General features: G+C 41.2%; 2 protein-coding genes and 3 long non-coding RNA genes across 5 annotated transcripts; 2 read left to right on the top strand and 3 right to left on the bottom strand.

Moving 5' to 3' along the window:
• Positions 1-74,397: 74,397 nt before the first annotated feature.
• Positions 74,398-75,536, bottom strand: LOC116067470. Its single transcript, XR_004109218.2, has 3 exons — positions 75,447-75,536; positions 74,801-75,280; positions 74,398-74,690 (listed from the first exon to the last, which is right to left on the bottom strand). It is a non-coding gene; the product is annotated as an uncharacterized LOC116067470 (long non-coding RNA).
• A 767-nt stretch (positions 75,537-76,303) lies between these two features.
• Positions 76,304-77,003, bottom strand: LOC116067447. Its single transcript, XR_004109212.2, has 3 exons — positions 76,675-77,003; positions 76,513-76,545; positions 76,304-76,371 (listed from the first exon to the last, which is right to left on the bottom strand). It is a non-coding gene; the product is annotated as an uncharacterized LOC116067447 (long non-coding RNA).
• A 4,181-nt stretch (positions 77,004-81,184) lies between these two features.
• Positions 81,185-117,331, top strand: hs3st3l (heparan sulfate (glucosamine) 3-O-sulfotransferase 3-like). The gene is made up of 3 exons (XM_031324030.2): positions 81,185-82,020; positions 115,332-115,561; positions 116,798-117,331. Exons 1-3 carry the CDS (start codon positions 81,527-81,529, stop codon positions 117,184-117,186), a joined length of 1,113 nt encoding a protein of 370 aa, XP_031179890.1. The 5' UTR covers positions 81,185-81,526; the 3' UTR covers positions 117,187-117,331.
• An 11,775-nt stretch (positions 117,332-129,106) lies between these two features.
• Positions 129,107-130,055, bottom strand: LOC116067454 (integrin beta-4-like). The gene is made up of 4 exons (XM_031323885.2): positions 130,044-130,055; positions 129,664-129,862; positions 129,481-129,577; positions 129,107-129,351 (listed from the first exon to the last, which is right to left on the bottom strand). The coding sequence occupies exons 1-4, from the start codon at positions 130,053-130,055 to the stop codon at positions 129,120-129,122; spliced, it is 540 nt and encodes a 179-aa protein (XP_031179745.1). The 3' UTR covers positions 129,107-129,119.
• A 4,199-nt stretch (positions 130,056-134,254) lies between these two features.
• LOC116067419 lies at positions 134,255-135,925 on the top strand. The gene is made up of 4 exons (XR_004109202.2): positions 134,255-134,639; positions 135,136-135,311; positions 135,404-135,465; positions 135,546-135,925. It is a non-coding gene; the product is annotated as an uncharacterized LOC116067419 (long non-coding RNA).
• Positions 135,926-142,500: the final 6,575 nt, after the last annotated feature.

Below are 142,500 nucleotides of genomic sequence, written 5' to 3'. Positions count from 1 at the left end.
AGGATTTTTCTGTGTTTCTAGTGAGTGTGTATTGCGTCTGGCAGAGTGGATGATGTCATCGTTAGAGTGTAGCAGCTTAGGAAAAAAATCTTTGTCCCCTCTCTATAAATTGCTCTCACGCCCACAATATCTACTTGTCATACACAATTTATACATCAAAACGTAGGTATTTTTGTCTAGTTTCAGCCAATGTGCTCAGTTTTGCAATATGCCTTATGCTGTTGGCTTGATGAGCTTCCAAATGACAAGAGTTCCACATCTCTGTCCATCCACTGCCCTGTTTATTCTTCACATTTCTGAGCGAAACGCAGAGCGAACCACTTTTTTAAATCGCTGATATGCCCACATTTTTAAGTTTATCAACATAAATTTTACATGAATACGTTCACAAAGGTCTTGTGGTGCTCACGATTACATCATTTCACCGATAGCCCTTATCGTTTTAGCAGTCTGAGGCTTTATTTGAGAGCTTGCTCTGTGTCTTTGAATAGCTCCAGTGGGGCACAGCTGACAGTTTCAGCAGGTGACACGGTCGTTAACCTGATTAAAGATCAAAGAGATCTCATCACAGACTTCAAAGGGTGTTTATCAACATGGTCACAGGTCATTAGTAGCCATGACAACCCTTTCACAGACAGTCAACTTGAATACTACAGGCAGTAATATGAACATTAGTCTATATCTTGTGCGTTCCACTTCTGTCTGACTGTCTCTGTCTCTCTGTCTCTCTTTTTTTTAATTTTATTCCCTCTTCCATACGTTTTTTTGGCTCTCTGTAACTTCTGCATACGTTGAGCTATTAAAACCATTCAACTTTTAAAATGTTCAGCTCTTTCAGCTAATGATGGGACTTCTTCAACTTTTTTTCTATTATTTATACTTTTTAAAATATTAAGCTTTTTAACACTTTTTTTAAACATTGAAGTCAATGAGATCATGCTTCAAATCCTTCAAATTTTCTTCCGCTCCCAACATTTTCAGCCCCTCCATACTTTCACCTACAGTTCTAAATAAAGAAACTACTGTTCTCTCACACTGTCTCTCACTCATTAGCATTAGCAGGTGTGGTGATCAATGATCAAAGACAGGCTTTATAAGTGCTAAAGGAACATTTTCAACTATACAGATGATAGTGTAGTGGATATTGTGTATGTCTTTGGTGTGGGAGATCAAGGTTTGAATCCAGCTGTGATACATCAGTCAATATGTCCCTGATTGAGATGTTATTTCAGTTTTTTTTCAATTATTCTCACTACTTCAACTTATTCTTACGGATTTAAGCTATTCAACCAGTTTAGCTTTAGCAATTCAGCTATTCATGTTTTATTTTGGCTCTCTCTTTTTCCTCTCTTTCTCTCCTCTCTTCTCTCCTTCTCTCTGTCCTCTCTTTCCTTTTGTTCAGCCCCATTCTTTTTACCTAATATATTTCACATCTCATATCAGCTAGATTGATGCTTTTTCGTTCTATGCAGTGTCTGATAATAATACAAAGTATTTCTTCTTTCAGCCGTTTTAGGTAATTCATTTCAACTTTCATCTTTGACAGTATTACAGTTCAGCTTCAAGCTTTTCTAACAATGTATTTTAGCTCTTCACTTGGGTAATGCAGTTTAGCTTCCAACTCTAACAATTTTCCTGATTTTTTAGCAGTGTAGTGCATTTGAGCTTTAAGATTTTTCGTACTATTGTTTCATATTTCTGCATTTGTGAGTGATTATCAGTTAGAAAATATACTCAGACCTCACAATGTTCTACGTCTTTTGTCATTATTCAACTTTTGAAGCCAACAGTTCAGTTTAGCATAAGCTTTTAACTTTTTAATGAAATTCATACGTATTAAAACGATTTCCACTTTTTCAACTATTCTCACTACTTCAACTTCTTCTTACTGATTTAAGCTATTCAACCAGTTTAGCTTTAGCAATTCAGCTATTCAGCATTCCCACGCATTTTCCGCAGGAAATGCATTTTCTAGTTAGTGGGAATGCTGTTCAGCAGCATTCCCACTATTGTTATTCTGTTCTTTCTTTATTCTTATTCCCTCTTCCGTACGTATTTTGGCTCTCTGTAACTTCTGCATACATTCAGCTATTAAAACCATTCAACTTTTAAAATGTTCAGCTCTTTCAGCTAATGATGGGACTTCTTCAACTTTTTTTCTACTATTTATACTTTTTAAAATATTCAGCTTTTTATGACTTTTTTTTAACATTGAAGTCAATGAGATCATGCTTCAAATCCTTAAAATCTTCTTCCGCTCCCAAAATTTTCAGCTCCTTCATACTTTCACCTACAGACGCCAAACAAACTTTAAAATGTTCACAAAATATTCAGTTATCCGGCTCTATCTTTTCAGTTTGATATCTTTTACAGTTTTTGTAAAAAAGCTGTTTAAGTTTAGTGATCATTTCAGGATTTTTCTGTGTTTCTAGTGAGTGTGTATTGCGTCTGGCAGAGTGGATGATGTCATCGTTAGAGTGTAGCAGCTTAGGAAAAAAATCTTTGTCCCCTCTCTATAAATTGCTCTCACGCCCACAATATCTACTTGTCATACACAATTTATACATCAAAACGTAGGTATTTTTGTCTAGTTTCAGCCAATGTGCTCAGTTTTGCAATATGCCTTATACTGTTGGCTCGATGAGCTTCCAAATGACAAGAGTTCCACATCTCTGTTCATCCACTGCCCTGTTTAACATACTTCACATTTCTGAGCGAAACGCAGAGCGAACCACTTTTTTAAATCGCTGATATGCCCACATTTTTAAGTTTACCAACATAAATTTTACATGAATACGTTCACAAAGGTCTTGTGTCTCTAACGGTGAAGTCGGTGTTTCGATAGCATGTACTGTTGTGGATTTATTAAGGCTTGTTTGAAGGCTTGTTTGAAGGGTTCTCTCACACTGTCTGTCACTCAGCATTAGCAGGTGCAGTTTATCAGCAGGTGACACGGTCGTTAACTGATCAAAGGATGTTTATAAACACTCGTCACCATGACAACACTTTCACAGACAGCAGCAGCAGTCTTTCAGCCTTTTCAGACATTTCTGCATGTCTTATGCCTTTGGTGTGGGAGGCATGGGTTCCAATCCCACTGTGGTACACCTGTCAATGTGTCCCTGACCAAGATGTTATTTCCCTTTTTCAGCTATTCTCACTACTTCAACTTATTCTTACGGATTTAAGCTACTCAACCAGTTTAGCTTTGGCAATTCAGCTATTGACGTTTTATTTTGGCTCTCCGTAACTTCTGCATACATTCAGCTATTAAAACCATTCACCTTTTAAAATGTTCAGCTCTTTCAGCTAATGATAGGACTTCTTCAACTTTTTTCTACTATTTATACTTTTTTAAATATTAAGACATTTTCAGGTAATTCATTTCAACTTTCATCTTTGACAGTATTACAGTTCATCTTCCAGCTTTTCTAAACAATGTATTTTAGCTCTTCACGTAGATAATGCAGTTTAGCTTCCAACTCTAACACTTTTCAATCATAGTGTAGTGGTTATGACACATACCTTTGACATGGAAGACCTGGGTTCAAATCTTATTCTGCTACATTAACTGATGTGTCCTTAAGCAGAACACTCAATCCCCATAGCAATTTGTTTTCTTTCCTGTTTTCTTTCCTTTTCTTTTTTCTTTTTTCTTTTATGACACATGCCCTTGGATTGGGAGACCCAGGTTCGAAGCCCACTTTGAGCCGTGTTACATCTGACATATATAGCAATTGGAAGTTGCTTTGGATAAAAGTGTAAGCTAAATGAGATGTAACGTAATGTTGTGATAATCTTTATAGCATGACACAGCACTTTTCACCAGACATAAAAAACATTATATTTTGTCTGTCTTTTCTCACACACAGAGGCACACACACACACACACGCAAACACACACACACACACACACACACACAGACACAAACAGACACACAAAAACAAAAACACACATGCAAACACACACACAGACACGCACACACAGACACACACATACACACACACACACACCAAAACACGCATGCATGCACACACGCACAAGCACATATATGCAGACACGCACACACACACACACACACACACACACACACACACAGCCACACACAGACACACACACACACACACACACACAGACACACACCAACACACATACGCACACATACACACACACACATACACACAAACACACACAAATGCAGACACACACACACACATACACCCAGCAACACACATATGCAGAAACACACACGCAAACACACACACACACACATGCACACACACATGCAAACACAGAAACACACACGCACACACACATATGCAGACACACACACACACACAAACACATACACACACACACACAGAAACATACGCACACATACTGGTCATATGTTACCATGACAACCCTTTCACAGACAGTCAACTTGAATACTACAGGCAGTAATATGAACATTAGTCTATATCTTTAGTGTTCCACTTCTGTCTGACTGTCTCTGTCTCTCTTTGTCTGTCTCTGTCTGTCTGTCTGTCTGTCTCTGTCTCTCTCTCTCTGTCTCTCTGTCTGTCTCTGTCTCTCTCTGTCTGTCGCTGTCTCTCTCTCTCTCTCTGTTTCTCCCTGCCTCTGTCTGTCTCTGTTTCTCCCTGTCTCTGTCTCTCTCTGTCTCTCTGTCAGTCTGTTTGTTTCTCTCTGTCTGTCTGTCTGTCTGTCTCTGTCTGTTTCTGTTTCTCCCTGTCTCTGTCTCTCTCTGTCTCTCTGTCTGTCTGTTTGTTTCTCTCTGTCTGTCTGTCTCTGTCTGTTTCTGTTTCTCCCTGTCTCTGTCTCTGTCTGTCTGTCCATGTCTCTCTGTTTGTTTCTCTCTGTCTCGGTCTGTCTGTCTCTGTCTGTCTGTTTCTGTTTCTTTTGTTCAGCCCCATTCTTTTTACCTAATATATTTCACATCTCATATCAGCTAGATTGATGCTTTTTAGTTCTATGCAGTGTCTAATAATAATACAAAGTATTTCTTCTTTCAGCCGTTTTAGGTAATTCATTTCAACTTTCATCTTTGACAGTATTACAGTTCAGCTTCAAGCTTTTCTAACAGTGTATTTTAGCTCTTCACTTGGGTAATGCAGTTTAGCTTCCAACTCTAACAATTTTCCTGATTTTTTAGCGTGTAGTGCATTTGAGCTTTAAGATTTTTCGTACTATTTGTTTCATATTTCTGCATTTGTGAGTGATTATCAGTTAGAAAATATAGTCAGACCTCACAATGTTCTACGTCTTTTGTCATTATTCAACTTTTGAAGCCAACAGTTCAGTTTAGCATAAGCTTTTAACTTTTTAATGAAATTCATACGTATTAAAACGATTTCCACTTTTTCAACTATTCTCACTACTTCAACTTCTTCTTAATGATTTAAGCTATTCAACCAGTTTAGCTTTAGCAATTCAGCTATTCAGCATTCCCACGCATTTTCCGCAGGAAATGCATTTTCTAGTTAGTGGGAATGCTGTTCAGCAGCATTCCAACTATTGTTATCCTGTTCTTTATTTATTATTCTGCTGCTTCTTATTCCGTACGTTTTTTGGCTCTCTGTAACTTCAGCATACATTCAGCTATTAAAACCATTCAACTTTTAAAATATTCAGCTCTTTCAGCTAATGATGGGACTTCTTCAACTTTTTTTCTACTATTTATACTTTTTAAAATATTCAGCTTTTTATGACTTATTTTTAACATTGAAGTCAATGAGAACATGCTTCAAATCCTTAAAATCTTCTTCCGCTCCCAAAATTTTCAGCTCCTTCATACTTTCACCTACAGACGCCAAACAAACTTTAAAATGTTCACAAAATATTCAGTTATCCGGCTCTATCTTTTCAGTTTGATATCTTTTACAGTTTTTGTAAAAAAGCTGTTTAAGTTTAGTGATCATTTCAGGATTTTTCTGTGTTTCTAGTGAGTGTGTATTGCGTCTGGCAGAGTGGATGATGTCATCGTTAGAGTGTAGCAGCTTAGGAAAAAAATCTTTGTCCCCTCTCTATAAATTGCTCTCACGCCCACAATATCTACTTGTCATACACAATTTATACATCAAAACGTAGGTATTTTTGTCTAGTTTCAGCCAATGTGCTCAGTTTTGCAATATGCCTTATACTGTTGGCTCGATGAGCTTCCAAATGACAAGAGTTCCACATCTCTGTTCATCCACTGCCCTGTTTAACATACTTCACATTTCTGAGCGAAACGCAGAGCGAACCACTTTTTTAAATCGCTGATATGCCCACATTTTTAAGTTTACCAACATAAATTTTACATGAATACGTTCACAAAGGTCTTGTGTCTCTAACGGTGAAGTCGGTGTTTCGATAGCATGTACTGTTGTGGATTTATTAAGGCTTGTTTGAAGGCTTGTTTGAAGGGTTCTCTCACACTGTCTGTCACTCAGCATTAGCAGGTGCAGTTTATCAGCAGGTGACACGGTCGTTAACTGATCAAAGGATGTTTATAAACACTCGTCACCATGACAACACTTTCACAGACAGCAGCAGCAGTCTTTCAGCCTTTTCAGACATTTCTGCATGTCTTATGCCTTTGGTGTGGGAGGCATGGGTTCCAATCCCACTGTGGTACACCTGTCAATGTGTCCCTGACCAAGATGTTATTTCCCTTTTTCAGCTATTCTCACTACTTCAACTTATTCTTACGGATTTAAGCTACTCAACCAGTTTAGCTTTGGCAATTCAGCTATTGACGTTTTATTTTGGCTCTCCGTAACTTCTGCATACATTCAGCTATTAAAACCATTCACCTTTTAAAATGTTCAGCTCTTTCAGCTAATGATAGGACTTCTTCAACTTTTTTCTACTATTTATACTTTTTTAAATATTAAGACATTTTCAGGTAATTCATTTCAACTTTCATCTTTGACAGTATTACAGTTCATCTTCCAGCTTTTCTAACAATGTATTTTAGCTCTTCACGTAGATAATGCAGTTTAGCTTCCAACTCTAACACTTTTCAATCATAGTGTAGTGGTTATGACACATACCTTTGACATGGAAGACCTGGGTTCAAATCTTATTCTGCTACATTAACTGATGTGTCCTTAAGCAGAACACTCAATCCCTATAGCAATTTGTTTTCTTTCCTGTTTTCTTTCCTTTTCTTTTTTCTTTTATGACACATGCCCTTGGATTGGGAGACCCAGGTTCGAAGCCCACTTTGAGCCGTGTTACATCTGACATATATAGCAATTGGAAGTTGCTTTGGATAAAAGTGTAAGCTAAATGAGATGTAACGTAATGTTGTGATAATCTTTATAGCATGACACAGCACTTTTCACCAGACATAAAAAACATTATATTTTGTCTGTCTTTTCTCACACACAGAGGCACACACACACACACACGCAAACACACACACACACACACACACAGACACAAACAGACACACAAAAACAAAAACACACATGCAAACACACACACAGACACGCACACACAGACACACACATACACACACACACACACACACCAAAACACGCATGCATGCACACACGCACAAGCACATATATGCAGACACGCACACACACACACACACACACACACACAGACACACACACACACACACACACACACACACCAACACACATACGCACACATACACACACACACACATACACACAAACACACACAAATGCAGACACACACACACACATACACCCAGCAACACACATATGCAGAAACACACACGCAAACACACACACACACACACATGCACACACACATGCAAACACAGAAACACACACGCACACACACATATGCAGACACACACACACACACACACACACACACACACACACAGAAACATACGCACACATACTGATCATACGTTACCATGACAACCCTTTCACAGACAGTCAACTTGAATACTACAGGCAGTAATATGAACATTAGTCTATATCTTTAGTGTTCCACTTCTGTCTGACTGTCTCTGTCTCTCTTTGTCTGTCTCTGTCTGTCTGTCTGTCTGTCTCTGTCTCTCTCTCTCTGTCTCTCTGTCTGTCTCTGTCTCTCTCTGTCTGTCGCTGTCTCTCTCTCTCTCTGTTTCTCCCTGCCTCTGTCTGTCTCTGTTTCTCCCTGTCTCTGTCTCTCTCTGTCTCTCTGTCAGTCTGTTTGTTTCTCTCTGTCTGTCTGTCTGTCTGTCTGTCTGTCTGTCTCTGTCTGTTTCTGTTTCTCCCTGTCTCTGTCTCTCTCTGTCTCTCTGTCTGTCTGTTTGTTTCTCTCTGTCTGTCTCTGTCTGTTTCTGTTTCTCCCTGTCTCTGTCTCTGTCTGTCTGTCCATGTCTCTCTGTTTGTTTCTCTCTGTCTCGGTCTGTCTGTCTCTGTCTGTCTGTTTCTGTTTCTTTTGTTCAGCCCCATTCTTTTTACCTAATATATTTCACATCTCATATCAGCTAGATTGATGCTTTTTCGTTCTATGCAGTGTCTAATAATAATACAAAGTATTTCTTCTTTCAGCCGTTTTAGGTAATTCATTTCAACTTTCATCTTTGACAGTATTACAGTTCAGCTTCAAGCTTTTCTAACAGTGTATTTTAGCTCTTCACTTGGGTAATGCAGTTTAGCTTCCAACTCTAACAATTTTCCTGATTTTTTAGCGTGTAGTGCATTTGAGCTTTAAGATTTTTCGTACTATTTGTTTCATATTTCTGCATTTGTGAGTGATTATCAGTTAGAAAATATACTCAGACCTCACAATGTTCTACGTCTTTTGTCATTATTCAACTTTTGAAGCCAACAGTTCAGTTTAGCATAAGCTTTTAACTTTTTAATGAAATTCATACGTATTAAAACGATTTCCACTTTTTCAACTATTCTCACTACTTCAACTTCTTCTTAATGATTTAAGCTATTCAACCAGTTTAGCTTTAGCAATTCAGCTATTCAGCATTCCCACGCATTTTCCGCAGGAAATGCATTTTCTAGTTTATTATTCTGCTGCTTCTTATTCCGTACATTTTTTGGCTCTCTGTAACTTCAGCATACATTCAGCTATTAAAACCATTCAACTTTTAAAATGTTCAGCTCTTTCAGCTAATGATGGGACTTCTTCAACTTTTTTTCTACTATTTATACTTTTTAAAATATTCAGCTTTTTATGATTTTTTTTTAACATTGAAGTCAATGAGAACATGCTTCAAATCCTTAAAATCTTCTTCCGCTCCCAAAATTTTCAGCTCCTTCATACTTTCACCTACAGACGCCAAACAAACTTTAAAATGTTCACAAAATATTCAGTTATCCGGCTCTATCTTTTCAGTTTGATATCTTTTACAGTTTTTGTAAAAAAGCTGTTTAAGTTTAGTGATCATTTCAGGATTTTTCTGTGTTTCTAGTGAGTGTGTATTGCGTCTGGCAGAGTGGATGATGTCATCGTTAGAGTGTAGCAGCTTAGGAAAAAAATCTTTGTCCCCTCTCTATAAATTGCTCTCACGCCCACAATATCTACTTGTCATACACAATTTATACATCAAAACGTAGGTATTTTTGTCTAGTTTCAGCCAATGTGCTCAGTTTTGCAATATGCCTTATACTGTTGGCTCGATGAGCTTCCAAATGACAAGAGTTCCACATCTCTGTTCATCCACTGCCCTGTTTAACATACTTCACATTTCTGAGCGAAACGCAGAGCGAACCACTTTTTTAAATCGCTGATATGCCCACATTTTTAAGTTTACCAACATAAATTTTACATGAATACGTTCACAAAGGTCTTGTGTCTCTAACGGTGAAGTCGGTGTTTCGATAGCATGTACTGTTGTGGATTTATTAAGGCTTGTTTGAAGGCTTGTTTGAAGGGTTCTCTCACACTGTCTGTCACTCAGCATTAGCAGGTGCAGTTTATCAGCAGGTGACACGGTCGTTAACTGATCAAAGGATGTTTATAAACACTCGTCACCATGACAACACTTTCACAGACAGCAGCAGCAGTCTTTCAGCCTTTTCAGACATTTCTGCATGTCTTATGCCTTTGGTGTGGGAGGCATGGGTTCCAATCCCACTGTGGTACACCTGTCAATGTGTCCCTGACCAAGATGTTATTTCCCTTTTTTAGCTATTCTCACTACTTCAACTTATTCTTACGGATTTAAGCTACTCAACCAGTTTAGCTTTGGCAATTCAGCTATTGACGTTTTATTTTGGCTCTCCGTAACTTCTGCATACATTCAGCTATTAAAACCATTCACCTTTTAAAATGTTCAGCTCTTTCAGCTAATGATAGGACTTCTTCAACTTTTTTCTACTATTTATACTTTTTTAAATATTAAGACATTTTCAGGTAATTCATTTCAACTTTCATCTTTGACAGTATTACAGTTCATCTTCCAGCTTTTCTAACAATGTATTTTAGCTCTTCACGTAGATAATGCAGTTTAGCTTCCAACTCTAACACTTTTCAATCATAGTGTAGTGGTTATGACACATACCTTTGACATGGAAGACCTGGGTTCAAATCTTATTCTGCTACATTAACTGATGTGTCCTTAAGCAGAACACTCAATCCCTATAGCAATTTGTTTTCTTTCCTGTTTTCTTTCCTTTTCTTTTTTCTTTTTTCTTTTATGACACATGCCCTTGGATTGGGAGACCCAGGTTCGAAGCCCACTTTGAGCCGTGTTACATCTGACATATATAGCAATTGGAAGTTGCTTTGGATAAAAGTGTAAGCTAAATGAGATGTAACGTAATGTTGTGATAATCTTTATAGCATGACACAGCACTTTTCACCAGACATAAAAAACATTATATTTTGTCTGTCTTTTCTCACACACAGAGGCACACACACACACACACGCAAACACACACACACACACACACAGACACAAACAGACACACAAAAACAAAAACACACATGCAAACACACACACAGACACGCACACACAGACACACACATACACACACACACACACACACACACAGACACACACCAACACACATACGCACACATACACACACACACATACACACAAACACACACAAATGCAGACACACACACACACATACACCCAGCAACACACATATGCAGAAACACACACGCAAACACACACACATGCAAACACAGAAACACACACGCACACACACATATGCAGACACACACACACACACACACACAAACACATACACACACACACACAGAAACATACGCACACATACTGGTCATATGTTACCATGACAACCCTTTCACAGACAGTCAACTTGAATACTACAGGCAGTAATATGAACATTAGTCTATATCTTTAGTGTTCCACTTCTGTCTGACTGTCTCTGTCTCTCTTTGTCTGTCTCTGTCTGTCTGTCTGTCTGTCTCTGTCTCTCTCTCTCTGTCTCTCTGTCTGTCTCTGTCTCTCTCTGTCTGTCGCTGTCTGTCTCTCTCTCTCTCTCTGTTTCTCCCTGCCTCTGTCTGTCTCTGTTTCTCCCTGTCTCTGTCTCTCTCTGTCTCTCTGTCAGTCTGTTTGTTTCTCTCTGTCTGTCTGTCTGTCTGTCTGTCTGTCTGTCTGTCTGTCTCTGTCTGTTTCTGTTTCTCCCTGTCTCTGTCTCTCTCTGTCTCTCTGTCTGTCTGTTTGTTTCTCTCTGTCTGTCTGTCTCTGTCTGTTTCTGTTTCTCCCTGTCTCTGTCTCTGTCTGTCTGTCCATGTCTCTCTGTTTGTTTCTCTCTGTCTCGGTCTGTCTGTCTCTGTCTGTCTGTTTCTGTTTCTTTTGTTCAGCCCCATTCTTTTTACCTAATATATTTCACATCTCATATCAGCTAGATTGATGCTTTTTAGTTCTATGCAGTGTCTAATAATAATACAAAGTATTTCTTCTTTCAGCCGTTTTAGGTAATTCATTTCAACTTTCATCTTTGACAGTATTACAGTTCAGCTTCAAGCTTTTCTAACAGTGTATTTTAGCTCTTCACTTGGGTAATGCAGTTTAGCTTCCAACTCTAACAATTTTCCTGATTTTTTAGCGTGTAGTGCATTTGAGCTTTAAGATTTTTCGTACTATTTGTTTCATATTTCTGCATTTGTGAGTGATTATCAGTTAGAAAATATAGTCAGACCTCACAATGTTCTACGTCTTTTGTCATTATTCAACTTTTGAAGCCAACAGTTCAGTTTAGCATAAGCTTTTAACTTTTTAATGAAATTCATACGTATTAAAACGATTTCCACTTTTTCAACTATTCTCACTACTTCAACTTCTTCTTAATGATTTAAGCTATTCAACCAGTTTAGCTTTAGCAATTCAGCTATTCAGCATTCCCACGCATTTTCCGCAGGAAATGCATTTTCTAGTATTATTATTATTCCGTACGTTTTTTGGCTCTCTGTATCTTCTGCATACGTTCAGCTATTAAAACCATTCAACTTTTAAAATGTTCAGCTCTTTCAGCTAATGATGGGACTTCTTCAACTTTTTTTCTACTATTTATACTTTTTAAAATATTAAGCTTTTTATGACTTTTTTTTAACATTGAAGTCAATGAGATCATGCTTCAAATCCTTCAAATCTTCTTCCGCTCCCAAAATTTTCAGCTCCTTCATACTTTCACCTACAGACGCCAACTTTTGCGATATGCCTTATACTGTTGGCTCGATGAGCTTCCAAATGACAACAATTCCACATTTTCCTCCATCCACTGCCATATTAAAAGTCTTCCACATTTCCCAGCGAAACGCAGAGCGAACCACTTTTTTAAATCGCTGATATGCCCACATTTTTAAGTTTATCAACATAAATTTTACATCAATACGTTCACAAAGGTCTTGTGGTGGTCACGATTACATCATTTCATCGATACCCCTTATCGTTTTAGCAGTCTGAGGCTTTATTTGAGAGCTTGCTCTGTGTCTTTGAATAGCTCCAGTGGGGCACAGCTGACAGTTTCAGCAGGTGACACGGTCGTTAACCTGATTAAAGATCAAAGAGATCTCATCACAGACTTCAAAGGGTGTTTATCAACATGGTCACAGGTCATTAGTAGCCATGACAACCCTCAGACACACGCACACAGACACACACACACACGCACACAGACACACACACACACACACACACACACCAACACACATACGCAGACACACACACACAGACACGCACACACAAACACACACACACAAAAACACAGACACACACACACACACACAGAGACAGACACACACACACACACACACACACACACACACAGAAACAGACACACACACAGAAACAGACACACACAGACACACACACACACACACACACACACACACACACACACACACACACAGCCCCTCCATACTTTCACTACAGTTCTAAATAAAGAACCTACGGCTCTCTCACACTGTCTCTCACTTATTAACATTAGCAGGTGTTGTGAGGCTTTATAAGTGCTACAGGAACATTAAGCATCTCTACATATGATAGTGTAGTGGATATGGTCCACACCTTTGGTGTGGGAGATCCAGGTTCAAATCCTGCTGTGATACTTCAGTCAATATGTCCCTGATTGAGATGTCATTTCACTCTTTGAATTATTCTCACTACTTCAACTTCTTCTTACTGATTTAAACTATTCAACCAGTTTAGCGTTAGCAATTCAGCTATTCAGCATTCCCACGCATTTTCCGCAGGAAATGCATTTTCTAGTTTTTCTTCTTATATCTTATTATTATTCCGTACGTTTTTTGGCTCTCCGTAACTTCTGCATACGTTCAGCTATTAAAACCATTCAACTTTTAAAATGTTCAGCTCTTTCAGCTAATGATGGGACTTCTTCTGCTTTTTTTCTACTATTTATACTTTTTAAAATATTCAGCTTTTTATGACTTTTTTTTAACATTGAAATCAATGAGAGCATGCTTCAAATCCTTCAAATCTTCTTCCGCTCCCAAAATTTTCAGCTCCTTCATACTTTCACCTACAGACGCCAAACAAACTTTAAAATGTTCACAAAATATTCAGGTATTAGACTATGGCTTTTCAGTTTGATATCTTTTACAGTTTTTGTGAAAGAGCTGTTTAAGTTTAGTGATCATTTCAGGATTTTTCTGCGTTTCTAGTGAGTGTGTATTGCGTCTGGCAGAGTGGATGATGTCATCGTTAGAGTGGAGCACCTTAAGAAAAATATCTTTGTCCCCTCTCTATAAATCGCTCTCACGCCCACAATATCTACTTGTCATACACAATTTATACATCAAAACGTAGGTATTTTTGTCTAGTTTCAGCCAATGTGCTCAGTTTTGCGATACGCCTTACACTTTTGGCTCTGTGAGCTTCCAAATGACAAGAGTTCCACATTTCCCTCCATTCACGGCCATTTTAAACGTCCTCCACATTTCCCAGTGAAACGCAGAGCGAACCACTTTTTTAAATCGCTGATATGCCCACATTTTTAAGTTTATCAACATAAATTTTACATCAATACGTTCACAAAGGCGTTGTTGTCGTCACAATTACATCATTTCACCGATAGCCCTTATCGTTTTAGCAGTCTGAGGCTTTATTTGAGAGCTTGCTCTGTGTCTTTGAATAGCTCCAGTGTGGCCAGCTGGCAGTTTCAGCAGGTGACACGGTCGTTAACCTGATTAAAGATCAAAGAGATCTCATCACAGACTTCAAAGGGTGTTTTCACTGGTCATACGTTACCATGACAACACTTTCACAGACAGTCAACTTGAATACTACAGGCAGTAATATGAACATTAGTCTACATCTTTAGTGTTCCACTTCTGTCTGACTGTCTCTGTCTCTCTTTGTCTGTCTCTGTCTCTCATTCTCTCTGTCTCTGTCTGTCTGTCTGTCTGTCTCATGTCTCTCTCTGTCTCTCTGTTTGTCTGTCTGTCTCTCTGTCTCTCTGTCTGTCTCGGTCTCTCTCTGTCTCTCTGTCTGTCTCTGTCTCTCTCTGTCTGTCTGTCTCTCTGTCTCTGTTTCTCCCTGTCTCTGTCCATCGGTCTTTTTCTGTTTCTCCCTGTCTCTCTCTGTCTCTTTGTCTGTCTGTCTGTTTGTTTCTCTCTGTCTGTCTGTCTATCTCTGTCTGTCTCTGTCTCTCTCTCTCTGTCGCTCTGTCTCTGTCTCCGTTTCTCCCTGTCTCTGTCTCTCTCTGTCTGTCTGTCTGTCTGTCTGTCTGTCTGTTTGTTTCTCTCTGTCTGTCTGTCTCTCTCTGTCTGTCTATGTCTCTCTGTCTCTCTGTCTGTCTCGGTCTCTCTCTGTCTCTCTGTCTGTCTCTGTCTCTCTCTGTCTGTCTGTCTCTCTGTCTCTGTTTCTCCCTGTCTCTGTCCATCGGTCTTTTTCTGTTTCTCCCTGTCTCTCTCTGTCTCTTTGTCTGTCTGTCTGTTTGTTTCTCTCTGTCTGTCTGTCTATCTCTGTCTGTCTCTGTCTCTCTCTCTCTGTCGCTCTGTCTCTGTCTCCGTTTCTCCCTGTCTCTGTCTCTCTCTGTCTGTCTGTCTCTCTCTCTCTCTCTCTCTCTCTGTGTCTGTATATTCCTCTCTCTCTCTGTCTGTCTATTCCTTTCTCTCTCTCTCTCTCTCTCTCTCTCTCTCTCTCTAGCTCTCTCTCTCTCTCTTTCTCTCTGTCTGTCTAATCCTTCCTCTCTCTCTCTCTCTCTCTCTCTCTCTGTCTGTCTGTCTGTCTATTCCTCTCTCTTTCTCTCTCTCTATCTCTCTCTCTCTCTCTCTCTCTGTCTATTCCTCTCTCTCTCTGTCTGTCTGTCTAGTTCTTGTATCTTATATCTCATTCGGTACATTTTTTGGCTCTCTGTAACTTCTGCATACGTTCAGCTATTAAAACCATTCAACTTTTAAAATGTTCAGCTCTTTCAGCTAATGATGGGACTTCTTCAACTTTTTTCTACTATTTATACTTTTGCATACGTTCAGCTATTAAAACCATTCAACTTTTAAAATGTTCAGCTCTTTCAGCTAATGATGGGACTTCTTCAACTTTTTTCTACTATTTATACTTTTGCATACGTTCAGCTATTAAAACCATTCAACTTTTAAAATGTTCAGCTCTTTCAGCTAATCATGGGACTTCTTCAGCTTTTTTTCTACTATTTATACTTTTTAAAATATTAAGCTTTTTAACACCTTTTATTAAAAACATTGAAGTCAATGAGAGCATGCTTCAAATCCTTCAAATCCGACTAAGGTACATCAATCAATGTGTCCCTGAGGTAAACACTTTACCCATACTCACCTCAAGATGTGTTACCACTGACATATATAGCAATTGAAAGTTACTTCTTTTTCTCTTTTTTCCTCTTCTTTTATCTTTCCTCTCTTTTTCCTCTCTCTCTCTCTTTCTGCTTGTTTGTTCTATGCAATGGATATGGCTGATAATAAGTCTTCTTAGTCAATTCATTGAAACATCCACTTTTGACAGTATTACGGTTTAGCTTCCAGCTTTTATAAAATGTATTTTAGCTCTTAACTTATGTGCAGATCAACTTCCAACTTACAAGTTTTTCAGCAGTTTAGAACAAACAATTTGTTCCATATTTCTGCATTTTCATCAATGTTTCTCACAGCATTTGTAAGTTTTCCATACCGATTCATAATTTCAGATAAAATATTATATAGCATGTAAATTACTTTATACATTAGTGGTGTTATTCAACTTTTTAATGAAATTCATACTCATTCTACCAATTTCCACTTTTTCAACTATTCTCACTACTTCACCTTCTTCTTACTGATTTAAGCTATTCAACTAGTTTAGCTTTAGCAATTCAGCTATTCAGCATTCCCACGCATTTTCCGCAGGAAATGCATTTTCTAGTTGCTACTATAATTGCCACTGTTCATCATACCCCCAATCGGCACCGCAGACGCCCACCCACCAAGAGCCTGGGTCTGTCGAAGGTTTCTGCCTAAAAGGAAGTTTTTCCTCACCTCTTGAGGTTTCTGCCTAAAAGGAAGTTTTTCCTCACAACTGTTGCACTAAAAATGCCTGCTCTTGGGGGAATTATTGGAATTGTTGTTATTGTCTTTGTAAATAATAGTGTGGTCAAGACCTACTCTAACTGTAAAGTGTCTTGAGATAACTCTTGTTATGATTTGATACTACAAATAGAATTTAATTGTCCTTAAAGAATGATTGTAAAGCATTTTAGGTTAGTTAGCAAGCCCACATTTCACACTATTACCATATAATCAGTAGTTGCATTTTGATTCATGTCCATATGCATACTTACTTCCATATGTGGCAAGGGTCACCACTAAGGGGGAAATTTGAATGAAAGAACCGACAAAGCCACCTAGGGAATTTTACCTGCATACTATGTGAATGTTGATTAATTGAAAAAAATGGAGAGAAAGGCACACAGATCCGTTACTTAGGAGGCCGAGGCATGTTTCAAAGTATACCAAATGTTTATGTCTAATAACAAAAAAATCAAAACTACAGTAAATAGTGTTTAGGGGCGCCATAGCTACTCACCTTAGGTGCAACACAGCAAATCACACAGCAATCCTCACAGCAAAATGGTGCAGTTTGGCAACTCCAGCTATTCAGGCCACCAGCTCAGCTTTCCCTTGTCACACTCGATCTGACCTATGTGTTTCATATAAAGTGGACCCTACTATCAAGGAGTTCCTGAGATTTTGGACCAGGAAGAAGGGCCCTGATGCAGCTCTCCAAGGACGTTCTGGTGCTGATCAGACAGTGGGACCGTATAGTGGAAAAAGATAGGGTGCTGTTTTGTCGAGTCTGCCATTTTGAGTAAGGATAGGTTCTACAGCTGGTGCTACCCACATTGCTGAAGAGTCAGGTCCTGCAGCAGCTGCATGACGAACATGGGCATCAGGGTGTGGAACGGACGACTGATTTGGTCTGTCAGCGGTGCTACTGGCCAGGAGTGTGAGCGCTGTCAGGTAGCTAAAGACAACCAACCAGCTACCCGAGCCTACATGGGCCATTTACTTGCTTCTCGCCTAAATCAAATACTTGCTGTTGACTTCACCATGCTGGAGCCATCCAAGAACGGAATAGAGAATGTCCTTGTTATGACAGATGTTTTTTCGAAGTACACTCAAGCATTCCCAACTCATGAATAATGGGTTTCTACAGTGGCCAAGATGTTGGTCAACAAGTGGTTTTGCAAGTTTGGAGTTCCTGGCCGTATTCACTCTGACCAAGGCAGGAATATTGAGAGCAATCTCATCCAGCAGCTTTGTAATACGTATGGCATTGAGAAGAGTCATACCACCCCCTACCATCCAGCAGGCAATAGCCAATGTGAACAGTTTAACCGCACCCTACACAAGCTCTTACGCACCCTGCCGGTCACCAAGAAGAGGGATGGTCATGTTACCTGCCACAAGTGGTCTTCTCCTACAACACACCAACACCACGTTGGAACGTCAAGACAGGAAAAAGACTGACTTAGACTGAGTTTTATGATCACCGTACACCAAACGACTGAGACGACGGGAGCGCGCCCCAACTCTAGCAAGACTCTTATGATTTCATTCCGATATTAAAAATGTGTCTGCGACAGTGGAATCTCTAGAAACGTCGTTTGGTGTAACTGGCCCTCGTGGAAACTGTTTTGGTGTCCTGTCTCTTTTGGACTCTTTTGCTTTGGTCCTAGTCGGAGCTGACAGTTAGTATAAACAGGCCTGAAGGAGGTTTAGTTCAGGGGGTGCAGAGGGGGACATGGGAGAAAAGGGAAGACATGCATGAATGCAGACAAGGACGAAGGGAGGAGTTATAATTGTCTGTTAAGAAGACTTTTGTTCTCTTGCACAGAGCTGACAGCATGTTTCTTTATGTACCCACTTAAAAGTCCTGTGTGTGTGTGTGTGTGTGTGTGTGTGTGTGTGTGTGTGTGTGTGTGTGTTTTGTTACATGGCCGCTAACAGGTCTCGGATCACTGGTTATGAAAAGAGCGACTGGTATCCGTTGTTTTTTCTGCTGGGGGAACTCTGCCCTTTGATTGGCTGCTGCAGGCAGGAAGGGCTATTTGGGATTTGTGAATGGAGTATGGCTGTTGGGTAATCTTTGTGACTAATTACTATATGGGACCCAACTGTAGGGAGCACAGAACGTGGCTTCGGTTGCGTACATGGGCCTCCATTCACCAAGCTGTTCAGCAGGTTTCTTTATGGCATGAGAAGATATATAAAGAAGTTTAAAGGGACATTTCAATGATTTGATAAGTTGGTAATATAATTACATAATGTATTTTTAATAAAACTTAATTTTATGCCTTCTTAGGCTGATTATATTACCAAAAAAACATCATGACCATTAGACCTACATAAATAGTACTCCACCAATTTAGTAATGTACCCCTATATTATCGGTGCACTGTTAAAAAAAAAGTTAAATTCAAAATCAATGCAGCAGAACCAGGGATATTGTCTTTTTTATCTCATTCCATTCATCCTCCTTCCTTGTCAAAACCAGGCCCAATTTGTATTTTATTACTAGCCTCAAGCAGAGATGAGGAGCAGGCTACAGAGGTCTGGTAAGCTCACTTCTTTCTAACTCCACACCTCCAGATTTTTTTTGGGTTTTCAAACTTTTCAGACCCAACCTTTCTGAGAAAGGAAATGCAGGGGGGAAAATTGTAGGTTGACAAAAAAAGGATGCACTTTGTGATCTCGCAATAGTTTTGCTAGATCACGCAATATTTTTTTAGGTCAAAAACAATCACACAATAATGTAATGTACTGGTCAGTTTGGCCCCATGGAAACAACCATGAAAAAGTAAAAAAAAAAAATTATAAAGACATTAATGCATCAGTGCTTGGCAGTTGGCACAGTTTCTACGGTTTTTACTTTGGCAGCTTGGGAGATTGACTTTACTTTCGGTTTGTAAGCTCCAGGTGAAGTCGGGAAAGCCGTTGCTGTAGATGTAATGTTACGGCAAAGCCAGAGGCTGATTGCGGTCAAGTGGCAGACTAGAACACCTTTAGGCATATATTGCTCCCGACAGGTCCGGAAGAATTGTATCCCCCAATACCTATGGTATTGTAGATAAACGAGTACAGTCACATTTTCAGAATTTTGGTACCGACTTCGTACCAAAGTACCGGGTCTCGTGACAGCCCTACTCTGCAGACACAAATGTTGTGTAGAATGTGGGCTTTGATTCCACTAACTCTTGCATGTGAAGGGTGTTGTCTATTGTCTACCATTTAAAGGTCCTATGACATGCTGCTTTTATATAGGCCTCAGTGGTCCCCTAATACTGTATCTGAAATCTCTTTCCCGAAATTCAGCCTTGGTGCAGAATTACAGCCACTAGAGCCAGTCCCACAATGAGCTTTCCTTAGGATGTGCCATTTCTGTGTCTGTAGCTTTAAATGCTATTGAGGAGGAGAGAGGGGGGGGGCAAGGTGGAGGGTGGGGGTCTGGCCTTGACCAACTGCCATGCTTCACTTGTTTGTAAGCCATGATGTCTCTCTCTTTCTCATGGGTGGGCCAAATTCTCTGGGCGTGCAAAGCAGAGAAAGGGGAGGTAACCTTTCCCCTTATGACATCATAAGGGGAAGATTCCAGACTGGCCCATCTGAGCTTTCATTTTCTCAAAGGCAGAGCAGGATACCCAGGGCTTGGTTTACACCTATCGCCATTTCTAGCCACTGGAGGACCATAGGCAGGCTAGGGGAACTCATGTTAATGTTAAAAAACCTCATAAAGTGAAGTTTTCATGCCATGGGACCTTTAAGCGAATGTCCTTTCACAGAAGCTGACTTGCCAGCGAAACATTGCCTTTTTGACAAAGGTTAGCTCTTTCCTACTTAGCAGCTAAACCATGGCCCTTCTGAATTGTAAAAAAAAGAGGTATTTTTACGACCACGTGGCCTAATGGACAAGGCGTCTGAGAATATTAGAATATTGAGGGTCCCTTCGTGGTTGAAACTCCACCCTTATCTGATTTAAAAAAAAAAAAAAAAAATTGTTAGTTCAATTCTATTTATAGTATCAAATCATAACAAGAGTAATCTCAAGACACTTTACAGATAGAGTAGGTCGAGACCACCCTCTATAATTCAAAAAGACCCAACTATTCCAATAATTCCCCCAAGAGCAAGCATTTAGAGCAACAGTGGCGAGGAAAAACTTCCTTTTAGGCAGAAACCTTGAGTGGTGAGGAAAACGTCTTTGTAGGGAGAAACCTCGGACAGACCCAGGCTCTTGGTGGGGGGTCTGTTGGAACAGTGGCAATTATAGTGACAGTAAAGATAATGGAACTATGCAGCTCCTGCTATGCCAAGAAGGCTGTAGATTTTGCACAAGGAGTGGGCAGCAAAAGCCTCTACATCCCACCTCTATGGGTTCGCAACAAGCTTTGCAGCCACTCCTCTGGCACTGTTCCACCAAATCTGCCTAGAAGAAACAGATATTAGCACGTCTGGCCTCAAGGAAGTAGGTGTCACGTAGTCTCTCAGAACTTGAGCTGCCTACCCAGGGGCAGAGTGGGACCAAAAAAAAAGTTTTGACCTGAAAGAAAAAACAAATGTGAAAGAAAAGGGTTAATGTGTATGGATTGATTATTCACTGAAAGTGTTGCTGGACCAAATCTATTTCTTACTTTATGGAAATGTCAATAAATCATAAATCTTTAGAGATCAATCTAAATCAGGGGTTACCAACCTTTTTGAAACTGAGAGCTACTTCATGGGTACTGAGTCATATGAAGGGCTACCAGTTTGATACGCTCTTCTGAAATAACAAATTTGCTCAGTTTGCTTTTAGTTATACATTATTAATAATGATTAATGATACTCATCTATGTGAAGACACTGATCACGTTAATGATTTCTAACAATAATTATCAACAATGACAAGAAGGTGGGAAACAGATATCAATATTAGGCACTTTAATCTCAGTAATTGTTAAATTTTCAGATGATCACTACATTTCATAGGTAAAATGTCCCATTTTCACTAGCCACTGACAAACCCTTTTAACAAATAATGAACTATGTTGCACTATGTTTCAAAAAGTTATAAATGATGTAATGTTAGAAAAATCAACTTACATATTTTTAAACTAAATCTGTGGCATTTTTAACAAAATTATAACTGTTACATGTCATGAACACACTTTTAAATTGAACACAATTCTTCAATATTTTAATTCAACTTCGCCATGGCACTGCCATGTTGCCACTAACAACATCTGGTATCTGTTTCTTTGTTAGTAGGAAGACATTGCATGCTGTTCACCAGTGTATTGTAATCTGGTGTGTAACTTGACACTGCAACTGTGAGTCTTTCAGATGTGCATCAGTGAGGCGTGTTCTGTGTTCTTGATGAAGTTCATGTCAGAAAACGCTGATTCACAGAGATAGGTTGAACCAAACAGGCTTGCAACCTTCATAGCTGCTGTGCATACTCCACTGACCTTCTCTGTGTCAACAAGGCACCAAAAGTTTGGTGCAGCCTGGTAGGCTTTGAGGTGGAGGTCATTTTGCAATGTTATGATTTCAATCTCCACCTGTCTAGCATCCAAGTTGAACGTTGCACTTAGTTGCTCAGCAAAGCATGTTGTGTCCACATTCATGAAAGGATTGGAAATGAACGACACATGGCTCAAGCTGATGAAGGTCACAAAACCTATTCTCAAACTCTTGCCCAAGTCTGTTTATGACTTCACAGTACTTTCCTGCAACTTTGTCAAATGTCTCAGATGCAGAAGCATTGTCTTTCAGCACTGACTGCACAGAGGGAAAGTGCAGCACCTTTTTTCTCTGTAAATCCACAGAGAAAATGTTCATCTTGGCTTTTAAAGCACTTATCATATCAACAACAGTCTTACCTTTGCCTTGCAGTTCAAGTGGTTTAGTTTCCCAGTAATGTCCGTCAAAAATGCAAGGTCAAGTGTCCACTCTGTGTCCTCTTAGCAGTGAGACGTCTTCGCCTTTGGACTGCTTGAACTCTTTGATTTCACCCAAAAGTGACAAAAAACGAAGTAAAACTCGTCCTCTGCTGAGCCATCGGATTTCTGTGTGTAGCAGCAGGTCACCATAGTCAGCTGACATCTCCTCCAATAGCACCTTGAAAATCCTGTGCTGTTTTGCTTTGGAGCGGATGTTGTTTAGATTTTTACGGGAGTCATCACGTGCCCAAAGCCGATCACTTTTGCACATAACGCCTGCTGATGAATGATGCAGTGGTAATGCAGAAATTTTGGGAAGTCTGGGTCACTTTTACAGTGAGCGATGAAACCTGTATGTCGGCCTATCATAGCAGGAACCCCGTCTGTAGTCACCGCTCCTGTTATGCCCCTGTAAAAGGGGAAAATAGAATGAGCTACACGGGCATGATGTTGCTTCGCTCACATCCAATGTTGTAATGCACTTTTTCAGTAACATCATAATAGCAGGTTTACAAGATATAACAAACCATGTATTTTCTCTATTCACAGCACAATAATGTCCCTTTCAGTATCTCAAACAGTTTTGTAAGTAACAGTGAAACAGCATTTTCAATAACAAACAACATAATAACGTCCCTTTAAGTATCTGAAACAGTTTTGGTAAGTAACAGTGAAACAGTATTTTCAATAAAATATATCTTAGCTGCACCTTGCAAAATACTTGTGCTATTCATTTATTATTAATCCAGAATCATTTACAATCTTACTCCAGTTGCACCAACACAAATTATTTGCATCTGCACAATTAGCACTGTAATAGTTAACACTATTATTCTTAAACTGCAGTAACAGCATTCTCATACAAACAATATAAAACGAGTGAACACAGGCAACGGCGATGTTACATTAACGTTAGTACCATGCTTCACCTAGCTTCGCGTGACGCAGTTAGCCTGCAAGCTACAGTAGAGCAACACGTTTACATTCAATCCTCTAAATTCACATACTCGAGCTATCACAGTAACTAATATTTTACTCCCTTACTTCCTTACAAAATTAAGACACATGTACATTTCATATCACCACCTTCGTTCTTACCTGTAAAAGGGGAAAATAGAATGAGCTACACGGACACGATGTTGCTTTGCTCACATCCAATGTTGTAATGAACGAGCGGAAGCCACACATTCCCCTACAGTCCAAACAAGGCATTAGTAATCAAACACAGATTAGCAACTCAACTAGTGCTTAAAACAGGAAACAAATAGAAACTTAAGGAAACAAAGAAATACTGCAAAATGTATTTTCAAGTGCATTTTTCCCAAAGTATAGGTATCTTAGACAGCATTTTAAACACAAATCGTCTTTATATCCTATTTATCTTTTAAACCTCTTTTATATGAAAAGGTCAGAGCAATGGATTACCGATCTAGAGATCATAGTGCATTTTAACTCCGTAAAGAAATAAATGACCATCTTTTTAACCAAGTAGTTTAACCAAGTAGTGCAATGACTTACAGCATTTTAACTTAGCAGTTTTTAACTTTAACTTAGCAGTTTTTAACTTACTACTTACTTAATACTTTTATGCGCATTTTTAAGTGTATTACAGAAGAATCTATGTATATATTCCCATTCAATGTATTCAAAATATCACCTTTACACTACCAGCTTTTCCAATGGTACCTTTTTCTGCCCGAAAAACTCCTTCACCGTGTTTCTTTCACAATCGTAAAAAAGAATTCCTCCTCCCATTCATTGTGAAAGTGATAAGTTTTCTTCCTTTTTTCTGCCATGTTTTTGGGGCAAGAAACTGCATTCAGCTACCATCTTCGCTGCGCCCGCTAGCTTACTCTCGATCCGTTCTGCCTGCACGATCCGTTCTGCACATGCGCAAAATGTTCGCACATGCGCGGTTGTACGAGGATTTACGACACTGCACGATCTGTTCCATGCTTCCGGTCGACAGCCAAGCTAACGTTAGTTTAGCTAACAGCTAATTCGGCTAACTGCTAGCTGAGACAGCATGTAATAACTTTAAAAGACCCTCAAAATAAAACTTGAAAATAAACGTTGACATATATAACAAACACCTAACATATATAACAGCTGTTATGTCAGTTCTACTTTACTTGTGCTCATTTAAAATACAATCACTCAATACTTGTCTTTATTGTTATTACTGTGAAGTCTTAATTTAGCTGTAGCCTGCTTTTCCCATTACGTTTGAGTTAACGTTATTTTAGACTGAATCTAGCTGTCAGCTAGCGGTTAGCCGAATTAGCTGTTAGCTAAACTAACGTTAGCTTCCCGGTGGAGGCTAGCCATAGGCTAGCGTGGAACAGATCGTGCAGGTCGTATGGATACGTAAAACAGTATTATCTTGCGCATGTGCAGAACGGATCGTGCAGGCAGAACGGATCGTGTACCGACACTCTCCACGAGCACTGGTTTTGTTACGCGCACAATACTGACCTTTGAACTAGAGTAGGTCAGAGTTCACCTAAACTTATCTAAACTCATGTATAATGAACATATTTTTAAGATATTGTCATTTTTAAATATATATAAATGCAAGTGTGATTAAATAAGAATAGCAACAGAATACAATTAAATTTCAGACGCAGCTCTAGTGAGTTGTGCTATTTTTAGAACAGGCCTGCAGGCGACTCATGTGGTCCTTGGGGGCGACCTGGTGCCCGCGGGCACCGTGTTGGTGACCCCTGATCTAAATCATCATAAATCTTTAGAGATCAAATCACACTGTCAGTAACCAGCAAAAATCTTGACAAAAGAAAACTGGCCTACCTCAAAACATGAGTTGCCGTCGCAGTAGGTCACTGGTCTCTGCAACCTTGTTTATCACCCCATCAGAGTCCAAGGACATCAGAATGTATTTCTCTGTTGACATAAGCATAAATGCTTCCTTGGGTTAGAGTACTCCTAAGTCTGTTTTTGTAACAAACTTAAGGGTGGAAAAGCTCCTTTCATAGGCCACTTGAGTGGTTGATAACGTCAACAGAAATTTGTAGGCCAGTCCAATGACATGGTATGCATCTGTCAACAGATTGTATTGTGCCAGGACAAAATACACACAAATGGCAAAAGACAGTCTTATTAATTGAATAAATTGAATCAAATGAGGTTTTGCATCGCTGATCGAATGAGACCCCTTTCCCTTATCTCAGGGAAGTTTTTTGGGTCAAGGCAGGCAAAATCAGTGCAGAGTTTTCCACTTGCAGCAAAGCACTGGTGAATACTCCATCACAGTGTCCATTATTACATTATAAACTCTGACCTCAAAGTCTCTCTCAGCTGCTGCAAGTGGTTCATCTTCTGCCAACTCTCCTGGCATGGTCTTCTTTCTCACCCGTTTTTCAGGTAGGGGTACCTGCACCTCCATGTCACAGTCCTTTTCCAGAAGCTCCAGAAAAGATTAAAAAGACTTGAGATGATGGTCATGAGGAAGCAAGTAATTGTCAACGTGGAAAGCAGAGAGGTTCAGAAAAAAAACTACTAATAGAGTTCCTCAGAGAACATCCAATAATAGCCAGAGAAGATTAATTCACACACTTCCTGCCACAGCCACTTCCTTCATCAAGATGATGTCTCCATTGTAATAAATGGGAAATCTGGGGAAATTCGGAAAAGGGGCCAGATATTCCGTAAGAGAGCCTTAACAGACACTATGGCAAATCTTCATAGACGATTTCTGTCTGAGAATCCCAGGCACAGCCTTTCCAAAGCTCAATTTTTTAAACTAAGGCCATTTTGCAGTCCCTCCAGGATTTCGCGGCCTTTTTTATAGATTGTTGCGGCCCAAAATGCCTGATTTTGTGGGAGCTTTTGTAAAAAATTGCAATGAAGTTGCGGGAGACAGTGAAAGTTGCCATTTTTTTTTGTATAGTTCTTTAAAAATAAAAAGGAAACTTGTTTCGGGGAGAATAAAACTACTCTGGGCAGAGTTTTCCTAGTAACCTTACCAAAAAGGCTCAGGATGCTGCAAATGTAGGTATAATATGAAAATGGCTGGTGGATTTAAGACAAAAAATAATAATTTATTGAATGAATCAAATATGAACAAATCTGTTGAGTGGCTTGTTGATCTTTACATTGTTAATTTAATGTTTTTTAGGGTGAAAAAACGTTACAGCGTACATTGATGTTAAAATCTATACAGTTTGGCAGGACGGTCTGAAATGTTTTGCACGGTCTTTCGCTATACGTTTTGTTGGTAAATGTGAGATGTTCGAGTCTTGTCTTCATATCGGAAACAAGCTCTCTCTCACTCCCGCTTGGTCAGTGGCACTCAGACGTAAAGTCTGGCACGTGGGACTGTTGGGATTGGTTGAAGTCACGGGAAACTCCGGTTATTGGTCAAATTTGCGGAAAAGTTGCAGTGATTGGTCAAAATTGTGAGTCGCACCAAAGTCATGGTAATTGGTTGAATTTGCGTGAATTAGCGTGATCGCGAAATCCTGGAGGGACTGATTTTGGATTGGCCAGCGGAGAGTTACAGTGAGAGAAACATGTGCTTGTAAAATACATGAAAACTTGGCTTAAAGATAAAGAAGCTGCACCAGCTTAGAGTCATAGAAACGTCATACCCAAGGGACACTGTACAGGCCAGTGTGTGCAGTGACAATGACCTGTCCTGCATGTAGAGGGCATGCCGCAATTACAAGCACACAACATTTCACACAACACTGGCTCCTTCAATGAAAGAAAACATCATTGTATGGGAGGAATGGGTCAGTAAATCTGTGCCATTAGCAAAGAAATGTAAAGATGGGTCCACTGAAGAAAAGTAAGTGAGGAATGTGTTTCTTGAGAAGAGGCAAACCTCCATTGAAAAGCTAGTGGACCTCACACGGGACACATTTATAACATCAAGCACCAGTTTGAAAGACTGAAGAGATTAAGAGAGACCCTGACCGAGAATGATGCAGTGGTTCACATGGACTACAGTGAGAACTACACTTGCAAATACACCAGGGAGATTAAGGAAACTCACTTTGGAGGTGGCAACCAGCAGGTAACCCTTCATACTGGAGTTATTTATCTTGGAAGGGGCAGGGTGGAGTCATTTGTATCATTGTCAGCCTGTCTTCAGCATAACGCCACAGCCATGTGGGCTCACCTTGACCCAGTACTGAGGAGCATAAGAGAAGAGCATCCAAATGCCAGGAACATCCACTTCTTCTCAGATGGGCCCACAAGCCAATTTCGCAATCGGACCAACTCCTACCTAGCCTCAACAGTGCCGTTCATAAGAGGATTTAAGCATATAACATGGAATTTCACGGAGGTATCCCTTGGAAAGGGTGCTCCTGATGGAGTGGGCGGTGCCCTGAAAAACCTGGCAGACAGAATTGTGTCCTATACCAGTCCAGTATACCCGATGACAACAGTCTCTTTGAGCAGCTGAAACTCAATTCATCTGTGAGGCTCTTCAAAATAACAGAGGAGGACATCAAAACAAGTAGCAAATTAGTACCGCCCTACCTGAAGGCTGTACCTGGGAAATGGGAATTCATCAGATGCGTCAGTTAAAAACAACATATTCAAACTAAATGTCAACAGGCTAAAGAAACTTTACCTAAAACAAGAGAAACATGCACCTTTATACTTACATGGGTTATATTCTGTAAACTGTAAAGAGATTCTTTTACTTTTTTTTTTAAAAATACACAAACAAGTGTGTGTAAACCTGCAATTAAAATGGGGATAAGTGTTTCCCCTAGATTGACTGCTTTAGCCTGGCAGATAGGATGGGGGAAGGGGACTGATACCACTGCACCATATGTTTTCAACTTAACACTTTAAAGTTTCCTTAAATATGAATCTGTATACTAATAATACTTTTCGTATTAAGTAACTTTACATTGCCGTGGTAAAATGGTTTGTGTCAAGCACGTGTTCTAATTTTGCCCTGTTTAGCCCTGTTCTAATGTTTTAGTATGTGTTGTTTGTTATGTGTTCTCTTTTTTTAGCCTATGTATGTTGTGCTTTTGAAACACTGCAAAAAAAAAGAAATTGATTGAGCTTGTATCCATGATTGTGCTTATGTTATTGCATGTATTGTGTATATTAAATGTTATGTTTTTAACCATACCTCAGTCTTAGTATATTTATTATCATTACCGCAACAGGTGTTCATTTAAAGTTTATTTAATTAAAACAATAATAGTAGTTTGCTCCTAAATGCATGTGCATAATCTATTATGTTATATTCTTTCAGTTTTGCTGGATCATTTTGAAAAAATGTCAGGTTTTAATGAAATATTAAAATAATTAGGTTGTAGATTGCGGAAGGTGTAATGAGAAAAATCTGTCAAAATCACATGAAAATGTTAAACTAAAAATCTATATTATTTCAGAGTTTCAGGTTACTGTGCATGACTGTTAATAATCAGTTTTTAAAAATGTGAAATTGTATTAGCTTTCCACATAGACTTGACATTTTCAGACAGTTGCGGAAATGAGATTTCTAAGGAATTGTTAAGGAGCATCTTGCTGCAGCCCGTGGGAAGCGCCCACATCCAAGTCAGCCATTTTTTTTTGTAACGTCACGCAGCTTTAAATCCCCAGGCACTTTGGCGAAGGAAAGTTTCTGGACTTCGCTAGGATTACGCCGCAGAAGAGAACGACAGAAAGACTAGAAGAGGCAGTTATGTCGGCAAGTAATAAACATGAAAGAATAAAAAAGCTTAATTTTAATTGCAAAAAAATGTGTGTTGTGTTTGTGATCTAACTACTTATACTGAGGCATGTGTTATACAAATAGCCTAGCACTACACTGTACACTTTCTTAAGCTTCCATAAGTTTATCATCGTTTTAAAGAAAGCGTTCCTCTGAAAGCCTTCGTGATTTAAGTTGTCAAGTAGTTAATGCACATCACATCTTTTGTGGCTCCAACTTCATAGCTAGGACATAGCTTAGCTTCAAGGACATCTTGGCTGTTAGCTAGGTACACAGCACATGACGTGATGAGGTGTATACAGCGTGAAAGGAACAGCAGGAGTAGACAGCAAAATAATTACATCATGAAATAGTCTGATGATAACAATCTTTCTGAGCTTACTAAAAGCAGGGAACTGTCCTTCCAGGACTGGTGTGAGAGCAATCATCTCACACTAATAAAACTAAGGAGATGATCTTTGATCAAAAAGAAGTGGGCTCTCATGACCCTATAGTTACAGGAGATAGTGCAATTGAACAGGTGTTCTCTTACAAGTACCTCGGCATCCACATAGACAGTCTACTAAAATGGAATGTGCATTGTCTCCGGACATTATCACATTTTGACATTGTGAAGTACTTTACATTTTTCACTCAACCAAAACAACTTGCAGTCAAGAGAGTTAGTAAGACTAATCACTCACTATTGATCACCAAAATGCAACAAACCGTAAACTCATCTTTATTTCCCCAGCACCCTGCGCATTTTGAGGGCCTCCCGGATCCAGGAAAATACCTCGAGGGTGGATCCTATAAATGTCCATGTTGTTATTACTCCACCAATATCTTGTACAAGATGAGACTTCACCTTGATAAACACATGCAGCTTGCAGCCCAACACAAAGGTAGGGTTTGTTGGGATGGAAAATATGTGTATGCTTGATGTTGAGCACCAGTGGATATGTAAAGGATAATGAACGACACAGCTTTGATTTATTTTGTTTAATTATGCACACTTTGGCGGCCGTTATCCCTTACATATAGGCCTAAGTGGTAAATCCATGACATTCTTCAATTATCAGATTTAGTAAAGATATTAATGTTTTACAGGGTTTTTCCATCGGTAAATGTAGCTGGGCTTGCAGGACGTCTGCACATTTTCACTGCATTCAGTGCAATGTTACCATCATACGAAGGGACCAGTTTCAACTACATATCAGCAGTCACCAATAACATACACACCGATAACATTCAACAAATGTTTCATGCTAGTTGTCCTACTTAATGTTGTGTTAAGATAGATGTTACATGATTGGATAATTAGTTTTGAGAGTCAGTATAGATAACATTTTTTTTTACAATTGTTGGCTGGCAGTCCACTTTACAAAAAATATATATTTCCCTCTTGTCTACAGAATAATTGATACTGTTGAGAGAGAAGGGATTTTATGTAAGTTTTCCCTCTGAGTTTTTCAGTGTACTTTTCCAGTCTCTGTACTGCCGTTTTTTGTTATTATTAAATCCTCAAGCTAAAACCATCTCCTGCCTGCCTGCCTCTCCCTGCATTTGGGTCCTCTATCTCCCGCTACCCATCACAGAACGATCCAACCATCATGGACCCAGCGGAGAAGCTTCTTTTCAAGGAGAAGGTGTTAGAGTTCGGCCAGACTGTGCAGAGCCTTTTTTTCTCTCCGCCAGACCAGTATTCTCCTCTCTTGGAGAGGCTCGCCATTCAGCGGCATTGGCTGTCGGAGAGGCCCTGGGTGAGTCACTTTGTTCCCCAGCTAGATATATTTAAGAAGTGGCTAGAACATTTCTTACAAACCACTTCCAGTGACTCACCCACCAGCCTGCTTGTTAACATCCATGCAACCGGCTCAGTATACGCGCCCAACCAGCAGTCCCTTGAGGATGTCCGCCTGGCCGAACCCACTGACGTGCAGCTCTCCTGACCCTGGGCTGACGTGCAGCTCTCCTGACCCTGGGCTGACGTGCAGCTCTCCTGACCCTGGGCTGACGTGCAGCTCTCCTGATCCTGGGCTGGCGTGCAGCTCTCCTGACCCAGGGCTAGCTAGCAACCTCCCTGAATCCAGGCTAGCTAGCAGCCTCCCTGATCCTCGGCTGGCTAGCAGCCTCTCAAATTCCCCGCTGGCTAGCAGCCTCCCAGATTCCCCGTTAGTTAGCAGCCCCCCTGAATCCAAAAAAAAACATCTCCTGCCTGCCTGCCTCTCCCTGCATTTGGGTCCACTATCCCCTGCTCCTCATTACAAGTGCAATGATAAGTTAAAGTCCAATAAGTACTTTATCAAACTGAATGTGTGTCCCAGGCCAAGTTAGGAAAGTAACAATGTATAGATCAACAAGCCACTGACAGATATGTTCATATTTGATTCATTCAATAAATTATTTTTTTTTGTCTTAAATCCACCAGCCATTTTCATATTATACCAACATTTGCAGCATCCTGAGCCTTTTTGGTAAGGTTACTAGGAAAATTCAGCCCAAAGTAGTTTTATTCTCCCCAAAACAAGTTTCCTTTTTATTTAGTAGGGCTGTCAAAATAATGCGTTAATTTCGATTAATTAATCTGAGAAAAAATAATGCAGATTAATCCATTCCACATTTAACTTTGACCCGGAGCCGTTGCAGCCACCATCGACTTTAAAATGAAGGAGGGAGACGAGAATGCGCTGCCTGGATCATTGATTGGAACATATACTTATAAAAATCTTCTTCCTGAATAGGATTGGGTAGCGAAATCCGGTGCTAATTCGGCACCAGTGCCTTAACGACCGGTATCTACCGGACCGAATAGCAACGCGAATTTCGGCGCCTCATTTCGGTGCCACTGATCAAGGGGGTAAGCCTCTCCTCGGACCGCGAACCTCCTATGGTGCCATTTTAATGCTACAAAGCCATCACCTCCCGTTAGCATTCCATTGACTGCCATTCATTTTGGCGCCACTTTGACGGCGAATAACTTTACATCTGAAGCGTTTAAAGACTCTATTTGTCCATTGTTTATTTCTAAAGAAACACGACAATGTATAAAAGGCTCCATTACCTCGTACCTCACGTTATGGCTCCGTAGCAGACGTTTTTGTAAAAATAGGCTAACGATTGTGTCATAACCACGCGACTTACTGTCGCATAGTAGAGGAATTACCGTATAGTACAGGAGAAGCGCGCAGGCAGTTTCGTCTCACATTAGCTGTTTAAGTGTAATTACTAATGTTAACTAGCATTTTAGTTAGCAATAATTAGCCTGTGCCTATGTTATCTCCTTACATATACCTACGCTCTCCGTCTCTGCAAGATTGGGAATGATTGAGATTTCTCTTGGTAGCTACCAGAAGACTTACAACTTTCAGACACGTTGCTCACGGCACATTTACGTCGTCTCTCTCAGTTGGAGGCTGCGCAGTAACCCTAGCCATCACCAGAAAAGTGCTTCTATTGGCCTTCACTGGTCTCCGCCCAGAGCAACGGGATCTGTTGGTCCATTCTTATATACAGGCACCGTTAAGGCACCGGGCAAAAATGATGTATGCGATTAATTTAGATTAATTAATCACAGTACGTAATTAATTCGATTACATTTTTTAATCGATTGACTACATCTGCTATTTGGGCAGAGTGATAGCACCTGAGAAGCCCCGAGCAGATCAGCAATGCTTTGCCTTTCTGAGAATATAGTTCCCAGTTTATATACGGTTAGGCTGTGTCTCATGTGACTTTGTTATTTGTACACGCTGTGACTATACAAATCACAACATGTAAATAGGAACATGTTGGCGTTATTTTGTCACTTATTCAGAGCAGTAGGCTAGTTGGAACCGATTACCTTCAGGATCCGTGCTAGGCTAAGCTACCGGTGGAACCGTCGGACAGAGTTACAACACGCACGGAGATGAGAAGGGTATGTATGGACTTATCTAAATCTGGGGGATACGGTGAATAAGCTAAAGTCCCAATAAGTCGGCATGTTCCTTTAAGTCAAGTTTTAGTGTTATTCACAAAACATTTTGGTCACTTTTTGACGTTTTTGGCACTTTTTCAATGTTGTGGGGGCTTTTCCCGACGTTTGTGACGCCTTTTTTTTCATCGTTTTTTTTTTTTGCTTTTTCCAACGTTTTGTCATGTTCATACCTGCAAACTCAGAAGGGCTGAAAAAGGTGACACATTTTCTACAATTGTCCTGGTAATGTAGCCTACTTCTGTGTAGCCTGACAATAGCCTACTGGTAAATGTCAAGTAACCTGTCAACAGTGAAATAGTAGTTATGATTTAGTGACACAGAAAACTACTGTGGTGCCTTAAATAGTAATGCTGTGATGCTGTATGAAGAGGAATCCGCAGACACTGTTCTTGATTATAAAAAGATTTATTACAAGCAAAGATTCAGCATCAATTTTACAAACTCCTGCAGAGAGCTTGGAGAACGACCAACCCAAACCTCAAAATTTGCCGCTCTGCCTTTTCTTTGTGTGAACAACGTATATATCCTATGCATTGTATCAACATAGGACGTGATATGTGTGAGTATATGATTGGAACAGAAGACTGACCAATCAATGCCTGTTATCTGGCACAACTCCAAAAAAGGTCTCTTCTGTCTTGGGGGGACCTCTACTCATGTTAACAATTTCCAGATGTTCTCAGTGAATGTAGAGTAAAGTTCATGCATCTCCTTATACCAACTTTTAAGTCAAAGTGTATAGAAAGTTATAGAATGTCAATATACCACACTACAAGCCTATTTAATCTATAATACACACCTCTGCATTAGCAACCCGCTGACATGTGGGTACAGGCACCCTAACTCGTGCTCTCTTGGCTTCAGGCCCCACCTTGGGAGCACTTTGACTTGGGACTGGAAGGACACTGCAGCAAAGGCTGCATTTTTAATATCCCGCTTTGTCAATTTTTTTTTAAATACTGTGACAGCGGGAAGCTGCGCTGAACTCCCTTCACCTCGGTCTTGACCTCAATCTTTAGCAAGGCCCAGCTCCATTTGCACCTCAGCCCTGAGTCAAGCTGTGCTATATAAATAGAATCCTCCTCTTTAAGCTTGCTCATTCTGGAAAACAATTGTCAATATATTATCTGCTAGGCCAGGGCTCCTTTTACATGATCATAAACGTTTGTTAAGACTAACTCCAACTGCATTAGTCAACGTTAAATGATCTGCCAGGAGGTGTTTCGATCACTCATTAACGTTAAAGCAGACACCAATGGGTCTTGTTTCATTACGTGTTTGTTTTCATTTCGCTCATATCTTACGACATTAAAAATCAGATAACAATACTAATGCAGTGGAGGAGATAGCCTTGCCAAAATCTTTCACATTGAACTAACATTGTAGGCTAACAACACAATTCGCTGATCTTTCGTTAGCTGACAAGCCGTCTAGGTGAAAAGCTTGCTTTCGATTATAACGTTAACGGTAAACATTTTAACAACAATGTTAGAGAAAACAATTATATTGTTGGCAGATAACAGCACTTACCTCAAAACTAATGTCAGCGTCCATTGAAGTAGCACCAGAGAATTTCTCCATAAATGGCCTCTGCCTGGTAGTGGTAGCGTGAAAAGTTGAATTCATCCGCAGGAAAGCTGCAGCCAAAGAAGACGCTGCCGTTATCTTGATTATGATTGGCCAAATGACTCGCGTGACGTATCACCAAAGATGTTTTATTGTGAAGAAGATCGCAGTAGGTTTTTGACCCCCCCCAAATAAAAACTCTTCGGATCTAAACGATTCACGTGGATGACATTTTCCCATTCAAAACGTTGATTTTCACTGAAAATAGACTAGTTTGCAGGTATGCCTGTTTTTTTTTCTCCACATTTTCAGCACTTATTTATAACGACCTTAGACACGACACTGGTGGACTCAAATGCGAGACTCATAGAACAGAAGAAAGTTTAACAAAAGTGTTTACTTGGCAAAAAGTACAATCAAAGAAAAGTGCTCACCTGGAGGATAAAACAATATCACAAAAAACAATAAACAAAACCTGGTTACTTGAAGATCTGGCTAGAACACTTGACGACACTATCACATGGGCAGAACAAGACGAACTGGCACAAGACAAAAAGAGACAATGACTATTTATACATGAGGTAGGGGAAAACAGGTGAAACCAATCAGGGGCGGGATAGACAATCACAATGGCGGGAAATTCACACAAAGGGAGGAAGTCAGGGTCTGAAATGAGAGGGAATTGAACAAACTTGACGAGACATAGGCTAACGTCCTTACGTTATGTCTACTTCCCATATTTTCTGATATAAAAAAACTTTGAAAACGGGTAAAATTTGACTCGAGGACAACATGAGGGTTAATCCCTAAAAAGGAAATAATCTGATGCGTCTTTTTTCTACATGTCATCTCTGAAATGTAACGCTAAGAGTCAATGACCAAGCGTCAGTATTTGACAAGTTGGGAGTGAGAATTAGACCTGTTCAAGTCGTGATTCACTCGGATCTTTAACCTGAGTCTTTAAATTGACTCACGAATCGTGAGTCTCTAGTAATAATTAACCCGGTTCAGTTGTCCTACTACAATTCAATCTAAAATGATAACAGCACCACACACAAACCTCTTGCAGCATTAGCTACTACTATGCCTAGCCATCTTAGCTGCAAAAAGCTTTATAACTTACAATTTCGTAGGCAACAGCAACTCCACAAGTCAACTCAAGCGACTGAGTGAGCAGAGAGACAGTCCCGACCCGCAGACTCAGAGCCAGAAGCTCGCAGACCATGGGATTCACTCGAGAACTCACAAGCCCTCGATGACTCGTGAGTTGTCGATGACTCGTGAGTTGTCAGTGATTCATAAGTTGTCGGGTGATTCATGAGTTCTCACGAGTCAGTCAATCGCGCGAATCAGCCAGCTACGTTGTCATGAGTGGATCTGATTCAGACGAGCGAGTGAAGTCTCTCCTTGAGCTCAGAGTAAAGCAAATCCACAACAAAAGCCATTCTTTCACTTTTGAAATAACATAAAATGTTATGCACGTAGCCTAGCTAGGCCTACTATAGGTTTGGTGTATAAATGTAGTATGTTAAATGCAATTAGGTCGAGCAGACAGTCCAAAACATTACAAGCTTGCCTTGGCTCGGCAGGCTTGGCTCGCTTGTTGTCAACTCACGAGTCCCCGATGACTCGTGAGTTGCCGATGACTCGTGAGTTCTCGCAGCCGGCTACGTTGTCATGAGTGGATCTGATTCAGACGAGCGAGTGAAGTCTCTGCTTGAGCTCAGGGTAAAGCAAATCAACAACAAAAGCCATTCTTTCACTTCTGAAATAACATACAATGTTCTGCACGCTAGGCCTACTGTAGGTTTGGTGTATAAATGTAGTATATTAAAATGCAATTAGACCGCGCAGACAGTCCGAAACATTGTAAGCTCGCCTCGCCGACAACTCATGTTTTTTTCAAAAAACTTTATTATTCAAGTACAGATACACATACACATTGAAAACATTAACTGCATACATACATACATGAAAAAGGGGCGCATGAAATTTACATTAGAGGTTGTAAGTCATTGTAAATGTTCAGAGTCCGGATGGCTTTCTTATTTGTCTGTTACGGTGGCCGACAGGGGCAGACGCCCTGCAATTTAAGAAAACACACGCAAATAGACAAAACACTAGCAAATTAAGAAAACAACTTCATTAATTTGACAACACATGCGCGGCATTCAGCAAACGCACTGCAAATACACACAACACAACCAAATACATAAACGCACAGCAAATACACACAACACAACCAAATAGATAAACGCACTGCAAATACACACAACACAACCAAATACATAAACGCACTGCAAATACACACAACACAACCAAATACATTAAACGCACTGCAAATACACACAACACAACCAAATACATAAACGCACTGCAAATACACACAACACAACCAAATACATAAACGCACTGCAAATACACACAACACAGCCAAATAGATAAACGCGCTGCAAATATGAAACGATGCAAAAAGAAAAGCACACAAACCCAGAAAACAAATGCAACAAAAAAACGCTGCATCCAGATTACACAACGGAAGTTCTCCAGGCCCCTAGAGGGAGCAGCTAGTGGAACAGCTTGATTTTCGACCATTATTAACCAATATTAAATTCATATTATTATTATTAATAACATAATATATTATTAATGTACAGTCTATGCTCCCGTCTCATGCCCTCCCGGCTGGTGCCGTCCCGAGCTTCGGCTTTTTAAAATAAAAGCTTGCGTCTGGTCCGCTATGTGTTTGTACTTTGGTGTGTTGGATGTTTGTGAACTAAACAGAACGGCAATCATGCTAATGGATACAATAACTTTTTCAGCAGATGTCTTACAACACGATGGAGTTAGCAAAGCAGTTTTGTGTTTATGTGCGAGCGGGATTTATTCAGTTTGACAAATCCCACGGTAAATTGGCTGGTTTACTAAACAGGGAGGGACTATAAATCCTGTCTGTTTTTTGTATTTCAAGAGCGAATTGCTCCACAATATGAATACAGATTGATCACTTATTTTGTTGGTAACCGCTGTTGTATAATCACAATATTACACTTGAGGAGGCCTACACTTCAGTAATTTTGGACCTCGAAATTAAACCCTCTCATGTGGCTTAAACAAACGTCAACGTTAAACGCTGATGTAGTTTTAAATGTTTTATCACCACGAGTTTACAGACGTCTCTGCTGATTGAGTATCACCTGTGACCTGAGCCGAGACACACCCACCAAACGAGAGAAAACATATCTCAAACATAGATTTAATATTTACAGTCTATGCAGTTTCTTTCTCTCTCTCTCTCTCTCTCTCTCTCTCTCTCTCTCTCTCTCTCAGTGCTCCCTCTAGAGGCCTGGAGAACTTCTGTTGTGTAATCTGGATGTAGCGTTTTTTTGTTGCATTTGTTTTCTGGGTTTGTGTGCTTTTCTTTTTGCATTGTTTCATATTTGCAGCGTGTTTATCTATTTGGTTGTGTTGTGTGTATTTGCAGTGCGTTTGCTGAATGCTGCGCATGTGTTGTCAAATTAATGAAGTTGTTTTTCTTTTTGCATCGCTTCTTTTTTCGGGGTTTGCGTGCTTTTCTTTGTTGTGTGTATTTGCAGTGCGTTTATGTATTTGGTTGTGTTGTGTGTATTTGCAGTGCGTTTGCTGAATGCTGCGCATGTGTTGTCAAATTAATGAAGTTGTTTTTCTTTTTGCATCGCTTCTTTTTTCGGGGTTTGCGTGCTTTTCTTTTTGCATCGTTTTTTATTTGCAGTGCGTTTATGTATTTGGTTGTGTTGTGGTATTTGCAGTGCGTTTGCTGAATGCTGCACATATGTTGTCAAATTAATGAAGTTGTTTTCTTAATTTGCTTGTGTTTTGTCTATTTGCGTGTGTTTTCTTAAGTTGCAGGGCGTTTGCCCCTGTCGGCCACCGTAGTCTGTCCTATTAAAGTTTCAAAATATAATTTCATGTCATTTTTAAATAAATATTCGGTTTTCTTTCAGACCATTTACGTTCATGGATATAAAATTTTCCAAATAAAATTAAAAGATTCTAAATGAAAACATGGCATTTTATCCAAATCAAAAGCTCGCCTCGGATGTAGCATACAATACTGACTCAAGTGACTCAAGTGACTCGCACAACCCGGATCAGTTTAGTGAGTGACTCAGAATAACCCGAATCCTTAAAAGGAATCGAGTTTGCCAGGCCTAGTGAGAAGGGGTTGGCAGGTGTGCTAGCTAGTACTTTGTATTAAGCTAAATTTTGTTTTAGTCTTTAAAGTTTTTCTTTTGTATTATAATCTCAATAACAGATAAATAATTATTTCAAGTTTTGATGTATAATTCTGTGTCAACTTACCTCAAGTAACAAGCTGGGACAACTGGGTACAGTACCAACCAGGAGCAAGTTGTTTGAAGGAGTGAGCAACAACACCACAGGGCTAGCAATGCAGAGTAGCATATATTCTAGCGTCTTCATTCAGCCCGCCTCAGCTCCACCACCCTCCAACTCCATGCCAATTTTTTAATTAGCTGACAGCACTGCTGCACACTGATACAATATATTATACAGTCCATACGTGAGTGTCCTTTTAGGAGCTAATGAGATGAAAGCCCCAGTAGGCCGGCTAAACAGACAAGGTCATCACAGTCTCATACTACTTGCTGCTGTCAGTTCTAGTGTAAGGTGATAAAGCAGTCCCTCCAGGATTTTGCGACCTTGTTTTGAGATTTTTGCGGCCCAAAGTGCCTGATTTTGCAGGAGCTTTTGTAAAACAATTGCGATAAAAGTTGCGATGTCTTTTGTATTTTTGTTGCAATGAAGTTGCGAGAGACAGTGAAAATAGCAAAAAGAAGTTGTGATTTTTTTTGGCATACTTCTTTGAAAATAAAAGGAAACTTGTTTCGGGGAGAATAAAACTACTCTGGGCTGAGTTTTCCTAGTAACCTTACCAAAAAGGCTCAGGATGCTGCAAATGTTGGTATAATATGAAAATGGCTGGTAATTATATAATTTTATTTGAACATATGTGTCGGTGGCTTGTTGACTTTACATTGTTAGTTAATTACCTATCCTGGCCTGGGCTGGGACAGACATTCATACGGTTTGATAAGGTACTTATTGGACTTTAACTTATCATTGCACTTACAATAACGAGCGTAGCTGTCCTTAATTTAGGTCATTGCGTACGTCTCATCTCAGCCCCGCCCGCTGCAGATAGCCGACAGGATTGAAACAGCAGCAGCTTTCAGCGACTTTAGAGTGAAAAATCGTTACAGCATACATTGATGTTAAAATGTACACAGGTTGGTGGCTGGGTTGGCTCAGTGGGTAGAACAGGCGCACATATATTTAGAGGTTTATGCCTCGACGCAGAGGTCCAGGATTCGACTCCGACCTGTGACGATTTCCTGCATCTCTTCCCCCTCTTTCTCCCCTTTCACCTGTCCTGTCCATTAAAAAAAAATGTATACAGGTTGGAAGGACGGTCTGAAATGATTTTCACGGTCTTTCGCTGTAGGTTTTGTTGGTGAATGTGAGATGTTCGAGTCACACACGTCTTGTCTTCATATTAGAAACAACGAAATGAATTTGGCGACGTACGTGTGTTACGTCAACCATTTCTCACTCCCGCTTGGTCAGTGGCTCTCTGAGTCTGGCACGTGGGACCTTGTGATTGGTTGAAGTCGTGGGAAACTCATTGGTCAAATTTGCGGAAAAGGTGCGGTGATTGGTCAAAATTGCGAGTTGCACCGAATTCACGGTGCTTGGTTGAATTTGCGTGAATTGTTGCGATTGCAACTTTGCGAAATCCTGGAGGGACTGATAAAGGGAGAGAGGAGGTGATGGAGCATATAGTGATTTTGGGGGATGTGGATAATATTTGGGTCGAAACATGGACATAGGGATGACATTAAATGGGCATTATTGAGTATTGAATAATGTCTATTAATAAGAGAGTGCCAGAACAAGTTGATTTAAGGATACTGATGAGAGGACTAGTAAATGTTGGGAACAATCAAAAAGTCCTGCTTTGCCCTGAAAAGAAATAATCAACCAATATGAGTGGATTTCAAATATTTCACTTATCAACACTTGTAGGAAGGCTCCAGGTGCCTAAATCGGATGAAAGGTAGGTAAATACATAAGGATTATGGGTCAAATGGGGCATTAATCTAGTGGTGCGAGATGATAGAGGGAAAACCTAATCCCTATTTCAGCCATGCATGATATATTTTGATTAAACTTACCTCTCTTCCATGATCTGACACATGCATGAGGACTAATATACAGCATGTTGTGTTTTAGGCCCTTGGCAAAAAAAACACTGTTAGATGGAAAGCTAATGGGTCACTTGAAGCAAAAAAATGAATAATGAGTGTAAACAAAACTCCTATTGTTTAAAGGAGCAATATGCAATACTGACAGTTAGCATCTAAAATGGTTACTGCAATACAAATTAAAAATACTGGAGAGAGTCATCTCCCCCGGCCCCTCCTCTTCAGACTCGAAGCTCACAGGGGTTGCCAGGTTGAGAACGCTGAACCTAACATCCCACTATGTCAATGTTAGCTAGATGCTAGTCTTGCATTGCCAGACATTACTCCGCAGCGCAGCGGAGTAGTTCAATGCTGCCTATGTTGGCGGTCGGTCCTGGAGCTGTGCACCCATATTATGCGGACATAATATGCTTTTCCGTGTTTTCTGTCATATCGACAATGTTATAATGTTGGATTTTCATGTTAAATGTGGCCAAAACTTCAAATAATGAGGAAATGTATGACAAATCCCTGTGAGCTAAAACGTTCAGATTTCCAATTATTCTGAATGCTCCGGTTTCAACAGTTTTTTCTACTCTCGGCTATGTCTTACACAACTCTAAGCCGGCCTCCTATGATTGGTCATCTGCTCCAAGTAGGCAGGACTGGAGTGTTGTTTTTTAAGCCACTGCGGTGTTAACATTGTGGCATAACTACAAGCTAACGACAGTAAAATACAGTATGTCATCTTGGCTGCCAGTGTTGTTAAATTCTTCCCAATTCCGGGTCACATTACTCCCTGAAACATTTTCTGTTTATGTAGTATTTGGTTTAAACGCCTTTATTTGCGTTTATATTTATTTGATGGTAGAAAGTTCTGCTTCATTCCACTACAATCTAACGTTAGCATACTGCTAACTAATAAGCAGCTACATGCTACATGCTTTTGACTGTAGAAATTGCTGCTATATTCTATTAATGTAGCTAGCTACTATAGTTAGCAGTGGACACCACTGCTAACTATAGTAGCTAGCTACATGGCTAACGGAAGTAAACAATGTCATCTGGGCTGCCAATGTTGTTAAATTCTCCACAATTCCGGGTAGCATTACTGCTGAAACATGTCTGATTGGGTAGTGTTTGGTTCAGAAGCCTTTATCTTTATCTGGATTTTTGACGGTAGAAGGTTCTGCTTCATTACACTACAATCTAACGTTAGCATACTGCTAACTATTAAGCAGCTACGTGCTAACGCAACATAGCTGTAATCTTGGCCAATGCTGGTCATTTCTCCCCAAATTGCGGTCACTTTACTGCTGGGACATGTCCAGTTGTGTAATATTTGATTTAGAAGCCTCTATTGGTGATTTTTCCCAGTACAAAGTCCTGCTATATACTCCGTTGCAGTAGCTCCAGCTTCAACTAGTGAAACACGGAGTGAAGGCTCTGGAGTTTCCAGGAAGCATTCTGGCCAAATAGGCTTTTTCGGGAGGACGGCTTAAAGAGACAGGCACTCCTACAGAGCATCTCATACACATGGGCCATGGGCAGTATGAGAAAAATGAAGTGTTTTTTTAACATTAAAGCATGTTAACATGTTCTAGTACAAACACAAAATGCAAGTACAATCCTGAAAATGCTATATAATAGTTGCCCTTTAACTACAACAACTGCTAAAAAGACTGTGACCTACTGCTACAGCTGCTGAACAGAAGGTAAGAATTTAGGCAGGGGGTAGATTTTTGGTTTCACTACTTTCCAGACCCTGTTAACAATGTATAAAAGACTGTGCAGCTTTCATATCAGAAGATGGCGTACGGCCAAAACTTGAAAAGTGCCTACGCACAGAAATATTCACATGTATAAAACCGGGCGTACGCCAGGTCCTGCGCAGCTTTCCTTTATACATGATCAACGAGAAATTGAGTGCATGTGAACGAGCCACCGACCGTTCCTTGCCTCCTCCCATAAATTAATATGGAAATGACTATAAATGTGCCCCCAACGTCATTCTTTGTCCAATCACAACAGGTAATACCTCTGCAGACGGAAAAAAATCTTCACCGACTGTGAGGTTGAGGTGCTGATCACGGTGGTGGAGGCGAGAAAAAAAAGTTCTGTTTGGAGTTTTGTCATCTTGGATAAGCAATAAAAGAAAATGCCCAGAGTGGCAAATGGTGACCGGGCGGTGAATGCACCGAACCATGGCAGAAATTAAAAAAATGTCGAACTGGAAATCAAGAGAATAGTGGCAGCGCTACACCAGTTACCAAACAACATGCATCTCAGTGTCAGTCCAAAGTATGCACAATAAGCAGTTTGAACTCACTGATGTAATTTTCTACGTGTTAGTAGGCTCAGTGAAACTGAGTCCAGCGTGAGGGAGACCCGACTCAGAGGAGGAGAGGTTAGTGAGGCCAGCGTCTCCATGGCAGGTGACAGTGCGCACGGATCTGCTGCGCCACGCATGGATGAAATAATGAAATAGTAAATAGGATTACAGTAAAAATCAGAATCAAGACAGTCAAGACGGCCCAGTGTTTGGTGGACCGGGTACACCTTGTTCACTTACATAGCCTACAAATCATCCACGGGATCAATTACGCATCACATGAGTTTGCCCACCCAACACAGCGTTTGTTCCTGGGGAGATGGATCCGTGCGTCCTGCCTCCTGTGCGCCATGGATGTCTGAGCCTCAGCAACTACAGAATCAAAGGCACTATTGCATTTTCCGTGTGGATCTTTTTGTTGCACAGTGAGTAGATATTTCATCTATGGGAAATACAGAGGATGACTGAAAATATTTTCTAAGTGGATTTTTCATTCATTTCCCATCCTCATGTTGTTGTTGTTGTTGTTTTTTTTGGGGGCATTTCTGCCTTTATTGGATAGGAAACCTGACACATGAAAGGGGAGAGAGAGGGGGGAAGACATGCAGGAAAACCGCCACAGGTTGGACTCGAACCCCAGACCTTCTGCGTCGAGGAATAAACCTCTGAATATGTACGCCCGCTCCACCAACTGAGCCAACCGGCCACCACGTCCTCATGTTTAACAGAGGTTAAGTAGCTTGCAAATTAAACAGTTCGTAGTGTGAAAGATGTGAAACATTATCCACATAAATGTGTCAGCGGATAAAATTATGTTTTTTTCTAGGGCTGTCAATCGATTAAAAAAATTTATCTAATTAATTACAGACTCTGTGATTAATTAATCGAAATTAATCGCATACATAATTAACGGTGCCTGAACCGATACTTTTTAAGAAAGTAAAAAAAGAAAAGAAAACAAAGGGTACTAAACAACAGTCGGTGACATTAAAGAACGGCTTGTTTATTGCTAAGGCCATATGGTCAAAATTAAATGATTTAATAATAATGTATAACAATAACAATAACTTATTTCACTAGTAAATTGCTGTTGAACGACAAAAACAACCACCAAGGACATTTACAATAACTTCAAATGCACCACGAAGCTGTTTGTACCAGTTTCATTGAACGCCCCGTCTGTGTTGTTTTTCCGACGGCAGCTGCAGATTGTTACATCCCGCTGTTGAGTCACAGTCCTCTACAGTAAAACACAGTCAAACTTTACACCGTTCAGCGTTAGCTGTCAGCATTTTAACCGTGTTTAATCCAGCTACTAGCTAGCGGTAGGCTAACGTTAGCTGCTGTCGAGTATAGTGTTAACTAGCTAGCGGTAGGCTAACGTTAGCTGCTGTGAGTATAGCGTTAACTAGCGTCACATGCAGCGGTGTTTGTGTTGCCTGTATCGTCTTCAGAGCATCAGAGAGAAGTGCAGACATATTCAGGGGCGGATTTAGTCATTTTGGGGCCCAAGGCAAACACAGACATGGGGCCCTCTACATCTCTTGTTTCCCCCCTTTTGTCAATCCTTATTTTTCTAAGAAAGTCCTACTTGTAACTTCTCTTCAGCAGTCTTCACACAGCAATGATGTCTAGACTTCGGGGGTCCGTTTCAGGTAGAAGGTTTAACAAACTCTGAGTCTAACCCTGATGTCTGAGTTGATTTACCCTGAGATGGGAAGAGTTTTCGGTTCCAGAACAGCTGATATGAGTTGGTTCAATCAACTCAGAGTAGGTTCACGCGCGTGCACCACCACAATAAAAAGGCAGCATGAATGGAGCCATGATTCTACGATTCACCATGGTAAGAACCACAAACAAACGGGTCGGCGGAAATACTCATGCGCACAAACAGCGAGTTTGAACATGTATTTCGTTAAAAAAGTAAGACGGCAGCTGCTGCTGCAAAAGAGAGAGAATTGGTGTGGGAGAAAATTGCTGCTCGAGTCAATGCGTAAGCATTAAAAGTGTATTAATTTCATATTTAATCACAGTTAACTTATAATTTTAGCCTACTAGTGAAAACTGGAATTGTATTACACCTATAATTTCATTTGGGTGCAATCCTACTGGCGAAAAAGTAAACTACTAGGCCTACTATATCCCATTCTGAGGCTGCAGCACCATGATCATTAACAGAACTATAATTTATAATCATTTATTTCTTTTTTATGTCTCTCACTGGTTTGTGTCCAGGAAACAATACAAAAAACTTTTAAAAAACGTTTCAGAGCGGGTCACACTCTTCTGACGAGTGGCTTTACTATTAGCCTACAGTATGATCTGCATCACCAATAAAGAAAACTGCCGTTTGCAAAAAACGTAATGCGACACAAAGAATCTGCTGGGATGTTAAAGCATGTCCACGATGGTGGATGTTAGTGATATGAGGACGGATAAGGTATCTACATATCTGATGGACTGTGAAAAAAAATACCTCTCAAATCGGTTATGTGGAAATGAAAATACATTTAGTCGGGACTCAATATCATCTCTCGACGTAAACTCTCTGTGAATTAATACAGCTTTTTCATCAACGGGATCGTCGACAAAAGGACATGACATGTTTGAGAAAAAAAACGTTTTATAATCTGCCTAACAATAAGTTTTATTTATTAAGTTTTTATTCATGCAGATAACAAACTGCATTAAAATGCACCTGATACAGACTGAATGAATGAATGAGGAAATGAGAGAGAAGAAACCTTGAGTTTCTCTCAGTCTCCTCAGAGGAGACTGTGTGTGTGTCTGTGTGTGAGTGAGTGAGTGAGTGAGTGAGTGAGTGTCTGTGTGTGAGTGAGTGTGTCTGTGAGTGAGTGTATCTGTGTGAGAGTGTGTGTGTGAGTGTGTGTGTCAGTGAGTGTGTCTGTGTGAGAGTGTCTGTGTGAGTGAGTGAGTGAGTGAGTGAGTGGGTGAGTGTTTATGTGTGAGTGAGTGTCTGTGTGTGAGTGAGTGAGTGTATCTGTGTGAGAGTGTCTGTGTGTGAGTGTGTGTGTGAGTGAGTGTGTCTGTGTGAGTGTGTCTGTGTGAGAGTGTCTGTGTGAGTGAGTGGGTGAGTGTTTATGTGTGAGTGAGTGTCTGTGTGTGTGTGAGTGAGTGAGTGAGTGTATCTGTGTGAGAGTGTCTGTGTGTGAGTGAGTGTGTGAGTGTCTGTGTTTGAGTGAGTGAGTGTGTCTGTGTGAGAGTGTCTGTGTGTGAGTGGGTGGGTGAGTGTCTGTGTGTGAGTGAGTGAGTGAGTGAGTGAGTGAGTGTATCTGTGTGAGAGTGTCTGTGTGTGTGTGAGTGAGTGTGTGAGTGTCTGTGTGTGTGTGAATGAGTGAGTGTCTGTATTGTCATGTCTAATCTGACCTTGCGAGCTTTGGCCTCAACAAATCTTGCTATCACTGATTCCATATCCATAACGTTAGCAGCAATATCACTTGAGCAGCCTGGGCTGGCACTGTCGGCAGCAACAGGTAGCTCCTCCTCGCTAGCAGCAGTGCTAACGGTCGTGATGGTGGTTGTAGCATGGGTTGTAGCGTTGTTGTCATTGTCAGCGGCGGGCATCACAAAAAACTTTGTTAACTTCGGCAATTTTTTTAAAAACGTTTTGCTTTCCTCCCGCTTCCTCCTTTTTTCAGCACCACTTGGGTAGTTTGGCTTCATTGTTACTCTACACACGCACCCTGTCTGTCTGTCACTTTTTTTCTCCGTATTTTGGCGCATTACAGCCTTGTCACTTTCGCAGATGCGCAGTAAATGAGATAATGGAATAGTCCAATCATGTAGTGAGGTGGGGGGGCCCCCTCCGGTCTGCAAAACTAATGATTTGATGCCATTTTTCGCAAATGGAGTTTTAGAAATATATAATTTGCGAAAAGTAAAAAAAAACAAAAAACCTTAAGCATAAGTTAATGGGGCCTCGGAGCTCGGGGCCCAAGGCAATTGCCGACCTTTGCCTAATGGTAAAGTCCGCCTCTGGACATATCAGTGGCACCAGATTTCGGTAGCCAGGGTTGGCAGGAAGAAGATTTTTACAAGTAAATGTTCCAGTTAATGATCCAGGCAGCACATTGTCGTCTCTCTCCTTCATTTTACAGTCGAATGGTGGCTAGAACGGCTCCGGGTCAAACGTCAATATGGAATAGATTAATCTGCGTTAATCTGCGTTATTTTTTTTAACAGGTTTAAGTTATTTTGACAGCCCTAGTTTTTTCATAGACAACGTCACAGACGTATGCCAGTAAGTGAAGTGGAAACTTTATTTTGTAATGTTGGGTGAGTTTTGGCACTTTTCACTTCGAATTTGCCACGTTACAAATAAATCACACCGTGTGTGGGAAAACCAGCATATGCAAGCTTTTTGTGCGTATGCAACGTTTATACCTGAGGCCCCTGGAAATTTGGAAATTGTAAAGGAGAAAATACTGGCTTTAGCATTTTTGTCAGACAAGGCAGTATTTCAATTTAGCATATTTCCTTAATAACTGATGACATATTATTAAGTAATTTAATTTTATACAGTCAATATATTTCATATTGGTCCTTTAACTTCGAGCAGTCCAAAATGTTAATCACTTTATATCCATAACATAAGTCCCTGGAGACAGAGTGCATAATTATTCCAACAAACGTTTTTTTAGGATTAATTTTTCTTTATTGTAAACCGTAGAATGAAAAAAAGAGGCCAGGAGTTGCAGCAATAATACATCCCTTAGGTGTTGACAATGTCTGAACCTTTAAAAGGAGCTTGTAAAATTCACAAACATGCTTGTAGACTTTTATGAGAAGTCCGTCTTTCCATGACAGCAGGTTTTATAACAGGTGAAACAGGAAACTAGATGGGATTACTCCCATATTACTATACTCTCTCTCTCTCTCTCTCTCTCTCTCTCTCTCTCTCTCTCTGTCTGTCTTTAATCCCCTTGCAGAGAGTACAAACCTCGGATAACAGATTTATCTGGGATAACGTCCATGTCGTTACATATTCTCCCTCCTCTCAAAGGCCAAATCCGTCTCTCTTTACAACAGGGATGTTAAACAATGCTAGCAGATGTGTCTGGAAGCCTGCGGAAATGAGGGCAGGCTTTCCAGCAGGTAGTCTTAATCTCTTTTTTCCTGATCTGCCTCGCTCTTAGTCCTACACACACACACACACACACACACACACACACACACACACACACACACACACACAGTCTTCTCTGCACTCTCTGCCTCTGAGTGCTAGAACATTTACCTGTTGTCTCTGGGACCCTGTTTACACTGAAAAATGCATTTTGGTGAGCACAAGTGGACAGCCGAGACACATCGGCATTCACACCTTTGTCTTTCATGCGTCTCCAGCTGACCACTTGTGTTCAAATTTCGTAACTGCCTACACCACTTCCGTTTGATGGTCAAGCAATTAAACTCTCGACAGTCATGTTAGCGGTTGTGTCAGTACAGCTGGAGATATAGCTGTCAGCAGAATACAACACATCTCCTTCCATAGGGTAACACAGAGTATCGTGGTCACGCAACACTTCACTCAAGTTGTCATAAAATGGGCAAGTTATAGAGCGTTTTGTGAGTCATCAAAACAACCACCACACCTTGCATCTATGACATATTTTCCTGTTACGTCCTGTTGGTGATGCATTAGGACGCATTAACGTTTGCACTACAAAAGATATGTGGTCAAATAGAGTTGGGCAACGAAACCCGGTTCCAAATTGGAAACGATTCCAAAAGGCAGAGAAGCGGGTAACTGTAAAATAAAATACATTTTGGTTCTGCTTATCGATTCCAATTACACAACAATTACACGTGGCACTCTTTCTGGACTGGAAAACGCTGCGCAAAGTGATAAACATTTTTTTTGGCAGTATGGTCACTTGCACACATCCCTAAACACACACTCGCACACATCATTCTCAACCAATCATTTCAAGAGACGCAATGATTGTTCTTTTACATTTTAACTCGTATGTTGTTTATGTTGACCGCAATTTCATGTGTGGAGCAAAGTCTCAAACGTATCTCATGAAGCAGCGCCTTGAAAATTATTTGAATGAAATGTTGTTTTCGATGCCACTGGCTGATTGTATATGACCCTGACGTATGTTAGACTCTGTGTGATTTCGGCCGGTTACAGGTCAGTAAATAAAAAAGAATCAACAGATTATTGAGTAATATTTAATAACAGCAACCAAATTAGACTGTATGAAATTAATTTACAGGTTCCATAAACATGAAGTCAATTGGGAATATGAATAGTGTAAAAGTTTTTAAAATATGGTTGTTGTTTTTTCTATTAAGCATGTGATCTGTTTTAATCATTATCACCTACTATCAGAGGGCACTCGGGAACTGGGGACAGAGGGCACTCGGGAACTGGGGAAAGGGGGACTGGAATGCTGCGGCCAGCAGTGAAGATGGAACCCCTCTGGCGGCCGAACGGGCGGCAAAGGCGAAACCCCTCTGAAGACCGGTGGCAGCGGTGAAACCCTTCTGGAGGGCGTCTGTGAAGGCAAAGCCCCTCTGGAAGCCAGGGGTGAAGGCGGAACCCCTGCGGAGGCCGAGCAGGTCGACTGAGCAGGTCGACGAAGGTAGAGCCCCTCAGGCGGCCGAGCAGAATGTCGAGGACTCAGAGGCGGCCGGCGGGTCAGCTGGGCTGGGGCAAGGTGACGGGTCAGCTGGGCTGAGGCCAGGAGACGGGTCAGCTGGGCTGGGGTCAGAAGCCGTCTGGGCCACCGACAGGACACGGGGAGCAGGAGTCGCTGGGAAGCCGGGCACCGACAAAGTCTCTGATACGCCGGAGAACGGCACAGTCTCAGAGGCGCCGGAGACCGGCAAAGTCACAGGGGCAGTCTTTGAGGCGCCTGAGATCGGCAAAACCTCTGGGGCAGTCTCTGGGACGCCGGAGACTGGCAAAGTCACTGGGGCGATCTGTGGGGCGCCGGAGACCGGCAAAGTCACAGGGGCAGTCTTTGAGGCGCCTGAGATCGGCAAAACCTCTGGGGCAGTCTCTGGGACGCCGGAGACTGGCAAAGTCACTGGGGCGATCTGTGGGGCGCCGGAGACCGGCAAAGTCACAGGGGCGGTCTCTGGGACGCCGGAGTCCGGTAAAGTCACAGGGGTGGTCTCTGGGGCGCCGGAGACTGACACAGTCACTGGGGCAGTCTCTGGGGCGCTGGGGAAAGGCAAAGTCTCTGGGGTGCCAAAGTCTCTGCAAAGTCTCTGGGAGAGTGGTCAAAGAAAGTTGAGGGCGGCTGCGCGACAGCTCGGACTCTGGAAAGCTGCACATCAGCTCGGACTCTGGAAAGCTGCACGTCAGCTCGGACTCTGGAAAGCTGCACGTCAGCTCGGACTCTGGGGGGCTGCACGCCAGCCGGGACTCTGGGGGGCTGCACGCAGCCGGGACCCTGGGAGGCTGCACGTCAGCTCTGGAACACTGGTCAGTATGGGAACACTGGTCAGCTCAGGAACACTGGTCAGCTCTGGAACACGGGTCAGCTCTGGAACACTAGTCAGCTCTGGAACACCGGTAACACTGGTCAGCTCAGGGACAGTGGATAGCTTGGGGACACTGGACAGCTCTGGGACACCGGTCAGCTCTGGAACACTGGTCAGCAGGAGTTCGGGGACACTGGACAGTTCGGGGACACTGGACAGTTCTGATCGGCTGAGACTCTGGGATACTGGTCAGCTCAGCTTCAGTGGTGAAGAGAGGTAGAAGCGGGGCATGGCGACAGGAGCCATGTCATCCTTTTCCCCGTCTACGGCCTCCACGGGTCCCAGAACTAACAGCCAGGCGGATACCCTCAAAGGGCTGCTGGTGGTCGGGGGCGCAAGCTGAGCAGGTTGCGTCGGTGCCGAGAGCCAGGAGTTCAGGGGAGCTGCTAATAGGTGTACTGGGCTTTTGACTGGTAGCCAAGGTGTTAGCAGGCTGAGAAACCGGCAGGCATGTGGGTGAGTCACTGAGAATGGCTTGTAAAAAACACTCTTCTTCCTTCTCTTAATCCAGGTGGGGAACAAAGTGACTCACCCAAGTTCTCTCCAAAAACCAATGCCGCTGTACAGCGATCTTTTCCATAATAGGGGAATACTGGTCTGGATTAGAGTGAAAGAGACTCTCCACAGTCTGGTCGAACTCCGACACCTTCTCCTTGAACAAACACCTCTCCGCTGGGTCCATGATGGTCAGATTGTTCTGTCACAACTCAGGGAATTAGAGGACCCAAACGCAGAGAGCATACGAGGGAAAGGTAGATCTTGAGGATTTATTTAAACAAAAGCAATCAAAAGGGACGTCGGACTAGTGGGCTGTAGGACCAAAGGGAATTTTTCTGTTTATTGAGAGGTCGGAACAATGGAGCGTCGGAGAAATGGGCAGTCCCCATTTACACTTGTATTTAGCGCTGTCCACTTGTGATCTGATCGCTCAAGACATACAGACAAGTGTAAACAGGGTCTAGCGGTTAGAGTCCGGTGGTGCGATTCTGTAAGGTTGGGTGCTATTAGCTGTGTGTGAGTGTGTGTGTGTGTGTGTGTGTGTGTGTGTGTGTGTGTGTGTTTGTGCGTGGGCATTCATGCATGTGCGTACAATTGCTCTGGCCTGAGTGTAATAATACATACATTTTAATGGCAGAAAACTGCAGAAAATAGATCATGCCACTGGTTCTCCTTCTAAAAGCCCAATCAATATGGAATGTGAGGTGTTCATGCTTCAGCTGACTGCCGACAGGTCAATATAAAAAATGCATCAAGACCTGGAGAGAGGCTCTTTGCAGTTACAATTCATTATTATTCCATTAGGATCCGTATAGAAACACTTCTGTCGATACAGAGAGTTGTGCAGTACCTGCAGGCTAGTTCCAGCTTTTAAACAAACTGTAAATGTCATCTGTCCTTCCATGTGAAAAGCCTTCATCCCTTTAACTGTGTTAATCTTGTAATTTAAAGAGGTTAGAGGGTGTGGCTCAGCTGATTAGCCCGACTCTGCACTGTGGAGACGTAGCAATGCTAATAGCGGACTTGGCACCAGCAGCGGGGCATTAGGGCAGATTAGGGCCAGCCGAGCAAGCCCATCAAATCCCACTGTCTGTTCTTGAGCTCTGGAGGAGGCATGACAACCCATAACCCCAGAGCAAGGCATTGGAGAGTCAAGATATAGTAAGGCAAACAGGTCAGTGAAAGGTCACAGTATGCTTCAAGCAATCTGTACAGCTGTACAGTGTATCATCGAGCCACATCTACTGTATAGACAAGTGTGTTTATGATGTTTAACCCCCTGGATTCTGAGGGTATTTTCAGACACTGATGATTTTAGCATGCTCTGACATTGTTGTCAATTTGAACAAATGTAAGCAGTATTTTCAAGGTACTTCAAGGTATTGCATATTTTATCACATGATTAAAATTCTATTATTTTGCATTTCAGAACAGTTTTTAAGTACGTATTAACAATCGAAAGCAATTCTTACCAGTTTATCTTGATTGGGAATCAAATGAATGCAAAGAAAGTTACTTTATGAACTTGATTTTAAGATTTGTAATTATTTATTTACTGTGTAAACAAAAGAAAAATGTGTGAATCTGTCATTATTGCACAATTCCTCCAAGTACCTAACTAAAAAACTAAAAATCCCTATCCTTACCAGAGTCAATATAGTGTTTAATAACTTCCCATAACCCCCATCTCAAGGGGTTAACCTTCTAATAAATACTTACAAATACGCTATTTTAGCTCCATCAGATTGATAAGGTGGCTGGCTGTTGGGAAAACACTAGAGAGCATTGCAAGAGGAAGCGTGAACTGTGTTCTGGAGTGGGAAGGTGGGGTTCCTGTGTGTAGGATCCTTACTAAAAGTGTACGTATGCCCAAAAGCCAAAAATGGCGTACGACAAAAAAAATCTGATTTATAAAACCGTGTGTACGCACATCTGTAAGCAATGTTTCCTTTATAAATGCCAGATTACCCACAAGTGTGCGTACGTGAATCAGCCTCTTATCCCGCCCTGTACACGCCCATTTTTAACCATAAATAGTCAATGCAAAGCACCTCATGAACACTGATCAGTATGTTAATGACCCTGGCAGTTGTTCTTTCGTTATGCCGAATCATGACGACTGGCGGGGAAAAAGCAAAATACCTCTCTGACACTCGGGAATTGCTGCAAATTGAATTATAATTCCGGCCTGTTCTCGCACAGTGTAGGGAAACCTGATCTATAGACTACCTATATTAATAATACCGTCCAATATGGCAGGCATTACTGCACTCGGGGAAAGCTTCGATATACCAGACCTATATGATAAGATTGAACAGAACTATATATTATATCCAAACAATAATATATAATTTTTATATAAAACACTTAGCTGTCTGACATTTCCCTCTGGAAACAGCCGGTTGCCCCCAGAGTGGCGAGGACCTGTATTTGGACCGGGATGGCACGGTTCCGGCACGTTGCCCTCTATACTGGACCCAATTCTGTACATAGATCCAAGAGCACAGCTTTAGGGAATTTAAATCGGTTAGCCAGTCATCATCATGGTCCCTGAAGTTTCTTTCTCTCCTGATTCTTCCATTGGCGTAGTACTCCTGCAGTGCCAGCAGTGTCATCATGCCGCGTTACGCACGGGGGTCACCGCAGTATTTATGTTTACAACAATTTGTGATTGTTAACACCTTGCCAAAATCACAGCATCAACCAGTGGTATCCCCCACCCCGAGATACAATTTGAAGACAAAAGTCTAATTGGCAAACACACTTTTCTTCATGCAGGCTTTGTCACGAATAGTATTAAAGTTAACTTAAAAGGATACTTTGCCGATTTAGCATTGAGCTTTGTATCAGCAGAAACACAGTAGTATTTTTGAATGACCATGCTTCCCTCCATCATGTCCCCCTGAGACGAGAGATCTCTGTATTGTGGGTCTGGAAAAAATCTTTCGATGACTTAAAACGACGATTTTTGCGGAGGCAATGGACTACAGCCAGTAGTAGGAGCTACTTCCGCATGTTTTCAACCAGCCCACAGGGGGTTGGACTGTCGTCTTTCTCCGAAGATTGCCGAGCCAAAACGAGCGTCAGCCATCTTGAATCCTCGCTTACTGGCTTCTCAGCAGAAAACTTTTAGATAGAAAGATAGATTGATAGATAGATAGATTTATTCATCCCGAAGGAAATTTTAGAACAACAATTATGTGCATTCAAACTACCGCACACGTGTACCACCGGGATACATTGGTACAGATTGGAGAATATGCAGGACACTTTATTACAGACGGAATACTCGACACACTATGCGAGTTTCGCCTGCCGGCTATGGAGACCAGCAGTGTTGCTCGTTGCATCTGGACATCATCAGCGGGGAATGTTGAACGAGTGTGCCGGTGGAAAGCTAACGATAGCCGGCCACCTGTTCCATCAATCTTGCTTGCAAGTGTCTGCTCAGTAGACAACAAACTGGACTACATCCAACTTCAACGAAACTCCCAACGCGAGTTCAGAGACTGCTGTGTTTTTGTTGTTGTGGAAACATTGCTGTATCGGATTATCCAGCTACCAGGCCGGCTGCTCTGTCGCCGGGTAAGACTAGCTAGTCGAGGTGGGCTGTGTTGAAACGGGCTGCCTGGTGCAGAAATGGGGTGATTATATCCAACTGCTGGTGGAGTTTGTGACTGTAAAATGCGGACCATTTTACATTCCACGCAAATTTATGGCTGTGTTTATACTCGGTTTTTACAGGGTTTACAGCCCACAAGCGCTAATGCTAGTATACGTGTTAGCTGAACTTTACGGAGCATATAATGTATGTGCAGTGCATTAAATGTAGCCTGTTTCGTATGTCGTTTTTATATAATGTCGTTTTTATATATTTTAATTGTGTAACCACTTGAGCCACGGTGAAATGTTGTTGATGACAATAAAACACACTTAAGTTGAGTTGACTGTCTATCTGTCTGTAAACGGTAGGCGTGGCTTGGGAGTAGACGCTAAAGCAGTGAAGCAAGTGCATTCTGGGATTTGGTGTCTTTCATCCACATGAGCCAAAAACACATTTTCTGGCTCGGCCTAGAAGCCACCAATTTCTAAAAAAAATTCACATTTCTACTACATAAGTGACCCAATTTAAAGATATATTCATCTTTCCAACGGTGAAATATCCCTTTAAGTCATCTACTCCTGCTGTGCTCCGTAGTGGACAATGTGACGGTGAAACAGCGCCGATTAAATATTAAGAACGAATTTTGATTTAAGATTTTAGTTGGATTTTACAAGGTGTTTATGGAATAACTTCACTCAGTGCAAGCGCAAATAACACTGCTGGATTTAATCTTCATGATAACGTGGATGATATGGAGTGAAGAAATGTGCGTGAGACATCAATACTTGAAAATATTACAAGTAATAGTTATTACCACATTTACTTTCAGCAGTCTGACTTCAGTTCACCACCTCACCATCTGCGTCACCAATTCCCTTTGTCTCCAAAATGTGCGTACGCATGGGTCAGAGTTTGTGTGGAGGGCCACACATTCTCCCGTTGAGTTTTTTTTTTTTTTTAATCACAACCTTTGTGTGGGAAGTGCCGTACGCACATTTTCAGCCCCGTTTTATGTTTATAAATGAGACCACTGGAGAGTTACCACATAAAAAGCTTCTTTTACTGAGCTTGATGGTTGATGGGAGTCAGGTTTGCCTGGTAGCGATTGCTGAGCCACGCCCCTGCTGAGAAGCACACACACAAACACACACACACACACACACACACACACACACACACACACACACACACACACACACAGAGGAGGAGACAGGGAAAGACAGACAGGGAAACAAACAGGAAACACAGGGGAAGTCTAGAGGTCACAGATTGTAACGGACTGACACTGAAAGCAAAATTAGATAATAAGCCTTCTCATGCAGTATGTTGAAACTCTGATTAAACACACTCATTAACATGCTGGTGAAAACTGTAATAAAGATGATACAAAAAATATTCAGTCTCTGTTCTTAACCAAACATCACATTGTACAAAATGGTAAACATATGCATTTCTTTCTTGCACAGTAGTTAACTGTCACCATGACTACTAACATTGCTGTAAGCTTTTATGTAGTTGTAAGTAAACACGTTTTTTAAATAACTTATCAAACATACTTTTTAACAAAATTGTTACTGATGTATGATCTTTAACATGTTCTCTGTCAAATAGATGAACTTACGGCATTGCCGCTATAATGTTTTCCAGTGGAAGCAAGCAGATTAATGTCTAATGATTAATGTCAGAGTAGGGCTGAAACGATTCCTCGAGTAAATCAAATAATTTGATTACTAAAAATCCTCGATGCAAAATTCTTTGCCTCAAAGCTTTGTCTAAACAATGTAACTAACGCTGTATACCGCTGCACGGATCATTATTACTGTCGCACAACGGGCTGACGCTGCTGTTGACACATGCCGTGAAGACTGACGGCGCAGATTACAAAATGAAGGAATAGTGCGAAAACAGAGAGAAAACAGTTTGCTAGAAATTTGCGGGCTCTAGCTAGCTAACAGGATACATATTCCAGGGACAAATGGCAGCTAGGCTACTGTAGTAAAATGCTAACTGAGGCTACACTATATTAGTAAGATCGACCTGCATGAAAATCCTGCTGTTTACCATTAAAATATACCAGATATTAGACATATGCTAATGCTTTTAGTGAAACAAATCATATTAGATGACTGCAGTGTACAGTATACAGGATTTAATTAGATAATAAGTAAATTATTTATCAGCCATACATAATTATGAAAAGAGACTGCACACGTTTGTGAAACAAAATTGAAAGCATAACAGAGAGATGTAGAGGTCCGTTTCTGTCACTTAAATATGCAGCATGTAATAAAGTTTGATTGATGACTGACAGGTCAAGAGGTCACGACCTGTCAAAATTTTGATTGATGTTCGACAGGTGTTTCTGACGCAATCCTTCCAGAACCTTCCAGAAAGAGGGCGTGTCTCAGACCGAGGAGGAGTCCGGAAACTGCATATTAATGCATAAAGACAGGAAATGCGGTTTTCAAATGAGCCAATGAGAAATGATGATGATAGGTGATAGGAAATCTACTCAGCCTCACGATATCTGCCCTATGACAGGAAAACCCTTTGAGGAGATGCATGCAGCTAGCGAGGAGAAATTGCATCAGCTGAGAGTCACTCATGGTCTCCCTACGGAGGTGATGAGAGAGCACATTTGGACCGAAATGAAAAAAACACACCCAGGTGTGAGAGAGTTTATGAAGAAATTTGATTCTCCAGAACCTCTCTCTCCTCGCTCGGCCCTTTACGGCGGTAGGACCAGCGCTATGCGGCTACGCTACACTGCATCGCCGGGTGAAACTGTACGCTACGTTGACGTTACCTCCCTGTATCCATACGTCAATGCCACAGGCTCTTACCCTTTAGGGCATCCGGTCATCATTCATAGAGACTTTGACGAAATCCAAAACTACTTTGGCTTGGTAAGAGCGGTCGTTTGCCCACCACGCGGGTTGTATTTTCCCGTTCTGCCTTATAAAACAACTCAAGGTAAATTAATATTTACACTGTGTCGTACGTGCGCGGAAACCAATAACCAGAACAGCTCATGTACTCATGATGAGGAAGCCAGAGCTCTAACCGGAGTCTGGGTGACTGCGGAGTTACAAAAAGCCATAAAGCTAGGGTACGTTGTGATTAAAATCACAGAAGTGTGGCACTTTGAGACACACAGTAACAACCTATTTGTGGAGTATGTACACACCTTTTTAAAGGGGAAGCAGGAGGCCTCAGGCTTTCCATCAGAGGCTGTGGACGATGAGAGTAGGCAGAAATACATCAGCGATTATGAATTGCACCAAGGCATCCAGTTAAACCCCGAAAAGATTGAGACAAATCCGGCCAAGAGACAGATGTCGAAATCGTGCCTGTGCAATTTGTGGGGGACATTTGCACAGAGAAGTAATTTGGTTCAAACCACGCTCGTCAAATCGCCCGAACACCTTTTCAGTCTAGCGTTTTCAGGGCAATATAATCTAAGACACGTGTCTTTCTTACCGACAAACAACAGCGAGGATGACATACCCTTGATTCAGTGGACGCACCATGAACGTACCGTCGTGCCTCCCGGGCGAACCAATAACATTTTCATTGCGGCGTTTACTACAGCTTATGGGAGCCTAAAACTGTACAGTTATTTAGAAAAGTTGCAGCAGAACGTTCTGTATACAGATACAGACAGTCTGATATATGTGACGAAAGAGGGCGAGGCACCTCTGGAGCTGGGTAATCTTCTCGGGGATCTTACCGATGAGTTGGACGGGGACACAATTCAGGAATTTGTAGCAGCGGGGCCAAAGAGCTATGCCTACCAGACCAAAAACCAGAAAAAAGTAGTAATGAAAGTAAAGGGTATTACACAAACTAACGAATGCTGCGAACAAATCAACTTTGATAGCGTGTCAGAGCTGGTGGAGGGCTACCTCAGGGGTTCTAAAGAAATGTCCCTTGAGACACCTCAACAGAATATTAAACGCGATAAAAAAGGGTTTCTGTTGAAAAACGCGTCATTCCGGAAAAAATTTAGAGTCGTTTATGACAAGAGAAGGTTATGTCCTGACGGTACAACGCTACCTTTTGGTTACTAACGACGCATGATGGAAGAGATTGATTTTGATCCGAGGTTAAAGGGTCCATTTTCGTGTCTGATAGTTGGTCCCAGTGGATGTGGCAAGACGTATTTTCTGAAATCTGTACTGGAAAAATGTGAACGTGTGATGGATATTGTACCTCAAAACATTGTATGGATTTATACAAGTCATCAACCCATGTATGATGAAATGAAGAAAATGAATAAAAAAATTAAGTTTGTCCAAGGCCTGCCTGATTCTTTTGAAGATACAAGTATGTTTCCTCCTGAGCAATCACATCTGGTCATACTCGACGATGTCATATTTCAGGCATCTGATCATCCTGAGGTGGTGAAAATCTTCACACAATACAGACATCATCGAAATATGAGTGTCGTGCTTCTAACCCAAAATGTGTTTCATAAAGGCAGATACAGTCGTACCATAAGTTTAAACAGCAATTATCTGGTGCTATTTAAAAATCCCAGAGATCAGCTTCAGATTAGGGTACTAGCTCATCAGATTTTTCCCTCACAGAAACAGTTTTTCCTGGAAAGTTTTGAAGATGCTACGAGAGAGCAACACGGTTATATAATCCTGGACCTCACGCCTTCATGCCCAGAACGTTACAGGGTGCGTACAGGGTTACTTCCCCACCAGCAAACGACGATTTACATACCAAAAACAAAGTAGGACATCATTATGTCAGAGCGTATAAAACGGAATGCTCTGTTGCTGAAAGCACTGTACCACGCCACGCCTTCAAAACGTAAAGACATTTTGAAACACTGTTCACCCGATTTTCTCCAAGCCTTGTGTGAGGTGGCTCTAAATCTGTTAAAAGGGAATCTGCCTGTATCGTCTTCTCAATACAAACAACTGAAACGTCAAAAGAAGATTATCAGACTGCTGGCCGATAAAAAAACCAGTTTAAAGCGTAAACATCAGGCTCTGAAAAAACAGACGGGGGGCTTTATCCTACCATTACTGTCGGCCGCCATTCCAATATTGGGAAATTTGTTAGGAGGCCTGCTTCCAAAAACGTAAGAGCGGAAGAAAAAAATAAAAGATGTCTCTGAGGGCTGCCAAGAAAATGTATTTGATTTCACCTCAACAGCTGAGCAAAATAACCAGACCAGAGCCGTCCATCAGACAGACGGCTGAAGATGTTTTGAATGAGAAAATGAGCGCGGTACTAAATGATCCTGGATTGAATTCATATGAAAAAGCTAAAAGGTACGAAGCTCTGCTGCTGCGGTATCTCACTTTGCTTAAACAAAGTAAGAATGATGTGCACAACGTTACTCTCAGCCTGCAACAGGATGCATCAGAATCTGAACACTCAGCATCAGCACCATCAGCACCTGCAGATGCAGTAGCAGCTGCTAGTCCCCATACCACATTGGATGACGCTGTGGACGAGGTGATAAAAAACCTACCCCCACGTGACCGTAAAAATGCCCTCTACATTTTGCAGAAATTAGCCGCAAGTGACGAGGGTTGGACATCGAGAGGTGAATTTATATATAAGGGAGATGTAGTTAAAGGATCTCATATGCTTGACTTAATAAAAACCCTCTCACTGACCAATAAAAGAAGAACCCAATCAACACCAAAAGGTTGGGCTAGTTTCTTAAATACGTTGGATGGGTTAAATATCCCTGTGTCCATGTTTAAAAATCCCCAAGCACGCGCGCAGTACAGTCAGCTCAAAATGGTCGGTGATGCTTTTGAAGAAAAATCACCGCGGGAAAAAAGAAAAAAAACATTCCTATTATCACCGCGATGGCCAACTTCTGAAGAAAAATCACCGCGGGAAAAAAGAAGAAAAACATTCCTATTATCCCCGCGATGGTCAACTTCTGAAGAAAAATCACCGCGGGAAAAAAGAAGAAAAACATTCATATTATCCCCGCGATGGTCAACTTTGGATTAACGACACCATACACTCATGTCATTTTCAATAAAATGTTTTATTAATCACAAGTTTATGGTTACAGAGTCTTTCTTACAAGCGGTAACAATCTCTAAACATGTCTAAAGAGCACACACTATGGTGAAAAGGTTCTGAGCGGTTACGACTGACGCACCTTTGATATTTATTCACAAAATTGGATACCATACGGTCATTTTTACAGACATCATCGTAATACAGAGTCAACATTTCTTTATATGATAAGCCGCAGGCCCGATGGCAGAGATAAAAAACACAATGCTGTCCACATACGGTAGACAGCGGGTGCTGAAGTTGACGGTCGTGGTACTGTATATTCTTTGAACGGTTTTCCAGAAACTGTAGAATGCTCGAGGGGTAATGAGCAAAATCAGGCGGGAATCCGTACGAGTCGAAAAAGGTCGCTCCGCCGTCCTCTTCCAACGTCAATCCAAGCCAATGTTCCCCGGGCATGTGGGATGGGTGAGTGTTGACGATAAAGTAAGCAGGTAGACGGTAGGTATGACTCAGCGAGGGTAGTTGATCAGAAGCCCACACTCCGTGAAATAAATGACCCATAAGATGATGCAACAGTCGTTCTAGTTGATGATTATCCATCTTTTTAATAATAATCCACCAGCACCTGTCTTTTAGCGTTGATCTCCAGAATGGAATCGTAGCATGCGTATACAATGAGTGTTGTAGTGTAAGGCAACGGTACCCTAAATCTCATTTCCAAACGCAAATTTCCGTTGGAAATGGGAGATAAGGCGTCGCTGTCTTCGGTCGCCCCAAGATTGAAGACAAACAGAGAATAACCTTGGTTAAAATCGCTGCGGTTGATGCTAAGAGGTAGATCCTTAAGATGTCGTCCTGTGGCAGTAAACATATTGTAAAATTCTCTGACTGAATTTCCGGTATTGAAACGGGGCTGAAAGGCTTTAGCAGGTACCTGTCTGCCGTCCTGACACAAGTCCACATCATTATGTTTGAAATTAAACGGTGACAAGTCCCGTCTCCCTACAAAAGAATCATGGTGCACCATGGCTAAAGCTAAATAGCGGGGCATAGCACCCAGAAAGAGATTTTCCTGGTTACATATCCTGGAATTTTCAGGGATGGAGTACGTTTTCACACTGACACGCGAGAGCGGGTAGAGTGCATTTCCTTTCATTAGGGCGGCTGCGTGACCCAGGCGTACAGCAGGGGAAATGGTGACCTTTTTAACAAACAGGGAGGCCGATAATATCTTCAGGGTGAACTCTGTGTCACGAGCTCCCATAAGGCAAAACGCATCATTGCAACGAATAAGTTTAATTCTCAAATCGACAGAGTTTAATAACAGACGCTCGCAGAAAAAAATGTCGCTGTGGAGAGGTCCTAGCAACTCTACTTCCCCAGATTCTGCGCTGAATTGTGCTCTCTGGACTAATCCTTTGTTCGGTCCGTTAGTCACTATGATAGAATCCATTGACCCCGGAGTGTCTTTGTAAAACAGGCCGGCACTAAATTGACTCTTTAATGTGTCCTCTGAAAAGTTGAGTAAGGTTTCTATCATGGCTCTGTAAGGATGAGTGGCGCTGGATTGTGAAATCAATCTATCGCCCAGAATAACGTCGCATTGGCTAAAAATTGTATTGAGAGGATAATTGATGAGCCCCACCGCTGTATCGACAGGGATGTCCGTCCCATCCTTCTCTGTGATTTTAACTCGGAGGTGCAGCAACGTATCGTTCAAGTCCAAATACTTTTCACCATCTCCGGGTATAAAGAAGTCAATTGGAGAGTTGTCGCTCAGTGCAGAGAGAGGTTGGTATTCTTGATATTTTTGATCTTCTACAGATAGTTGAGTCATGGGAGCTGAAAAGAGATCCAGTTCCGCCAGGGTGCACTCGGCTGATTTCTGATGTAAAAGAGCCATTGTGTACTGCGCTAAAATATGTCAGAGCTCTGAGCAGACTTCCTCCTCTTGGGTGCGCGTCTCTTGACTGATTTGCTCTTCTTAACCGCCGCACGTTTTTTAAATGCTGAGGAAACAACACGCTCACCTGGCGGGCGTTTCCTTGTTCTACGGGACAAGACCAAAATACCTCCCGAACCTTCTTGATTCTTATGCTCGGTCAGTTTTCCCATCACTCCTTTGACAGCGTCCGCAGCAATGTTTGTAGCGGCTGTTTTAAGATGCGGTTTTGCCACAGCGAAACCTTTTTTCAGCAGAGGGGATACGAACCTGAACAATTTAGAAAAGATAGAGCCTATGCCTCTCCCGTACATCACCGGGGCTCCGTAAAAACCGGGTAAAGCTCCACCTACTTGACCTTCATAGTACGCTACAAAGCGCCGAGGATCTTCTTTGATATGTAACATCTTACCGGGAACTTACAAAGAGCGTTGGACGGGTTTAAAGTGTAATTTCACAATTGTCTTTCCAAAAACAAAGTCTATGTTCCTGTTGCGATCGGTTTTAATTTCTATGCGTATGTTTTTGATGTAATTTTTAGACAAAGGTATATAATGTATCGTATTGTATCTGATGCTAGTCACGTCTCCAAAGTCACCTTTCACATTCACCACACAAAGCAGCGGTGAGTAGCTGTCGCCGACTGCTTGATACTGAATAATGTCGGTGTATACAAAGAGGTTATATACTCCAGCATTTAAATCACAAGGATAGGTAGATGGTCTCTTGGAGAGCGTCCACCATTCGGCGGGTTTTAATCCTAACATGTAAGCCAGCGGGGGATAGGTTCGTATTTTGTAAAGACCGTCGCCTTTGAAGTCAATGCATTTGGTTGCGCTTTCGCGATTCAAACGCTTTTACGACCTCAGCAGCCGTCTTCCTCTTCAAGGGGCGCACATACGCTTTTTTAGAAAATACGTCTATAACGGTCAGTAAATAATTAAATCCGTCATTATGTGCAGCCAAGGCTTGCATGTCGCATAGGTCGGCTTGAAACTGATTTAAAGGTTTTGTAACAAACACTCTATTTCTCTTAAAATGTACTCGCGCTGGTTTATGCAATGTATAGGCATCTTGCTCAGATAAAAAATCTTTAACTTCCCGAACACTGACTTTTTCACCAGTTTCATCCTGTACACCCTGCTGGAGACGCTGTACGCCTCCAAAGCTACCGGGATGCTGTGGATTGTAATAGATGTTTTCCATCACCCGTTTCTCCGACATCCTTTCCTCTGAAACCGCTAATGTTTTCTAAGACGTCCCGTACGCATGAATGACTCTTTATTCATTTTATTTTTTATTATTCTTTATTTTCAAAAGATGGAAAAATACAATTCTTAAAACAGGTTATATTAAAAAGTAGAAATCACTCGTTTAAAAAACATTGTTTTTTCTGTTCAAAAGGAAATACAATTCTTAAAACAGGTTACATACAGGATTATATATATGAAAATGTAGATTCTTTTTTTTTTTTTCTTTTCTGTTTTGTTTTCTTCATAAAGCAGGGAACATATACCCCTTACGAACCCTTGAAACGCTCTGTGACCAGCCGCAGTTGAAAGATTTTCACAGAATCTTGCCCAATCAAATTATCATACATGTCCGTGATGGGGTCAAAGATTTTCTTTGCTAATTTCAGTTCGTGGAGTAGCGTCTCGGCGACTACACGGACTCTGAAATCCTCTGTTTTGATGTTGTGGGCAAGCAACAGACTCTGAATAGCGGGAATAAAGCGTAGTGTGATGAGTCTTCTCATCAGGCGGTAAAAGCGGCGTTCGTAAAAGTCGTCCTCAAGTACTTCCAGACATGCGTGCTGCCGTTGGCTAGGATGATCGACCTTACAGCCATAGCACTCAGAGCGTCTGTCGTCGTGAATAATTAGATTGAGAAGATGAAAAACCGCCGATTTGATGGTATCGATGATGAGAGAAGACCCCCAACCGTCTACCTCATCCTCCTGGCCAGGAGGAGGAGGGCTCTCCTCCTGAGCATTTGGAGGACTTTCTGGACTCTCCTCCTGATCGCCTTCCTCGCCCTGTTCATCCGGGATTTCTGACTCCATCTCATCTTCTGAAGAACCAGGGTTTTCGTCTTCCTCCTCCTCCTCCTCCTCCTCCTCCTCCGATGAATCAGGGATTCCCTCATCCGGAGTTGTAGCGACTGTCCCGGCCTCATTAGTGTAGTCCTGAGTGACCTCATCCTCATTAGAGTCACACACACCCGTGTAGTCCTGAGTCGCTGTCTCGGGAGAGGGAGGCGGACACACCAGGTTTTGACCGTCCGCCTCTGAGGAGGCGAAGAGTACCCGCGGGGTAAGGGTCCTCATCCATAGGGTAGGGGATCTCTTTGCTGTTGTTGTTGTTGTTGTTGAGCCGGGCATCGTTGCGATTTTCTTCTGTTCGCCGTTGAACATCTTGTCAAGTTCTGTTGTCGTCTGCTTCGGACTGCTTCAGTCTTTATAGTATCGTAAGGGGGTGTGGTTAGGTAAATTCTGGAAAGGAAGTGGGGTCGGGAAAGTTCTGGAAAGGAAGTGGGGTTGGGAAAGTTCCGGAAATGAGGCGCGTTAAAAACAAAAGTTCAAAAGTTTAGAGTTTTTTTCACAACCAGGGTATTTTTCCATCCGCGGCTGCTAAGGAAGAGACTGGTAACCCTATCCCCCATCTGCATCATCCGGTCCGCCCATTCCAGCGCTGGTAAGACTAGCACGGTTCGGAATAAACCGCAGTCTGGATTAAATCTTTGCAAAACAAACAGGTCGCAGGCTCTCTTTTCTTCCGAATCCCTGGATAGCAGAAGGGCCTGGAACCACCATCGGCCTGAGGTTGTGGTAACAGACGGCCATGTTGATCCAAAGACGATGTTCATCTTAGCCAAGTCGCTATCGCTGGGGTAATTGGCCGATCTAGGAGACTCCGCCTCGGTATTCTCTTCATCATTGCCACAAATGTTTACATCCGTCTCCTCCTCCTTACATTCTACCATAACCGTTTGAGTCTCTCTCCCTCATTTTCCTTATTGGCGTTACTCTGAGAAGTACCAAATTGTAGCAACGTCTTCATCACACCCCAGTCATCAAAGGTCATTTTCACCATGACGGTTGAAGGAGATAATTTCTCCCCTTTCTTCAGCTGATAAAAGCAGAGTTCACCTTCTTCGTACTTACGACATAGCCCCAGTCTCCACACATACCACTCGGCTGTAGAGACCATTCCTCGTGCAGAGATTCAGTCGGGGGCAACTGGCTACGACACAGATACAACGTGCATTTCTTTGGAGCTCCGGGTGCAGTATGAGCGTCTTGGAATATCGTTATCGGAGTCTCGCAGATCAGCGAAGAAGACCACCTGCTGGAGACATCTCCTTGATACGGACTCAGTGGAGAGCCAACTTCTTCATCAGCCATCTCTGAAGCAGCGCTATTGAAGTTTACATTCATGATGAGTAGAATGAAAGGTCGTCTTTCTATGTTTTAGACCAGAAAAGACACCCTTTTTATCCTTGAACCATACTACTTGTTGATCCACCCCTCTTCTCTCACTGGCTCATTTTAAAAAATGCAATTTCCCGTATCACGCCCATTGGTTCATTTAAAAACACGCAATTTCCTGTCTCGACGCATTAATATGCAGTTTCTGGACTCCTCCTCGGTCTGAGGCACGCCCTCTTTCAGGAAGGTTCTGGAAGGATTGCGTCAGAAACACCTGTCGAACATCAATCAAAATTTTGAGTCAACATTTTCTACAAAATGTAAAGCCTAATTTGACCCAAGTTATTAGTTATTAAGCTGTTCCATTTCATATAATGATAACACGCTTTGTTGGACCAAGTATGCCAATGCTGCCGTTGGACAATATTTTTGTGGGATGTCAGCTTAAATAGTTTAATAGCTTTAATATTTTTTGTTTGCGGTTCATTCCTATATTATTAAAAGACATTGAATGCAGTGCCAATTGGATTTAACAATCTTAAACATAAACTAATACTATAACAAATACTGATAAAGATATTTAACTCATTCAAAACCATCATCTACGTATTTCCTATCACCTATCATCATCATTTCTCATTGGCTCATTTGAAAACCGCATTTCCTGTCTCGATGCATTAATATGCAGTTTCCGGACTCCTCCTCGGTCTGAGACACGCCCTCTTTCTGGAAGGTTCTGGAAGGATTGCGTCAGAAACACCTGTCGAACATCAATCAAAATTTTGACAGGTCGTGACCTCTTGACCTGTCAGTCATCAATCAAACTTTATTACATGCTGCATATTTAAGTGACAGAAACGGACCTCTACATCTCTCTCATAACATTGTTGCATTTTTCATCCAAAGCCATCAGTCAGCCCTATTAGCTATCACCAAGTCGCACACGGAAACTCTTATTTGCAATTGTAATAACAAAATAATAGGTAGGGTCTCTATTGTGTTGAACATGTCCCACCCATTAACCAGTTCATGGCACAAAAAACACTCCTAATGTTGATCTCCTCATTAGCTCTCAGTGAATCTTGTTTGTTTTTGACCCACCATGCATGCGTCTCACTGATGAAATAATATGTTCACATAGCCATGGTACGGCTATTTTTGGTGTCTTATTGCTAATGTCTGCTCTTGTGGTTTCACAGAAAGATTACCAGCATTTTAAAGTAGGTCATTTTAAACTGGATTGATATCATAAAAAATACCATGACCCATGCAGATTGGTTTTAAAGGGTCAGTAGACACAAATCACAAAATTTTCTGTCAATTTACTGTATCTGCCACTTGGGATAAATAGTAAAATATGCTTTTTTGTAGTGACCCTTTTGACCACAAACATCATGTAATGGCCTGTGGGGCTGAGAGAAGTTAATACCAGGTCCTTATGTTTGAAATGGATGGTGAGATCAGTGAGGTCAGTGAGTGTGGTTCATTAATTTGTGTCTATGATTGGCTTCCAGGTATAAGGCTTTCCACTGATTGACTTATGGCTGCAATTTAGCCTTGATTACATACAACATTACTTTAACTCTAATTAGACTGTCACTCAGGGGAAGGATGAAGGATGCACACAAACTCCCTGTAAAAAATTTGTAGATGCAGTTTGGATGACAAATATGTTAATTTTAAAGAAGATCCCAGTGCAATAAAATAGAGTATCTTCCGACAATGTATGATATAGACCGGGAATATAAAGTCACAGACATCCAAAACATTATAAGACAGAACGAATAACGCAGTGATATTCAGTTCAATGTATAGTTTAAAAATAAACACATTTCTAAAACATCCTCATTTCATACATGGTGATGAAGTGTGTGATGAGTGTATTAATCAGCAAGCTCTGGCCCTGTGTCAGCTAATGAATCACTGCCTGCGCTCAGGCCCTGACCCTGGGGTCACGCTTTTATAGACGACCACTTCATCACAAAACAATCTGCTGGGCGACTGTAGACAAAAGACACACACCCTCACCTGATGACCTTGCCTCATGATCCATGGAGGGATGTTGGAGAATAAAATACACGGGAAATAATAAGATAGATATATTTATTATGTCTGTATTTAATTTGGTTCTACCCCACTTCATAAATGTTTGTCATGTCATGATGGAGTAAAGGGATACTTTAGGGTGACTTTGGTGGTAAGTGTTAATGAGTAATTGGGGCACATAACGATTGTCCTATTTTCAGGGTCAGTTAAGCACTTGAGTTTTTACTGGACTGATACTTTAGAGTGTTGGTTTTGGACATTTATCAGTGCAATGTAGCCAAAAGTTCACAACCTTTATTATACTGTACTTAGATTTGGCTTTGTTGACTTATTACCCGTATTGGCATCATCAACATGGATTTACCTAATTGGTCTCTCCATTTGCGTTTAAAGCATTTCTAAAATATCTGAAAACTCATACACACATATTATTTAACAAAATATACAATGGAATAACCTAAGATTTATCACATTGCAATAGTTTATAATCAGAAAACAGCATACCAGTATTCTAATTGTTAGAAATATTATCTTTACTATAAATAAACATTTCTACCATTTGGTTGAGCAAGTTTTTTTTATTTTTTATTATTACAGTCAGACTTTTTGGGGAGTATGTATTTACATCATTAGTTCAGTAAGGCCTCTGAAACTAAATTAAATTTAAATAAAATTAGTCATGAAAATACCATAAATGGGCCACATACCAAGAGCATTTTTTTCATTCTACTCTTGTAACTTCCTGGTAATAATCTGATAATCAGGACATAACGTACTTCAACTGAGTGTTTAAAAATGGCTCAATCAGGCTGAGTTAAGAACAGCATCATAACTCAAAATGTGCTCTACCAAACGGTTGAGAAATGTCACGTTGGTTAAAAGGGACAACAGGGATTGGACCCAAATGCAGACAGCAGAGGCAGCAGGATGATTTCATCGATTTATTAAAGTGCTCATATTATGCTTTTTGGCTTTTTCCCTTTCCTTTATTGTGTTATATATCTTTTTTGTGCATGTAATAGGTTTACAAAGTGAAAAAGCCCAATGTCCACCCCAAAGGGACTTACCATCTTCCAGGGAAACACTGTTCACAAACTACTCCAAACAGCTCTATTGTAGTCCAGCCTTTACTTCCGTGACGAACGTGCTTCACTTTGTAACAAATGTTATAATGCTCGCCTAGCTGCTAGCGTGGCACGCCCTCATACTCTGCTTCTGACTGGCTTTAGTGCTGACCTAGGTACTGTGCATGTGCGACTCCCAACAAAGATGGTACAGAAGTGAAGTGAGATGCCTCACTCGGTAGCTAAAACAGAGAGCTGAACACACAGGGTGAAAAGAGGAGCTGCAGCAATGTGCAGTACAACAAAAATATGATGTTTTTTGAAAATTAAACCATGTAAACCTATTCTGATATAACCTCTAAATACAATTATGAACCTGAAAATTAGCATAATATGAGCACTTTAAAGATCAAGCCTACATGCTTCAAGAGTAGGAACCAGCAAGCAGTGTTGTATAAAGTACTAGAAAGCAATACTTGAGTAAAAGTACAAGTATCGTACTAGAAAAACACTTTGGTAGAAGTGAAAGTTACCTTTTAGAATATTACTTAAGTAAAAGTCTTAAAGTATCTGATATATACTGTACTTAAGTATCAAAAGTAATTTTCTGATATTTAATGTACTTAAGTATTTGAAGTAAAAGTAAAAAAATGTTGTTTTTTTTAAAAAAAGCAAGCGGTTAGAACTTTTATTGTGAACTTTATTGTGGCTTTCTTATAGTAAAGCATAAAGCATATTCAGGGTTCCCATATCTTCTTAATCTCACTCATCAAATCAAAATCACATTCTTTTCTAGGACTTTTCAGGCACAATTCTCTTAAGTTCAAAGAACAAAAAGCGTATTTTTAGAGCTGACATCAAAGAAAAAAACAGAAACAGAAATTTCACTTTTGTATGAACTTCAGGTAAAAATGAAAAATAAAATAACTTATTTCTTTCAAAAAAAAAAAAAACAAAAAAAAAAAAATGACCTGCTGGTAGGGAGAACATTTTGGTCATGTCGTATGAGCATTTGTAGGGCTTACTCCCCAGGTCACCATCTCACAAACACACACACACACACACACACACACACACACACACACACACACACACACACACACACACAGGCCACCTATGTCCAGCAGCTACAAATACGCCAGTCATTAGTTGAAACTGAAAAGGTGTCTGTTCATCTTCAAAAGAAGCTGGTTTTCAAAGTTGCCAGAATTCAGTCTTACTCTTCTTGGACTGAAGACAAGTCCTGCGATGCTAAATAGCCTTTCACAGGCCGCTGAGGCAGGTAGCGGAGTGTTCAGCTTCACAGAAAGCTTGCACACTGCTGGGACGGACTTCAGCAAGTCCATGTGATCTGCTGAACAGGCCAAGTACCCATCCAGCTGTTTGGCACCATCTTGTATTTGAGACGACTGCAGGGCAGAGAAAAAGTCATCTTCATCAGATGAAGTGGACCTGCTGGCATCGCCTATCTGCAGTGAGGGCTCTTCCAGATGCTGCCTGATGTAGTCAGTTCCTGAAATAGTGTGGATAAAAATATAAATTATACAACTAATGCAACTGTCTAATCTGCCATGACCCCAACACAAACTTTTAATTTAAGGTTTGTTATTTTAGTTTCATGTACTATCCATGCACCTATAATTCAAGGTTTCTTTATTAGTACCGAGGGTAAATTTGTTGTGCAGCAATCAGAATCTTGATTTGTGAATTGCCAGTATGACAAATTGTGAAAATATATACACCTAATTTTTCACTATCCCCATGATATCTTACCCGTTTTGATTGTGGCTTCATCCTTTGTCCACATCGTTCGGAATTTCGGAAGCAGAATTGCAGCAGCGATCAACTCTGGTTCTCCTGACATGTGGCCAAAACGCTTCATGATTCCCACCTGCAAGGCAGGTTATTTATAGCACATTTCAGCAACAAGGCAATTCAAAATGTACTTTACATAAAACATTTAAGCATTGAGACAAAGTGCCAAAGAAACTTACATATATTTAATTAATAATTGAAGAGTTAAGACAATAGAAAATAAATACAATAATAAAAGTTACCTGTAGAGCATCCACCAGAGGCTTGCAGAACTTCAGTGGCAACTTGACTCTGTCAAGTTTGACAGTGAGCAGGTTGATGGTTGGAAGTAGCCACCCCATCATGGCAGCGGCATACTCTGCGAGAAAGGCAAGTTCAGCTGGATTAAACCTGTTGAAAACAAAACACAACATTGTTTTTTTATAACACTGTAACCATTTCATTGGATTCATCAAAATAACTGCTAGAAGAGTAATTCAGTAAAATTGACCAATAATAAGTGGAAGTTGGGATACAATGTAATGTAAAGTTATTAGTGTCCACAAAAGAATGGGACAAAAAAAGACATTCCAGATGTTCGATTATGATGAAATAAAACAAAATAAAAAAAACAATTCCTACTTACATTGGAAGCTTTAAGTCAGTGCAGATGACTCTGATGGTCCCCTCTCCCTTTTCTTTAATTATTCTCAGCAGTCTTTCCACTGCCAGGAATAGGGAGTTCCACCTGGTGGAATTCGGGCGCAGCAGCTGGAGGGAGCAAGCATTTTCGGCTGCAAGGGTGGATTTTCCACATTTGTTCCAAAGTGCACTACACTTGCCAAATGTTGAACGATACACTTTCTTGTACGCCTCATTGGATGTTGCTTTCATGGCATCAACAGTAGCTATTAGGTTGAGTACTTACGACAAGCACAGCGCTGGTGCTTTGGGAGCTGGAACTCTAAACCATCATCTTCAGTCAGAAGTGCTGACACATCAACAGACTCCACTTCTTCATCCCCTTCTTGATCTTCTTCTTCCTCTCCTGGTTGAGATGCACTGCCATGATCACCATCACTTCCAATGGCATTATTGTTCTCATCTTCACCAAAAATGTTAACGCTTTTATGAAGTTAGAGGCATTGTCTGTTGTTGTTCGCACAATCTTTCCCCGAATTTCAAATTCAGAGTGAATTTCATTCAGGGCACTTGCCAACACATCAAATATGTGCAAACCTCTCAGCTGTTTACAGGCTAGGGCTGCTGAGCATCTTTTGAGACTGTCGGGGTCAATCCAATGGGCAGTAACACCAATGAAGCTCCGCCTTCTGACAGACCAGCAGTCGGTGGTGGTGGTGATATGGTCAACTCCCCTCATGGCCTCAGTCACAGCCCTCTTCATTCCCCTGGAGGCATCATCAATCATGGAGCGCAGAGTCAGCCGTGAAATAATTTTTGCATTAGGCTGCAGTTCCTTCACAAAATCTTGAAATAGTTGTTCTTCAACAACATGGAATGGCCGGAGTCCTTGGACCACATAAGTCATTATAGCTTTGTCAATGGACCTCTGAGACACAGTCCTGGTGTTCACCAATGTGGTCTGCTTGATGCTGGAGGTGGTGGTCGGAGTCTCATGAGCCCTTTTTCTCTTTGTTGATGTAAGCTCTTCATAATTTTTGAGGTGATGTACATGCTTTCTCTGTTTCAGAGGGAGAGACATTTAATGAGCAACTTTAGCTACAAGATTTAAAAGTCACACAACACAAACAATTGTCATTTGACTGTTAAACATTATCTAACTGCAAGTAAGTTAATGAAACTATATTTCCATCAGTGATGCAAATTACTAGAAACTAGTTCTAATTTTCATCACTGATGGGAATATAGTTTTATTTTTAAAAATGTGTTAACTTAAATGTCACCATATTATCTCGTTTCAATAACAGTATTAACTGGTACAACCTGCTGTTGTTTGTGTTTTGTAGTCTGTACTGTACTTGTGTTATCGTTGATATCCCACTGTATGTACCTTAAGTTAGCTGCTCTACTAAGAAAAAATCCACCAACTCGTTGTGTGGCAATAAAAGCACTGTGACTTTGATCAACAATGCAAGCGTACATTCACAATTTATAACATTAGCCCAACATTATCCTATAACCACTGAGTTTTGAGTTAATTAACATAAAATGAAATCTCAAGTTTGACAAAACGTATGATGCTTTTGAAGACATGAATAGCCCTTAACACCTTCTTTCTAACCTGCCACTGATTACGTTAACGTAGCAGTTTTCAAAAAATATTTCTCAATCTAACATTAACGTTAGCCTACCTGAGGAAATATTCGGCCCGGCAGTTATGCTATACCATAAACACTTAACTTAAGCGTGTTTCAGTATATGGACATGTCTTTGTCTTTTCGTATTTTATCTGTTTTAAATTTTTTAATCTGTTTTCATGTAAAGCACTTTGAATTGCCCTGTTGCTGAAATGTGCTATACAAATAAAGCTGCCTTGCCTTGCCTTTGAGTTCTCTGTTGAATTAAATCCAGGGGAAAATCAGCGGTGTAACGTTAACGTTAAAGTTGACATTAGTTAAACATGTGCGCCATGTCAGCTAATTAGCAACGTTAACAAGCAGACGTTAGCCTGGCCATCACGTTAGCCAGATATCTGATATGGCTTATGATAACTAATGCTGAATCACATTGACATTGTGGCTTTACTGAATAAATATTAATTTAACCTACCTCGATGTGCTTCTTCAGGTTGGATGGGGAGTTTTTGAATGCCAAAATTTCAGTGACTTTCGGTAGGCATAAGAGGCACTTCATCCGGTAGGAAGAATCTTTCATTCCAATGTACAGAAACATTTCTTGCAAATACGGCCACGGGTGTATGACGTTATCTTCACCACTACCCTGTTCACCGAGTTCACCACTATCGTCGGGGTGGTCGTCTACGATAACGGGAGGTCCTCCAGTAGGTGCTCGTGCTTCCATCCCAGGTAACAATTTTTGGTTCCCAGAACGTTCTGGGAACGTTCGTTTTTGGTTGCGGGAACGTTCCCTGAAGGTTAGTTTTTTGGTTAGTTTTTGGTTCCCATGGAAAGTTTTCCTGACGTTTAGGGAATGTTAGTTTTTGGTTACATCGACCCTTCTCAGAACGTTCCCAAAACGTTCCTAACGTTGCAACCTTTAGAGAACGTTCCCCTAACGTTGTAACCTTTAGAGAACGTTCTCCTAACGTTCCCCTACCGTTGTAACCTTTAGAGAACGTTCCCCTAACGTTATTTTTTACATTCCCATAACCTTTAAATAACTAACGACTGTGGTACCAATTTTATTATTAGTTTAAACTGTCTGTGCATGAGCAGGAATGAATTATATATTGGCAGGAATGAAAGAACAGGCAACAGGCAAACTTGATGGGATTTAAAACTTTAATATAAAATTAACAAAATACAAAAAATATAAAAGGCCTAAAAAAATAATATAACAATCAAAAACTATACAAATAAGAAAAAAAAGCAATGGAGTGGGATGTAGAGTGCAAATGTAGTGCAAATATAGTGTGCAAAGATGCATATTGGAATGATAATGTAATGAATTATTATATATTAGCATATTAACAAATACAATTGCTTTAATAAAAAAATACAAGCTGCAAGATGGATGTAAAAAATACAAAGAAAATAAATAAAAAATAGAGCTCCATGGTTTGGCTTATAGTCCTTCTTAGCTGGCCTAAAAAGAAACAACTCCATGGTTTGGCTTAGTCCTTCTCAGCTGTCCTAAAAAGAAAGAAACAAAAGTTGGATATGTCATACTAAGAATCAACACGTTTACAAAAGCAAGACTAACTGCCTTACTAACAACTGTTTTTTCATCATATAGAAGCATTTCAATTTACCGTCTGTGTGGGGCAAACTTCAGCGCTTGCCCGATCAAGTCCTCCACGTCTGCTGCAGTCAGCGTGGGGAAGTTCTTCTGGGAGGCCGCTAGAGTAGAAGTCAAAATGAAGCAAAGTTACAAGTCAAATTAAAACCTCTTATCAGCCAAGCTAAGAATAATACTGATGTGAACAATAAAATAACACCTGCCTGTTATAACCCTGCATATAGTCAGGTCCTGGAAGGCCGTCTTTGCCTTTCCTCCCCGCAGGCTATACTCTTTCAGCACGTCATTGGTTGCCACTTGCCGTAGCATGCGTCAGACTGCAGTACCTGTGATCAGACCTCCAAGCGTTGTCAGGAAAAGTTGTTGTAAAACATATAGAAATACAAATTACACATGTAGAACAAAGTGGAGAGCTTGTACAATCTCATTTTGTAAGAGAAGTCAGTTCTGTTATGATGATATTTGAATTTATGCCCGGGTGACTGAGAATCCGGTCAAACTCCTCCAGCTCGGTGACGGTCGAGCAGGGCGACACCAATATGTCCTCGCCTGGAGCAGAGGGAGGGAACTGGGAGCTCCTTAACAGCATGAGCAGCTCATCCATCTTCTCCTCAAATGCATCCATCCACTGTGTCAGGTGGGCAATGGATGCCCTCATGGCTATGGAAAAAGTAATGGTGTTAGTTTTAGTTGTTATACATTACAAACTTACCTCTCATTTCCATCTCCATGGCTCCATGGTCTCCCTCTGTGTGATAAGGTCTGCTGTTTACAACAACAAAAAAAGTTATGTTAGTCTCAAGTTCCTTGTCATAAAATTGTATTTAATTGGAAATGGAAAATTCAAAGCCACTGTACCTTCAACTCGGTTCCAAGAAGTGGCAGGCCGAGCTTGCATCACAATCGACCCATCCAGCTCTGGGCGACTGGCAGGTTTCCTGTACGGTGTTGACTCATCTAAAAAAGTAAATATGAATATTGGTCAGTTCATTTATGGTACGTTTCTTGCACATGCCATCACAAAGGATGAACCTATGCTGTTACATTAGACAATCGCTAAAAAAAAACAAAACACTTACATGCAGGTGGTGGAGGCAATAACATCTGCTGACCTGAAAAAGGGCAGGAAGGGACAAACGCATCAGAACAGTCACGTGATATGCACCAGGTTGAGTGTCAGTAGTTCCATGGTAGGAAATATGACTCTGGTTTCTTAAACACATGCATAAATGTTAACTTACGGACAGGGCTTCCAGACACACGCTCCGTCCTGAAATGCTTGCTTGCTTGTGGAATGGATTCATCTGAAATAAAAGACCATACAATTTGTACTGATTGCAAAAAGAATATTTGAAGTGTAAATAATAATAGTCTGTACTTAAGGTCTTACCATGATTATCTAAATAAACGATGGATGTATTTAGACAACCAAGGAGGTGTAATCATTATGTCCTGCTAGGTTAGCCTGCAGTTTCGTGAATAGAGCTTCTCTTAATACATCCATAGCTTTATCTCTCATCCACGTTACAGGCTTTACAGCATACAGCCTTCGGATGTATCGTAAGATAAGTGTATACGGGCTAGCAGTCTTGAGCGGAGAAAAGTCTTTACTGTTGACAGCCGACACTGTCTTTCTTGGTATCTTCGTCCTACCTCGCGTTATACCACTGTCGGTGAAATGTAGTCAGCATATGTTTTAGTCAATGGCAGTATTTCAGTTCGAATTTGGGATCAAACGAACTGATCTTTTGTCTGCCTTGTTTGCCAGGTATGTATACCGGTGTTGTATACGGAAGTCAGGACAGGACTTGAATCGGTCACCTGAGAGCAGAGGCACTGTCTTCCCCCTACTGGCGTGGGGGTGTAACGGTTGGATTACACTGAACTGAGCCACTTGTTAGAAGTGAAATGTGAAATCAAAGAAGTGAATTTTCTTAGTTGTGAAAATTGTTCTATTGATAGATTCTTGTTTTAAGTATGTTCACCTAATACAGTTAAAAAAACGAAATCAAGCACAAATTATTGTTTTTAACAAAATTGTTATCAGCCTAAAAATAAATATATTCTCCTGCTATGTTGTTTATCTTACTTAGATTTTATAAGACCAATCATTTTTGAGTGAATCTAAATCAAGTGACTGCAAACCTTTTATATGCTACTTCAAAACTTAAATGGAGCTGGTATAAATAAACATTTTCAAAACCGCACTCAGAACAACCAAAAACAACCAAACGGGAATGTTGTGTGGAGGTACAGTGCAACCACAGGAGAACATTCCCGTTGGTTGGTTCCCTTAACGTTTAGGGAACGTTATAACCATGAGGGAACGTTCCCTAAACGTTAGTTTTTGGTCTGGTTCGAACTAACCTTTAGGGAACCAGAAACTAACGTTCCCCAACGTTCCCTAAACGTTCTGTGTTAGTGGGGATGGCGGTTTCAGTTGTGCGTCCTCCTCCTCCTTTAGCAACAAACAAGCGCTGAAATAGAGCGTGTGGCGTGCGGAGCGTGCGTAATGCAATCTAGGAGCAGTGATTCGCCAAACCTCCCTTATTGCAGTCGCACACATTTCTTCTAATTTAATTTTTTAGTAACGAGTAACGAAGATGCTTAGTGGAAATATAATGGAGTAAAAGTATACATTTTATCTAGGAAATGTTGTGGAGTAAAAGTGAAAGTTGACATAAATTTAAATAGCGAAGTAAAGTACATATACGTGAAATTTCTACTTAAGTACAGTAACAAAGTATTTGTACTCCGTTACATTACAACACTGCCAGCAAGCAGGTATAGTAGTGTTAATTTCGTCAGACGAGACAAGACTAAACGACCTTTTTTTCCATGACTAAGATGAGACGATGACAAGACTGCACCAATGTCCAAAAACGCTGACTAAGACTAAATTAACATGCATTATTGTTGACGAAAAAAGACAAGACTTAAATGTTTTGCATAAAATAAAAACTAAGCTAAACTATCTCTCTTCATTTTCGTCTACAATCGTCTCTACTTTTTCATCATGAGATAAAATATACAGCAGTTACTAGGGTTGGGTACTGAGACCCAGTGTTAATACGGCACCGGTGCCTTAACGACCGTTATCTACCGGACCAAATAGCAACGCGGATTTCGGTGCCACTTAAATGCCTGCGCTTCTCTCTGTTGCCGCTGAATGGACGTTAGAGACAACCGTAACATCGTCACATGTCACGCTAGTTAACACTACACTTGGCAGTAGGTAACATTAGCCTACCGTTAGCTAGCAGCTGGATTAAACACGGTTAAAATGCTGACAGCTAAACAGCGTAAAAGTTTGTCTGTATTTCACTGTAGAGGATTCCTCTGCCGTTGTCTGAAAAACAACACAGATGTAGTGTTCACTTGAAACTCACCTCGCCAACCTCGTGCTGCATTCAAAGTTATTGTAAAATACCCTTTTCCCATCCAGTGGTTGTTTTTGTTGTTTAACAGGAATTTACTGGTGAAATAAGGAAGGGGCTCGATATTTGGTCGCATTTTACGTACAATGATATTGACAAAAAATCTGAATGTGTCAATATAACTATTTGACTGAAATGGTTATCAGAAATAATCTCAGAAATAATTTGTTATTTTAAAAAAGACTAAAATGTTTTGACTAAAACTTGACTAAGATATATTGAGTTTTCTTCTGACTAAAACTAGATTAAAATGACAAGACTTTTAGTCAACTAAAACTTGACTAAGATACCTTGAGTTCTCTTTTGACTAAAACTAGACTAAAAAGACGAGACTTTTAGATAACTAAAACTTGACTAAGATACCTTGAGTTCTCTTTTGACTAGAACTAGACTAAAATGATGAGACTTTTAGTCGACTAAAACTTGACTAACAAAAAAAGATATGTGAATGACTAAATATGACTAAAACTAAAAAGGACATTTGGCACAAGACTAAGACTAAAAAAAAATAGGTGACAAAACACTAAGGTAGGCAACAGGCAGACAGCAGGTAACAAGAACTGTATTGCAATGATGACGAACTGGCAAGGAACAAAGACACTGGGCTGGTATTTCTAGAGCTGGATTTAATCAGAGGGAATGGGAAGCAGGTGGATGATTGGGTGATGCAGGTGAGGAGGGCAGGGAAGGCAATGCAGAGCAGATAAGGGAAGTGGAAAAAGGTGTATGTGTGTGGTTGGGTGACATGATATAAACTTAGCACAAAAAGTAAGGAAATTTGTGTTTGGCAGATTATTTCTCTGTGGTAACAATGCTTTTTGGCAATAAATCTTACACCGTTGGAAAGCCTGTTTAGTTCCCTTTCAAATGGTTGTTAGGGTAAAGAGACAGGAAACACTATTACTAAAGGGGCTAATAAAATTCAGCATTTTTTTTAGCATTATTAGATTAGATTATGTAATATCCCCTTTTATTTAGCCTTGATGAAAACTATGATAATCGAAATTAATGTGCATGTTGTTACTTTTAAAGTCATAATATACTGTACCTCATACATTATATTTTATTATTAGTCATATTTCTGTATTTCTCTCTCACTCTCTCTCTTGGGGGAATTGTTGGGTCTCTGTAAATTATAGAGTGTGGTCTGGACCTACCCTAACTGTAAAGTGTCCTGAGATAAGAATTGAATATTTAGAGGTATAGAGTATATCCTATCTGTTGATAAAAGTATAGGACAGTCAAATAACACAAAGTTTTATCTTGTCGAAAATGGACGGCAGAGCTCTTTAGTCTCATTGCAGGACAATGCAGTGGTTTTATGGCACAGGTCACATCTGCTATGGGATAATACACTGTGTTGGATAATGACAGGGGTATGCCAAATGGAACATGAAGTATGTGCTTATTTGTGTGTGTGTGTGTGTGTGTGTGTGTGTGTGTGTGTGTGTGTGCGTGTGTGCGTGCAAGTATGTGCATGTGCTCATGTACATGTGGTTGGAAGGGGAACTAATGAGTCTCCAGTGAGCTATTATCCATACCTTAGCTCCGCACTCTGCAGTAATAAAAGCCATCATTGCAGAGTGCAACACAGCACACGCCTCTGCTAATTCAAGTCATAAAGCATCCACTTATGAAGTGCAAACCTCTTCTTGGAAATACTAAATGAGCAGTTTGTTTCTTTCATAATGTGTAATTTGTTTAAGAATTATATTATTTTTAAGTTGTTTTTCGTTAAAGTGAGTGAAAAAATGGACATAAGTGGTATCACTTCAAAATTGTGAAACATTTCTGCATGAGGTGTGTTCACACAGACTGTCCTCCGGTCAGGATCAGCTGACTATTGGCAGATGCACTACAGTCTAATACTCTCTGACCACTAAGTCAATTTTGTAACCGGTTAGAGTGCCAACTCAGTGTGAAAATGGCACAAATTACCCACACTTGTTTACCTACTGATACATCCATTCCTGGATCTACTCATCAAAGTATTTTTATGGGTACTTAAGTGTCTTTTTAACTATTTATCGTAGCAATTAGATGCACTATTATATGGCACAAAGCTGCAGAAGATACAATACAATGTGTGACTGGAAATCAATTAATCAATCAATCATATTAGATGAGAGTGATAATGAGGGCTTATGGGGCATGACCATCTTCTGCTCACTGGATCCATCCGATCCCAGGTTTCACCAATATACAGTATAATACTGGAATTATACACGCCTCAGGCCATGACCCTCTAATCAAGGGGAGAGAGAGAGAGAGAGAGAGAGAGAGAGAGAGAGAGAGAGAGAGAGAGAGAGAGATATTCCTGGACGCGAATCCCGTCATGAGCCGTGGTGAAGAGACGCAGAGTAATCCCTTGGAGTGGAAAGAGAGAAATATCCCAGCACCAGCCTGGCTGTGTTATTAGAGATTTATTACGTTGGATGTCAGGCAAAACCTAGTTCTGATTTACTGAGGCTGGCTGGTTGGCTGGATTTGGGGGCTCAATGCGCTCCGGACGTTCAGCAAGAAAGAGGACGAGGGCTGCGGAGCGCACTGAGAGAGACTCCAATAGTTAGCGTTGTGTTAATAGCGGTAAAGTATGAAGGGATGTGAGCTGAACATTTGGTAGAATGGCACCTTATCTCACATGGATTTCTGAGGGATGGCAACTTTTCACCACCACCACCACCACCACCACCATCAGCAGCACTATCCGAGCGCGGACCTGCGGCGGCTGTTTCATCGGCTCACCATCGCGTCCTCTCTAAGCATACTCTGCTTCTCCTTGGTTTATCTCCTCACCGGATGCTGCGAGTCGGAGCTGACAGAAAACTCGGAGATCAAGCCACCCACGCGCGAGTTCCTTGTCTCAGGGTCTGGATGGCCGTACGAGAGGAACGGAACCAGCGTTGCCAAGGAGGTTACCACCGCGGTTGGCGAAAGAGCGTTCATCGGTCATCCAGGGCTAGAGGCGAACAGCTCCGGTAAAGAATGGACAGCCACTCGGAGGTTACCCCAGGCTCTGATCATAGGGGTTAAAAAGGGAGGCACCAGAGCTCTGCTGGAGTTTCTGCGGCTCCACCCGGACATCCGTGCCTTGGGGTCGGAGCCGCACTTCTTCGACCGGCATTATGCACGGGGACTGGACTGGTACAGGTACGCACACATTACGCGGGGAATCCATCTCAGCAAACTCATTAAATCTACCAAATTGTATTGCTTTTCATGTTTTCTTTCCTTTTATAAACTTTATATAGCCTACTGTATTTAAAGTATTTCTTATTCTGGCCGAAATGTACACGTCTCTCATTAAAACAGGAGATATTTTCTTACTCCATTTGCAATTTCTTTGACATTCACAAAATGTAAGTCAATGCTCTTAGTGACTGTCCTTTTTATATCATTGTAATCTAAATCAGAGAGCCACCTAGGAGCCTGCAGTCTGTGTGTTGTTTGCATACCCAAACCTATCCACAGCTATTCTACAGTTATTCCACGGAGGTTTGGGGACAGTCAAAGAAACTCTGCCATCTGGCTATGCCAATCTGTGCATGTGTGCATGCATGTTCCTCCAGTGCTTGCTGTGTGCGTTTGTGCATGTGTGTGTACAGTAAGGAGAGAGAGAGAGAGAGAGAGAGAGAGAGAGAGAGAGAGAGAGAGAGAGAGAGAGGCCTTGCAGGATGAGTTCTCACTGAAGCAGCAGTAATCATCTCTGGAGCATGAGCCAGATGTTACTGTTGTCATGTGGCTTTGTTCTCAGCCTGTTCTATGAAAACTTGGAAATAGTCAGAACACGCTCACTCATGACTAAGATTCAGGGGAAGCAGATTCAAGTCGCTGAAACTGCTAGAAGATTAAGGAAAGGAAACGTCAATGTGTGTACTGTGATCCTATAGACCCCAACTATGCTCCAAACAGGGACGTCACTAGGATTGAAAGATGGGGGGGGGGGGCTTTCCCTTGCAAAATCTTACTGACAAACGTTACTCTAATGTTAGCTTTTAGATACATCAAAGTTGCATGGGGGGAACTTAGAGTTATTCTGTAGGCTATGACTTAAATGCTACCCATCTGCTCATGTATATGTAGGATTAAATAATACCATACCTAATTCCTCTCTCTATTAGATAAATTGCAGGTCAAAATAAGACTATTTAATTACACTAATTACTGTTACTTCATGGTAGAGTGGTTGAATCAGTGTCATGTCAACATCCAAAATTTCATGTCCAGCACATATCAGTAAAACAGAGGCCAGTGTACAATGACAAATAACAGTACTATAGAAAGAATAAAATAATTAATAGCTATTGTTGCATACTTTATCATGTTAGCTGTTGATAAGGATCATGTTTAAAGTAGCTACTGTCTAAATTTAATAACCTAATGGCGGAGGAACAAAGGTTTTGACGATTACTATATGTATGCATGTATGTATGCTCATGTATAGCCTAGTCTACATTTAGGCAACATCTACATACTTGTTTAATTTATTACAGCAAATTAATGCAGAAAGTTAAATTGGTCAAAATATAGCATATACAGTATAATAAATATAATGAAATAATTTAGGTTAGGCTATGCCTTAGTGCCTAGACCTTCCAACAAATGCCTGTTATTAGAAGAAAACAAGACACCCCACACTTTTTTAGCCCTGTAGACAGAGATGGGGACTCGAGTCTGAGACTCGGACTCGAGTCACACTTAAGTCGCACAAACAGCTGACTTCAGACTTGACTTGCGACTCGACCCAAAAGACTTCAGACTTGACTCGGACTCGAGCTTCGAGACTCGTCAATAACCTGTTTTCATGCAATTATTGCTTTTTAAATCTAAATTTATTCATGTATTTCTATTTTCTTTTATTGGCGCATATGTTGGGGAAACGTATGACGAGCTGCATGTCCCCTGCCCTCTGCCATAATGTGCAACGTGACGCATGCCTTATGTTCGCGCACTCACATATCAAAAAGTGCATTGAGGATGGCGACACCAAGTCCTCCCGGAGTTGTGCCTTTTGTCATTAGTTTTGCTTTCAATAACTTCGTAAATAGTGGCAGTAAACAAACAGCTGCATGCAAGGTGTGTGGCACCAAGATAAATGATGCCGGATCAACAACGTCGAACTTCATCAGCCATCTCAAAACGCACCCAGATAGGTCAGTCACTTGCTAATGTAAAAGATACGTTACATTTAGCATATATCGTCACAGGTAACAATCTAACCATCGCAAAGTGTTGTGCTAATGCTGGGAACAGGCAAATTGTATCTTTATAGTTATAGTTGCTGAGGCTCAGACATCCATGGCGCACAGGAGGCGGGACGCACGGATCCATTTCCCCAGGAACAAACGCTGTGTCGGGTGGGCAAACTCATGTAATGCGTAATTGATCCCGTGGTGGATTTGTAGGCTATTAAGTGAACAAGGTGTACCCGGTCCACCAAACACTGGGCCGTCTTGACTGTCTTGATTCTGCACATATTTCTGTTACTTCTAGTTCTATTTACTATTTTATTATTTCATCCATACATGGCACAGCGGATCCGTGTGCACTGTCACCTGCCGTGGAGACGCTGTTGATTCTGCACATATTTCTGTTACTTCTAGTTCTATTTACTATTTCATTATTTCATCCATGCATGGCACAGCGGATCCGTGTGCACTGTCACCTGCCGTGGAGACGATGGCCCCACTAACCTCTCCTCCTCTGAGTCGGATCTCCCTCGCGCTGGACTCAGTTTCACTGAGCGTACTAACACTTAGAAAATAAATGGCATTACATCAGTGAGATCAAACTGCGTTTGTGCGTAATTTGGACTGACACTGAGATGCATGTTGTTCTGTAACTGGTGTGACGCTGCCACTATTCTCTTGATTTCCACTTCGACATTAGAATTTTTTTTGAGTGAAAGAGACGTTACATTTAGCATATATCGTCACAGGTAACAAGCTAACCATTGCAAAGTGCTAATGCTGGGAGCAGGCAAATTGTATCTTTATAGTTGTATCCATTTGATGTGACAGACTTAGGTTAATATCACCAGGTCCGAGGGCTAGAGGGATGTGTTAAATAGTGTTAGTGTGTTAAGTAAACCCCATAAAGTTGTCCTACAACTGATTTTGATAATGTACTGTATGGATGGTAGCTATAGGACATGCTTTGAATTCATAAGATTTAACAATACAGTGTAAGGGACAGATCAGATGGCCAGAGTCTTGAGACTTGACTTGGACTCGTGGCAAAAGACTTGAGACTTGACTTGGACTTGCCCCTCAAAGGCTTGAGACTTGACTTGGACCAAGGTTATTATAGTTTTGCATTTTTCATTAGTTTTTATTTTTATTTAGTTTTGACTTTTTGTTTTCAAACTCAGTTTAGTTTTTATTTTTTGAAAATGCTTAGTTTTAGTTTAGTTTTTATTAGTTTTAGTCTTTTTTTTTAATATGGGTTATTTGTCGGGGGATTCAAAAAGGTCATAAAAAGTATTGTGTAATAATAACTCAACAAAAACATCACACAATTTTAGAAATATGTATTCATAATGTATTCAACAATAACACCAGTACATAAAATGTAGCCTACATATGGTCATAAATATGTAAACAGTCTACACAAGACGCCTGATTAAGTGCAAAATGTGTAAGTGACGTGTTCCAGGAAACAAACCTAAATAGCCAACAGACTAAAGAAGACATACATGAACAGGTGTTTTGAACTTTGGTTCGAGTAAAGTGGTGAACTTTTTGAAGTCAATCGACTCACACAGTTGTGTAGACATCCCAGTATCAATCCACATATTAACCCATGCTTCCTCCCGCTTTTGATGTTCCTGACTATGTACTAGGGTTGCCGGTGAAAGCCCTCCTATAGTGTTCTCTGTCCTGCGGTTGTCTCTGTCATACTGCCTGGACCTGTATCCATACATCCATGCCCTGTACTGGGGTTAGCTTCTGTTTCGGGGGAAAGGGGGCTTTGCTTCCTTTACCTTGTTAAGGTAAGCTAGGTTAGCCTCCTAGTTTGTGTGCGCTTCTCAAATGTACTTTCAAATTCGTGGGATTTTTCCCTGTAATAAATTGTCCACATATTTTACCACCTTCCACTGCAAGGCACTTGCTTTTATCTGACACAGTCATAATCAAATAGGTGCCGACTTTCGGTACCGCTATGATGCCGGGCGAGGGGCATGGACTATGTTGTGTTCAATTTGATGTTGGGATTTCTGGGTTCCCAATCGGAAACTATACATGTCTACCGGAAATGTCATGGTCGGAAAGATATAACGTTATTTGCTCTATGAAAGACATCGACAAAGATGAAAACTAAGGACATTTACTCGATTATTTTATTTTTATTAGTTTTGCAAACAGACATTACAGTTTTAGTTTAGTTATCGTTTTTTTGTAATGCCTCGTTTTTATTTTTATTTCAGTTAATGACAATGTTTTTTCCCACCTAGTTTTCATTATTTTGTTCGTTTTCGTTAACGATTATAACCTTGACTTGGACTCGAGCTCAAAGACTTGAGACTCGACTTGGACTTCCAAAAAATGACTTGTGAACATCTCTGCCTGTAGACCACTAACTTTACTGACCTCAATCAAGCCGCCTCCCTCAGAATCAGCTGCCCTGCCAAACTCCTGCTTCTCTCTCTCTGTCTCTCTCTGTCTCTCTCTGTCTCTCTCTCTCTCTCTCTCTCTCTCTCTCTCTCTCTCTCTCTCTCCTTAAATATCTTCCAGTATCCATCTGCTCAATAAATTGAACATGACATGACATTTAGTTCTCAGTGACAACATTCTATGGGGACTGATATTGTTTTAAATACTATATAGATAGCAGGCTATATTAATGGCAAAGAATAGAGAGCTTCGGATAGCTAACTATGTTAGTTATTTCTTTTATTTCACTCATTCACTCTAGCTAGACTATCGTTTGCATAGCCAACTAAAATATCCCTTTATCTTTACCTCAAGTAAACATAGCTAAAGTTAAGCAAGTAAAAGTCATTAACAACAACTTACAATTTCACACTGTATCACTCACTCTGTGTGCAGTAGCAAGTTCAGACCAAAGATTCGAGACGAGATGAAACATGCAGTTTCTCGTTCTAAAACCGGCAGTTTACTCCAATGAGACGAGACGGTGTATCATCTTCATAGCCATTGACTCTTTTTACTTCTGTCTAACCTTCGACTTTCCAGCTTTTTTGTTGCTGGATATATTATTTGTTGTTTCTAAATATTAATTTGGATAACGTTAGTGATAGTGAGATGCTTGCTACAGTTGCATTTCGAGTGATAAATCGGCGAAAACGTTTTATTTTTCTGATTTACTGCTTTGTTTTAATGCCGCCTGGCGTCTCTCTCTTCAGTCACTCTCTACCATGCTTGTCCACATACCGTTACACAGGGCTGGACTGGGACAAAAAATCGGCCCTGGCATTTTTTGGCCCAGGCGGCCACATTCCCTGCAGACAGTCCTCTTAAAATAGGCGTGCATTCTATGATATGAGTTGCCTAGTGTTCTGTATTCATGTGATAGTTTTGGATTCTTCAAGAGGGGTCTCAAGACTTATCTGTTGATCTTACACTTAAATAATTAATTAATTCTTAGAGTTATGATTTGTATATTAATGGTATTTGTTTATTGTTTTTATTATTATAAATATTTGATATTGTATTGCCATTATTGTTATTATTACTATTTTGCTTAATATTGGCTTAGCACATTTTAAAAACTGTTAACTGTTAATTTTAACTATTGTAAGATTCATATATTGTCGCTTTGGACAAAAGTGTCTGCTAATTACTATAACCATAACCATAATCGTTCCCAAAAGCTACAGTAAAGCTGAGAGTAGTATATGTCCTGGAAAAGAGCACCAATACAAGAGAAGCTAATTAAGCAATTCAAGGAACACTGATGCTTGTATCAACACTGATTTTATAGATCACACAGACTTTTCAGCTACCCAACAGGCCAACCGCTAGCATTTTCAATGTAAGCTAGGGCTGCACGATATTTTGTTTCATCGTCTACATCGCGATGTGCGCATGCTCGTGCAGGACGTTGTGGTTGTTATGGGAAGTGAGGCTCTCCCATGTGTAGAAAACTACTGTAAGCGGCAGCTGCCGCTGACACAGTGATGCACATGCTTTTCCATGGGTAGTGAAGCTATAGTAGTCAGTGTTTTTTTGTTCGCTGCAAAGACAAACTAAATCACCTGATTAATGCAACGTAATCACGACATATCCCAGCCATTTTTCACCGCAGAAAGCTGCTACCAGCCAGGCTAAAGCTAACATAGTTAGCCTAAAGAAACAAGGCGTCTGTCCCAACTAACGTTATGGTTCGGAGCTGCGACACTGGAAACGTAACACTAATCTACAACAGCAGTCTGTTTCTGATATAACGTAATTTACACTAGTTTAAGTGCTCTTGGATACACAGTTTGTTGCAAGAGTGTGACATACAGGCTCTGCATGCACAGCAAACCAACAATCATGATCAATTTTAATCAATTTATCAAACAACCAAAGCAGGCCCCGCTGGTCGACCACAACCTGAAATTTAGAGGAAGCAACATGCATGCATTATTAATATCATTCACTTTAGCCTGGATTGATATTATATGAATACAATGGTGTCATGTCAGTCAACCAGTGTATTTCTTCCTAATTTCCCTCTCCAAAATCGCTTCAGAAGAGTAATCACAGCGCTTACTTGCTTTGGTTTTTGTAAAGCATTAAAGTTCAACAAAGACTGGTTCACATAAGAAAATTTCCTTTTTCATTTTTATTTTCTTTGTAGATCCACTCCCCTACAAAATCACCCCAGTAGTTGAGAATGATTTAGTATTTCTAAATAGGGCTATTTATGTCCTCTTGTAAGAATTAGTCTTTTTTTCATATCGCAATATATATCGCAGGGAAAAAAATATCGCAGTGTAAGTTTTTTCCAATATCGTGCAGGCCTAATGTAAGCTTAAACAGTTGGGTTACCTAACCTACCTAACTTTAATGTTACAGCCAAACTGCTTGTTGTCATTCTGACGTGAGGCGCACATAACGCGTGCGTGCGCACACACACACACACACACACACACACACACACACACACACACACACACACACACACACACACACACACACACACACACACACACACACACACAGCCTCCTTCCCTTCCTGAGAGTCCCTGTTAATTTCCTTACCACGTCGTCAACTACTCTCTCTTCCATTCTTTCCTCACTCGCTCCCATGGCTCTGTCGTGGTCACTCTTCTCCTCCTCGGCTTCTTCCCTGTCATGATGTTGTTTTTGCTTCTCTGTATAGCTAGCCACCTCTCCTCCTTCCTCTACTTCAGGTAATGCTGATGTTGAAGCAGATACTACAGCCCCAAACATGTCAGAAATGTTGGCACATTTTGAGGCATCTGCCTGTAGATTCTTAATCTTTTTCTCCTGTAATTTCTCTGCACCTCACTTGCGCTTTGGTGGTTGTTTGTCCATTTTAACGTGGATGCTAAATTTCCAGCATAAGCATAACTAAACTTAGCACAAAAAGTAAGGAAATTTGTGTTTGGTAGATTATTTCTCTGTGGTAACAATGCTTTTTGGCAATAAATCTTATACTGTTGGAAAGCCTGTTTAGTTCCCTTTCAAATGGTGCCCCATTTGTAAGGAACATGCATTTGTGGGATGAGCAGCAGCGCTGAGTATGTGGGTTGAGCCCATGAAAAATTTGCCAAATCTTCTCTGCCAATGCCAAACAGCTTATTCTGCCATTGACTTGTTTGGTGGATTGGATGATTGAAGTTTGAAGAAACAAGACATATTGGCAATTTAACAATTTATTCAATTCACAAACAGGAGCCTCAGTAACGTGTGGAAGAACCATACAGAGCCACAACAGCCTGGCACCTCCTCCTCATGCTGGTCACCAGCCTGGTCACACACTGCTGTGGGATGGCATCCCATTCTTCAACCAGCATTTATTGCAAGTCAGCCACCGTGGTTGTGTTGGTCACTCTGGCACAAACAGCAGCCCAAGCTGATCCCATGAGTGTTCAATGGGGTTGAGGTCAGGACAGCAGTGTGTGACCAGACTGGTGACCAGCATGAGGAGAAGGTGCCAGGCTGTTGTGGCTGTGTATGGTTCTTCCACATGCTACTGAGGTTCCTGTGTGTGAAATTAATAAATTGTTAAATTGCCAATATGTCTTGTTTCTTCAAACTTCAATCATCCAATCCACCAAACACCAAACGAGTCAATGGCAGAATAAGCTGTTTGGCATTGGCAGAGAAGATTTGGCAAATTTTTCATGGGCGCAACCCACATACTCAGCGCTGCTGCTCATCCCATAAATGCATGTTCCTTACAAATGGGGCACCATTTGAAAGGGAACTAAAAAGTCTTTCCAATGGTATAAGATTTATTGCCAAAAAGCATTGTTACTACAGAGAAATAATCTACCAAACACAAATGTCCTTACATTTTGTGCTAATTTTATTACAGCTCGTGTCTCATGGCCGGGAGTGGGGAAGGGGCTTCCTGGATTTGATTGGGTCAGGCCAGTGCCGATAAAGACAATTAAGCAATGGGCCGCTGTCAGTTCTTTTATGGGCTGGCGCGGCCCAAAAAAATAAATAAAAAAAAGGCCTATAAATTACAATCACGGGGGCACTCGTTGAGCCTCCGTCTCTGCCTTTTCCACCAGTTCACAGTTCGTGAAATATAAATAAAACAGATTTCAGTGCTTGACGACACAAATAGATAAATGGTGAAGGAAGATTAATTCAAAGTAGTTAGTGATACAGACTGCACTGTAAAAAAAGAAGAAAAAAAAGTTTAAATCTCATTATTATTTTTATTATTATTATTTTGGTGGGGGACTTAGGAACATTTTGGGGTAGCTTCAGCCTCCCTAAAATAGGCCTAATGACTTCCCTGGCTCCATATATGACAGATTAAAAATGCATCCAAATCTGGACTGTGTGGCATGCTGTTTACTATCTTACAGTATATTACTGGGGCTCAATAGTGACATTGGCTCAGCTCTGGGGCCTCTTTGGCATGTCAGCAACAATTTAACCTATGATAAAGATAACGTGAAGGAATGAATTTTCACCCTAGTCTGCCAGTATGTGCAGCATGTCTGCTTTGTGTGTCACACCAGGTCATTTGAATGTGACACCAGATTGTCACGTCTTCCCCTTGGGCAAGATGGGACTCGTTGCGCGTCGAGCCACTTGACATCACTGTCAGCACTGTCAATTGACCTCTGACCTTAGATCACTTAACGCTGGAAGATAATGATGTGGTCACAACACTTCAACAGCACACACCCAGAGTACACAGACTGACAAAGGAAATGTGTCTTTGTTTTGGTTGCTCAAACAGAATCAAATACAGAGAAGTTGCAAAACTGTCTTTAAATTAAAATGTGTTTATCAATTCTCAGCATATTTTATTGTACTTTATTACAATTTGTAATTTTGTTTGTATGATAACATTGTTCTAACCAAAGTAATTGCTGAGATCTGGGAACATAATGACATCGCTACAAGAAAGTCTGATGGGGCGAAAAACACAAGCAGTCAGACAGCTTGTTAGGAAAACAACAGTTACAGATTACTTAAAACTTTATACGAAGAGAAAACTAAAAGTGAACGCACCCAACTGTAATGGGAGACTCTTGACAAACAAAATTACTAGTGCAGTATTAGTCTGGCTTAACGGTATAAAGCCTGAGATGTGCCTAATGTCAGGCATTCTCCTCCCCTTCCGCTATCTCTGCTGTCTATTTTGCAAGGGCACCGTGGCTGCATCCAGGGCTTAGCGCTGCCCAAGACGACTGTGATTGGTTTCAAGAAATGCAAACAAGTCATGGCATTTTCCCCCTGTCCCAGAATAATAAAAGGGGGAAGCTAGACCATACAATAGTACAATATGTAATTTTCTGCAGCTAGGGGCTTCTTAATCGAAACACAGACTTTTGATGACATCATGAATTTGCGTGGGATTATGGATTATTGTTTTTATTGTTAACCACCATTGCCGATTAAAATGTATCTGTTCCCTGACAAGTTTAGTCTATTAAAGTTGTATTCACATTACGTTTAGTAACGTTCATTCATGTCATTCTAATGAAATAGTTGCAGTTTTCCCCACATAATTACTTTGTTCTTGATTCTATTTGTGGTTGTGACTGACCTGTTAGCAAGCAAGCAAGCTAACATTAGCCAGCAGCTAAAACCATAATATATTTCACACGTCTGTATCCCCTCTCGGATGTTTTCAGCACCGGCAGGAAAGGGGGTTCGTTGTTAGCCTGGTCCTACCAGACTCTCGTACATTTCATTTGTACAGAGTCTGGCCTCTCTCCATTGACAAGTGTTAACTTCCTTGAAGGTGGGTACTCTGTTGAAGTTTAAAACTACTGGATCTGCCCAGAGCCACTCTGGATCTGCCATAACCAATCGCTAATGTTTGGTCGTGACGTATGTCATGCGCATGTGCAACAAGAGGGGAGACCGACAACAACTATCGGCTTATATTTAGCATTAGCATCGCTAGTGTTAGCCTTAGCCAACTCCTTCACCACTAACGGAGCGAGCTGGAAAATCAAACTTTTCCCGAACCCCGTGGGGAGGAGGGCCACAACATCATGGCCACCAACAAAACTCAGCAAAGATTGTTCTTGCTCGGGCTTTAACTTCTGGATATTTGCCAGCGTTGCTGCCACAACGGACCAAATGGTTTTGCTCGCATCTTTCTAGTGCACGTCCTCAACGTCATCGTTCTCAGCCACTCCCTCTGTTCGCTGATTGGACCAACAAATATTTGACCGGCGAAAACCTAAGAATATACCGCAAACCCAGACGGAGTACTGAAGGGAAATGAAAATTGAGCAGAAGTAATACTTACTTCTGCTCAATTTTCATTTCCTCCGGCGGAGCCAGGCTAGTTCGTTGTATCATTACTCTCCACAATTAGGAGACTTACTTTGATGGTGAGGGTGGCATCTCTAGGGCGGACTGGAGACGTCCCAATGGCTGCTGTTGTGGCTTGTGGCTTTTGGCCAGAGGTGGGTGCCAGCGTCTGGGGTCTAATATGGTCTGTTCCTGATTGATCATTAAACATTGTTATTGTTCTGCTAGTGTTGTTAGCGCCCGGCGCTGGAGTTTTGCTGGCAGGTTTCAGGTTGCTGTAGTCGCTGGCTAGGGGCTAACTGTGGCAGTGTCCTCAGGGCTTTTGTCTGCTCTTATCCTGACTAAAGTCTCCTAGCGCCGGGGAGTGAGGCAGACAGACCAGAGTGTGCTAACTGGCTAACTCGGCATTAGTCGACTACCCATACAGCTAACATTACGTGGTGAATTTAATCGTTGGTTAGCCCAGCACTTAACCGTGGTCAAATCAATCATACTAAAAATATGAGCGTGTTGAACGTTGTTGTAGCCTTATAACGAGGGTGCGATTTTTGAAAAAAGGCAGTAGTGTTTTGATATGCACAACAAAACAAAACATGCAAGAATTAATTCCCCTTATAATACCATAGACATAGTGCCACTCAGCCAGGCATGCCAAAACACTTAAATATGCACTTCAATATTCAATGAAAAATAATCGTCAAAATGAAATTGCAAATTGAGTTCACTTCGGGGAGAGAACAAAATACTTTAACCCATTAAACACTTGTTCGTTCCTCGGGAATGTCTTAATCCAAACCACAATCTTTTTCCTAAACTTAACTAGTCGTTTTGGTGCCTAAATTTATGATGTTCACTCTTTCTGGCTAAACTCCACCACATGGCCCCTGAAAGGACCGTCATCTGGCGGTGCCTGTAACCGGCTCGCAGTCACCTATTGGAGACTAAACAACTGTTGCTGGTAGCCGGAGTCCCAGAGCTCTTTAGCGGCTAAATACAACCAGCAACTCAAATTGTATCGTTCTATCGCACTATTAACTGTTCACATTACAGAGCTTTACTTAGTTTAAAATACATCTATTTAGGTGTATAATGGTCTATTGGTGAAGCAGCATTGATTACTTTGAGCGGGGGATACATTTTGTCTCCACTGGGGATAAAAATATTTCAGCAGAGGCATGGATATGTAACGTTATAGTAAGGTTTAGCCACCAACCAGTAGCATTAGCCACTTGTCAACCTAGCACATCGTAGTAAGCTGGAGCAATATTAAAATATATCAATACATTTGGTCTCTACTGTATTACTGTGTTGACAAGTAGCATGTCATTAATGAAAAAGTGATGCTCTGTGACAGAAAACATGCTGTATTACTGCTACTGACTTTAAAATTGTATAATTTTCAATTGCCTCGCGGATGCGCTGTGTTCCGGTTCTGTTTGGTAGAACGGGTCTGAGTAGCTACGATTGCTGGCGGCCCCGCAGATGGCAACGCAGATGCGCCTGGTGGAATATAGGGGTTACTTTTCAATGTATCATATGGTGTCTCCCGTGTTTTGATGGAAGTTAACTTGATGGAAGAGTAACTAGAGGGATCAATGGTTATATGACGCCATTGACAGGCGACCAAACGAGACGGTCCTCATCATTGATTAAAATGACGGATTTCTCTAGGTCTAAACATTGTTGGAAACATTTGGGATAATGTAATCAATAGACATGAAATATGTTGCAGCAGCAGGCTAACGTAGTTACGTTACATCCGTTACATGAGTTTGCGTTCTGTAGAGAAGAGAGAGGCTCAGGGATGTGATGGTTTGGGCTCTTGAATCATGCTAGGTTATACGTTGTTTACAGTCAATATGTATGAGTTTTCAACCAACAATCAGATGTGACGTTAGTGAAAGTGAAAGTCGCCTTACTTTGTTATGAGATGATAAATGAATGTCCCAGTTGGTTAATGTAATAAACTTTGCATTTAAAAAAAAAAAAAAAAGGATAGCCTAATGTTAGTTTTGTGTGCTTAAGTATGCCTTCACAACAAAGATGACTGAAGAAGAGAGAGAAAGAGCTCAATGAAGCAGCTAAAAGATCTGCAACTTTGCAGCGCTGGATTAAAACTGTCAGCAGACCAGCTGTGAGAGAAGCATTTGATAATGTCAAACAACCATCCTACATTATTCATTTAATGTGAAGTAGGCCTATTTTATCAGGGGCATTGTCTTTAAGTTGGAGTAGGCTAATAAGTCATTAAAAACAAATGCCTTTTTTCAAATGCCTGTTGCCTTTTTTCCAGATTAGAGCAATAGCCCCTCCAAATGTCTGTGCACGTTCCTGTGTGCGCCCCATTTAGGCTGAGTCCTTGGCAGCGGCCTGGGTTCGAATCCGACCTGCAGCATCTTCATCTAAATCAGTCCGTGTCTCTAAATAAAAAAAAAAAAATAAGCTTTAACTTCATCAGGGCAATTGAGAGCAGAGCCCCTGACAAAGATCCACTAATGGCTTTTGGAGCAGCGATTGGATCTGGAACGCTGCAATGAGCCCTGAGATGGACTGGAAATTTCCTCCTTACTGTGTTGTCTGGGATCGATAGCTCTTCTCGATCTGACCTTGGGTTGACTCTAGCATTAGAGCGGTTAGCGTTGGTCAGCTCTGCTTCTGTTACAATTAGCAGGAAGCTTTATTCCACATTGCCCCGCATAGGCACACAGAGGTCATGTTACACACAGCTTTTTTTCCCTCTGTAGCTCTGGAAAAATCCATTAAAATTGCTCAGTTGGAAATTCACATCTTACCCGTAATGGTTTGTTCCTGAAAGAGGGCAGGACAGGTGCATGGTGAAAAAAAGGGGAGATAAAATAGAGGGTTAAGAGATAAGGCTCGGGCGAAGCTGGAAATTAAAGAGTGAAGTCAGTGTTACACATCTCCGCCGATCTTTACCTCAACCTGGGGAGCTGTCATCAGAGCTGGACTCCTGTATGTGTCTGAAAAAGCTGACTTCTTCAGGTTCTGTCACAGTCTGGAGACTGTTCTGACCTGCAGACAGTGGGGCAGGTTGTACTTTGTTCCTGAGGCATTATTTATCGATAAATGATTGACTCTGAGTTACTGCCACAGCATTGTCAGTGTTTGCTGCTGCAGTGAAGACCTTTATTTGTTTTTTGGTGGTGGACAGTCTTTCAACAACTCCTCAGTGTTTATCATTCAACATGATACAATTGAATGAACTGAATGAAACATATTTCTTTAGTAATTTATAAAAGAAAAAACATTTTTAGATTTTTACACAGAAGTAAAAAAAAAACAGCTCTAGCTGATAACCATCATTTTATGAAAAGTCTCTTATCTTATAAAGTCTTATCAGCTAGCTGGCGTAAGATGGTACTAACACTAAATCCCCGTGAGCTTGTTGAAATACATACATGATGTTATGCTAAAAGACTGAAGCGAAAGATACAAGAAAAATCTGATTTGAGGATGAGGAATAACCAATGAGTTTAGCAAATGTAATAGAGGTTTAAAATCCTCCATAAAAGGGACTGGCTAGCTTAGCCGCTAGGCTAAAAACAAACAAACCTTACTGTGCTAGCGGCAGTACAGAGTCAGCTGTTCAGTCTTGGTATAAAATGGTTCCAGATGTCTGAAAAGTTAAAGCCTTCATCCAGTTAAAATGTAGATAAAAACATAGGAACCTCAAAAGCAAGGGCGCGGGAAGGGGGGTGCTGAGGGTGCTGCAGCACCCCCTGCTGGCAGGAGCTGGATTTTATATTTTTTAAATAATTACTAATTTGCTGTCTGACATTATTTATATTTTTGTATATCAAATAATGAGGCAAATAGCAAAAAAGGGTTATGGATAGGTTTGAATATAGCCTACTAAAAATTAACTGTTGAGGTCAAAGTGAAAGTGAGTGAAGTGACGTGACTCGCTGAGAAGCGAGTATGCTGAGGCTAGTTGACTGGAACGTTAGTTGTAGAGAAGAATATGTCGCAAAAAAGATTTTTTCTTCCGGCATAGTATTGCGGCAAAAATTAGCAAGATTTCATCTGTAGATGTTGATGTTGATGCTTGATGATGTTGATGATGTTGATGCTTCCTCGTCCACTGCCGAGGCAAACTCTGTTGGGGCAGCTGAAGAGCCTGAGTCTGAAATAACATTAGCAAGCAACTTGGCTAACGTTAGCAGCACCATCATAGCATCTAACGATAACTTTACAGAAGGATTCAAAAAGCCCTGTCAGCCAAGCAACTTCAGTTATCCTGGAAGGATCTTTTCAGCTGAGATGAGAATGAATTATAAGCTTGTGTTCTCGTGTGGAAAAAAACTACGGTTTACACGCTGGTTCAGTGTCTCCTGAAACTTTGGTTATTCTGCAAAAAAAATAAGTTGCTCTAAAGCGTCTTAAGAGTCGCCTGCATTTTCAAGCTTTTTGGTCTAAACGTCATACCCAAATTAAAATTGGTACAGCTCCCATATACTTTGAGACTCAGGGATGTGCCTGGTATCACTGGAAAGAAAACACTCTCAAGTTTTTGTTCCAAGTGTCAGGGTGATTCTAGACCTTACTGACAGAGTTACAGAGGCTAGAATGCACATTAATCATACACATACTTGAAATAACTATATACATAAATATATAGAAATAAGTCATTATAAACTGCACAGGGTGTGAAATGCTTATAGGAGGCCCTGTTTTTGCGTTGACACAGCTCCAGCCATTACAGGGTTAAACTTTCACTGGCACATTTGGTATCTATCGACTTGTCAGCTCATTGGCTACAAATGTAGACGGGTCTTAGGGCATTTAAATCTAACTGGTCCGAGCAAATGTCGATCATTTCCACGTGGGCCAAAACGCGTCAGAGGAGACTTCAGCTTCCTTATTGGTGTATCACAGCCAAACCTGCACCGATTGGCTTATACCAGGTATCCATGGAAACCTTAGAAGTCAGAGAATAGAGTGACGCCCACATCAAGTTGCTAGGACCCTCAGGAGAGAAGCGAGCAGTGTTAGAAATGTGGAAATGAAAAACAGTTCAGCGATTTCCCGTTGTGATTCGGCCAGAAACGTCAAGATTGTGAGGCGAACAGCTCGTTTTGGATATAATGGCTTGGATATTCCATTTCCTTGGACTCTTGGGGATTTAAGAAAAAAAAGTTTTGGGCAAAAAATCCACGCTGTGGCTAAAGGGACAAGGAAACAGGTAAGGATGCACTACACACGGGCTGCGCTGTTTACGTTGTATTGTTTTATTTATTATAACTTTGTAGCAGTTGTGTAACTGCTGTAAATCATCATATGCTTTGTGTGTGGGCTTAATGGAATCCTGAGACTCTAACCTTTAAATTGGTGTGTCGCATGGCTGTATATTTTGAATATTTAATGCTGTAAAGTTATAAAAACTTTTATAAATGGAGATTACAGCGACGCCACAGCCACAATCTGTGCCGTAAACGGTACGGTGACACTTAAGAGGCTAAAGATAATTCCGTTCCCTGTGAGGGCAATGCCTGTAAGTACAAATGCAGCCTGATTATTAGCATATATTTTCAAGCCAAACATCTCTGGTGTGGTTTTGACGATCAGAAAAGTATACCGTAGCTATATACTGAAACAGGCTAATGATGTCAAGTGCGCTTCTGTGATGTGGGTGCGCGCAGTGGAGTCGGAGTGGTGAGTGCTGTCGCATAATTGTGGAACAGTGGAATTTGTGGCTGCCCAGGACACCCATACACTGCGCTAAAATGACGTATTTAGTTGTCAAAATCCGAAACATTTCCTGGGGGAAGAAATTGTCAGACATCCATTATTTTGTTATTCAGCACCCCTGGTCAAAAATAGGTTCCCGCGCGCCTGCTCAAAAGTGTCTTGTCTTGTCTTCCTTGTCTTCCGGGTAAAATATTAAAGGTGCAATATGTACGCTGACAGCTAGTGTTTAAAATAGTTAACTGCAGTACAATTTCAAAATACTGGAGAGAGTTGTCTTTCCTCCTCCCCAGACTCGAAGTTCACATTGGTTGCCAGGCTGAGACTGCAGCATCCACAACAATGTTGCTAGACGCTTGTCTCACATAGCCAGACATTACTCCACAGCACAGCAGAATAGCTAACGTTAGATGCTGGCTATATTGATAGCCATTAAAAGCCTGTGCTCACGCGGAGCTCTGTACCCAACTGACAGACGCACTTTTTCGGCTTAGAATTACAGTAGGAACCGCTAAAAACCCCACAACCTCGCCGTGCTCTTCACACGGCAGACAGACACACTTCCTCGGCTTAGAATTACAATAGGAACCGCTAAAAATACCACTACCTTGCCGTTCTTTTCCACCCGACTGAAATACACACTTTATTGGCTTAGAATTACGGCAACAATCGCTAAACACACTGCAAACTCAATGTCCTCTCTTCCCTATTTACAGCCCCCCTCTCTTGGCTACAAATAACTCACCGTTATCGGCTACGGCCGCTGAACAGGCTACACGTTGTAAACAGCCATGGCCTGCTTGCCTGGTCCTTCGGTAACATTAGTAGTTAGCAGGGGTTTAGCCAGGACCAGTTGGGATCACTTTACTGGCTGTGTCTCAATTGTTTTTGCGAGTAACCAACTCGGGTACTCTAGCTATATAATTCAATGTGAGTAGCTACACAAATGTTGAAATGACATAAAATGCATGTCCCTAGTAGCTATGATAAATTAGCCTGAAGCTAATGCTTACCTTTTCAGGAGGAAATTAGCCAACTCTTCGTCCTTTTGGGCTCTAAGCTGTCTCCGTCTTTCAAATACATCTCCAACATGGGGTTTGTTACGTCTCTGTTTTTTTTTTTTTTGGTCGGGTAGAATCTATCTCAGTTGATCCCGTTTGCTTGTTTGCTGCTTTCATGACTGTACTAACGTTACAGCTGTAGCACGCTGGGTTTACGTTTTTACAGGTATATCTGGCATCCTAGCCTGGCTGTCAAACTGGGCAGTTGATAAAAACACACAGCCCAAAACACAAACAGAAAGTCTGTCACGGAACGGAAATTTCAAAAGGAGAAAATACTGGCATTAGCGTTGTTGAAAAGAAAAGATCCAGGGTACAAGCGGCCGAAATGGGTTTCCTCAGGAGGGTGGCTGGCGTCTCCCTTAGAGATAGGGTGAGAAGCTCAGTCATCCGTGAGGAGCTCGGAGTAGAGCCGCTGCTCCTTCGCGTCGAAAGGAGCCAGTTGAGGTGGTTCGGGCATCTGGTAAGGATGCCCCCTGGGCACCTCCCTAGGGAGGTGTTCCAGGCACGTCCAGCTGGGAGGAGGCCTCAGGGAAGACCCAGGACTAGGTGGAGGGATTATATCTCCAACCTGGCATGGGAACGCCTCGGGATCCCCCAGTCGGAGCTGGTTAATGTGGCTCGGGAAAGGGAAGTTTGGGGTCCCCTGCTGGAGCTGCTACCCCCGTGACCCGATACCGGATAAGCGGACGAAGATGATGATGATGATGATGATGATTATATGGAAAACATTCATACATTACATCATTTAAAAATCAATACTTCAGGGACTGTAGAGGGGCAGTGAAATGTCCATGCTGGTCTCTAAATTGAAGAAAATAATTCATTCAGGTGGGTGGAGAGATTATTTTAAGCCTGCACGCAGATTTGTATGAAGAGCCGATTATCACATTATTTATTTGTCACATTATGCCATGTTGTGAATTGAATTGAAAGTAAATATAAAAGTTGTCATGAACACTGTTCTACTCATCTGACAGAGATCATAAAATACAGCATATGACAAAACAATGAACAGCTGATGCAGCTGTGCTGCACGTGATATTTAATTGGCATAGCTTTTAACGACAGCTCCGAGGTGAAGATGTCTCATGTTTGTTAAATGTTTGTTAAAAAGCCTCGACTCCTCTCTCCTCGCGTCTCTTCCTCAACCCCTCGGCTCGAATCTCCTGTGGGCGGGACTAAGACGCAAGGATAGGAATCGAAGAGAGGAATCAGGGATGCACCATTTGGGAAAGGGCTAAGTTGAGTATCAAAATAAAACAGGAAGTGGCAACAACATAGAGAAATAAACATGAACAAATCATGACCTAAGGGGGAGCTAGACATGACCTTGGAAAAACAACAACAAAAATGTCAGAATTGATGCAAGCATTTAGCAGCTGTAGCAACTTGAATTCAGCCAGAGGAATCCTGGAATCCTGCTGGATTAGCAAACTTTCTGTTTTCAACGTCAGCTGCTCTGATGGCACAGACTCGCATTCATATTGACCTCTTTAAGGGAGGCTTTTAAATTCATACCCATGCATTGGTGGCTTTGTCCTGCCATGCCACACAGCACGTAGGGCTACTTGTGTTTTTGTTTGTACAGTGGATATAATTGCCATGCACAGAAGAATGGCTGCCAAAACATTTGATGTTAAGCAGGATTCAGTGGATGGGAATTAGTAGCAACCACGGATAGGCAGATTTTCTGATGAAGCCAATGGTTTGATCTCCAGGATCTAATATTTTATATTTTTAGTATCTTTTGGCATATTTTCAACATCATGCTGAAGTGTGAAGTGATTGAAGCTATAAGAAGAGATTCGATTTTGGCTAAGTTTTGTTTGTTGTGTGTGTAACTGGGGTTCAGGTGTGGTGTGGTCTGTCCTGTCCCCGTAATGCACTGGAGGTGATCACCTTAAGGCCCAGACGGGTCTGGCCCTCATTAAGGCCTCCCCCGGGGCTTGGAAAGCAAAGGAGGTGGGGAAGGGGGGTATGGCCTCTGTGATGGATGTCTCCTGAAGTGGACAGGGTGCAGCCACAATGGGCTGACCCCTTAATGGTCCCCCATACAGAGCAAAATGGATAAGCAGTCCACTAATATCACACACTATAACATACTTGTGCATGCAAATAAACACAGTCAATACTCTGCTCTTTGATTGGTTATTGATTCCTCTTTAGAATCTTTATAAGCATCAAAGATAAACAGATCAGATTTTACATCTTTAATCTAGCACACCCATTCACATTTTTCCTGCTGTACAAATGATGAATATTGCAATTGCTTCACATTTGTTAACAAAAACGTCACATGACAGAGCATGCTACTGATGGGGCTCCAGAGGGTCCTGGCTTTCCCAGTTTCCACCTGCCACTCTGGGTCCCAGCTGAGGCCCAGTGCTGCATTACCATTCTCAGTCCATCCCCTGACATTTACACCAACACCTTCTTGCTTTATACTTTCATCCCAATACACACAATCCTTACTGTTCCTGGTTGTACACCATCCACATCCACCTAAGCCCCGATAGGATTAATAGCCAGTGGCCTTGGCTGGCCCGAGGTTATTCACCTGGAAGGCCTACTAAAAATACTGGGAAATGGAGGACAAAACCTCAACGGAAAACAAAGGCTTATTATAAGATGTGGATAATCCCTCTGTGTTCATTATACTTGATGTTTGATCTCACACTCGATAGTAAATGAGCAGTGTAAGAATGTTATATTAAAACAGGGCTTTTAAACTAACTGCCAATTAATTGAGTAATCTCATTTTGGTGGAGATTTTCTCTGTAACACATGGTGTCACCAGACAGTTCTATTCAATTGCCAGTGATCTAATGATCTAAATGCTCTAATACTTGGGAGTTTAAAGAGGAATTTTGGTATTTTTCAAACTGGACCCTGTTTTCCCATGTATTTGTGTCTAACGAATAACATGTCCAGTATTGAGCAAGAGTGCTGTAAACAGCAGCCATGAACCGTGCTGCAATGTAATCGCACAGGGCAATTGTTAACCGTTAATGTACGTCCACTAAAAGTGCTTGTTTTTGCTACTGACATGCTCAGATTGTTATTATAAGTATCTGACTATGGTGCCTGGATAGCTAAGTTGGTAGAGCGGGCGCCCATATATAGAGGTTTACTCTAGACCTACTCTATCTGTAAAGTGTCCTGAGATAACTTCTGTCATGGTTTTGGTCTAGACCAAGAGCAAGCATTTGGTGGCACAGTTGCGAGGAAAAACTTCCTTTTAACAGGCAGAAAACTTCGGGCAGAACCTAGCTCTTGGTGACCAGCCATCTGACATGACCGTTGGGGAGAGAGAGAGAGAGAGAGAGAGAGATAAAGAAATATGACACATAATAAACTCTGGGGCAAACAAAAGTTTATGATACTACGTTTTGTTTAGCAAGATAATCTTCACAAATAAACACCACTTTTATGATTTTAGAAGCATAAATGCAATTGCCAGAAATAAAAAGCTAACGTTAGGCTATAAATGAACTACACCACGGTCACATGACCACCACCACTAGCTTTCAAACTGCTTCCTGATTCCTGAACTGATTTTGTTTTTAGTTTGCTGTAATGGTATGTACTGACGTATTTTATATCGTAGAACAAAACGTGAACATCTCTTAAGCTTGTTTTAACCCCAGACTTTATTTCAGGTATCAACTAAAAACCCATTAAAAAAAAAAAACATTGACTCCGAGACAAGGGAACTGGAAGTGCCAAAATGCAAACTCATTTCCAAGTAACCATGAGTCATATAAAATAGGTAGACGTCATTACTCATTACGTGCATTGGTGCAAGACTTTGGTGCCAATTCCAAATAAAGTTAATGGGGCAGGCATGGCATGACACACTATAACCCATGTATATGTGTTGTTTCACCTTTAACTGAAAAAAGTTCCCACAAAATAAAAATAAAACACATTATGTGATGTTGACTGATGTTTTTTTATTTAAATGTGCGTGTTGTCCTTGTTATTAGTCTCCAAACAGATTATGGCTCTGTCCAACAGCTGCATATAACTCAACTAAAGCCCTTGTTTGGTCCAGGTAGCTGCTACATCATGATACATGACCAAACAGTGCAGGTCCAACACAACAAAGTTGTGTCATGACAACGATTAATCTAGAGAGGCTGTAACATTTGTTATCACTCACCAAGACTGCAGCTCCCTTCTTCCTAACAAGGTTTTATCTCCAAATAAATGTAGGAATTCTCAACAGAGCTGGTGGAATACCAAATTTGGCAATTAGTGCCACCTCCTGACAATAATAGGAAACATTATCGAAAGCTGGCTAACATTAACCCTCCTGAATATTATTAAATATCATTAACAGTTTGATGGTTGGTTAGTTATTATTAACAAAGATGCCCTATTACCATTGAATACATATAGACACTGGCTTAGCACCAATGACGTAGTGAGGAGTAATAACTCTTCCTTCCTTTTAAGTTTCTTGGTTTTTAGGACTAATTACTGCAGCACTCTATAGAGCTCAACAGTGAGGTCCAGGAAGTGAAAATCCCATTCTTATTCTGAATTAGAAGTTTTAAAATTAGCCATACTTAACTGTACTTAACCATCCAAGTTAGACTTACCACAAGCTATGAGATTGTGAAACAATAGTTTATGCTCCTGTGGAAGTCCCAAGTCCATATGATAACAACCTTGTTTTAAGAAGAACATGTTTATTTGCAATGTCATAAGTACTACACAACCCATAATCCTAAGCGTAACAGCGATATCTTTGAAATGGAGCTGACTGTTACCATGGTAATGTTTACCAAACATGCAAAGCTGTGAACAGCTTGTGAGCTGCTACCATGAACGCTAAGATTGTTTATGTACACATTCTTGTACCTTTGCCTTTTTACGTTTTCCAAATTTATTTTTGCGCCAAATTAAATGTTTTATGGTCACAATTCATCTTGTAGTTGGTTACCTTTGTTCCAGGCTTATAACTCTTTATAAAAAGATTTTCCGAAATGTAAATGGAGTGAATACATGGGTAAAATCACTTCCGGAACCGGACCCATTCAAAAAGTGGGCGGTCACTATTGAGCTCTATTATGGAAAGATGATGAAGTCTTGTTCTGAAATATGGTGAGTGAAAGAGTTGGAGAGAGGAGTGCCGGAAGAGCGCTTGTCAACTTTGCTCCTCTGGCAGCAGCAAAGCGTCTTTACCTCCATCTCCTCTCTTGCCGTGTGCACTGCAGGCAGGAGTGAGTTACTATGGGAATGGGCAGCGGTGTTGCCAGGTCATTTTGTCAGGGCTTAACCCTGAACATTTTGTTCGCATAAAAAAAACATGACTTGTTTGTTTTTTTAAACACCTATTATGTTTACATTAGGCCTGCTCACAGAAATCAAATGCCCGTCCACAGATTTATGTCCTGATTTACTCATATGTCATTAACAAGCAACCAATTTTGTTGTTTAGATATAAGGACTTGTTAGCCACTAGATATTGGAATTTATTACCTTTGAGTTCACGTACAGTATGTGACCCCAAATCATGTGTAGGGAAAAAAGAGACATTCTTGATTGGAAAGTGTTCTCCAGAATGCCTGAAGGAAGTGTATGGTGACTATAGTAAGTGTAAGAATACAGTGTAAAGTGTCCCAATTCTGATCAATGTATCAGAAAGCTACTTAGGACAATTATTCAGTTTGCCATTTTTAAACCATAAATCAGAGTGGAAAGTCACATTTTAATTTACATTGATCTGACAAACATTACTAAACAGTGGTGTTGAAACGATCTTTAACAACCAGTGAATGAACACCTAAATATTACACTGTCAGGAAGTAATCATTAACACAAGCCATAGTCCAAGCCATAGTCCAAGTTTTTGCGGGTTCTTGCATTTCTTAATGTGCTATATCTACTAAAATTACTTCCCACTGAGGATTAGGTCAATCAATGACATTGTTTCTGATTCTGAGAAGATGTTGCATAACTCAAACTCCAGTCTCTATTTATTCAGGGATGAAATGGAATTGAAGAGAAGCCCCGGGATCACAAAGTTTTCTATGCCAAAGTAGGATAAGGACATTTTTTGTTATTAGAAAAACTAAAAGCTATGATGCCTGTCAATTAGTGTGTCTGTGCAAAGCTCATAGCAGAAGCATATTTATAATAGATCTTTTCTTTTGATGGTGCTCTTTGGGGCAGTAATTAGCTCTTTGTGCTTAGGTAATGGCATAGGGCTCTTGGCGCTAAGGCTATTCACAGACAGATTGCTAATGGAGGCACGTTTGTATCCACTCCCATCATTCCTTCATCCGTCCCCCACCCCTTTCATTTAAAACACGTTAGCAAATTCACAGAGACACACACACAGTTAGATGAGGACACACAAAGTCTTTAAAGGGTCTGGTAAAAATCTACCACACCCACCCTTTATGCACTACCCCCATTCAAAATGAATGGAAAGACCTGCGTGTTTGCCGGAGCGTCGGACAGCCGACCCAGGCAGTCTGAACGCGGCCTTAGAGTGTAAGAGATGGGTCCATTGGGAGGCCAGAAGCATAATAGCGAATGCTTGACTAATCAGTGAATGATTGTATGCTTGTTTTTTGCATTGTGTATGTATTCTGCATGTGTGTGTGTGTGTGTGTGTGTGTGTGTGTGTGTGTGTGTGGCTCCTCCTGCTCAGGGTATTGGAGTTAAAAAGGGAAGTCTTATGGCTAAGTGGCGGTAAGTGTTGCCAGCCTCACACGATCAGATCAACTCAAATCCCTGTGTGTGTGTGTGTGTGTGTGTGTGTGTGTGTGTGTGTGTGTGTGTGTGTGTGTGTGTGTGTGTGTGTGCGTGCATGGGTGTGTGCGTGTTTGTCAGATTCATAAACGTGGGGCCAGTTTGTGGAGGGTGGATGTATTGAAAGGAGGTTGTGTTGCAGGAGCATCAGAAACCTGAGTCGATACCAAAAGACAGTCAGAGCATCCTGTCTTCACTGCATCAGCTGTGTGTTCCCTATTGTCTCTTTTTGTTTGTCCTTCTTTTATTAACATCTCATTTATATCTCCTTTGGAACATTTTTATTGACACTCACGTTTAGTTTACTCTGGCCTGAATCAGTTGATGAGTTTGTAAACTTTGAGCGTTTTTCCCTTGGTTCAGTTTCACACAGAAAAAATCCAAGCGAACCAAAATGCATCACTACAAACTACACAAGAACTTTAACTCAGCTTATTGGTCGGATGTGTCTGGGAAGAGAGCAAGAAAGTAAAAACAGGAATAAGGTCCTTTGTTCTGGACTGGTGAATATTTCTTGCATCTGCATGGTTAAACCTGCTCATTTTATTTAAATAATTTTTCAGACATTGGTGAGTGACGTTACTACGTCTGTTCTGCTCACCGAGACTTCGCTCTGCTCTGCCGGCGCTTGTCTCCAAGTTCAGCGGCGGCTGGTTTGACCACGGTTATGCGAGGGAAGTGAGCTTGACCATATTTCTTATCACTGTTATTTGAAAAATACACTGTTATATTTTCCTTTCAAATTGACCTCTGTAAAGTATCAACATTGCAAGACTGCCTAACTGCTATTAAGGATGGGATGTCAGATAACTACCTCCATCAAACCCTGACAAAACTGAATTCCTCATAATAGGTCCTGAGTGCATTTCCAATAAAATACAGCAGTGTGTTGGTCCCATAGCAGTAAATGTTTAGCAGGCTTCAAAAAAGAGTTTTCTTTGACCAACATATGAACTTTGAGTGGCACTCAGGGACATCGTTAGGCCTATTTTAGGAGGGCTGAAGCTACCCCAAAATGTTCCTAAGCCCCCCCAAATAATAAGAAAAATAATACAGTGTATCACTCACTACGTGGAATCAATCTTCCTTCACCATTCATCTGTTGGTGTCAACGTGCACTGCAGTCTGTTTTATTTTTATTTCACAAACTGTCAACTCAGGGCTCTAGAGTGCGACCAATAAACCCAATAGAGAATCTTTGGAGGGAGCTCAAACTCCGTGTTTCTCAGCGACAGCCCAGAAACCTGACTGATCTAGAGAAGATCTGTGTGGAGGAGTGGGCCAAAATCCCTCCTGCAGTGTGTGCAAACCTGGTGAAAAACTACAGGAAACGTTTGACCTCTGTAATTGCAAACAAAGGCTACTGTACCAAATATTAACATTGATTTTCTCAGGTGTTCAAATACTTATTTGCAGCTGTATCATACAAATAAATAGTTAAAAAATCATACATTGGGATTTCTGGATTTTTTTTTTTTAGATTATGTCTCTCACAGTGCACATGCACCTACGATGACAATTTCAGACACCTCCATGATTTCTAAGTGGGAGAACTTGCAAAATAGCAGGGTGTTCAAATACTTATTTTCCTCACTGTACATACATACTAGAACTTTTATTCATCTCGCCATCAGGTTATTAAATTCAGACATACTTTAAATCCTTGTCAACCATATTGCAACGAGCTAGTTCAGCGTATCATGCCTGACTGGAGTAGTGTGTTTTTCTTTAGGAGTGGGAAGGGCAGACAGCATGTTGCCTGTTTCATCATTTGGGCTGCCTTGTTGAGTGCAGCGGCACTGAGAACATTATATTTCACACAATTTAAGCTCTTTTTTAAAAAATGAAATAGGATTAGTCCAACGAATCATTCGGTTTGTAATGCGCACCTAACCGAAAGCCTCGTACCGAACGGGTCAATACGAATACGTTCGTTACACCCCTAGTAATTAAATAGTCTTATTTTGACCTGCAACTTATCTAATAGAGATAGGAATTAGGTATGGTATTACTTTATCACACATTTACACGGGCAGATAGATAGCGGTTAAGTCTTAGCCTAAAGAAGAACTCAGCAGGAGCACAGTCTGGCCTAAGTAAATCCCCCCCATGCAGCTTTGATGTATCTAAAAGCTAACTTTAGAGTTTGTAAGTAAGATTTTGCAAGGGAAAGTTTTGCATAGCCCCGGGTCTAAGCCCCCCCTGTCTTTCAATCCTAGTGACGTCACTGAGTGGCACATAAAGCAAGTGGTCGAATCTTTCGTTTCTTCCGAACAAAAAATATTGCAGAAATCAAACCTCTATTATGTTTTTTTTTTTTTTATGTCTTTGTTTCGTCCCGTCTTGATTATTTAATTCACTGTCACCACTCTGAGCTGCTCTACTCTGTCTAGGCTCCAGTTGGTCCAGAATGCGGCTGCTAGACCTTTAATTAATACCAGACATAGGGCACACGTTGCACCAGTGTTGGCCAATTTGTCATCTATAGAATCACTTACAAAGCACTAGTCATTCAAAGTCATTCAATGGTTTGAAGAAGCTGTTGAAAACTCACCTGTTTCATGAGCACTTTTTCCTGTAATGTGTGTTGTGCTGTTTTATGCTGTGTTTATTCATGCAGCCCACCGTCCTCTACATTCATGCATCCCACCATCCTCTACATTCATGCAGCCCACTCGCAGAGTGCAGCCTTGTTAATTATGAAATATTTATGTTTTGATTGCTCCAAGGTGCGTACCTTGCTAAAAAACAATAACAAACCATCACCTCGCACACTTTAGTCAGTGGTGTTTGTTGGAGGATGCGGCCGCAACATGCAAGCAAAAAGAAGCTATAGAAATTGAAAATAGAAAGCACAAAAATGGCACTGAAAAAGCGACAATTAAAGAAGGAAAGCTCTAGAAAGTGATGCGGCCAGATGTGCTATACTGAGCAACTTTTTCATTAAAACTAGCTCGCAGTTTGAGAGTGAAACGCCAAATGAAGATGATGAGATGGTTAAGCTAAGCTAGTTCGAGCAGTGCAAGATGATAGCTGATGTGCAAAACATAATACAGTACAACATTGCCTGCAAACCACCGTTCATGTTTATGACTTTTTTTTTTGCTGCTAACAGTGACAATGAAGAGCCAAGCACCAGCCATGAGCCCAAAAATGGTTGGCAGGTGGGATTGCTCATTAAGTGAATATTATAAGAACTAGAATCAATATTAATAAAGAGTATGGGTAGCCCTGCTTTATATGAAAAATGCCCTGAGATAATCAATTATGCCAGATGATTCGGCACTACATTAATCAAACTGACTTGACTGTAACAGAAGGGGAGATTTGTGCCGAGAATTACGACAATTTTTAACACTTGATATAGTGTCAGAAGCAGAGCCAGGACCCAGTAGTGTGCAAAGGTTAGCTGTTGTTAGTGTGGAAGGCACAGGTAAGCTAAGAACATTACATTGTGTTGTTGTAAAGAATACTGTTAACTTTTCTAATAAATCTACATTGTGAAGCAAAACTTACTGTATTTGCACTGAATTGGAAATGATATTTTACAAAATATACTGAATTACAAGGCTGTAGAGAACAGTGCGCTATTGCAGACTTATATACTAAGGTCTTAATTACATTATTTTAATAAGGTCAGTTGTGAAGTAAAGTGGGTATGAATCTCAAGGGCTGAAAATTAGTCCAACTCTGGCCCTGCTGGCAGTGTTAACCTTACAGCAGTACTCAACACTGACTACTGTCTCCACTCCACACTCCTTTCAAAATCCCCAAAACCACTACACCAACCTGCAACGTTCTAAAACCTGCCAGTTCACACCAATGCGACGAGATGAAACGGTGTCTCATCTCCATAGCAAAAACGTTTTATTTCAATCAGGACGTGTGCATGATAATGATAAATGTAGCCTGTGGCGGTTAGACCCCATCGTGACGTCTTCATATTTCCAGGGGGGCAAGAAGTCGTGAGTATGTAGGCTACCCCTCCGATAGAGTCTAGACACTGGTGGTGATGTTGATGGTGATGAATGAAGAGGATGCTGAGATCTGGATGAATGAAAAGAGGAGCAAGGTGTTGTGAGCTCAGACCTGGGAGCCGGAATTGATGAACTGGAGGCGAACGGGGTGGAGGAGGGTTGCGACGATTCACGCTGAAATGAGAGCTGACAGCAACAGAGAGGACAACATTTAAATATTGACAGCAAGAATGCGATTGGCTGATCGAGATTGTGGCTAAACCTGGTTGGTTTAAATAAGCGTAAACGCCCCCTAATTAGCTGGTAATGTGGAGCAGGAGGAGAGGGAGAGTGAGGTGAATGAGAGTAAGTGAGTACATGATAGTCTTCCTATCTGAACTTACGCTAGCTTAATTTCTCTGATTCACTGCATTGTTCTATCTATCTGAAACGGTTTCATCTCGTTGCAAATATGTGTTCTGAACTGAGCTTTACAGAAAATATTCAGATGTAACCCCCAATGTAATTGTGAAAAAAAAATTTTCAGCCATTGTAGACCATTGATTCATAGCTAAAGATAAATAATAAATAATGGCTGAACAGTAGCTATTAGTTTCTATTAACAAACATATCCTAATTAATGGTTGCCTGGAACAGTTTGGAAAATACCTCTAAAAATCTAAAACAGTACAGCATGCATTAAAAAATGGTCAGCAAAAATATAATTTTTTGTAGTATTTGTAGTTTAAGAAATAAAAATGGTATACACATTAGTATGGGCATTTAAGCTTTGTTTATGTAAACAAGCTGGTAAGCTGATTCAGTGCTGTGTGTGACCATGCTGCCGAGGCTGTGTGTGTTTTGTGAGTCAGTCAGGCAGGTGTGTTGGCAGATGTCCGCGAGTCCCCAGCCGGTTCTTTTAGCCCTCTGGAGTAATTTATCTCTAAATGAGTCCCATCTGCTGGGCTTCTGGTATGGAGTTAGAGGTGAGCAGAGCGAGAAACATTCAAGGAAAGACTCCTGTGTTTGTGTAGCACTGCTGTCCCCTGCCTGTGTGTCTGGATGCCTGGAGATGGATACTCTCTCACTGTCTATAAGAGTGTGATGTCTGTCAAAGTGACTAATGTGGGATTGTATTATGGACTGTGTGTGTGTGTGTGTGTGTGTGTGTGTGTGTGTGTGTGTGTATGTGTGTGTGTGTCTATAGACATCATGGAGAATAACCACACTTTACAGGCATATATCTGTATGCATACTTAACTTCTTAAACTTCTTCCCCTCTAAGACATTTCTCAGTTTGGGATAAATAAAGTGTATCTATCTATCTATCTATCTATCTATCTATCTACCTACCTACCTACCTACCTACCTACCTACCCACCCACCCACCCAGAAAATCAGTGTCACTTAAATATCTATTTGTCAGCCTAAATGTGGATGAGGGCCAGAAAATGGGTATAGCTTAGTTTAGCAACAAACAAAAAAGCAAGGAGCAAGGCTGGCTTTGTCCAAAGTAAAAATAAATAATTATCAGAGGAAGTGAAGATGTTGAACCTTTCCATTTTTCTACTGTATTGTCAAGTTACACACTAGTCAATAATCCCAAATGTTATGGTGAATTACAGAAACGTTGGTATAAAATTAAAAAGTGTATCTAGAATATTTCCATTTGATTGAGTAGTGCACCCATGAAAACAGTTTTATTCAAATCAAAACTATTTTAGATATAGCCTACTGTGCTTCATTTTGTTTCAATTTCTCTATATTTTAGGATCTTAATGAGATCAAAATAAGCTTCTTCTTTCCTATTTATATTAAAATCAAATCAAATTTATTTGTCATATACACAATCATACAAAGTATAATGTGCAGTGAAATTCATTGTGTACCTGTTCCATCTCAATAAAAACAATAACAATAAAATCCATAAAAATAGTAATATACAACACAAGAAAATGAGGTGGTGGGCGGGAAGCTCCTCGTCATCCTCTCTCAGTTTGTTCTCAGGCAGCAATAACACCTCCCTGATGGCAGCAGAGAGAACAGTGAGTTGCTAGGGTGACTGGGTTCCCTGAGAATCTTTGTGGCCTAGCCTTGCAGCGCCTGATGTAAATGTCCTGCATACTGGGGAGAGGAGCTCTGATGATCCGCTCAGCCGAGCGCACCACCCTCTTTAGGGCCAGGTAGTCTTTTTGGGTGCTGCTGCCCATCCAGGTGGTGATGCTCCCAGACAGGATGCTCTCTGTGGTTCAGGTGTAAAAGTTCCTGAGCACCCTGATGGGGAGCTTAAAGTCTCTCAGGCATCTGAAATGGTGGAGACGCTGACGGGCCTTCTTCACTAGGGAGGTGATGTGGAGCGATGTTAGGTCCTGAGTGATATGAACCCCAAGATATTTATAGCTGCAACCCTCTCGACCTGAGCCCCGCTGATCCTGAGTGGATGGTAGTGTCAGGGTTTTTGGTGTGTCTTATTTTGGTAGTCTGTTTCTGTTCTGTATTTTGCTTGTTTCCTGTTTTACTTTGATAATCTGTTCTCTGTCTTGTCTTGTCTTGTTTTACTATCTGTTTTCCCGCTCTTGTGATTACCTGATGTTTTCCACCTGTTTCCCAGCCCTTGTGTCACCTGCCTCTTGTTTCCTCGTTACCCTTTGTATTTAGTCTCTCTGTTTCTCTTGTTGTTTGTCGGATTCTTACTTTCTGTTAGTGTTTTCCGTGTTGTGTGCAGCCTGTGGTGTAATTCCAGGTCTTAATAAATCAGTTTGAACTGCATTTGGGTCCTAAACTTCTCTACCATACTGACAGAAGAATCCGACCAGATATAGACCCAGCAGTATTCAAGCCACTGGACTCGGATGGAGAACTTTTGACTGAGTTTTTCCGCTCCCTGCATGAGGAGGACCCCGCCTTCGCTAGGCACCTTATGGAGGTGCGTTGGCAGGCCACAGCACAGGAGTTTCGCTTCCCCGTCTCCATGCCTGTTTTTTGTCCTGAGCCTCAGCAGACCTGTTTATCTGAGCCTGAGCTGACCGGTGTATCTGAGCCTGAGCTGACCGGTGTTCCTGAGCTTAAGCTGACCTGTGTTCCTGAGCCTGAGCTAACCTGTGTTCCTGAGCCTGAGCTAACCTGTGTACCTGAGCCCGAGCTAACCTGTGTACCTGAGCCCGAGCTAACCTGTGTACCTGAGCCCGAGCTAACCTGTGTACCTGAGCCCGAGCTAACCTGTGTACCTGAGCCTGCGCTAACCTGTGTTCCTGAGCCTGAGCTAACCTGTGTTCCTGAGCCCGAGCTAACCTGTGTACCTGAGCCCGAGCTAACCTGTGTACCTGAGCCCGAGCTAACCTGTGTACCTGAGCCCGAGCTAACCTGTGTACCTGAGCCCGAGCTAACCTGTGTACCTGAGCCCGAGCTAACCTGTGTACCTGAGCCTGCGCTAACCTGTGTACCTGAGCCTGCGCTAACCTGTGTGCCTGAGCCTGCGCTAACCTGTGTGCCTGAGCTAACCTGTGTACCTGAGCCTGAGCTGACCTGTGTTTCTGAGCCTGAGCTGACCTGTGTTCCCGAGCTGACGTGCAACCCTTCTGTTCCCGGGCTGGCGTGCGGCTCTCCTGACTCCGAGCTGGCGTGCGGCTCTCCTGACTCCGAGCTGGCGTGCGGCTCTCCTGACTCCGAGCTGGCGTGCGGCTCTCCTGACTCCGAGCTGGCGTGCGGCTCTCCAGAACCTCCGCTGACGTGCAGCCTCCCAGAATCTCCGCTGACGTGCAGCCTCCCAGAATCTCCGCTGACGTGCAGCCTCCCAGAATCTCCGCTGGCGTGCAGCCTTCCAGAATCTCCGCTGACGTGCAGCCTTCCAGAATCTCCGCCTGACTCCAGCCCAGCTGACCCGTCGCCTGCGCAGCCTCCCAAGGGGCTCCGCCTTGGCCGGCTTGCTCGGCCCTCGGAGGGGCGCTGCCCTCGACGTCCAGTACGGCCACCAGAGAGATTCTGCCTTCGTCGCCGGCCACCAGAGGGCTTCTGCCTTCATCGCAGGCCGCCAGAAGGTTTCTACCTTCGCCAACCTGTTCGGCCGCCTGAAGGCATCTGCCTTCGTTTCTGCTCTCAGTTCCCGGTTGCCGAGGCCTCTCTGCCCCCTGTTGCCGAGGCCTCTCTGCCCCCTGTTGACGGCCTCTCTCTGTTCCCTGTGACCCAGGGCGTTGTGTTCCAGTGACTTTCTGTTCCATGGTCCCCAGTGGCTTTCTGCCTCCCCCGGACTCTCTTTCGCCCCTCCGGGGTTGACTTATTTTGTTTCTTGAGTCGTCCCTCCTCCGGGCCCCCTCCGCCCTCCCTGGGTTGTTCTGCCTGTTTTTTGTTTTGTGGACATCTGGGATCTGTCCCTTGGGGGAGATATGTTTTCCCGCTCTTGTGATTACCTGATGTTTTCCACCTGTTTCCCAGCCCTTGTGTCACCTGCCTCTTGTTTCCTCGTTACCCTGTGTATTTAGTCTCTCTGTTTCCCTTGTCGTTTGTCGGATTCTTACTTTCTGTTAGTGTGGCTTCTGTTCGTGTTTTCCGTGTTGTGTGCAGCCTGTGGTGTAATTCCAGGTCTTAATAAATCAGTTTGAACTGCATTTGGGTCCTAAACTTCTCTACCATCCTGACAGGTAGATCCAGTCCACAATCAGCTCTTTAGTTTTTGTGACGTTCAGCATGAGATTGTTTTCCTAGCACCAATTCTCAAGGTGGTCAATTTCCATCAGGTAGGCCATCTCATCATTATTGGTGATCAGATCCACCACAGCTGTATCGTCAGCAAACTTGATGTTGACAATGATGTTGGAGTCTGACGTGGCCATGTGTATAATGAGTACAGCAGGAGGCTCAGTACACAGCCTTGGGGGGCTCCAGTGTTGAGGGTGTGGGGGGATAAGACATGGTGGCCCACTCGCACAACCTGGGGTCTGCCTGTCAGAAAGTCAAGGTGTCAAGTGCAGACCTAGGTCTATTTAATATGATATTGTATTTTGCCAGTACTTTGCCTTTACAACATATTTTTCCTGTACTTTTAGAAGTATGATGCCCAAAGCCCTGGACGGTCAGATTGTTATTGAGAAGACACCTCGTTACTTTGTTACCGTGGAAACACCAGCACGAGTCCATGCTATGTCACAGGATGTGAAGCTGATTGTGGTCGTCCGTGACCCTGTGACCAGGGCCATATCTGACTACACACAGATCATCTCCAAGACCCACGACATCCCTCCTTTTGAGAGCCTGGCCTTCAAGAACCGCACCACAGGTACAGATCCTAGTGTTATGAGCACAGGAAAAAAAGACAACCCTGTTTTCCTTGCTCTGATACCTGATTCCTGATCCTGGAGCTGTTTTATTTCTCACTAGAGGGAGGGAAGTCTATGGACTTTTTTTATATAAAAAGTCCATAGATTAAAAATACAGAATAAAAAGTCATGATATTTTTCTAATGATATGTAATTATCAACCTTGTTTGCAGTTCAAGGTGTCCTGGCAACAGTTTTAAAGGCATCTCTTTTATGGGGCGGCCTCTAGCTCCTCCAGTAGAGTGTGCGCCCCATGTAGGCTAAGCCCTACTAAGACCTACTGGCCTTTGCTGCATGTCATCCCCTCTCTTTCTCCCCCCCTTTCCTGTGACTATCACTATCTGATAAAATAAAATAAAGACGTCTCTGTTACAATGGAGAAAATCCTTTTTGAGCTGCAGGGGATTTTCTGTTGCAATACAGTGGCCACTAGAAAGAAATTGGCTGCAAGGCTGAGCACACTTTCTGGGGGCCTGGCACAGATGCAGAGATTATGGAAATTGTAGTTAATCAAAATAAGAAAAAGAATAATAGGAGTGACAAAATCCCTTAATATTAAATTAAGCATTGTGTTAGTTCATGCAAGACACGGAAGTCAAAGGCCCACTTATTGAATTATCATTCCAGCCAGTCTCAACCAATTACAGCCATTTTCACATCAGGCAGTCCATTTAAATGTCTCCCTATTCCTCTCTGCTTCCTGCTACTCCATTGCTGCCTCACACCGCTGCTGCTGGCAAAGCTTGCCTCCACCACCTCAGCCTCCACCTTCCCGGTTTTGGGTGTCATCATAACTATGTCTGAAATTGTTTTGATGTCTTGGATTGGGCCTACTCTTGTGTACAGGGGGGTCTCAGCAGCGTGCTCCTTGTGTTATTTTAGCATGCAGCTTGGCTGATCCAGGGAGCATCATCAGAACAGAGCCTTCATCGCCAAGTATAACTGTATTTACATTTGTTGCAATAAATGGTTAAATCCATGACGAGAGTGTTCCTGACTGAACTTATTTATTGTTGCACAATATTTATGACAGTAACAAAGCTTAGAATGTCCCATTGACATGGTTCTCATATTTCAGGAATAGTCTCTCTCATAACCTTTAAATGTAATAGTTGAATGAGAATTTGAGACGATGGTGACTGTAGCAATGATGATTTTGAATAAAGAGACTTGATATATCTCTGTCTTGTCTCTAGGTCAGATCGACTCACTGTGGAGTCCGCTCTGGATAGGCCTGTACGCCCAGCACCTGGAACGCTGGCTGGCCTGGTTCCCCAGGACTCAAATCCATCTGGTCAGTGGTGAGAGGCTCATCTCCGACCCTGCCGGAGAACTGGGCAAAGTCCAGGACTTCCTGGGTCTTCAGAGGATTGTCACAGACAAGCACTTCTACTTTAACAAAACAAAAGGCTTCCCCTGTCTGAAGAAGCCGGAGGGCAGCAGTAAACCTCACTGCCTGGGGAAGACAAAAGGGAGGACACATGCCTCCATCGACCCAGAGGTGATGCAGAGACTGAGGGATTTCTACAAGGTGCATAACCAGCGCTTCTATCAGATGGCAGGCCAGGACTTTGGATGGCAGTGACCCTTTGATTGTGTGGAACCAGAGGCTTTTGTTGGCATTACGCTGCTTTGGGTAGAAGCATGAGCAATTCTTCTATCTGACTGAAACAGAAAAAGACTTGAAACAAGCTAGTGCAAACCGCTGATTAGCTTATAAGGCTAGCCTTCGGGGCAGAGGGTAAAGTAAAAAGAAATCGCTATTTCTGTACCACTAACAAGGCTCAAAATAGCACCACACTTCCACGGTAGCATAATGAGGGTCCCTACATGTAAACCGAAGCATTGAGAACTTTGTAAGTGTACAGACAGTTTATTAAAAGATAGATTATAAGGACAGTAGCGTTTATGGCGCCATCTTGGGAAAACAGTCATGACGAGTCGAACGACGAACGCTGTGTTTGAGCTATGTTACTGGTTGCACAGCGTTCGTCGTTCGACTGGTCATGACTGTTTTCCCAAGATGGCGCCTGCTCGACTCGGTACACATATGTTATTAACCCCTAGGTTCATTTTGCGCTGGAATTGTCCTTTAATAATGAAAACTCAGTGTCAGTACATTTACCCCTATCAATCAATCAATCAATCATCTTGTTCAAGTGTTTGAAAGACAACAGCATTATTTTATCTATCATAGATGTTTAGTAAGGAATGTACTATATACATCTTCCTCATTTGGTAGACTACTTATTCCTATGCGAGGTGGTTAAATAAAACATTTGGGAGGTCATGAGACAGTGCTTGCTATAGGTTACAGCTGTAAAAAGTTTAATGGTGTACCCAGTGTAGCTTTTAGCATATCTGGTTTGCAGTTTAATCCTGATGTTGGTCCTAGTTGGTATGCTGTTGTGGCACAATAAACCTGAAACCGGTGCATTTTCATATTCCAGAATTTCCACAACTTTATTTTTTCTACCTTCTTGTTCTTCAGTCTAACTGGTTAAGAATTTAAGGGCAATCAATGCATACATAGAGTATTGTCCTCCAAGCATTGTTCCCTAAAAGGGGGGATGAATCTTTTATGTGGCGAGCAGCAAAGGGGTGAGAGAGAGATTCTTTACATGAGCTGAGATTTGACTGAGTGGTTTTGTATTCTTAAATAATGGATGTGGATAAATGGATATAGGAGAACTGTTCCGGATCATTTGCTTCCTTGCCTATTGGCACATTTATGTGCTAGGCTTATGTTAGCATCTGACTGCAGAACTACCTGACCTGTACCTTGAGTGAATTAAAGGGACCACTGGGGGACAACCAAAACGAGACCAGGTCCTATCAACGATAATTTCTTGTGATGATAGGCTTTCAGGCTTTACTGTTTCTGTGAGAAGGCCTGCTTACAGGGTTGTCTGTTATCAGTTTGCATGTATTTGCACTAGTTTGAAAGCATAAAAAATAAAACTATTTTTAATCCAATGATTTCCAATTGATTTTCTTTAAAGATATTTTTTTAGGCATTTTATGCTTTAATTTAGACAGAAACAGAGAGGAAAGAGAAGGGAAGACATTCAGCAAAGGGTTCAGGGCCAGACTCAAACCCTGGCCACTGCGGTTTAGGACTGAGCCTTAATGGTACGGACTCTACCTGGTTGGCTACCGGGGTGCCCCAGCCATTGATTTTTGTGTTAATCTTTCTCACATTTCTTCTTTTTCCTTATTGTTTGTCATCAAATGTTGTGTTATAAGGTCTCATTGAGCCTTAATGAGAGTGGCTAGGATTAATGTTGAATGTGAGCGCTGACAACATTAATGTAAAACTGTTCACGTCAGAGATGTAGGGCTTACAAACTGCCTTGTTGATAAGATGCAAAAAGGTAGTCCATGTAATGAATTTTAAAGGCATAGTATGCAGAAATTGTCGCATACTGTTGGCTTCTCCTCCCTCCGGCTCGACGACACCAGAAGCACACGTCCTTGATTGCGGTTGCCAGAACACAGCACAGTGTACCACCTGCAGCATCACATACAGCAGCGAAAGTGAAAGCCAATCCCGGTGCCATTTTCGTAGCTTCCTCTTGGATGCGTGATAGCGCTTGCGTGAGGGCTACACACCCAATGTTTAAAGGCACACTCTTCTAGTCTAGGTCATAAGGTATGATTAAGAGGGATTATTTTTGTATGTGTCTATAGGAAAATCCTGCATAGTATACCTTTAATAAATCTCTGAGTTATACTGTTGGTTTGAATGAGTGATCTCATTGTAAAGGGGTAAATTACAATTTAAAATTTAGAACACAAACAACAAAAATTGAAAGCTACTGGGTTTAAAGAGAAGACATTCTGGTAATGTCAGAGTGGGACAACAATGCCATCTTGTGGACAAAGGAAGCATTTTAAGAGTGGTGGGGAAAAAGTCCAACAGAAAACATGGTAAAACAAGTCTCTTTTTTATTATGATGTTCCCTCCTTGTTTACTTTTAAATATCTGTTCATATAAATTTAGTCATATTAATATATATTAGGTTGCAAATAATCCACAAAAATGTAACTGCAGAACACACTATACAAAAAGGTGCCTCTGTAAATAAGTCTGATATACACAAAAAGACAGAACAATCCATTTATCAGCATGTATTGCAATCCAGGATAATGAAATTTAAACTGAACCAGAATAAATCTTAAATTGTCTACAATACATTTATCTTTGAATTGAATAAATAAATACAATATATAATACATAATATACATTTTACTGTAAAAAAAACAACAATCCTGGTCTGTTTTTCACATACAATTTGTGTAAATATGTAAGAAAAGTACCCCATCAAGTAAATATTACACAGAGAACTTCAAAACTTCTTGCTGATGAGTTTTGGCAGTTTGCACGGACAGCTACACGTTTCCTCCAAAGCAGTTATTAGACGGAAAAAACAGCATCACACTCGTTAAAATGTGGTGAGCACAGAGCATGCTGTTCGATCAGAGGCATGCTGCTTTAAGTAAAGGCACTCAGCATGGTCTATAGGCATCCTTCACCCACACTCACCTACACTCATTCTTTAAGATTCATGCAACAGTCCTCAGGTCCACCTTCTCTAACTTCCCTCCTTCCATGGCAAGACAAATACTCTGTAAATACTGTAACTGCTTATAGGGATTAAAGGCAGGGTTGCTAATGATGAAAGGCTAGCATTTCTATTTGAAAGTAGCCTCTCCTCAGGGCTCCATCGAAACCCTCCCTCTGCCTCCTGCCCTAAACACAGACGTGCATGAGCACCGCAGTGTCGCCGCTTCAAAGCAGAGCGGAGAAAGAACGGCAATATCACAGTTTTCTCCTCCATTCTACAGTAGACTTGCAGTAACTCTGGCAACAACAATGGCCTTTGAGCTCAGGCTTGTAGACGGGAGGGATACGCATGGAGGCATTTCATTGGTTCTTTCCAAGAGGACCGTATGGCAGTGATTGGTGGGCGTTTTTACAGGATTACAGCAGCTACAGATAACAGATCTTTTTCACTCCTTTTTCAGAGCCCATAAGTTATTTATTGCTATCGGGGTGTAAAGACCATTTCAAACAATGTATAAAAAAAGTGTATTTTGGAAATAGTTACCAACCCTGCCTTTAACACCTGATGAGGTGTGTTTTAAGCTACCTAATGCTATTTCAATCAGGAGAGACTTCGTTGCAAATATGCAAAAGGGTTATTTCTCACATATGTACAAGGTTCAACTGTATTGAGTCTTTGGCGATTAGACTCCATCGCTGTGTAAATAATATTTTTTTAAGGGAGTAGAGATGTGCTGTGATTGGCTCTTGGAATTCATGGCCAATTCTGTTTGGTTTAACTGAAAAGTGAATGCCCTGAATCAGCTGATCAGTTTAGGAAAGAGAGGTATATGAAACTTAGAAGTCTTCCTGAAAGAATTTACGCTGAGCTTCATTTGGTTCACATATTGGGTGGGAGGCAGTGTATTATCACTCCAACATACAGTATGTGTACCATGTTACAATCAATATGTGGAGCTCCCTATTACTGGGCTGTCCAGCCACGTGTATATAGCTTAGTGAGCTCAGTGCTTGGACGGAGGTATACTGCAAGTTTACACCTACTAACACAATTGTAGAGTCGATGTGATGGTTAAAAGATATGGTGTGTAGTTCAGCACTGGTCCTTAAAATGTCCTACATGTAACATTTAAGCATCACTACATCATCACAACATTAATTCTGAGACATTTGTATAGTCTGTAAACAACTGGGAACACTGCTGAACAGACTGCAAAAATTTGTCCTGCAATTTACACTTAATGTGATTGGCTTTGGTTGGGAATTTGCTTTGCAACAGCTGGAACAGAAGAGTTTATGGTAACTGTAAATGATGGAGCAAGTTAAAGGAACGTTAAAGGAAAGTTAAAGGAAAGTTAAGCCAGCGCCGTAATCAGGACTTTACAAACATGGAGGTTAAGATTTTTTTCTTTTTCCCTGGTTTGGTTTCAATAATGCCTAAGCAGTGGGCTTATGGTTATACAATTTGATCATAATAAAAAGGTCTAATTTTATGTAAATATAACAAAAAAGGTATGCTAGTAGGGCCCTTAAACTCTTCATTCTCAACCCTCTGGCAGATAATAATAATTATATAGCGCTTTTCATGAAACCCAAGGACACTTTACAGAAATTAATGTGACTAAGTTTAGCTAAGGGAGGACCCTGGTGGCAGAGGTTTTAACATACTACACGTTATAATGCTTGCCTAGCTGCTAGCGTGGCACGCCCTCATACTCTGACTAGCTAACAGTGCTTATCTAGCTAATGCGCATGTGCGACTCCCAACAAAGATGGAATAGAAGTGTGATGCCTCACTTGGTAGCTAAAACGGAGAGCTCAACGCACAGGGTGAAAAGAGGTGCTGCAGCAATGTGCAGTACAACAAAAATATGGTGTTTTTGAAAATATACTATGTAAACCTATTCTTTCTTTCTTTTTTTGGATGCATTTCTGCCTTTATTGGATAGGAAAGCTGAGATATAAAAGGGAAGAGAGAGGGGGGAAGACATGCAGGAAAACCGTCACAGGTCAGATTCAACCCCTGGACCTTCTGCGTCGAGGAATAAACCTCTGCATATGTGTGCCCGCTCTAGCAACTGAGCTAATCGGCCACATATAAACCTATTCTGATATAACCTCTAAATTCAATTATGAACCAAAAAATGAGCATAATATGAGCACTTTAAAAAGAAAGTGGGACAGGGCCGTAAAGTGTGTGTGTTGAGCCCCCCTCTATTTTCTGCACCCATGTTCTAACACTAATTCTATGCCCTTGAAGTTATGCAGAGACGTAAAAGTACAGAATGTATATAGAGTGCTCACATTTTGATAGATAGTAACATACACATACACATACATACAGTACACCTTTAATCACCAATTCAACAGCCGCAAACCATCGTACCATTGCAGAGGAAGCCTCCATATCTTTGACACTGCGTCTTGTCCCACTGACAGTATGGTCCTTCAAACTGTTCCGGGTTGTAGCACACAGAGGTTCCACACTCCAAGGCAGTCCCCACAGCCTGAACAAGGCTGCGTCGTGCCCGGTTCTATACACTGGCTGGTATCTTTAACTGAAGTACTTACTGGGCAGTCACAGAATGTACTTACCGTGAAGGAGACACATGGGCATCACAGAGAGAAAAACAAAGACCTTATTGAACCTAGAGGTCTCCAACAGTCCATCACTTGGCAGAGGTGCCATAACTCATATATTTATAAGAATTAATATTAAAGTCTCACCAGCCACGATAGCACTGACACTTCCCACATACCAGGTCTCCATTGCCGTAGCACCTGGATGCTCTAGGGATGACAGACTGGCAAAAATGTAAAAGAGACACTGGGATGAATCTACCATAAAGAAATGTGAGTAAGTGACTTTATCTCGACTTTGTGTGCGCTTTAGTCTTAATCAGTTTGTCTACCTTTTCACAATCGCAGGTTGGACACAGAACCGAGGCTTTAACATTGACGGCAGCGTTAAAGGTTGTAGATGTGACTCTCATTGTCCCCTGCTTTTCATCCATCTGACTGTCTCATTGATCATTCACAGGGCTTTGAGCCGCATCTGGAACTTGCCCTGGATAACACTTAGGCATAAGCACAAGCACAAAACACACACACACACACACACACACACACACACACACACACACACATACACACACAAATTCAGAGCTTGTGTGTACACAGTAAGCATTTAGCTGTCTTAGCACTAATAGGAAACCAACAAGTTAGGACAATATTTGACTTCTTGACTAAAACTAAAGAGCCTGTAGAAGCTGTCATAAAAAGTCAATGTTGATGATTTAGTCAATCATTAGTTGCATTGGCCAACAATTTGTGGAAACTAATTATTCATTTGATGGCAGTACTGTGTAGACAAGAATTAAAGTTTGGTAATTCAAATTTCTACTTTTCTCTAAATCCAACACACATTCCACATCTGCTTACAATAGTAAGCAAATGTGGAATGTGTGTTGGATTCCAACATGTAATTGAGGCACTTCCTTCTTGTTTTTAGTAGATTTCCACTTGACATGTTAAGAGAGATAGCCTCTAATTTTGGTTAATAACTCAGAGAAACTTTTCTTTTTTAAGATCATTTTTTGGGCATTTTAGGCCTTTATTATATAGGACAGCTGAATATGTAAAAGGTGAGAAACAGGGGGAATGACATGCAGCAAAGGGCCATGTTTTTAACTTAGTTAATTATTTATTTATTATCTTCCCTTTTCCCTTTTGAATGCATAATGGCCAGAAATACAGAGTGAATTGTCAAGAGTTGCAATTCAAATTCTGAAATTCCCAGTGTTTCCAATAAAAAATACATTTAAGAAAATGGCAAGAATTAATAAATTGGGTGGCAGCACAAAGAAATCAACCTAAGTGAGGACTATCAGCTTCAAAAACCCATACTGTCTTCTAAATACATGTGTGTTTGTATGTTAAATCCGTTGTTTCCATCTTGTTTTTGTTTTTGTCAGTGGAAGGCTGACTCGGTGGAGAAAACCAGAAAATGGATGCTGTGGGCACGCCAGCCAATCTTATTCTAGAAAAAAAAAAAAGAATTTCCCTTTATTACCGGAACCGCAGGGGTTCTAACAGAAGCCCTGAGTCTCTGAGCTCCCTTCAGAAATTGTGCAATGAGGAGACTACAGTTCTCATGAAAGACTGCATTTCCTCACGGGCTGCTTTGATGACAGCCACCATACCTTTAAGGGTTGAGAAAGCCTTACCCTTGTCCAATTGATCCTGCAGGACTGACATGTAAGTGGGTCTGCATGGTTTACCCCACACCACAATTTAAACCCCTCCAACGGTACGAGTATGCAATCCTCATCAATTGTGGGATGTCCGAGAACCAGACCATGTGAGGCCAGTTCGGGGCTATCAGAACTAAACGCACTTCCTCTATCCGAATACTCTGCAGCAGGGGAGGAAGAAGACCAAAGGGGGGAAATGCATACAGAAGGCCGTGGGGCCACTGATGGGCCATGGCATCTGTACCAAGGAGAGGATTGTCCCTCCCAAGGGAGAAGAAACAGGAGCAGTGGACAAGCACTCTGCAGCCTGATTGTCTAGTCAAGGCACCTGTACTGCTTTGAGGGATAGAAGGCATAGGGATGCCCACGCCCATAGCTCGTGGGCAACTCTGCAAAGGTGAAGGGAGCCGTGCTCCGGCCCCACCTGTTGATGTAAGCTGCTGCGACCATGCTGTCTGTCCTTAGCAGCACATGGCGACCTTGCAGGTGAGGCAGGCCTATGTAGAGTGAGTTGGGCTGCCCTCAGCTCCAGCACATTGATATGCTGGGAAGTCACCTGCTGCTCCAGCGACCACCAATTTCTGTGCCCTCATGCACTGCCCCAGCCTACTAGGGACGTAGGCCCCAGCCTACTAGTCTGACAACACCAGTTGGCGAACCGGACCCAGCCTGCTCCCCCTGACGAGGTTGCTTGGACGTCCCCACCAGCGGAGGGCCAGTCGCAACCTGCAGGTGACCTGCACCCTGGCCTGCAGCTGTTTAGTGTGAGTCCAGTTCCAGGCTGAGGAGGCACCTCTGGACTGGGTGCATAAAAATATGGGCCAATAGAAGAATTTGGACCATTGCTGCCATCAGCCCCAAGAGTTGCAGGCACAGTCTCCAGGTGACCCTTGCCCCCAGGCAAAAATGTGCCAGGCAGGCCCTGAAAGCCTCCTGCCTCTCCTGGGTTAAAGACACAGTGGTGGTCCTGAAGTCTATAACCATGCCCAGAAATTCCATGACTTGACATGGCACCAACATGCTTTTCTCCCGGTTGAGGTGAGGAAGACATAGGCTCTGAACATGCTCTAGGAGCCAGCCACATCGCTGACCCTGTTCCTCTGTCCAGACACAGGATTCTGAATTATCTGGACGATTGGCTAGTGCCAATCGTCCAGATAATTCAGAATCCTGAGTCATTCTTGCCGCAGAGGCCCAAGGACTGCGTCCATGCACCTGGTTCTGGCAAAAAGAAGCCGATAACCCTGGGTCATGGTGGAGATCACCCAGGGGTCCGTGTCTAGAGCTACCCAGACCAAGCGCCGGACTGAGGCAAATCTGATGCCATGCTCTGCCACCATGCTGACCGTTTTTTTTCTGGGACTGCCCCATCTAGCGTCCTACAAATATGACCTAAGATCTGCAGGGAGTTGCTGAGGGTATTCAGCCTGAACAGTTGTTGACCTACGCCCACCCCGGTGGTGGCCAAAGGAACCGGACGCCTCCTGGGCCAGCCTGGACAGCCAGGACGTTTCAATATTGTCTGATTTATTGTTGTTTTGGACCCCAGGAAGACCATGCAGGCGTCAGCTAATGGAGATCCTTTTAATAAACTATAAACTATATATGTTTGTGTCCACCTGATGAATGTAAATCCAATATTCAATCTCCTTTTAGTTCTGTTTTGGTGTCCCCTAACTGAGGGAAATACTTGGTCTTCTAGTAGCTAGATGCTCCACTATGTTCACCAGGTACTCGTTAACTTTGTCTGGCATTTGGTGCTGGATAGTGTTAATTTTGTCACCTATTTTTAATTTAGTCTTAGTCTTGTGCTAAATGTCCTTGTTAGTTTTAGTCATATTTAGTCATTCACATATCTTTTTTTGTTAGTCTTTTAGTCGACTAAAGTCTCGTCATTTTAGTCTAGTTTTAGTCAAAAGATAACTCAAGGTATCTTAGTCAAGTTTTAGTCGACTAAAAGTCTCGTCATTTTAGTCTAGTTTTAGTCGTGATAGTCAATAAATCAATTAATCGCACGATAAAAAAAATGAGGTCGATAATTTTTCCGGCCGCGATAATTGCTTATGCATGCATGTTTGTTTTCCTCGTCTCTCTCTCTCTCTCTCTCCCTCTCTCTCTCTCTCTCTCTCTCTCTCTCTCTCTCTACCAAAGAGACTGGATGACCACTCTCGGTTCCTTAGCGTAACGAGGAGTGAACCCTCTTGTCAGTCGCATGGTCTTTGTGTTTTGGGAGGCGGGACTCCTGGTGGAGAAAGAGAGACAGAGAAAACGCTAGTTGAGAGGAGCAGGTTTTCCCGCAGCACTTTGCAGTTAAGGCGCCGTCAAAAAAAAAATAGTATATGAGCAATATCCGCCGTGTTTACTCGTCGTCCTGTTTTCTCCCTTTCATTCCAAACCACACAGTTGACAACCTGCAGGTGGAGGCGGTAGAGACAGGCTCGGACATACACGCCGCTGCGGACTTGTCAGTCTCGCAAGCAGTTTCAGAAAAATGGCTGCATGTGTCCAACAATGGACAGAACATTAACGGTACAAACCTACAGCTGTCCACTGTCAGTGTGTTAGAGGCTCCCGGACGGTGAACTGAGACTCGGTTAATGATCGTTTATTTAATTTCACTGTGCTTTCTTTTGGAAGGCTGGCTGCCAAAAATCGCCACTTACTAGCTAATTAATTAGCCAACGATAGCTATCAGTAAACAGAAGTGATGTGGTTGCATGCGTGTGTGCGTGTGTGTGTGTGTGTGTGTGTGTGTGTGTGTGTGTGTGTGTGTGTGAAGTAGCTGCACCTTCACCAAAATGAAGACTGAAAAACTGAACTATTTTGGTACAAACATTTACTCGCCATGTGGCAGATAGCCACATAGATATAGATAGATATAATTTATTAATGATATATTATTATTTCAATTTAATATTTAGTGTTTAATAAATAATTGTTAAATGTAGTAGAGTCTGTAGTCGCAACACTTGACGATTGCTGCAAACAATTGACAGCCAGTACAAATTACCTGGGAGAACATATGCGTGTCACAAATGGCAATTCCACAACTGTACAACAGCATGAAATACGACATACTAAAGGAGATCAAAGACATATTGTGGATATTTAAAATGTCTTCCAGTTCCAGTGTTAAATATTCTTTAGAAATAAAAGTTTATTGATCTTTGAAAAGGTTTACCTGCATTATTATGCCATTATCATTATATTAGATGAAAATGGTCTCAGAACGACAATATTAGCGTTCTGCAAGCTGTTTAAGAGCGGCTTCACCAGCAGGCTAAGCCTGTCTCCGTCCCTTGCCAGGGGCCGGGGCACATCGCTACGTGCAGTAGCGGCTTCTGCAGCAGGCTGAACCGGGCTTCCTCCCTCCCTCCCTCCCTTCCTTCCCTTGCCCGGGGCCGGGGCACATCGCTACGCGCTGTAGCAGCTTCTCCAGCAGGCTGAACCAGGCTTCCTCTCTCCCTCCCTCCCTCCCCTGCCCGGGCCACATCGCTACCTGGATGTGTGACGGCTAGACAAAAAAAGGTAGATAAAGTTGTGGGGAAAAAAATACTGGGAACCAAGCAATTGGTCTGTTTGGAACAGGCACGCGCTCCAAACAGGCACTGCACTAGTTCTATCTCATGATGAAAAAGTAGAGACGATTGTAGACGGAAATGAAGAGAGATTTTATCTTAGTTTTTATTTTTTTTCAAAACATTTTAGTCTCGTCTACAATAATGCATGTTAATTTAGTCTTAGTCAGCGTTTTTGGACATTGGTGCAGTCTCGTCATCATCTTGTCTTAGTCATGGAAAAAAAGGTTGTTGACGAACATATTTAGTCTTGTCTCGTCTGATGAAATTAACACTAGTGCTGGACATTGTGCAGTGGGTTTTTAGAGTTTTTTTAATGAAAAGAGCTATCTGCTGAAAAAGACACTATGATAGAGGTGAGACTGAACCAAAACAGTAAAGTTTCAGGCCAGAAAACTAAAACAATGAGTGAAAAAACTTTACTTTTGATCGATACCACTGAAATATTTATCTGTGACCTGCCCAAACATAGTCTAACAGTAGCACAAGTAGAGGTAAGTTAGTTTACATTACCTAACATTAGCCACCATAAGATACCCAGTCTGGCTCATCGAATGTACATTGCTGGGATAAAGCAAGATTGCTGCATCCGGGGATTTAGACAGTTGTTGGTTTAAAGAAATACACAACCCCAGCATTTTTTCCCTATCCTAGAATGATAAGCCAGTGTAGCCAGACCATACTTTTGCTGCCCATATTGGCCAGGACTCCCTGGCAGAAGAGATAGTGTATGTCAATTGGACCATTCTGGTTAAATAAAGGATAAGAATTAAAAAATATATATATATAAAATACACAAGCACCGACACAGCGCTGTGGAGATAGGTCTGATATCTTATAGTTCCGTATTGCCAGACCTATCTCCAGAGCGCTGTGTGAGCGCTTGAGTATTTTATACAAGAAGGGCTGTAGCAGCAAAACAATTGAATGTATTGAATTGAGCAAAGGTGCATTGTATTGCTTACAAATTCAACATTACGAATTCAACATTTTCATATATAATAATATAATCCTTTTAAAAGTTACATGGTCTGACCTCAACAGAGAATTGAAAGGCAAGTTTTAACCTTTGTTTTTTTAAGAGAGGTATGGCTGATATTTTTGGGCCTGGGATTTAAACTCACAAGTGTCTGGTCACAAGTCTATTTTTGCCACCCAAATGTACGCAGAGCTTACTAACCCCACAAACTGCAGCCTGCAATATGGCATCAAAACCTCCTTGAGGAGCATCCAGGTTGCCAGATATTCTCTCCTTCTGGAGGTCCCTGTTTAAGGCATCCAAGTCGTTGGTCAGTTTGATGACGTTTTTGAAAGAGAACAGAGGGTTGCTGTTGGGCCACGGCTGCTCAAGTCTGAGAAGGTGGAAGGAGGATGGCAAAATAGAAGAGAGAAATCGGAAATGGCATTTGCATTTGGATTAAACTACTGTATTTATGTGCTTAAGTTTCTTCAATGTGTTCATGTCACATTTTCTCACTTACTTGGTGGGTCTCATGTCCGTCTGGGGCTCAATCACTTTGTCCACAAACTTTCCAAACCCAATGGTGTAGTCATCTGACAGCTGCTTAACCAATGAAGCTACAGGATATACATTCACCATCAGTATCATCGCAACAACTCACTCGACAGTCATCAAAACACGTTACCAACACAAATATGCTCACCCAGCTCTTTGCCCATGCTCTTCAAGTTGTGTAAATCATCAGCCATGGAATTGGAGAAGTCCATAAGAATATAGAGGTCAAGAGGGCCTTTGGTTGGAGCAAACACTTGCACATCCACCAGCTTCTCCTCTCCTGGCAGAAAGCTCACCTGCTGTGGAGACACTTGAGACTGCTGAAGAGTAATGTCAATTGCTTCCTCCTGAGCAGCGAGAGAAGCAATGGAAAGGAAGCACAAGGGGAACAACAGAGGAAAATGAGTTCACACTTGCTCTAAAACATACATACATACATACATACATACATACATACATACATACATACATTTAAGAATACATAATCGTGGAATGATTGTAAGAGTAATGAGAGTGATGAAGACTTACCTTTTCTATCATCATACTGTGATTACAGCTGCAGCACTGCAGCCATAGTCAATTATATTCTTGTACAGGTCACAGCGAGGGCCATTAAAGGTCTGGGCAAACAGGACAATTGATTAGTGAGTATTGCTTTCTAAACATTAACTTGCTGAGTCTTCATATATCAATATTTTTTGTTTTATGCAAATTATGAATTGATCCTGAAGATTAATTCTTGTGCACCTTGGAAATGCTAGCAAAAAGACCAGGAGATGTGACCAAAAATGTGCTTTCGACCGAAAGCTTGAGTTTGATTTTTTTTGTTAAACTACTATTATTATGTGCCTGTAGTTTCATACCTAGGTTATGTTATGAAAACTGAGCCATCTCCATGACAAGTGAGCAAATTCCACCCACTGTGTCAAGCCCGAGTCCAAAGGCAGTTGAAACCAAGTCAAGACCGAGTCCAGAGTAAATCGAGTCCTTTTCAAAACCATAATAGGCAATAGTATCTTTCCAATGCTAATATAGTGATTAAGGAGTTAGGCTGAACAGAAATAATCTATCTATATACAAGATGGATATATCTTCTAACAACAAACTAATCAATGCAAAGAATTTAGGTTTGAGGACCATTACAGGTTTCTACAGATAGGCCTACGTTAAGTGCAATCCCGTAAAGGCACAGTATATGTAACTATTCCACATTAAAATGTCTAAAAATGACTAGACCTATGTTATATACTTTGTCAAGTTAAGTACTTAAATTATCCCAACAATGTTTAAACTAGGCCTGCACTATATGAGGGAAATCTGCTATGTGCAATAACATTGTTCAGTATTGCGATGACATCATGACCTGCGATAAATCAACAAATATTGAAATGTACATATTAGCATTACATATACATACATATACATTTCCTATGTCAGCCTAGTTGTCTTTAAATTCACATTCACCAATGTTTACAACAGTAAAGTCACTATATAAACTCATTAATATCTCCCTGGAAATTATCTAAAATGTCACTTAAATAAATAATACTACTGACATCAAAATACTGAGTGAAGTTTAGAAAGAATGAAGAACACAGACATCAGTCAGTATCAGTCATTCATCCTGTCCTCTGTCCTCCCCCCTTTGCTGAGGTCCGATGACATCATTGGCGTTCATAATAGTTAGCCATGTGAAGGAGGGACTGGGGAGTCTCAGTCAAATGTTAAGATACATGGCAAACTAAGAGAAACAGTTAGACTTCATACAGACAGCTTTTGTCACATTTTGCTATTAGCCGAGCTAGCGTGCAGTGGATGAGATTGCGACAGAGCAGATTTAAATATCGCATTCTGCATGTTAATATTTGTTATACAGGTGTATTTATAAAGTATTGGCTTTGCCAAGGTTTTATTGAATTTACTTGCAGTAATGATAAGTTGTCTCCACCGCAGCCTCTCTGATTTGCTGTCTGCTGACTTCGCTCTGTGTGTGAATGTTTGTGTGTGTGCTTGTGGAGGAGCTCAGTGTCTACAGGAAAATTGCCGCAATGGCAGAGAGGAAGAGGCGGAAGGATTTTTTTTAACGCGTCATGTTGGTAGAATCAGCCAATGTTCGGTACAACTGATCCAGAATCAGCAGCCAGGAACAACTTGGACTTGTTCTCAATAGCTGAGAAGTGCAACTAACCCTAACCCTCTAACCGGACTCGAGTAGGCCAACTACAGCCCTGTGGTATGCTAAAAAAGACAGCATTTCTCCCTGAGGAATGCCACAGCCCTAATGATTTATCTCAGGATTGACTGATTTGAATCCAGTTCTTTTATACTCCTGCTGTTTTGTACTCTCACCTCATCAGGGCAGTATGCACAGCCTTACCCCGACTGCAGGCAGTCTGAACAGGTCTTGGCCCTGGAATCGAAGCAGTAGTTCTCTGTAGGGGGGGTGGACGGAAATTGTCAGAGTCACAGAGAGGCAACAAAGTGAGAATCAAACCCATGAAGCATAGCTAGAATACCTGCGGTAACACTAAACAGACTTTGGCACAGCATCTTATATTCTCCTGACAGTATTCCAAAAGAAACCAATGCTGAAAGCAACAGCTTCACTGTAAACCCGAATAAGTTACCAGAACAGTTGATTAACTTAAAAGTCAAAATTTTCCAGAACTCAAAAGGTTAGATGACTTTCTACTTGTACCTTTTGATAACAGTTAAATTAAAGTGCTCATTTAGCTCAACTCAATTATTTTCATGTATTATGACTTAAAGTTTCAAGTTTTCAAACCACTGGAATAAGTTCACAGAACTTTGAAAAATAAGTACAAAACCACACCATTTTATGTAAACCAAACTCAATATTTATTAGTTTGAGTTGTCATTGTTTTAAGTACACATTAGTCAAATATGTTGAGTTTGTTTACTTAAAAACATGTGACTCAAAACAAAAAAATTTTGAGGCAATTGATTGCCTCAATTACATTAAGTTTAACTAACTTAATATATCTTAAAGTCATGAATGTCTGCTTTTGAACAGTATTTTTTGCCCGCTCCCTTTTAGCACATTGCAATGTTAAAATGAAATAGAAAATAAATAATAAACATTTATAAATTAAAATAAATAGAATAAAAAAAATATTTTAAAATATACTTAAATAAATTGTATATATAAATAAATAAATTTGAGATATTTTTACAGTTTTGTTCAATTGCTTACACACTAAAATTAAAACTTTCCCACAATTAGCAAAACCTTACACTCAAGGCGCAAAACACTGGCCTAGATTTGCACAACTGTAAGCCCATTGTCAGCTTCACACTTTTTGCAAAACATTACACACAGTGATTTGCAAAACACTAAACACGTGTATTCATTTGACACAGAAATGTATCATGATGTCATTTCCTTGCAATTTCAAAGCAAAGGCTTTCAAATGAACACACCCATGAACCAATTGGTTAAACACAGCCACCAGGTGCGCAAACACATGATTGCTTAATTGTAGACACACCAGTCAGGTTTAAGCACTATATAAAATGCAGCAGGTAAGTTCACCTGCCTTCAACCAAAATGGAAGGAGTCAGAAGAAGAAGACTGAGAGTAAGAGGGGGAATCCACAGAGGAGGAGAAGGAGGTAGAGGAAGAGGAAGAGGCGGAGGCCCAGCCAAAGGTCGAGGCCAAGGTGGAGATAGATGGAGTGGAAGACCTGAAGCGGGAGAATGTGCTCAAAGAAGAGGACCAAATTTATCAAATGAAATTCGCGCAACACTAGTGGACCATGTTGTGAACCACGGATTGACGCTGAGGGAGGCTGGACTAAGAGTTCAGCCAAATCTTAGCAGATATACAGTGGCATGTGTCATAAGGACATTTCGACAAGGAAACCAGTAAAAGAAAATCTGTCTACAGTTACATTAATCAGCTGCTTATTGTATGCACCATATCAGCACTTTTGATACCCCTTCCTGTGAACATTTTACAGTAGGTTACATGTATTATTTTCTACATAGGATTGAGGGTCGAGAACGACAAGGAGGAAGGGGGCCCATATTCACGCAAGAACAAGAGAGAGAGATCATAAACATGGTTTTGGCCAATAATGCTATTAGGCTCAGAGAAATCCAAGCCAACATTATCGGTGACCATGCCATTTTCAATAATGTGCATCAGGTCTCTCTGTCAACACTGGCATGCATCCTGAAAAGACATCAGGTTAAACAAATTTATCGAGTGCCTTTTGAGCGGAATTCAGAGAGGGTCAAACGGCTGCGGTATGAGTATGTAGAGGTATGTATTGTTCACTTTAGCACTGTGATGTTGCATACTGCACACATGGCCTTTTTACATGTATATTGATATGGAGTTATATTCCTATCTTTATTCAAGAGTGCATTCTTTCAATTGGAGAGCATTTCTCACTGATATTACGTTCAGATTTTGTAATAATTTCCCTCAAAACCTTGCTCTCACACTCAAATAGTCACTGCTCGTGCTTGGATTTACTCTGCTTGTGCTCAAACTTTCTGCTTGGACTCAATGTGAATACTGGATATTAAATCTTTTTAATCTAAATCTAATTTTCTGTAGTGGTCTCAGCAATATTTGTTCTTGAAGTGTCCTGAAGTAGCACATATGATATGGTTAAGCTACAGTTGACTTAAATAATTTAGAAACTTATTGAATTAATGTAATAAATTCATGTTTCAACAATTTGATGTTCAGATATGATGTTCTGTGGACAGATTTCCTGCTCTCAGCTTTGGCCCTACTCCTCGCACTCAGGCTGATTCTGCGCACTTACAAATCTTCTCCTCTTGGATTTCTCCTGCGCGCTCGGATTTTTGTAGTGTTACAATCCTATCAAAATTCCCCAACCAATAGAATGCCAGGTGTAGTGTTGACCAATTAAATGATCCCTGCCCTGTTGAGGGTGCGTTTGTTTTACGTTAGAACGTCTGTTGCGGACAACTGTAACCAAGTTTATTTACCCCTGTCGTCCATCGCTTTATTATTAGTATATGTCAACAATGTGCACAGAATGGTCAACGCTCTTTCACCTGCACCCATCAGGAAACGGGAGAAAGCTTTGAAGTGGGACATATCAAGTTAGGTCCACAACTACGAGGGTGAGTAACATAAATGGCGCTAGCATATAGCCTAGCTTGATGTCCATAAACAAATAGATTTTCTTTATAGTTTAGCTAGATTGAACGACATATGACTGACAGTATGTGTGTATTTACAACTGGTATTTAATGACCCCACTTTGTATTTTTCCTCGTTTGCTTAAACATGTTCCTGGGCATTTGGCTAATTTCAGAGATGTTAGAGCCAATAGTAAAACCTAATCGGTAATATAATTGAAAAACAAAAGAAACTGGATTGTTTGTATTAGTTTTTACATCACTGTTGTATGTTTTTCAGATATTGTTCTAAATTCTTATAACATTAGTATAAAAATAAAATTCATATCAGTCTGTATAGAAAGTTGTAAGTACAATTCCACTACTATAATAAAACACTATTTAAAATAGCAGTTATTTATTTTTACCCTAATGAAATCAATACAAAGCAAACTGAACAGAAAGAACAAGTATTGTGTTTCAGTTTCTCTTCTTCCAGGTGTGACTGAAGTACCCCTGTTGAGCTGTATCACAGCTGCACCGTGTGCATGGACCAGTGTTGTACAACCACACTACACTACTGTGTTGTTCCAGTCAGTACATTACTCCCAACGCAAAATCCCATTGGACTCACCTGTGTGCAGAGGGCAGGCAGCAGTGGCACAAACCAAGAACGTTGGGAAGTCTGATAATAATGTAACTGTAATTAAAATACTATAACTACACACACATCATGTTACATACACTTATCTTGCTTAAATTCACAGGGTGCACAACCAGGCCCGGGAGAGAAAATTACCGTGATGTCTACAAAACCAAAGCAGAGAAGGTAAGATAGTAATGATGTTAAAGAAAGCTATGTACACCTAATATATTATGTGTTGATGTCTATGAATTTGTCTTAAATAGGAGCACACTATACAAAGACAACAGTTGAGAGTTGCTGGATCTGTCTGTCCTCAAATTGCCAGAGATCTACAAGGACTTCACCCGTTTCTGCACCATCACCTGGATAATCCAAGTGATAAAAAAGAGAACAAACTATTGTGTTCTCTGCTTCCATGAATAGGTGTCTGTAATGTCTGCCAACATATACAATCAATTCAATAAATGTTGATAAGTATCACTGATATTTCTTAAATCATTGTAGTTTTTCAGAGCAATAAGATACAGATTATTAAAGCCATGTTCATATTTGCAACAAATTAAAACCCTGATCAAGGCAAATAGGTTTTTTCATGTTCTGTAACCTTTATAAAAAAAAAAAAAAAGTACAATTAAATTTACCAGAGCGGACACTTGCAGGTTGTTAAATGGCTTTAATTTACCTTGTCAAAACAATTCATAAACTGCACAATATTTGACACAAAACCTAAAAAGCATATGGTTCATACTACTGTGAAGCAGTACACTTTTCCAGTAGGATTTACTGTAGCAGGAACATTGATATTGGCAAACAGGTGAGTTTACAAGATAAGCCTAGTGTTCACAAGAGGGATAATTCAGGTATTGCAACACAAATTAAGAATACTTTCATTAAATAGGAGGTATATACAACTAGTAGAATATGAATTAACTATATAAGAGCAATTAAGGCAAAATTATGAGGTAGTGGCAAGCTAAAGCGATGTATAATCAATAGCAGGGAGTCGAGTCAACAGTGTACACCAGAATAATATATACTGTGATTAAGTAATGATACTTAGTGTTGTCTGTAGACAACACTAAGACAACTGACAACACTGTCAGTTATATTAGTATATAACAAAACAGAAAAATAATATAGTATGATGCAGTATGGAGAAAAACCAAGTCCCGTATGACCCCAAGAGACTTTAAGTGCAGCTGTTGATGATGTTTACTACAAACAAAACTTGCAGATGGTTGTAGTCAGTCATACAGTAGGTAGATCTGGAGCAGATGGCTGTAGTCTGTAGTCAGTCATACAGTAGGTAGATCTGGAGCAGATGGCTGTAGTCTGTAGTCAGCCATACAGTAGGTAGATCTGGAGCAGCAGGGTGACTTCTAGCTTTCATAGGTTGATAAGACACTGTGCTGCTATGATGCAGCAGCTCAACAGTGGTCGAGCCCTTCAGGCCCAACTGGAAGAAAAGAAAGTAAAACAAAGTACTTCTTTTTTCTGTTCAATTTTCTTTGCATTAATTTAAAAAAATAACCGCTATTTAAGGAGCAAATAAGAAGACATCATTTCTAGATCTGTTTTTATTGTAGTGGTGAAATTGTATTTAACACTACAATGTTTTATACAGACTGATTTGAATCCATCATTTTCAGACTAATGTTATATGAAGGAAAAGACTAAATTCTGATGAACGACACATAACATTGATGCAAAAACTGATACAAACAATCCAGTTTCTTGTGTTCTTTCAGTTATATTACTGTTTAGGTTTTACTATTGGCTCTAAAATGAAATTAGCCAAATCCCCAGGAACACGGTTAACCAAACGAGGAAAAAATAGTGGGGTCATTAAATACACACATACTGTTTGTCATATGTTGTTCAAGCTAGCTAAACTATAAAGAAAATCTATTTGTTTGAGGACATCAAGCTAGGCTATATGCTAGCATGTCTGAAATTAGCCAAATCCCCAGGAACGTGTTTAACCAAACGAGGAAAAATACAAAGCGGGGTCATTAAATACCAGTTGTAAATACACACATACTGTCAGTCATATGTTGTTCAATCTAGCTAAACTGTAAAGAAAATCTATTTGTTTATGGACATCAAGCTAGGCTATATGCTAGCGCCATATGCTACTTGCTTAATTTATGTTACTCACTTACGGTGGCCGGGAAGTGCAAAGCAACATTACAAAGAATTAAACACTTTTACAAAGCTCGAGACAAATTTACATTTTGGAAAACATTTTTACCTACCATAAAACACAATTACATGGGCAAAACACTTTTACCAAGGACAAAACAAATTAACATTTTAGAAAACAAATTAACATTTTAGAAAACAAATTAACAAGACGCAAAACACTTTTACCAGTCCCGAAACAAATTTACAAATGACAGATTCTTCATGGAAGTGATGAGGTGTTGTTAGTGAGCGCGGTCAATTCGTGTTGTCGTTGTGGAGTATATGGCGTGAATGAAGTTAATGGTGACCAAACATGGACGAGGGATGTTTTGCCCGTTTTGTGGCAAACACATGAACAGCTTAACGCGGTTTTGCTTTACGCGTGGTCGGTGTTTGGAGTTTTTAAAGGACGCGGACCTGACGGAAACATTGGAAAAACAGGGGACGTCTCGACAGCCGCGGCCGGATAGAAGCTACAGCGGGGCAGCTGAGTCCGTCTGCTGCTGCAGGACCTGGAGCTCACTGCCCGTTCCTGGGAGCCAAAACCGACACCACGCAGCTGGAGGCCCAGGCCGTATTGCTGGGCCCGCTGGAGGGAAGGGAAGCCCGGGAGAACCAGCACCAGGACTGAGCGGAGCGGACTGTCACAGCCTGCTGAAGTTTAAATCACAGGTTTCCTAAAGGGAGTCTGGCGAGACTCGGACTGTGGACGACGAAACATGACTTTAAGTCTCGTTAAATAAATAAATACACACAGAAATAAATGAATCAATAGTGGAGGAGTGAGCCTGGACATTTCAGTCTGTTTAAACTTCACTTTGAAGCAGAAACTCTTAGTTCAGAAGGGTGAAGTTTCCGTTTGTACTCATATCTGTGAACTGATTATAATACATATTCTTATTAACACATTGTCTTTTTGTTTAAAAAAACTAGAACATCGCATGAGATTTTGACGATTTATAGTGATTTTATTTCCGTTAGACCTTTGCCTACATAGACGCTGATGCATTAAAGAGGAGTGCCTCCCCTGTTCCAAGATGGCGGCTCTATTGACGCATTCGTTCCAATGAACTGCCGTAGTCAAGGCGACATCGCAAATTGACCGCGCTCACCAACAACACCTCATGACTTCCGTGTTACTTCCGGTATGTGGTACATTCCCTTTCCGTGAAGAATCTGTCATTTGTAAATTTGTTTCGGGACTGGTAAAAGTGTTTTGCGTCTTGTTAATTTGTTTTCTAAAATGTTAATTTGTTTTCTAAAATGTTAATTTGTTTTCTAAAATGTTAATTTGTTTTGTCCTTGGTAAAAGTGTTTTGCCCATGTAATTGTGTTTTATGGTAGGAAAAAATGTTTTCCAAAATGTAAATTTGTCTCGAGCTTTGTAAAAGTGTTTCATTCTTTGTAATGTTGCTTTGCACCTCCCGGCCACCGTAGGGCAGGGATCATTTCATTGGTCAACACTACACCTGGCATTCTATTGGTTGGGGAATTTTGATAGATAAGTAATTTGATAAATCTGAGCGTGCAGAATCAGCCTGAGTGCAAGGAGAAGGGCCAAAGCTGAGAGCAGGAAATCTGTCCACAGAACAACATATCTGAGTCCAAGCAGAAAGTTTGAGCACAAGCAGAGCAAATCCAAGCACGAGCAGTGACTATTTGAGTGTGAGAGCAAGGTTTTGAGGGAAATTATTACAAAATCTGAACGTAATATCAGTGAGAAATGCTCTCAAATTGAAAGAATGCGCTAGTGAATAAAGATAGGAATATAACTCCATACATTGACTGTATACTAGATCCATCCTGAACTACACAATCTTTTCTTTCACTGTATTTCAGAGAGTTTTACAGATGGATGCTGAAGAAATCCTGCATGAATACATATACATAGATGAGGCAGGGTTCAACCTCACAAAAGCAAGAAGGAGAGGCAGAAATATCATTGGCCACAGGGCTATAATCAATGTCCCAAGGCAACGTGAGGGTAACATCAACCTCTGTGCTGCCATTACACAGGATGGGGTCATCCTCCGTCATGCCAATATGGGACCGATTGCACAACATCGACACAGCAGTTAACCAAATGCACCAGATGCAATTCATTGTCATATGGGACAATGTGTCATTCCATTGTTCTGCTCTTGTCCAGAACTGGTTTCAACACCATCCACAGTTTACAGTACTATACCTTCCACCATACTCTCTGTTTCTGAACCCAATTAAAGAGTTTTTCTCTGCATGGCAGTGGAGGGTTTACGATCTCCGGCCCCAGGCTCAGGTACCTCTCATTCAGGCCATGGAGGACGCCTGTGACCAAGTCGAGGCCGCAGCTGTGCAAGGATGGATTCGACATTCAAGACGGTTCTTCCCTCTTTTTCAGATCTTTTTTTTTTGTCTGTTTTTTCTGTTATTGTAACCTGTACTGGATACCATATTTTATGTTTGTCTGTTGTTTGCTGAGCTAACAGTAGCACACTACTGTAGTAGCATGAAAACTGGGACATGTTTGTTGTTGATTCTCCATGTTGACTGATTTGGGTATATGGGGAGAAATAAATTATAATTTCCTCAGTCTGCAGCATTGGTCTTGTTTAGTGTTTGGTGAACATATTGTATATGTGCACTTTCTCTGTGTAGTTCATTTACAGTACTCTAATCACTGAGAAATAGAATTGCTAAAAGTGTTTTAGGTTAGCAACAGCAGTGTGTAACTGGTTCAAACATAATTAAGTCAAATGAAACGTGTGTTTCATATGGTAACAAAATATGTTTTTTTTTATAAATTAGTGTATAGTTTTTGAGTGTTTCATTTTGCAAAGGGTCTGAGGTGTTCTGCTAATTGGGTGTGTGGTTGTGCTAATTGTGTGTAGTGTTTTGAAAAAAACGGTCCCTGTTTTCAAAATTGTGCTTAAGCAATTGAAAAAAACTGTAAGAAGTAAAACTCAAAATTCTCTGATTCTAGCCTTCCAAATGTGTTCCTGGTCACTTAAGGATCACGCCGACTTATTGGGACTTTAGCTTATTCACCGTATCCCCAAGAGTTAGATAAGTCCATACATACCCTTCTCATCTCCGTGCGTGTCGTAACTGTCTGACGCACCCACCGCTAGCCTAGCTTAGCTTCCTGGAGGTAACCGGCTCGATCTAGCCTACTGCTCCCAATAATAATAATAACAAAACAACGCCAACATTTTCCTATTTACATGTTGTGATTTGTATAGTCACAGTGTACAAATAACAAGGTCACTTGAGACACCAGGGTTTCCCGCAGCACTTTGCAGCTTGGGCGGCGCCTAAGCTGGGGAACCCTACTGCTTTAACTAGGTCGTCAAAAAAAAAGAGTCCGCTGCACAAAAGTGCAAGTGCATCTCGAACAATAGCGCGGACGCGCTTCACACCGCGAGCGGGCACACGCGCCACACGGCCGAAATGAGAGAAAGAAAAAGAGACGTGGTCCGTCGCTGTCTGGAGGATAACTAACCAGTTGATAATCGCGCGTGTGTGTCTGTGAGAACAATCGCCATTTCACCGTCGCGTGTGCGTCGGAGTTTGTCAACAAATGTGCGGCAGCTGGGGCATGCCCGGGCAGAGAAGGGGTGAGTGGACTTACCAGAGTGTTGGGATACGGTGGGCAGAGAACATTTATATATGTTTCTCTGTCCTGTTCTTCACATCAGTGAGGCTTTCTTCTCTTGTTTCAACGAAGTGAATACATGACGAAGTGACTAGAACATAGATATATATAAAGGCTAGATGTCTTACGGTGGAGTCTCTAACGTCATCACCGGCAGCCATCTTGTCACAGTCAAGCTTTCTTGCGGGCTTTGTGGTACCTGATGTAAGGTGTGTGATCTGCACGAACACAAATACTCTTATCTCGCTGAAATCTTGACGGATTTACAAACGGCTTGGTTTCTTACAAACGTTATTAACGTGGCTATAATTCTGGATGCTTGAACATGTTGAAATTGCAGCTTTTCTTTTCGAAAAACGACTTAATCGTGCAGCATAGTTGTGTATCACTACTACTTGCGCAAGTTATCAAGGCTGAGACCACAATCGAGCTGTTTTACTGACACCAATAACGATTTTATGATGACTAATCTTTTGTCTAAATTACAGTCTTTGTGGATGTGGTTGTAGTTATTAGCTGGCTAATAACAAGAAGCTGTGAGTGTGGTTGTAGTTATTAGCCTAGCTGGCTAATAACAAGAAGCTTTGAGTGAGACCTAGTAGCAGCTAACGTTACAGTTTAGCATAGCTATGACATAATAGTATTACAAGTTTGTTGTTGACCCAAGGCTTTTTAGAAGTTTGTTTACACAATCGCTGAATATTTCTTTTGGACACCTTTTTATAACTAGTTTAGTGTGGTTGTCGTATTCTAAAGTACATACATGCATACATGATGCATACATGCATACATACAATTACCCCAAACATATGATCATTTAGGTGTGTATTTTTGTCCTTAACGTTAATATTGAAAGAAGGAAAAAAGGGTTGGAAATGTTGACAATAATTTATATATCTGGGTACGTTTCTCACGTTTTTAAGGTTTCCCAAAACCGGAAAGATGAGGAGGCAGTGGGAACTTGCTCTAAGAAGGGACGGTTTTGTTGCCTCTGACAGGACACTGCTCTGCAGTGAGCACTTCAGGAGTGAGGACTTTGACAGAACGGCGCAGAATGTCCGGCTTAAAGATGGTGTTGTGCCAACCATTTACAACTTTCCAGCTCATCTTTAAAGGGTATGTGTATCATTGACCAACAATAATTCAAGGTGTATAAGATTGATATATCAATATGTGATTAAATGTCACTTTAGTTTTTGTTACTGCAAGTTATATAATGTTGTTTATTACAGCACATTTTAGACACTCAAAACTTCTTTACTTACGTTTATTTTAGCTGGTAGCAACAAGAAGCACAACCACCTCTAGAAGAGTGGAAAACAACCTGCCAATGGACTTGTCTCAGGATGCACCTCAACCTGATGTTGTGAGTATTTGCATGTGGAATATCAAACAAATGA

Source organism: Sander lucioperca, chromosome 5 (assembly GCF_008315115.2).
Source record: "Sander lucioperca isolate FBNREF2018 chromosome 5, SLUC_FBN_1.2, whole genome shotgun sequence".
NCBI lineage: Eukaryota > Metazoa > Chordata > Actinopteri > Perciformes > Percidae > Sander > Sander lucioperca.
This window is presented reverse-complemented; position numbering and strand designations above follow the sequence as displayed.

Excerpts from the sequence above, each read along its gene's own strand:
- hs3st3l (XM_031324030.2), top strand. The coding sequence starts at position 81,527 with ATGGCAACTTTTCACCACCACCACCACCACCACCACCATCAGCAGCAC. Across the intron at positions 82,021-115,331 it reads CGGGGACTGGACTGGTACAG|AAGTATGATGCCCAAAGCCC; the intron begins GTACGCACACAT and ends CTGTACTTTTAG. Across the intron at positions 115,562-116,797 it reads CTTCAAGAACCGCACCACAG|GTCAGATCGACTCACTGTGG; the intron begins GTACAGATCCTA and ends TCTTGTCTCTAG.
- LOC116067454 (XM_031323885.2), bottom strand. Across the intron at positions 129,578-129,663 it reads GAGCATGGGCAAAGAGCTGG|CTTCATTGGTTAAGCAGCTG; the intron begins GTGAGCATATTT and ends TATATCCTGTAG. Across the intron at positions 129,352-129,480 it reads ACGGACATGAGACCCACCAA|ACTTGAGCAGCCGTGGCCCA; the intron begins GTAAGTGAGAAA and ends CCACCTTCTCAG.